General features: G+C 38.5%; 1 long non-coding RNA gene across 1 annotated transcript; it reads right to left on the reverse strand.

Moving 5' to 3' along the window:
* Nucleotides 1-109,805: 109,805 nt before the first annotated feature.
* On the reverse strand, nucleotides 109,806-112,341 carry LOC135786090 (uncharacterized). The gene is made up of 4 exons (XR_010546837.2): nucleotides 112,272-112,341; nucleotides 111,282-111,359; nucleotides 110,349-110,426; nucleotides 109,806-109,903 (listed from the first exon to the last, which is right to left on the reverse strand). It is a non-coding gene; the product is annotated as an uncharacterized lncRNA (long non-coding RNA).
* Nucleotides 112,342-144,179: the final 31,838 nt, after the last annotated feature.

The following is a 144,179-nucleotide window of genomic DNA, read 5'->3' on the forward strand; positions in this document are numbered from 1 at the left end:
TTATTATTAGTTATTCTTCTTCCGCCATTGCGGTCTATGGCAGCCCATAGAACCGTACGTAGGAAAGTTATGAAATTTGGCACACTGATAAAGGACAGTCCAATGTGTCCCCACAGCAAATTTGGAGTCTCTATCTCTAACCCGCTAGCGCCACCAACAGTCCAAAGTTGAACTTATGTTTTTGCTTATAACTTCTGATCCGTAAGTCCTAGAAACGAAATTCTTGTTTCCTCTGATTCCTTGGCTCAAGACGATTCTATTGGACCCTATGACGTCATTTTCCGTCATGAAATTTTTTCCGCCATTTTGAATTATTCGTAAAACCTACTTTTGCGAACTCGTCCTAGAGTTTTTACCCAATTGCCGCGAAAATTGGTATGTAGCATCTAGAGACCCTCTCGGCAAAAAGTTATGGAATTCATGTCAATTCGTCAATTTGTTTTCGTAAACCGCGTCAACAAATTTTACGTATAGCGCAAAAAAACGGATTTGAGGCTGTATCTTTGGCAAACTTAAGCCTATTGACACGATACTTGGTACTTGTGATGCCAGTCAGGAACTACGAGTGCATGCAGAGTTTCGTCACAGTGCCACCTAGTGGTCAGACTTATGCTTTACACGCCTATAACTTTGGCTCCGATTGACGTATTTTCACGGGACTTGTTTCTTTGGAGTTTTGAATAGTTGCCGAGTCCAACGATACCAAACATGCCAGAATTGGCCTTACGGTTAACCCTGCGCGGCAAAATAGCACTTAAAAAACATGCGCGAATATCTCCGCGAGCGTTATTCCGATCGACTCGAAAACACCATAGGAAGAACATTGCATTACCTTCTGAACGAAAAACTCTATTGGCGTTATATTAAAATTTTCATCAGAAATGGCCGAAAATTGCAAAAAACGAAAAATTACCTTTACATTTTGTGTTTTTTACACATAAATGGTTATAACTTCGTAACGAAAAGAGATTTTTTCACCAGATTTGATACGCTGATGTATGAGCAGAGTCTGAGGCCACACAAAAAATTGGTATGCCTGAACCACTAGGTGGCCCTATAATTGAACAAAATCTTTCATATCAAGCAAGCCCTATGGTCATACAACTATTTCTTTGCTGAACTAAAGTGTATAGTCATGAAACTAGCTAGATGTAAGGCAGATATGACCCGAGGTTGCATGCACGATTCTGTCATAGCGCGACCTAGTGGTTTGGAGATAGAAAATAGCTATATTTGCCTAAAACTACTGCAACAACACATCTAAAACCATGAGTCATCATGGATTCTTCACTTCATATTGCTTGGTCTATAATTACTGGTGGATGTGAATTTACTCTCTAGCAACCAATGAGAATACCTTATCAACCGTTTTTGAAAGAGCTTTTTCTCTGCATCAGAACATCGTAGAGACATGGGGATGGTCTCTTTTGACTAATTTAACTTGTTGTAACATGTTGTGACCCATGTTATGCCACTGCAAACATCACTCACATATCCTTCTGTGCTCTAATGTTCCATGACTGTCAATAACAGAAGGATGATTGCAGTGGATTAGAACATAGATTATTTTTGTTGATTACTTTTGCGTGTTTTCTTCTGAAATCATTAGGTTAACTTAGGTTCTTTAGTATTCTTATCCAAACTCAACTTTACACCCTTCTGTGCCCTTTTCGGCTTGCAGCTATATTTATTAGGGTTTAGAGCACGAAGTGCTGAAAACCTATTGTATTTGTCTGTTTTATTAGGGTTTCGAGCACGAAGTGCTGAAAACCTATTGTATTTGTCTGTTTTATTATTATTATTAGGGTTTCGAGCACGAAGTGCTGAAAACCTATTGTATTTGTCTGTTTTATTATTATTAGGGTTTCGAGCACGAAGTGCTGAAAACCTATTGTATTTGTCTGTTTTATTATTAGGGGTTCAAGCCCGTAGGGCTGAAACCCTATTGTATTTGTATGGATTTTTATTAGGGGTTCAAGCCCGAAGGGCTGAAACCCTATTGTATTTGTATGGATTTTTATTCTTTTTATTATTTTTCTTCTGCCGTAAAACGGATCGTGCAGACCAAACCGTAAGGCCTAGAGACTTGAGACTTGGCCAAATGGTAGGACCCAATTTGGGGAGAGGTTGATAGAGTTTCAACCCGATTGGCCTATAGGTGGCGCTATAGCGATAACAAACGCGTTGATGCTCATAACTCCCAGAATTCTTGTCCAAATGTCAAGTGTCTTATATCCCTGGATTCCTTGCGTCAAGACGAACAAAACGTATATCTCCGATTTCATTTCCGTCATGAAAATTTTTTCGCTATTTTCGATTTTGTCGAAAAAAATAAAAACGAACTAGTCCTAGGTTTTTTGTCCGATCGGAACCGTTCCAGTGCTGTAATATTCCTTGGAGTGTGAATATGAAAAGTTATCAAAAAAAAGTTGAACTTTATACTCGTCGTCGTCAAGCCACGCCCAAACGCCCCCAATGGGCGGAGCCTCTTGGACTTCAATGGCTGTAACTTGGGATTGGAAAGAGGTATCGAAACCAAATTTGGTACACATATACAGCGGACTATTCTGGGGTCACGTGCAAAAAATTGCATCGCTTGACCACTAGTTGGCGCTATAACACTACTTCAACTTTGAAGAGCTGTAACTAGAGAAATATGGGACCGATCAACTTGAGATTTGGCACGGGTGCTCTTGGTCTAGGGTACTATCTGTGTGGGAAAGGAATTTCGCGTAGCTCAAAAAACATGGCCGCCATCGGCCAATCAAGAAAAAGCAGCTATTGGGCAGGGTTAACGGAGGCCGATCGAAACGAAACGTGGTGGACCTGTTTGTCTCTTGGCCATGAAGGTCTGTGCAGAGTAAGAAAAAATTCGGCCTCCGGGAGGCGCTATCACGTTTTTTCAATGTTTAAGTGATTGTGTATTATGCAGTGTTTCAGATATCAACAAGATCTTTATATCATTTAATAGAGCTACATTTAATGAACAACTTTTCCTCAAGAAGCACTTGTCTCAGTCGAATCGTTTGTTAGATATTCATAATTTTCTCTTAAACCTACTTTTGCGAACTAGTCCTAGGTTTTTTGACCGATCTGAACCAATCCAGTGCTGGAATATTCCTTAGACACTGAATATCAATAATTATCAAAAAAAAGTTGAACTTTGCACTCGTCGTCGCAACACTACGGTCAAAAGTACGAAGAGGCGGGGCCACAAATACTTAAATTGCTATCATTTATGATAGGAATGAGATATCAACATGAAACTTGGTACACATATGTATAGACCCAAGCTGAGGTCACATGCAAAAAATTGCAGAGATTGTCCATTAGGTGGCGCTATAACTTAAGAACAAATAACCATAACTATAGCATATGTATATGACACATAAATATTTGTCTGACCTACTTGTTATTTTGCACATTACATCTACTTTCAGGTTCTTATAATGGTCTATGAGGATAATTATTTATCTTTGAAAACATGCCACTCAACAGCCAACCAGTATTAACCATGTACGAGTCAAGCCTAATGGTGTGTGATTACAACTAAACTCATGGGACTGTTGGTCTTATGTTTCCAAGTGTCTGTGAGGATTTTTAGTTCATCTTTCTGAAAATCTTTGCATCTAACACAATGTGTGCAAAGTAAACAGTTCTCTAGATCAGTGGTTCTCAACACACCTGCTTCACATAATCAGCACAATAGTAGAGATCTCTATTAACTAAACTGATTGTGTCAGATGAGAGAAACATACAAAATGTGCAGAGCAGTGGTTCTCCAGAAACGGAGTAGAGAACCACTGCTCTATATGTTTATGTTTATATGAAAAAACTATTTTGTGAACTAATACTTGGTTTTTCACTCAACACCACTAAAGCCAATGCAATACAATTTCCTGTAGTCTGTGAGCAAATATGAATGCCAAATTGTTATCACCAATTGTACGTCTTATTCCTTTAGTTGTTTAGCTTTGAATTACAAAAACAACTTTTCAAAACTACTAGAATTTTTTCAGTCAACAACAATAAAATCAGCGCAGTACATTTTTCTGTCCTCTGTGTGTAAAGGTATATCAAATACAAAATGTAATGAATTTGAATACCTGCTTTTGTAAGCATAGATTTCATGTGATGTCACACATTGGTGTAGGTGCCATTTGTACGACTGAATTGCAGCATGTGTGTTTAAAGGAACTCATAAAGATATGGATTAAAGTTTTTCATTATCTCCATTTATTTACATCAGTAGCATTAGGATTCTATTCTACCTTCCATGACATAAACGTGTCCTGACATGATGTATAATACAAAGTTGTTACATTTTTATATGTTATTTTTCAAATATTGCACCAAAAACTTCATGTGATAATGCAATTGGTTATTATTCACATAAATGACCTGCTAGAACCCAACTAAAAAGCAGCACTTTATGAAAGTAACACAGACAAATGCTCACCAGCAAATCTGCTGCAAATCTACTAAATAACATGACATTTGTTATTGACATAATTTGATATTGAAAACATATCTGGATCAGTTATTTATTGGCCCAGCCTAAAATCACATGAAAATAATTGCAGAGCTATACCACTATTTGACAATTTAACATGACAGAGCCTAAAAATGTTTCTATTAAAATATGTAACTTTGCTTTATTGTTTCCAAATCCATAAATTAGTATTCTCTTACAATAACACAATAAAAGGATTATATGAAAAATATATACTCTCTGTGTGAAACACAGACCCTCATTAATATACTTAAGAGCATGCTTATCAGGATTTGAGTTAAAAATGTGTCTACCTTTATTTACTTTTAAATATTCAATACTAATTTTATGTTAAATTAATTGTAAAAGGAAAACAATAATTTTAGCCAACAGATGGCAGAAGGTCATCTTCTGCCATCTGCTGGCTAAAATTATTATTTAGTATTTAAAATTTATACTCAATGAAATTGTGTTCACAGGTTTCATCAATGGATGCATGATTTAACTTTATGAAGTCAGTATTATTATGTTAAAATAACATTTCGTCCATCATTCTGACGGTATCCGTTTTAACAGTCATGTGACATTCGAACATAGGATAAACATTTAAATAGGTTGATGAACTCTTAAAGGACACCAAGCATATGGAGATTGGTCATTTATTTCAAAGTCTTATTTCCTAACCCTGCCATTTCTGCTTCTGTGTGTAAATGCATGTATGTGTTTTAGCTTATTCTTCATCATTGCTGTGTTATAGATTAGCCATATGAGACCTATATCTCTATATCAGAACATCGTAGAGAAATTGTGGTGGGCTGTTTTGTCTCATGTTAACAATTTTTGAAACATTTTGTGTGACAAATCTTGCAACAGCATGCACCACATAATTTTCTCTTCAGAAAATTTACCTAATTGGTAACATGTTAGTATTTCATATTCTAAGTATATTTGATAACAATGCAGCAAATCTAAACAGGCATGCCCTTAAAGGTCTTAAAGGTTCATATAATGAGATTTTTTAAAGATGTAAAATAAATTGTTTGTGTACCCAGAGTGTGTATGTGAAGTGTTATCTCAAAATACTCCACAGATCATTTATTATAGCATGTTAAAATTGACACTTTGTAGGCCTGAGCAAAATTGTGCAGTTTTTGGGTGTTTCCTTTAAAATGCAAATGAGTGGATGAAATGCAAACACTGATCACAATGATGGTGGTTTGTTGTAATTGAAATTCAATTGTGCTCTCGATTATTTTATTTTTTATCTTTTTCATGTTTTCTAGGTTGATATAAGCACTGGGGACCCAATTATAGCACTTACACTTGGAAAAAGTCAGATTTTCACGCTATGACCCCTTTAAGGTCCCAGATCGCTTGAACCCCGCTAATCGCTGCTTGCAGCTATATTTATTATTAGGGGTTCAAGCCCGTAGGGCTGAAACCCTATTGTATTTGTATGGATTTTTATTATTCTAGTTATTATTTTTCTTCTGCCGTAGAACGGATCGTGCAGACCAAACCGTAAGGCCTAGAGACTTGAGACTTGGCCAAATGGTAGGACCCAATTTGGGGAGAGGTTGATAGAGTATCAACCCGATTGGCCTATAGGTGGCGCTATAGCGATAACAAACGCGTTGATGCTCATAACTCCCAGAATTCTTGTCCAAATTTCAAGTGTCTTATATCCCTGGATTCCTTGCGTCAAGACGAACAAAACGTATATCTCCGATTTCATTTCCGTCATGAAAATTTTTTCGCTATTTTCGATTTTGTCGAAAAAAATAAAAACGAACTAGTCCTAGGTTTTTTGTCCGATCGGAACCGTTCCAGTGCTGTAATATTCCTTGGAGTGTGAATATGAAAAGTTATCAAAAAAAAGTTGAACTTTATACTCGTCGTCGTCAAGCCACGCCCAAACGCCCCCAATGGGCGGAGCCTCTTGGACTTCAACGGCTGTAACTTGGGATTGGAAAGAGGTATCGAAACCAAATTTGGTACACATATACAGCGGACTATTCTGGGGTCACGTGCAAAAAATTGCATCGCTTGACCACTAGTTGGCGCTATAACACTACTTCAACTTTGAAGAGCTGTAACTAGAGAAATATGGGACCGATCAACTTGAGATTTGGCACGGGTGCTCTTGGTCTAGGGTACTATCTGTGTGGGAAAGGAATTTCGCGTAGCTCAAAAAACATGGCCGCCATCGGCCAATCAAGAAAAAGCAGCTATTGGGCAGGGTTAACGGAGGCCGATCGAAACGAAACGTGGTGGACCTGTTTGTCTCTTGGCCATGAAGGTCTGTGCAGAGTAAGAAAAAATTCGGCCTCCGGGAGGCGCTATCACGTTTTTTCAATGTTTAAGTGATTGTGTATTATGCAGTGTTTCAGATATCAACAAGATCTTTATATCATTTAATAGAGCTACATTTAATGAACAACTTTTCCTCAAGAAGCACTTGTCTCAGTCGAATCGTTTGTTAGATATTCATAATTTTCTCTTAAACCTACTTTTGCGAACTAGTCCTAGGTTTTTTGACCGATCTGAACCAATCCGGTGCTGGAATATTCCTTAGACACTGAATATCAATAATTATCAAAAAAAAGTTGAACTTTGCACTCGTCGTCGCAACACTACGGTCAAAAGTACGAAGAGGCGGGGCCACAAATACTTAAATTGCTATCATTTATGATAGGAATGAGATATCAACATGAAACTTGGTACACATATGTATAGACCCAAGCTGAGGTCACATGCAAAAAATTGCAGAGATTGTCCATTAGGTGGCGCTATAACTTAAGAACAAATAACCATAACTATAGCATATGTATATGACACATAAATATTTGTCTGACCTACTTGTTATTTTGCACATTACATCTACTTTCAGGTTCTTATAATGGTCTATGAGGATAATTATTTATCTTTGAAAACATGCCACTCAACAGCCAACCAGTATTAACCATGTACGAGTCAAGCCTAATGGTGTGTGATTACAACTAAACTCATGGGACTGTTGGTCTTATGTTTCCAAGTGTCTGTGAGGATTTTTAGTTCATCTTTCTGAAAATCTTTGCATCTAACACAATGTGTGCAAAGTAAACAGTTCTCTAGATCAGTGGTTCTCAACACACCTGCTTCACATAATCAGCACAATAGTAGAGATCTCTATTAACTAAACTGATTGTGTCAGATGAGAGAAACATACAAAATGTGCAGAGCAGTGGTTCTCCAGAAACGGAGTAGAGAACCACTGCTCTATATGTTTATGATTATATGAAAAAACTATTTTGTGAACTAATACTTGGTTTTTCACTCAACACCACTAAAGCCAATGCAATACAATTTCCTGTAGTCTGTGAGCAAATATGAATGCCAAATTGTTATCACCAATTGTACGTCTTATTCCTTTAGTTGTTTAGCTTTGAATTACAAAAACAACTTTTCAAAACTACTAGAATTTTTTCAGTCAACAACAATAAAATCAGCGCAGTACATTTTTCTGTCCTCTGTGTGTAAAGGTATATCAAATACAAAATGTAATGAATTTGAATACCTGCTTTTGTAAGCATAGATTTCATGTGATGTCACACATTGGTATAGGTGCCATTTGTACGACTGAATTGCAGCATGTGTGTTTAAAGGAACTCATAAAGATATGGATTAAAGTTTTTCATTATCTCCATTTATTTACATCAGTAGCATTAGGATTCTATTCTACCTTCCATGACATAAACGTGTCCTGACATGATGTATAATACAAAGTTGTTACATTTTTATATGTTATTTTTCAAATATTGCACCAAAAACTTCATGTGATAATGCAATTGGTTATTATTCACATAAATTACCTGCTAGAACCCAACTAAAAAGCAGCACTTTATGAAAGTAACACAGACAAATGCTCACCAGCAAATCTGCTGCAAATCTACTAAATAACATGACATTTGTTATTGACATAATTTGATATTGAAAACATATCTGGATCAGTTATTTATTGGCCCAGCCTAAAATCACATGAAAATAATTGCAGAGCTATACCACTATTTGACAATTTAACATGACAGAGCCTAAAAATGTTTCTATTAAAATATGTAACTTTGCTTTATTGTTTCCAAATCCATAAATTAGTATTCTCTTACAATAACACAATAAAAGGATTATATGAAAAATATATACTCTCTGTGTGAAACACAGACCCTCATTAATATACTTAAGAGCATGCTTATCAGGATTTGAGTTAAAAATGTGTCTACCTTTATTTACTTTTAAATATTCAATACTAATTTTATGTTAAATTAATTGTAAAAGGAAAACAATAATTTTAGCCAACAGATGGCAGAAGGTCATCTTCTGCCATCTGCTGGCTAAAATTATTATTTATTATTTAAAATGTATACTCAATGAAATTGTGTTCACAGGTTTCATCAATGGATGCATGATTTAACTTTATGAAGTCAGTATTATTATGTTAAAATAACATTTCGTCAATCATTCTGACGGTATCCGTTTTAACAGTCATGTGACATTCGAACATAGGATAAACATTTAAATAGGTTGATGAACTCTTAAAGGACACCAAGCATATGGAGATTGGTCATTTATTTCAAAGTCTTATTTCCTAACCCTGCCATTTCTGCTTCTGTGTGTAAATGCATGTATGTGTTTTAGCTTATTCTTCATCATTGCTGTGTTATAGATTAGCCATGTGAGACCTATATCTCTATATCAGAACATCGTAGAGAAATTGTGGTGGGCTGTTTTGTCTCATGTTAACAATTTTTGAAACATTTTGTGTGACAAATCTTGCAACAGCATGCACCACATAATTTTCTCTTCAGAAAATTTACCTAATTGGTAACATGTTAGTATTTCATATTCTAAGTATATTTGATAACAATGCAGCAAATCTAAACAGGCATGCCCTTAAAGGTCTTAAAGGGTCATATAATTAGATTTTTTAAAGATGTAAAATAAATTGTTTGTGTACCCAGAGTGTGTATGTGAAGTGTTATCTCAAAATACTCCACAGATCATTTATTATAGCATGTTAAAATTGACACTTTGTAGGCCTGAGCAAAATTGTGCAGTTTTTGGGTGTTTCCTTTAAAATGCAAATGAGTGGATGAAATGCAAACACTGATCACAATGATGGTGGTTTGTTGTAATTGAAATTCAATTGTGCTCTCGATTATTTTATTTTTTATCTTTTTCATGTTTTCTAGGTTGATATAAGCACTGGGGACCCAATTATAGCACTTACACTTGGAAAAAGTCAGATTTTCACGCTATGACCCCTTTAAGGTCCCAGATCGCTTGAACCCCGCTAATCGCTGCTTGCAGCTATATTTAGGGGTTCAAGCACGAAGTGCTGAAACCCTATTGTAATTGCCAAGGTTTTTATTAGGGGTTCAAGCCCGTAGGGCTGAAACCCTATTGTAATTGCTAAGATTTTTATTATTAGTTATTATTATTATTTTGCCGTAAAACGGAAGGTGCAGACCAAACCGTAAGGCCTAGAGACTTCAAACTTGGCCAAATGGTAGGACCCAATTTGGGGAGAGGTTGATAGAGTATCAACCCGATTGGCCTATAGGTGGCGCTATAGCGATAACAAACGCGTTGATGCTCATAACTTCCACAAATCTTAGCCAAATGTCAAGTGTCTTATATCAATGGAATCCTTGCGTCAAGACGAACAAAACGTATATCTCCGATTTTATTTCCGTCATGAAAATTTTTTCGCTATTTTCGATTTTGTCGAAAAAAATAAAAACGAACTCGTCCTAGGTTTTTCATCCGATCGGAACCGTTCCAGTGCCATAATATTCCTTGGAGTGTGATTATCAAAAGTTATCAAAAAAAATGTGAACTTTCGACTCACCGTCGTCAAGCCACGCCCAAACGCCCCCAATGGGCGGAGCCTCTTGGAATTAAATGGCTATAACTTAGGAATGGAAGGAGGTATTGACACAAAATTTGGTACACATATACAGGGGACTATTCTGAGGTCAGGTGCGAAAAATTGCGCCGCTTGACAACTAGCTGGCGCTATAACACCACCTCAAATTTGAAGAGCTGTAACTACAGAAATATGGGACCGATCAACTTGACATTTGGCACGTGTGCTCCTGGTCTGGGGTACTATCTATGTTTAAAAGGAATTTTGCGTAACTCAAAAAACATGGCCGCCATTGGCCAATCAAGAAAAAACAGCTATTAGACAGGGTTAACGGAGGCCGATCAAAATGAAACGCGGTGGGCCTGTTTGTCTCTTGGCCATGAAGGTCTGTACAGAGTAAGAAAAAATTCGGCCTCTGGGGGGCGCTATCACGTTTTTTCAGTGTTTAAGTGATTGTGTATTATGCAGTGTTTCAGATATCAACAAGATCCTCATATCATTTAATAGAGGTACTTAAAATGAACAACTTTTCCTCAAGCAGCACTTGTCTCAGTCGAATCGTTTGTTAGATATTCATCATTTTCTTTTAAACCTACTTTTGCGAACTAGTCCTAGGTTTTTTGACCGATCTGAACCGATTCAGTGCTGGAATATTCCTTAGATACTGAATATCAATAACTATCAAAAAAAGTTGAACTTTGCAGTCATCGTCGCAACACTACGGTCAAAAGTACGAAGAGGCGGTGCCACAAATACTACAATGGCTATCATTTATGATAGGAATGAGATATTAACACGAAACTTGGTACACATATGTATAGACCTAGGCCGAGGTCACATGCAAAAAATTGCAGAGATTGTCCACTAGGTGGCGCTATAACCTAAGAACAAAGAACGATGACTATCGCATATGTATACAACACATAAATATTTGTCTGACCTATTTGTTATTTTACACATAACATCTGCTTTCAGATTCTTATAAGGGTCTTTTAGGATAATTACATATCTTAGAAAACATGCCGACCAACAGCCAGCCAGCATTAACCATGTACGAGTCCAGCGTAATGGTGTGCGATTACAACTAAACTGATGGGCCTGTTTGTCTTATGTTCTCAAGTGTCTTTGATGATTTTTGGCTCATCATTCCGGAAATATTTGCATCTAGAACAACGGGAGTTACGTTAACTGTGCCCTAGATCAATGGTTCTCAAAATGATTCCTGGAGGCCCACTGCTCTGCACATATACGAAAGTGAAAGTCTTCTATTTTAAACAAATCTACTTTAATCATCAGTAGAGATTTGTATGAACTGAACTGATTGTGTCAGATGAGAGAAACATACAAAATGTGCCGAGCATTGGGTCTCGAGAAACCACTGCGGTTCACTGAGTTGAAAGTACTGCTCTAGATGTTTCAAAATTTTCAAAATGGGCCAGACTAAGTATATCTAACTAATTAACTAGTAATGTGAAGCTTATGACAAAATATTAACAGTTTTATTAAGATCAGACAATATATGTCTTTCCAAGACTAGGGCTGGTTGAATAAACATACAGTAGCCATTAAGTTAAGACTGTGTTTTAAGGACTAGTCTGAAGAACTAGTAGTTAGTTAGGGCTAATCAATCTTACTATTTGGATTTAAATATAATTAAAATAATTTAAATATTTTTTCACATGATACTTAAAGCAGTTATGTTCAATCATGAAGACAAAAATGTATGACTAACTTTGAATACTAGTCTTAGAGATTAATGTTACTGACCATTGGTTTAAGTGTAGTTACAGACTAAAATTAAGGCTTAAGTTTTAGTTATCTTACTTGAAAATAGCTTACACTGGCCTACCTTTAAATATATCTGGGCCATAGTTTTGTCTTAAGATGTACACCAGTAATGTTTTTTATAAGGTTTGTTTGTAAAAAGTACCTAAATGTTTTTACATAACTAATGGCTAGTCATGCATCAATTTAAACCTGTGGGAAACAACCCTATGAAGTTATAAAGCTTCAAATGTTGTCTTAGAATTCTTCAAATCCTAAAGGCCACTTCACACTGGTCAGACAGACTCCAACAGACGCGTCTGTTGGAGTCTGTCTGACCAGTGTAAAACCCCTGTTGGAAGTTGTTGGATCAAAGTAAATGACACTTTAGAATGTGGTTGTCTGTTGGTGTCTGTTGGAGTTGGTAGTTGTCTGACCAGTGTGAACTGGCCTTAAAGGTATGAACAAGATTGCTGTAAATATGTGGATCCTTAAAGAACAATAATAGGCCAACATTAGAAATAATAACTAATAATCACACATAAAGAGAATAAATATTTGGTTATCAGTAGCTTTAGTATTCTAATCTATTTTCCATGACATAAACACGTCATGCTGTGTCTTATAAAGTTTTCAATAATTGTTTATAGAATTATTGCAATGAAATTGTAATGTTATGATACAATTGGTTATTTTAAATATAAATGTTTACTGAAAACTTACTCTAGCACAGCACGTGTGTGAACACAAGGCAAGGCAAGGCAAGGCAAGGCAAGTTTATTTGTATAGCACATTTCATACACAGAGGTCATTCAAAGTGCTTTACATAGAAATGAGAAAACAATATATAAAAGAGAAAAAAGAAAATGTAAAAATAATAGATACACAATAAAATCACAATAAAAAAAGATACATGAGAATTTTGAATAACAATGAAAGAAAATGAATGTGATTTTAATAAAAACAGTTTAAAATGTTAAAAAGAATAAAACAGGAGTAAAAGTGGCTTGAGTTAAAGGTGCAGTCAATGTAAAGCAGCACAGTGCTCATTCAGTAAATGCAGAGTTAAACAGATGTGTTTTTAATCTAGATTTAAAAGTTAGTATTCTAATCTATTTTCTATTTTCTATTTACAAATAAGTGCTTAATAGCAAATCTGACTGACATTTGCTTAATGACATCATATTTGTTATTAACTCCATTTGATATAAACAACACATCTGGATCAGTTATGTATGGACATAGCCAGTTGTTAAATATAAAAAAATGTACAGCTTTAGTACTATTTTTAGGCCTACTATAATATGACAGAGGCTGTCATCTGAAAAACTTGTATGTTTGCACATCATATCTATGTCAAAGAATATATATGTTCTATAAGAACAATTACTTTTGTTTAAAAAATAGTCTAAAAGATTTAAACAAGCAACCATTTAGTAAGACCTAGATCTCTATGAATTAAAATGACTGTTTCAGATGAGAGAAGCATACAAAATGTGCAGAGCATATTTGTGTATATGTTCCTTTTGTCTATAAAGATATATACGGTTTAATAACTTGCATACCTCACTTTATTTACCTAATTAAAACAGAAAGCCTTCATGGTACTCGATTAAAGGACATGAACATGAATCTGCTAAATGAAATGATATTTGTTATTGACACAATTTAATAACACCATCCACCATTCAGATAACGTATCTGGTTTTGTTTTATTAAATTGTTTCAGTTCTTACACTCAACAACAGTAAAGCCAGTGCAGTACAATTTTCTCTACACTGTATAATACAAATACAAAAACAACTTTGCAGAAGTATAGCTATCACACAGTCATTTTGAAAACGGCCCTGACGAACGGCCCCTAAAGCTTATGACAAAGCATACAAGTATTATTGAGATCTGGCAATATACTCAAATTCCTTATTGTGCTTTTTAGGTGCAATTTTCCGTTATGTCCACTAGATGGCTGTAGAGGATCAATCATTGGCTGACATTTGCACTCACAGAAAACACAGAAGATGATTACTCGCCAACTAAGTCTACTATTAATAGAACTCTGTACACATTTAAAGGTGCAGTGTGTAATTTTTAGAAGGATCTCTTGACGAAAATGCAAAATGATATACAAAACTATATTATCAGGGGTGTATAAAGACCTTTCATAATGAACCGGTATGTGTTTATTACCTTAGAACGAGACCTTTTTATCTACATACACTGAGGGTCCCCTTACATAGAAGTCACCATTTTGTGCCGCCATTTTTCTACAGAAGCCCTTAACGGACAAATTTTTTTACTAAGTTGTCTCCGACGATGACATGTTTGTCTGGTGGCGGCTACTGTAGCTTCTCTATGTGTTTCAAAAGCGAGGGGTGAGCAGTGGACTAAGCCATTGGTTGCAATTCGTGACCTCACCACTAGGTGCCGCTAAAATGTACACACTGCACCTTTAACTTCATGATTTTACTGTTATAATATTAAAATCACATTTAGTGAAAGACTACCACTTCAATTGTTCTGAGTTATCAGTTTTAACACTCATGTCATTTTATGATAGCTGTGAAACGTGAACATAATTTTGGAGGCACTTACACGACATTTGCAGTAAGAATTATATATTTTTTGTTTTTTATAAAAAAAAAATACATACCAAATGAGTGTATAACCATGTCAATATTAAGTCTTGTTCTTTAACAGTCTTGTTTCTCCTTTCTCAGGTAAACGTGTGTGTGTACAATATACAATGCAGAATATCTATATGGCCATGTCCTTAAACGTCTTGTGATCTAAATGGCTTGAACCCCGGTAATCGCTGCTAGCAGCTATATTTAGGGGTTCAAGCACGAAGTGCTGAAACCCTATTGTAATTGCCAAGGTTTTTATTATTAGGGGTTCAAGCCCGAAGGGCTGAAACCCTATTGTATTTGTACTGATTTTTATTATTATTATTATTATTATTATTATTATTTTTATTATTTTTCTTCTGCCGTAAAACGGATCGTGCAGACCAAACCGTAAGGCCTAGAGACTTGAGACTTGGCCAAATGGTAGGTCTCATTCGTGCGCGAAGATGACAGAGTGTCATCCCAATCGGCCTATGGGGGGCGCTACAGCGATGGCAAACGCGTTGATGCTCATAACTTCGACAATTCTTGTCCAAATGTCAAGTGTCTTATATTCCTGGATTCCTTGCGTCAAGACGAACAAAATGTATATCTCCGATTTCATTTCCGTCATTAAAAATTTTCCGCTATTTTTGATTTTGTCGAAAAAAATAAAAACGAACTAGTCCTAGGTTTTTCGCTCGATCGGAATCGTTTCGGTGCTAAAATGTTCCTTGGAGTTCGAATATCAATAATTATTGAAAAAAAGTTGAACTTTCGACTCACGGTCGACATGCCACGCCCAAACGTCTGAAGTGTGCGCAGCCACTTGGGATTTATTGGATATAACTGCGGACAGGAATGAAGTATTAACACGACACTTGGTACTTGTGATGACAGTCATGGCCTGAGGTGGCATGCGTCGTTTCGTCACAGCGCCACCTAGTGGTCAGACGAATCATTTAAACGCTTATAACTTAGGCTGAGTTTAACATATTTTCATGCAACTTTTTTCTTTGGAGTCCTGAATTGTTGCCGAGTCCAACGATACCAAGCATGCCAGGTTTTGCTTTACGGTTGGTTCTGCACAGGAAAATAGCGCTTAAAAAACACGCGCGAATAACTCCGCGAGGGTTATTCCGATCGACTCGAAACGACCATAGGAAGAACATTGTATTACCTTCTGAACAAAAAGTTCTATTGGCGTTATGTTAAAATTTTCATCAGAAATGGCCGAAAATTGCAAAAAACGAAAAATTACCTCAAAATTTTGTGTTTTTACACATAAATGGTTATAACTCCGCAACGAAATGATTTTTTTTCACCAGATTTGATACGCTGATGTCTGAGCACAGTCTGAGGCAATACAAAAAAAAATGGTATGCCTGCACCACTAGTTGGCCTCATAATTTAACAAAACCTATGACATTGAGCAAACCCTATGGTCAAACAACTGTTTTTTCAATAAACTAAAGTGTACAGCCATGATACTAGCTAGATGTAACACAGTCATGACCTGAGATTCCATGCACGAGTTTGTCATAGCGCCACCTAGTGGTAATTTGTTATTTTCACTTAAAAATACTGTAACCTTACATTTAAAATCATGAGTCATCATGGATTATTCCTTTCATGGCTTTGAGTATAATCATTGATGGATTGCAAGTCACTCCCTAGCAACCAATGAGAATACCCTAGCAACCATTTAGCAAGCTGTATCTCTGTATCAGAACATCGTAGAGACGTGGGGTTCGGCTCTTTTGACTCATTAACCCTATTTTAACATTTTGTGACCCGAGTTTTGCCATTGCAAGCACCACAAACATTTCCTTCAGTGTTCTATTTGTCAATGTTCCGTGAGAAGAGAGGGAGACATTTCACTGAACGATAGCAATTTTTGTTAATAACTTTGAACACGTGTGTCTGGTATCTTATTTTTCATCATTTATTTTATACAATGCAGCAAATCTACACAGCCATGCCCTTAATGGTCTTAATGTCCCAAATTGCTTGAACCCCGGTAATCGCTGCTTGCAGCTATATTTATTATTATTATTATTATTATTATTAGTTATTATTATTCTGCCGTAAAACGGAACGTGCAGACCAAACCGTAAGGCCTAGAGACTTGAAACTTGGCCAAATGGTAGGACCCAATTTGGGGAGAGGTTGATAGAGTATCAACCCGATTGGCCCATAGGTGGCGCTATAGCGATAACAAACGCGTTGATGGTCATAACTTCCACAAATCTTATCCAAATCTCAAGTGTCTTATATCCCTGGATTCCTTGCGTCAAGGCGAACAAAACGTATATCTCCGATTTCATTTCCGTCATGAATTTTTTTTCGCTATTTTCGATTTTGTAAAAAAAAATAAAAACGAACTCGTCCTAGGTTTTTTCGTCCGATCGGAACCGTTCCAGTGCCGTAATATTCCTTGGAGTGTGAATATCAAAAGTTATCAAAAAAAAGTTGAACTTTCGACTCGCCTTCGTCAAGCCACGCCCAAACGCCCCCAATGAGCGGAGCCTCTTGACCTTAAACGGCTATAACTTAGGAAGGGAAGGAGGTATCGACACCAAATTTGGTACACATATACAGGGGACTATTCTGAGGTCAGGTGCAAAAAATTGCGCCGCTTGACCACTAGTTGTCGCTATAACACCACCTCAACTTTGAAGGGCTGTAACTACGGAAATATGGGACCGATCAACTTGACATTTGACAGGTGTGCTCCTGGTCTGGGGTACTATCTATGTTTAAAAGGAATTTTGCGTAACTCAAAAAACATGGCCGCCATCGGCCAATCAAGAAAAAGCAGCTATTAGACAGGGTTAACGGAGCCCGATCGAAATGAAACGCGGTGGGCCTGTTTGTCTCTTGGCCATGAAGGTCTGTGCAGAGTAAGAAAAAATTCGGACTCCGGAGGGCGCTATCACGTTTTTTCAGTGTTTAAGTGATTGTGTATTATGCAGTGTTTCAGATATCAACAAGATCCTCATATCATTTAATAGAGGTACTTAAAATGAACAACTTTTCCTCAAGCAGCACTTGTCTCAGTCGAATCGTTTGTTAGATATTCATCATTTTCTTTGAAACCTACTTTTGCGAACTAGTCCTAGGTTTTTTGACCGATCTGAACCGATCCAGTGCTGGAATAGTCCTTAGACACTGATTATCAATAACTATCAAAAAAAGTTGAACTTTGCACTCATTGTCGCAACACCACGGTCAAAAGTATGAAGAGGCGGTGCCACAAATACTACAATGGCTATCATTTATGATAGGAATGAGATATCAACACGAAACTTGGTACACATATGTATAGACCCAGGCCAAGGTCACATGCAAAAAATTGCAGAGATTGTCCACTAGGTGGCGCTATAACCTAAGAAAAAATAACGATAACTATAGCATATGTATACAACACATAAATATTTGTCTGACCTACTTTTTATTTTGCACATAACATCTGCTTTCAGAGTCTTATAAGGGTCTTTTAGGATAATTACATATCTTAGAAAACATGACGACCAACAGCCAGCCAGCATTAACCATGTACGAGTCCAGCGTAATGGTGTGCCATTACAACTAAACTGATGGGCCTGTTTGTCTTATGTTCTCAAGTGTCTTTGATGATTTTTGGCTCATCATTCCGGAAATATTTGCATCTAGAACAACGGGAGTTACGTTAACTGTGCCCTAGATCAATGGTTCTCAAAATTATTCCTGGAGGCCCACTGCTCTGCACATATACGAAAGTCTTCTATTTTAAACAAATCTACTTTAATCATCAGTAGAGATTTGTATGAACTGAACTGATTGTGTCAGATGAGAGAAACATACAAAATGTTCCGAGCATTGGGTCTTGAGAAACCAATGCGGTTCACTGAGTTGAAAGTACTGCTCTAGATGTTTATGTTTATATGAAAAACAATTTTATGAATTTGCTGTACTATCTGGGCAAATATCAATATGAAACATAAAATAAAATTTTGTCGTTGTATTACTGGATTTGATGTGATGTCACATAGTGAGGTGGGCACCATTTGTAACCTGTATTCTTTATTTCATTTGTAGCTGCTGTTATGTTCCTTTTGTCCATGGGTTTGCATCTGCATGAAAATTATTATAAGATTTAATGATTTGCAGTCATTTACCTCATTAAAACTAAAAGACTTGAGGTAATCAATTCAAGCATTTTGAAATGTGACATTTTCAAAATGGGCCAGACTAAGTATATCTAACTAATTAACTAGTAATGTGAAGCTTATGACAAAATATTAACAGTTTTATTAAGATCAGACAATATATGTCTTTCCAAGACTAGGGCTGGTTGAATAAACATACAGTAGCCATTAAGTAAAGACTGTGTTTTAAGGACTAGTCTGAAGAACTAGTAGTTAGTTAGGGCTAATCAGTCTTACTATTTGGATTTAAATATAATTTAAATAATTTAAATATTTTTTTCATATGATACTTAAAGCAGTTATGTTTAATCATGAAGACAAAAATGTATGACTAACTTTGAATACTAGTCTTAGAGATTCATGTTACTGACCATTGGTTTATGTGTAGTTACAGACTAAAATTAAGGCTTAAGTTTTAGTTATCTTACTTGAAAATAGCTTACACTGGCCTACCTTTAAATATATCTGGGCCATAGTTTTGTCTTAAGATGTACACCAGTAATGTTTTTTATAAGGTTTGTTTGTAAAAAGTACCTAAATGTTTTTACATAACTAATGGCTAGTCATGCATCAATTTAAACCTGTGGGAAACAACCCTATGAAGTTATAAAGCTTCAAATGTTGTCTTAGAATTCTTCAAATCCTAAAGGTCACTTCACACTGGTCAGACAGACTCCAACAGACGCGTCTGTTGGAGTCTGTCTGACCAGTGTGAAACCCCTGTTGGAAGTTGTTGGATCAAAGTAAATGAGACTTTAGAATGTGGTTGTCTGTTGGTGTCTGTTGGAGTTGGTAGTTGTCTGACCAGTGTGAACTGGCCTTAAAGGTATGAAAAAGATTGCTGTAAATATGTGGATCCTTAAAGAACAATAATAGGCCAACATTAGAAATAATAACTAATAATCACACATAAAGAGAATAAATATTTGGTTATCAGTAGCTTTAGTATTCTAATCTATTTTCCATAACATAAACACGTCATGCTGTGTCTTATAAAGTTTTCAATAATTGTTTATAGAATTATTGCAATGAAATTGTAATGTTATGATACACTTGGTTATTTTAAATATAAATGTTTACTGAAAACTTACTCTAGCACAGCACGTGTGTGAACACAAGGCAAGGCAAGGCAAGGCAAGTTTATTTGTATAGCACATTTCATACACAGAGGTCATTCAAAGTGCTTTACATAGAAATGAGAAAACAATATATAAAAGAGAAAAAAGAAAATTTAAAAATAATAGATACACAATAAAATCACAATAAAAAAAGATACATGAGAATTTTGAATAACAATTAAAGAAAATGAATGTGATTTTAATAAAAACAGTTTAAAATGTTAAACAGAATAAAACAGGAGTAATAGTGGCTTGAGTTAAAGGTGCAGTCAGTGTAAAGCAGCACAGTGCTCATTCAGTAAATGCAGAGTTAAACAGATGTGTTTTTAATCTAGATTTAAAAGTTAGTATTCTAATCTATTTTCTATTTTCTATTTACAAATAAGTGCTTAATAGCAAATCTGACTGACATTTGCTTAATGACATCATATTTGTTATTAACTCCATTTGATATAAACAACACATCTGGATCAGTTATGTATGGACATAGCCAGTTGTTAAATATAAAAAATGTACAGCTTTAGTACTATTTTTAGGCCTACTATAATATGACAGAGGCTGTCATCTGAAATACTTGTATGTTTACACATAATATCTATGTCAAAGAATATATATGTTCTATAAGAACAATTACTTTTGTTTAAAAAAATAGTCTAAAAGATTTAAACAAGCAACCATTTAGTAAGACCTAGATCTCTATGAATTAAAATGACTGTTTCAGATGAGAGAAACATACAAAATGTGCAGAGCATGTTTGTGTATATGTTCCTTTTGTCCATAAAGATATATTCGGTTTAATAACTTGCATACCTCACTTTATTTACCTAATGAAAACAGAAAGCCTTCATGGTACTCGATTAAAGGACATGAACATGAATCTGCTAAATGAAATGATATTTGTTATTGACACGATTTAATAACACCATCCACCATTCAGATAACGTATCTGGTTTTGTTTTATTAAATTGTTTCAGTTCTTACACTCAACAACAGTAAAGCCAGTGCAGTACAATTTTCTCTACACTGTATAATACAAATACAAAAACAACTTTGCAGAAGTATAGCTATCACACAGTCATTTTGAAAACGGCCCTGACGAACGGCCCCTAAAGCTTATGACAAAGCATACAAGTATTATTGAGATCTGGCAATATACTCAAATTCCTTATTGTGGTTTTTAGGTGCAATTTTCCGTTATGTCCACTAGATGGCTGTAGAGGATCAATCACTGGCTGACATTTGCACTCACAGAAAACCCAGAAGATGATTACTCTTTAACTAAGTCTACTATTAATAGAACTCTGTACACATTTAAAGGTGCAGTGTGTAATTTTTAGAAGGATCTCTTGACGAAAATGCAAAATTATATACAAAACTATATTATCAGGGGTGTATAAAGACCTTTCATAATGAACCGGTATGTGTTTATTACCTTAGAACGAGACCTTTTTATCTACATACACTGAGGGTCCCCTTACATAGAAGTCACCATTTTGTGCCGCCATTTTTCTACAGAAGCCCTTAACGGACAAATTTTTTTACTAAGTTGTTTCCGACGATGACATGTTTGTCTGGTGGCGGCTACTGTAGCTTCTCTATGTGTTTCAAAAGCGAGGGGTGAGCAGTGGACTAAGCCATTGGTTGCAATTCGTGACCTCACCACTAGGTGCCGCTAAAATGTACACACTGCACCTTTAACTTCATGATTTTACTGTTATAATATTAAAATCACATTTAGTGAAAGACTACCACTTCAATTGTTCTGAGTTATCAGTTTTAACACTCATGTCATTTTATGATAGCTGTGAAACGTGAACATAATTTTGGAGGCACTTACACGACATTTGCAGTAAGAATTATATATTTTTTGTTTTTTATAAAAAAAAACTACATACCAAATGAGTGTATAACCATGTCAATATTAAGTCTTGTTCTTTAACAGTCTTGTTTCTCCTTTCTCAGGTAAACGTGTGTGTGTACAATATACAATGCAGAATATCTATATGGCCATGTCCTTAAACGTCTTGTGATCTAAATGGCTTGAACCCCGATAATCGCTGCTAGCAGCTATATTTAGGGGTTCAAGCCCGTAGGGCTGAAACCCTATTGTATTTGTATGGATTTTTATTATTATTCTAGTTATTATTTTTCTTCTGCCGTAGAACGGATCGTGCAGACCAAACCGTAAGGCCTAGAGACTTGAGACTTGGCCAAATGGTAGGACCCAATTTGGGGAGAGGTTGATAGAGTATCAACCCGATTGGCCTATAGGTGACGCTATAGCGATAACAAACGCGTTGATGCTCATAACTCCCAGAATTCTTGTCCAAATGTCAAGTGTCTTATATCCCTGGATTCCTTGCGTCAAGACGAACAAAACGTATATCTCCGATTTCATTTCCGTCATGAAATTTTTTTCGCTATTTTCGATTTTGTCGAAAAAAATAAAAACGAACTAGTCCTAGGTTTTTTGTCCGATCGGAACCGTTCCAGTGCTGTAATATTCCTTGGAGTGTGAATATGAAAAGTTATCAAAAAAAGTTGAACTTTATACTCGTCGTCGTCAAGCCACGCCCAAACGCCCCCAATGGGCGGAGCCTCTTGGACTTCAATGGCTGTAACTTGGGATTGGAAAGAGGTATCGAAACCAAATTTGGTACACATATACAGCGGACTATTCTGGGGTCACGTGCAAAAAATTGCATCGCTTGACCACTAGTTGGCGCTATAACACTACTTCAACTTTGAAGAGCTGTAACTAGAGAAATATGGGACCGATCAACTTGAGATTTGGCACGGGTGCTCTTGGTCTAGGGTACTATCTGTGTGGGAAAGGAATTTCGCGTAGCTCAAAAAACATGGCCGCCATCGGCCAATCAAGAAAAAGCAGCTATTGGGCAGGTTTAACGGAGGCCGATCGAAACTAAACGTGGTGGACCTGTTTGTCTCTTGGCCATGAAGGTCTGTGCAGAGTAAGAAAAAATTCGGCCTCCGGGAGGCGCTATCACGTTTTTTCAATGTTTAAGTGATTGTGTATTATGCAGTGTTTCAGATATCAACAAGATCTTTATATCATTTAATAGAGCTACATTTAATGAACAACTTTTCCTCAAGAAGCACTTGTCTCAGTCGAATCGTTTGTTAGATATTCATAATTTTCTCTTAAACCTACTTTTGCGAACTAGTCCTAGGTTTTTTGACCGATCTGAACCAATCCAGTGCTGGAATATTCCTTAGACACTGAATATCAATAATTATCAAAAAAAGTTGAACTTTGCACTCGTCGTCGCAACACTACGGTCAAAAGTACGAAGAGGCGGGGCCACAAATACTTAAATTGCTATCATTTATGATAGGAATGAGATATCAACATGAAACTTGGTACACATATGTATAGACCCATGCTGAGGTCACATGCAAAAAATTGCAGAGATTGTCCATTAGGTGGCGCTATGACTTAAGAACAAATAACCATAACTATAGCATATGTATATGACACATAAATATTTGTCTGATCTACTTGTTATTTTGCACATTACATCTACTTTCAGGTTCTTATAATGGTCTATGAGGATAATTATTTATCTTTGAAAACATGCCACTCAACAGCCAACCAGTATTAACCATGTACGAGTCAAGCCTAATGGTGTGTGATTACAACTAAACTCATGGGACTGTTGGTCTTATGTTTCCAAGTGTCTGTGAGGATTTTTAGTTCATCTTTCTGAAAATCTTTGCATCTAACACAATGTGTGCAAAGTAAACAGTTCTCTAGATCAGTGGTTCTCAACACACCTGCTTCACATAATCAGCACAATAGTAGAGATCTCTATTAACTAAACTGATTGTGTCAGATGAGAGAAACATACAAAATGTGCAGAGCAGTGGTTCTCCAGAAACGGAGTAGAGAACCACTGCTCTATATGTTTATGTTTATATGAAAAAACTATTTTGTGAACTAATACTTGGTTTTTCACTCAACACCACTAAAGCCAATGCAATACAATTTCCTGTAGTCTGTGAGCAAATATGAATGCCAAATTGTTATCACCAATTGTACGTCTTTTTCCTTTAGTTGTTTAGCTTTGAATTACAAAAACAACTTTTCAAAACTACTAGAATTTATTCAGTCAACAACAATAAAATCAGCGCAGTACATTTTTCTGTCGTCTGTGTGTAAAGGTATATCAAATACAAAATGTAATGAATTTGAATACCTGCTTTTGTAAGCATAGATTTCATGTGATGTCACACATTGGTGTAGGTGCCATTTGTACGACTGAATTGCAGCATGTGTGTTTAAAGGAACTCATAAAGATATGGATTAAAGTTTTTCATTATCTCCATTTATTTACATCAGTAGCATTAGGATTCTATTCTACCTTCCATGACATAAACGTGTCCTGACATGATGTATAATACAAAGTTGTTACATTTTTATATGTTATTTTTCAAATATTGCACCAAAAACTTCATGTGATAATGCAATTGGTTATTATTCACATAAATGACCTGCTAGAACCCGACTAAAAAGCAGCACTTTATGAAAGTAACACAGACAAATGCTCACCAGCAAATCTGCTGCAAATCTACTAAATAACATGACATTTGTTATTGACATAATTTGATATTGAAAACATATCTGGATCAGTTATTTATTGGCCCAGCCTAAAATCACATGAAAATAATTGCAGAGCTATACCACTATTTGACAATTTAACATGACAGAGCCTAAAAATGTTTCTATTAAAATATGTAACTTTGCTTTATTGTTTCCAAATCCATAAATTATTATTCTCTTACAATAACACAATAAAAGGATTATATGAAAAATATATACTCTCTGTGTGAAACACAGACCCTCATTAATATACTTAAGAGCATGCTTATCAGGATTTGAGTTAAAAATGTGTCTACCTTTATTTACTTTTAAATATTCAATACTAATTTTATGTTAAATTAATTGTAAAAGGAAAACAATAATTTTAGCCAACAGATGGCAGAAGGTCATCTTCTGCCATCTGCTGGCTAAAATTATTATTTATTATTTAAAATGTATACTCAATGAAATTGTGTTCACAGGTTTCATCAATGGATGCATGATTTAACTTTATGAAGTCAGTATTATTATGTTAAAATAACATTTCGTCAATCATTCTGACGGTATCCGTTTTAACAGTCATGTGACATTCGAACATAGGATAAACATTTAAATAGGTTGATGAACTCTTAAAGGACACCAAGCATATGGAGATTGGTCATTTATTTCAAAGACTTATTTCCTAACCCTGCCATTTCTGCTTCTGTGTGTAAATGCATGTATGTGTTTTAGCTTATTCTTCATCATTGCTGTGTTATAGATTAGCCATGTGAGACCTATATCTCTATATCAGAACATCGTAGAGAAATTGTGGTGGGCTGTTTTGTCTCATGTTAACAATTTTTGAAACATTTTGTGTGACAAATCTTGCAACAGCATGCACCACATAATTTTCTCTTCAGAAAATTTACCTAATTGGTAACATGTTAGTATTTCATATTCTAAGTATATTTGATAACAATGCAGCAAATCTAAACAGGCATGCCCTTAAAGGTCTTAAAGGGCCATATAATGAGATTTATTACAGATGTAAAATAAATTGTTTGTGTACCCAGAGTGTGTATGTGAAGTGTTATCTCAAAATACTCCACAGATCATTTATTATAGCATGTTAAAATTGACACTTTGTAGGCCTGAGCAAAATTGTGCAGTTTTTGGGTGTTTCCTTTAAAATGCAAATGAGTGGATGAAATGCAAACACTGATCACAATGATGGTGATTTGTTGTAATTGAAATTCAATTGTGCTCTCGATTATTTTATTTTTTATCTTTTTCATGTTTTCTAGGTTGATATAAGCACTGGGGACCCAATTATAGCACTTACACTTGGAAAAAGTCAGATTTTCACGCTATGACCCCTTTAAGGTCCCAGATCGCTTGAACCCCGCTAATCGCTGCTTGCAGCTATATTTATTAGGGTTTCGAGCACGAAGTGCTGAAAACCTATTGTATTTGTCTGTTTTATTATTATTATTATTATTATTATTATTATTATTATTCCGCCATAAAACGCGTCGCCCAGCACAAACCGTAAGTCGTAGAAACTTGCCACTTGGTCAACTGGTTGTATATTAGCAGGCTACTCAGATACAGTGAATCAGCCAAATCGGCCCATAGGTGGCGCTATAGCAATGCCCGACGCGTTGGGGCTCATAACTCCTAAACCGGACATCCTACACTCAAGTGTTTGGTATCATTGTAATCCCTGGCTCCAAACTTAAAAAATGTATATCTCCGATTTCATTTCCGTCATGAAAAATTTTCCGCTATTTTCGATTTTGTCGAAAAAAATAAAAACGAACTAGTCCTAGGTTTTTCGCCCGATCGGAATCATTCCAGTGCTAAAATGTTCCTTGGAGTTTGAATATCAATAATTATCAAAAAAAAGTTGAACTTTCGACTCACGGTCAACATGCCACGCCCACACGTCTGAATTGTGGGCAGGCACTAGAACATTATTGGCTATAACTGGGGACAGGAATGAAGTATCAACACGACACTTGGTACTTGTGATGAGAGTCATGGCCTGAGGTTTCATGCATCGTTTCGTCACAGCGCCACCTAGTGGTCATACGAATCGAATAATGCTTATAACTTAGGCTGAGTTTAACGTATTTTCATGCGACGTTTTTCAATGGACTCCTGAATTGTTGCCGAGTCCAATGATACCAAGCATGCCAGGTTTTGCTTTACGGTTGGTTCTGCACAGGAAAATAGCACTTAAAAAACATGCGCGAATAACTCCGCGAGGGTTCATCCGATCGACTCGAAACAACCATAGGAAGAATATTGTATTACCTTCTGAACAAAAAGTTCTATTGGCATTATGTTAAAATTTCCATCAGAAATGGCCGAAAATTGCAAAAAACGAAAAATTTACTCCAAATTTTGTGTTTTTTACACATAAATGGTTATAACTCCGCAACGAAATGATATTTTTTTACCAGATTTGATACGCTGATGTCTGAGCAGAGTCTGAGGCAATACAAAAAAAATGGTATGCCTGCACCACTAGTTGGCCTCATAATTGAACAAAACCTTTGACGTTGAGCTAGCACAATGGTCATACAACAGTTTTTTTCACTAAACTTAAGTGTATAGCCATGATACAAGCTAGATGTAACACATTCATGACGTTGCATGCACAAGTTTTCATAGCGCCACCTAGTGGTTATTTGTTATTTTGACTTAAAAATACTGCAACCTTATATCTAAAATCATGAGTCATCGTGGATTATGTCTTTCATGGCTTTGAGTATAATCATTGGTGGATTGCAATTCACTCCCTAGCAACCAATCAGAATACCCTAGCAACCATTTAGCAAGAGCTGTATCTTTGTATCAGAACATCGTAGAGATATGGGGTTCGGCTCGTTTGACTTTTTTACACTATTTTAACATTCAGTTTTGCCACTGTAAGCACCACAAACATTTCCTTCAGTGTTCTATTTGTCAATGCTTCGTGAGAAGAGAGGGAGACATTTCACTGAATGATAGCACCTTTTTTGCTGATGACTTTGAACAGGTGTGTGAGGTAGCTTATTTTTTATAATTTATTTTGTACAATTCAGCAAAACTACACAGGCATGCCCTTAAAGGTCTTAAGGTCCCAAATCGCTTGAACCCGACTCAATGGCCTTGTAATTCAACTAAACACGGCCATTTCTGAATTGTATTTTACGGTATAAATCTGAAAAACTAATTCTCGTTAACAAATTATCAGATTGACTTAACATTAAGGATGTGACATGTTTGTCCTATAGGTGCACCTGTGTGTAAGCTACATAGTCTGTCTGAACCGTTTCTGACCATCTCTTACGTTTTTCTGAATGCGATGTGGTGTATCAGCCTGGTCGACGACATCTGACATGTTGTATGTGCTTTAATGCTCGAAACCCGGTAAACGCTGCTTGCAGCTTTAATTAGGGTTTCGAGCACGAAGTGCTGAAAACCTATTGTATTTGTCTGTTTTATTATTATTAGGGTTTCGAGCACGAAGTGCTGAAAACCTATTGTATTTGTCTGTTTTATTATTATTATTATTATTATTATTAGGGTTTCGAGCACGAAGTGCTGAAAACCTATTGTATTTGTCTGTTTTATTATTAGGGTTTCGAGCACGAAGTGCTGAAAACCTATTGTATTTGTCTGTTTTATTATTATTATTATTATTATTATTATTTTTCCGCCATAAAACGCGTCGCCCAGCACAAACCGTAAGTCGTAGAAACTTGCCACTTGGTCAACTGGTTGTATTTTAGCAGGCTACTCAGATACAGTGAATCAGCCAAATCGGCCCATAGGTGGCGCTATAGCAATGCCCGACGCGTTGGGGCTCATAACTCCTAAACCGGACATCCTACACTCAAGTGTTTGGTATCATTGTAATCCCTGGCTCCAAACTTAAAAAATGTATATCTCCGATTTCCTTTCCGTCATGAAAAATTTTCCGCTATTTTCGATTTTGTGGAAAAAATAAAAACGAACTAGTCCTAGGTTTTTCGCCCGATCGGAATCATTCCAGTGCTAAAATGTTCCTTGGAGTTTGAATATCAATAATTATCAAAAAAAAGTTGAACTTTCGACTCACGGTCAACATGCCACGCCCACACGTCTGAATTGTGGGCAGGCACTAGAACATTATTGGCTATAACTGGGGACAGGAATGAAGTATCAACACGACACTTGGTACTTGTGATGAGAGTCATGGCCTGAGGTTTCATGCATCGTTTCGTCACAGCGCCACCTAGTGGTCATACGAATCGAATAATGCTTATAACTTAGGCTGAGTTTAACGTATTTTCATGCAACGTTTTTCCTTGGACTCCTGAATTGTTGCCGAGTCCAATGATACCAAGCATGCCAGATTTTGCTTTACGGTTGGTTCTGCACAGGAAAATAGCACTTAAAAAAACATGCGCGAATAACTCCGCGAGGGTTCATCCGATCGACTCGAAACAACCATAGGAAGAATATTGTATTACCTTCTGAACAAAAAGTTCTATTGGCATTATGTTAAAATTTCCATCAGAAATGGCCGAAAATTGCAAAAAACGAAAAATTTACTCCAAATTTTGTGTTTTTTACACATAAATGGTTATAACTCCGCAACGAAATGATATTTTTTTACCAGATTTGATACGCTGATGTCTGAGCAGAGTCTGAGGCAATACAAAAAAAATGGTATGCCTGCACCACTAGTTGGCCTCATAATTGAACAAAACCTTTGACGTTGAGCTAGCACAATGGTCATACAACAGTTTTTTTCACTAAACTTAAGTGTATAGCCATGATACTAGGTAGATGTAACACATTCATGACGTTGCATGCACAAGTTTTTCATAGCGCCACCTAGTGGTTATTTGTTATTTTGACTTAAAAATACTGCAACCTTATATCTAAAATCATGAGTCATCGTGGATTATGCCTTTCATGGCTTTGAGTATAATCATTGGTGGATTGCAATTCACTCCCTAGCAACCAATCAGAATACCCTAGCAACCATTTAGCAAGAGCTGTATCTTTGTATCAGAACATCGTAGAGATATGGGGTTCGGCTCGTTTGACTTTTTTACACTATTTTAACATTTTGTGACCCAAGTTTTGCCACTGTAAGCACCACAAACATTTCCTTCAGTGTTCTATTTGTCAATGCTTCGTGAGAAGAGAGGGAGACATTTCACTGAATGATAGCACCTTTTTTGCTGATGACTTTGAACAGGTGTGTGAGTTAGCTTATTTTTTATAATTTATTTTGTACAATTCAGCAAAACTACACAGGCATGCCCTTAAAGGTCTTAAGGTCCCAAATCGCTTGAACCCGACTCAATGGCCTTGTAATTCAACTAAACACGGCCATTTCTGAATTGTATTTTACGGTATAAATCTGAAAAACTAATTCTCGTTAACAAATTATCAGAATGACTTAACATTAAGGATGTGACATGTTTGTCCTATAGGTGCACCTGTGTGTAAGCTACATAGTCTGTCTGAACCGTTTCTGACCATCTCTTACGTTTTTCTGGATGCGATGTGGTGTATCAGCCTGGTCGACGACATCTGACATGTTGTATGTGCTTTAATGCTCGAAACCCGGTAAACGCTGCTTGCAGCTTTAATTATTATTATTATTATTATTATTATTTTTCCGCCATAAAACGCGTCGCCCAGCACAAACCGTAAGTCGTAGAAACTTGCCACTTGGTCAACTGGTTGTATATTAGCAGGCTACTCAGATACAGTGAATCAGCCAAATCGGCCCATAGGTGGCGCTATAGCAATGCCCGACGCGTTGGGGCTCATAACTCCTAAACCGGACATCCTACACTCAAGTGTTTGGTATCATTGTAATCCCTGGCTCCAAACTTAAAAATTGTATATCTCCGATTTCATTTCCGGTATGCAAATTTTTTCGCTATTTTCGATTTTGTCGAAAAAAATAAAAACGAACTAGTCCTAGGTTTTTCGCCCGATCGGAATCATTCCAGTGCTAAAATGTTCCTTGGAGTTTGAATATCAATAATTATCAAAAAAAAGTTGAACTTTCGACTCACGGTCAACATGCCACGCCCACACGTCTGAATTGTGGGCAGGCACTAGAACATTATTGGCTATAACTGGGGACAGGAATGAAGTATCAACACGACACTTGGTACTTGTGATGAGAGTCATGGCCTGAGGTTTCATGCATCGTTTCGTCACAGCGCCACCTAGTGGTCATACGAATCGAATAATGCTTATAACTTCGGCTGAGTTTAACGTATTTTCATGCGACGTTTTTCCTTGGAGTCCTGAATTGTTGCCGAGTCCAATGATACCAAGCATGCCAGGTTTTGCTTTACGGTTGGTTCTGCACAGGAAAATAGCGCTTAAAAAACATGCGCGAATAACTCCGCGAGGGTTCCTCCGATCGACTCGAAACAACCATAGGAAGAATATTGTATTACCTTCTGAACAAAAAGTTCTATTGGCATTATGTTAAAATTTCCATCAGAAATGGCCGAAAATTGCAAAAAACGAAAAATTTACTCCAAATTTTGTGTTTTTTACACATAAATGGTTATAACTCCGCAACAAAATGATATTTTTTTTACCAGATTTGATACGCTGATGTCTGAGCAGAGTCTGAGGCAATACAAAAAAAATGGTATGCCTGCACCACTAGTTGGCCTCATAATTGAACAAAACCTTTGACGTTGAGCTAGCACAATGGTCATACAACAGTTTTTTCACTAAACTTAAGTGTATAGCCATGATACTAGCTAGATGTAACTAATTCATGACGTTGCATGCACAAGTTTTTCATAGCGCCACCTAGTGGTTATTTGTTATTTTGACTTAAAAAGACTGCAACCTTATATCTTAAATCATGAGTCATCGTGGATTATGCCTTTCATGGCTTTGAGTATAATCATTGGTGGATTGCAATTCACTCCCAACCAATCAGAATACCCTAGCAACCATTTAGCAAGAGCTGTATCTTTGTATCAGAACATCGTAGAGATATGGGGTTCGGCTCGTTTGACTTTTTTACACTATTTTAACATTCAGTTTTGCCACTGTAAGCACCACAAACATTTCCTTCAGTGTTCTATTTGTCAATGCTTCGTGAGAAGAGAGGGAGACATTTCACTGAATGATAGCACCTTTTTTGCTGATGACTTTGAACAGGTGTGTGAGGTAGCTTATTTTTTATAATTTATTTTGTACAATTCAGCAAAACTACACAGGCATGCCCTTAAAGGTCTTAAGGTCCCAAATCGCTTGAACCCGACTCAATGGCCTTGTAATTCAACTAAACACGGCCATTTCTGAATTGTATTTTACGGTATAAATCTGAAAAACTAATTCTCGTTAACAAATTATCAGATTGACTTAACATTAAGGATGTGACATGTTTGTCCTATAGGTGCACCTGTGTGTAAGCTACATAGTCTGTCTGAACCGTTTCTGACCATCTCTTACGTTTTTCTGGATGCGATGTGGTGTATCAGCCTGGTCGACGACATCTGACATGTTGTATGTGCTTTAATGCTCGAAACCCGGTAAACGCTGCTTGCAGCTTTAATTAGGGGTTCAAGCCCGTAGGGCTGAAACCCTATTGTATTTGTATGGATTTTTATTATTCTAGTTATTATTTTTCTTCTGCCGTAGAACGGATCGTGCAGACCAAACCGTAAGGCCTAGAGACTTGAGACTTGGCCAAATGGTAGGACCCAATTTGGGGAGAGGTTGATAGAGTATCAACCCGATTGGCCTATAGGTGGCGCTATAGCGATAACAAACGCGTTGATGCTCATAACTCCCAGAATTCTTGTCCAAATGTCAAGTGTCTTATATCCCTGGATTCCTTGCGTCAAGACGAACAAAACGTATATCTCCGATTTCATTTCCGTCATGAAATTTTTTTCGCTATTTTCGATTTTGTCGAAAAAAATAAAAACGAACTAGTCCTAGGTTTTTTGTCCGATCGGAACCGTTCCAGTGCTGTAATATTCCTTGGAGTGTGAATATGAAAAGTTATCAAAAAAAAGTTGAACTTTATACTCGTCGTCGTCAAGCCACGCCCAAACGCCCCCAATGGGCGGAGCCTCTTGGACTTCAATGGCTGTTACTTGGGATTGGAAAGAGGTATCGAAACCAAATTTGGTACACATATACAGCGGACTATTCTGGGGTCACGTGCAAAAAATTGCATCGCTTGACCACTAGTTGGCGCTATAACACTACTTCAACTTTGAAGAGCTGTAACTAGAGAAATATGGGACCGATCAACTTGAGATTTGGCACGGGTGCTCTTGGTCTAGGGTACTATCTGTGTGGGAAAGGAATTTCGCGTAGCTCAAAAAACATGGCCGCCATCGGCCAATCAAGAAAAAGCAGCTATTGGGCAGGGTTAACGGAGGCCGATCGAAACGAAACGTGGTGGACCTGTTTGTCTCTTGGCCATGAAGGTCTGTGCAGAGTAAGAAAAAATTCGGCCTCCGGGAGGCGCTATCACGTTTTTTCAATGTTTAAGTGATTGTGTATTATGCAGTGTTTCAGATATCAACAAGATCTTTATATCATTTAATAGAGCTACATTTAATGAACAACTTTTCCTCAAGAAGCACTTGTCTCAGTCGAATCGTTTGTTAGATATTCATCATTTTCTTTGAAACCTACTTTTGCGAACTAGTCCTAGGTTTTTTGACCGATCTGAACCGATCCAGTGCTGGAATAGTCCTTAGACACTGATTATCAATAACTATTAAAAAAAAGTTGAACTTTGCACTCATTGTCGCAACACCACGGTCAAAAGTACGAAGAGGCGGTGCCACAAATACTACAATGGCTATCATTTATGATAGGAATGAGATATCAACACGAAACTTGGTACACATATGTATAGACCCAGGCCAAGGTCACATGCAAAAAATTGCAGAGATTGTCTACTAGGTGGCACTATAACCTAAGAAAAAATAACGATAACTATAGCATATGTATACAACACATAAATATTTGTCTGACCTACTTGTTATTTTGCACATAACATCTGCTTTCAGATTCTTATAAGGGTCTTTTAGGATAATTACATATCTTAGAAAACATGCCGACCAACAGCCAGCCAGCATTAACCATGTACGAGTCCAGCGTAATGGTGTGCCATTACAACTAAACTGATGGGCCTGTTTGTCTTATGTTCTCAAGTGTCTTTGATGATTTTTGGCTCATCATTCCGGAAATATTTGCATCTAGAACAACGGGAGTTACGTTAACTGTGCCCTAGATCAATGGTTCTCAAAATTATTCCTGGAGGCCCACTGCTCTGCACATATACAAAAGTCTTCTATTTTAAACAAATCTACTTTAATCATCAGTAGAGATTTGTATGAACTGAACTGATTGTGTCAGATGAGAGAAACATACAAAATGTGCCGAGCATTGGGTCTCGAGAAACCACTGCGGTTCACTGAGTTGAAAGTACTGCTCTAGATGTTTATGTTTATATGAAAAACAATTTTATGAATTTGCTGTACTATCTGGGCAAATATCAATATGAAACATAAAATAAAATTTTGCCGTTGTATTACTGGATTTGATGTGATGTCACATAGTGAGGTGGGCACCATTTGTAACCTGTATTCTTTATTTCATTTGTAGCTGCTGTTATGTTCCTTTTGTCCATGGGTTTGCATCTGCATGAAAATTATTATAAGATTTAATGATTTGCAGTCATTTACCTCATTATAACTAAAAGACTTGAGGTAATCAATTCAAGCATTTTGAAATGTGACATTTTCAAAATGGGCCAGACTAAGTATATCTAACTAATTAACTAGTAATGTGAAGCTTATGACAAAATATTAACAGTTTTATTAAGATCAGACAATATATGTCTTTCCAAGACTAGAGCTGGTTGAATAAACATACAGTAGCCATTAAGTAAAGACTGTGTTTTAAGGACTAGTCTGAAGAACTAGTAGTTAGTTAGGGCTAATCAGTCTTACTATTTGGATTTAAATATAATTAAAATAATTTAAATATTTTTTCACATGATACTTAAAGCAGTTATGTTTAATCATGAAGACAAAAATGTATGACTAACTTTGAATACTAGTCTTAGAGATTAATGTTACTGACCATTGGTTTAAGTGTAGTTACAGACTAAAATTAAGGCTTAAGTTTTAGTTATCTTACTTGAAAATAGCTTACACTGGCCTACCTTTAAATATATCTGGGCCATAGTTTTGTCTTAAGATGTACACCAGTAATGTTTTTTATAAGGTTTGTTTGTAAAAAGTACCTAAATGTTTTTACATAACTAATGGCTAGTCATGCATCAATTTAAACCTGTGGGAAACAACCCTATGAAGTTATAAAGCTTCAAATGTTGTCTTAGAATTCTTCAAATCCTAAAGACCACTTCACACTGGTCAGACAGACTCCAACAGACGCGTCTGTTGGAGTCTGTCTGACCAGTGTGAAACCCCTGTTGGAAGTTGTTGGATCAAAGTAAATGAGACTTTAGAATGTGGTGGTCTGTTGGTGTCTGTTGGTGTCTGTTGGAGTTGGTAGTTGTCTGACCAGTGTGAACTGGCCTTAAAGGTATGAAAAAGATTGCTGTAAATATGTGGATCCTTAAAGAACAATAATAGGCCAACATTAGAAATAATAACTAATAATCACACATAAAGAGAATAAATATTTGGTTATCAGTAGCTTTAGTATTCTAATCTATTTTCCATAACATAAACACGTCATGCTGTGTCTTATAAAGTTTTCAATAATTGTTTATAGAATTATTGCAATGAAATTGTAATGTTATGATACAATTGGTTATTTTAAATATAAATGTTTACTGAAAACTTACTCTAGCACAGCACGTGTGTGAACACAAGGCAAGGCAAGGCAAGGCAAGGCAAGTTTATTTGTATAGCACATTTCATACACAGAGGTCATTCAAAGTGCTTTACATAGAAATGAGAAAACAATATATAAAAGAGAAAAAAGAAAATGTAAAAATAATAGATACACAATAAAATCACAATAAAAAAAAGATACATGAGAATTTTGAATAACAATGAAAGAAAATGAATGTGATTTTAATAAAAACAGTTTAAAATGTTAAAAAGAATAAAACAGGAGTAAAAGTGGCTTGAGTTAAAGGTGCAGTCAATGTAAAGCAGCACAGTGCTCATTCAGTAAATGCAGAGTTAAACAGATGTGTTTTTAATCTAGATTTAAAAGTTAGTATTCTAATCTATTTTCTATTTTCTATTTACAAATAAGTGCTTAATAGCAAATCTGACTGACATTTGCTTAATGACATCATATTTGTTATTAACTCCATTTGATATAAACAACACATCTGGATCAGTTATGTATGGACATAGCCAGTTGTTAAATATAAAAAAATGTACAGCTTTAGTACTATTTTTAGGCCTACTATAATATGACAGAGGCTGTCATCTGAAAAACTTGTATGTTTGCACATCATATCTATGTCAAAGAATATATATGTTCTATAAGAACAATTACTTTTGTTTAAAAAATAGTCTAAAAGATTTAAACAAGCAACCATTTAGTAAGACCTAGATCTCTATGAATTAAAATGGCTGTTTCAGATGAGAGAAGCATACAAAATGTGCAGAGCATATTTGTGTATATGTTCCTTTTGTCTATAAAGATATATACGGTTTAATAACTTGCATACCTCACTTTATTTACCTAATTAAAACAGAAAGCCTTCATGGTACTCGATTAAAGGACATGAACATGAATCTGCTAAATGAAATGATATTTGTTATTGACACAATTTAATAACACCATCCACCATTCAGATAACGTATCTGGTTTTGTTTTATTAAATTGTTTCAGTTCTTACACTCAACAACAGTAAAGCCAGTGCAGTACAATTTTCTCTACACTGTATAATACAAATACAAAAACAACTTTGCAGAAGTATAGCTATCACACAGTCATTTTGAAAACGGCCCTGACGAACGGCCCCTAAAGCTTATGACAAAGCATACAAGTATTATTGAGATCTGGCAATATACTCAAATTCCTTATTGTGGTTTTTAGGTGCAATTTTCCGTTATGTCCACTAGATGGCTGTAGAGGATCAATCACTGGCTGACATTTGCACTCACAGAAAACACAGAAGATGATTACTCGCCAACTAAGTCTACTATTAATAGAACTCTGTACACATTTAAAGGTGCAGTGTGTAATTTTTAGAAGGATCTCTTGACGAAAATGCAAAATGATATACAAAACTATATTATCAGGGGTGTATAAAGACCTTTCATAATGAACCGGTATGTGTTTATTACCTTAGAACGAGACCTTTTTATCTACATACACTGAGGGTCCCCTTACATAGAAGTCACCATTTTGTGCCGCCATTTTTCTACAGAAGCCCTTAACGGACAAATTTTTTTACTAAGTTGTCTCCGACGATGACATGTTTGTCTGGTGGCGGCTACTGTAGCTTCTCTATGTGTTTCAAAAGCGAGGGGTGAGCAGTGGACTAAGCCATTGGTTGCAATTCGTGACCTCACCACTAGGTGCCGCTAAAATGTACACACTGCACCTTTAACTTCATGATTTTACTGTTATAATATTAAAATCACATTTAGTGAAAGACTACCACTTCAATTGTTCTGAGTTATCAGTTTTAACACTCATGTCATTTTATGATAGCTGTGAAACGTGAACATAATTTTGGAGGCACTTACACGACATTTGCAGTAAGAATTATATATTTTTTGTTTTTTATAAAAAAAAAATACATACCAAATGAGTGTATAACCATGTCAATATTAAGTCTTGTTCTTTAACAGTCTTGTTTCTCCTTTCTCAGGTAAACGTGTGTGTGTACAATATACAATGCAGAATATCTATATGGCCATGTCCTTAAACGTCTTGTGATCTAAATGGCTTGAACCCCGATAATCGCTGCTAGCAGCTATATTTAGGGGTTCAAGCCCGAAGGGCTGAAACCCTATTGTATTTGTACTGATTTTTAGGGGTTCAAGCCCGAAGGGCTGAAACCCTATTGTATTTGTACTGATTTTTATTATTATTATTATTATTATTTTTATTATTTTTCTTCTGCCGTAAAACGGATCGTGCAGACCAAACCGTAAGGCCTAGAGACTTGAGACTTGGCCAAATGGTAGGTCTCATTCGTGCGCGAAGATGACAGAGTGTCATCCCAATCGGCCTATGGGGGGCGCTACAGCGATGGCAAACGCGTTGATGCTCATAACTTCGACAATTCTTGTCCAAATGTCAAGTGTCTTATATTCCTGGATTCCTTGCGTCAAGACGAACAAAATGTATATCTCCGATTTCATTTCCGTCATTAAAAATTTTCCGCTATTTTTGATTTTGTCAAAAAAAATAAAAACGAACTAGTCCTAGGTTTTTCGCTCGATCGGAATCGTTTCGGTGCTAAAATGTTCCTTGGAGTTCGAATATCAATAATTATTGAAAAAAAGTTGAACTTTCGACTCACGGTCGACATGCCACGCCCAAACGTCTGAAGTGTGAGCAGCCACTAGGGATTTATTGGATATAACTGCGGACAGGAATGAAGTATTAACACGACACTTGGTACCTGTGATGACAGTCATGGCCTGAGGTGGCATGCGTCGTTTCGTCACAGCGCCACCTAGTGGTCAGACGAATCATTTAAACGCTTATAACTTAGGCTGAGTTTAACATATTTTCATGCAACTTTTTTCTTTGGAGTCCTGAATTGTTGCCGAGTCCAACGATACCAAGCATGCCAGGTTTTGCTTTACGGTTGGTTCTGCACAGGAAAATAGCGCTTAAAAAACACGCGCGAATAACTCCGCGAGGGTTATTCCGATCGACTCGAAACGACCATAGGAAGAACATTGTATTACCTTCTGAACAAAAAGTTCTATTGGCGTTATGTTAAAATTTTCATCAGAAATGGCCGAAAATTGCAAAAAACGAAAAATTACCTCAAAATTTTGTGTTTTTACACATAAATGGTTATAACTCCGCAACGAAATGATATTTTTTCACCAGATTTGATACGCTGATGTCTGAGCACAGTCTGAGGCAATATAAAAAATATGGTATGCCTGCACCACTAGTTGGCCTCATAATTGAACAAAACCTTTGACATTGAGCAAGCCCAATGGTCATAAAACTGTTTTTTCACTAAACTAAAGTGTGTAGCCATGATACTAGCTCGATGTAACACAGTCATGACCTGAGATTCCATGCACAAGTTTGTCATAGCGCCACCTAGTGGTAATTTGTTATTTTCACTTAATAATACTGTAACCTTACATTTAAAATCATGAGTCATCATGGATTATTCCTTTCATGACTTTGAGTATAATCATTGGTGGATTGCAAGTCACTCCCTAGCAACCAATGAGCATACCCTAGCAACCATTTAGCAAGAGCTGTATCTCTGTATCAGAACATCGTAGAGACATGGGGTTCGGCTCTTTTGACTCATTAACACTATTTTAACATTTTGTGACCCGAGTTTTGCCAATGCAAGCACCACAAACATTTCTTTCATTGTTCCATTTGTCAATGTTCTGTGAGAAGAGAGGGAGACATTTCACTGAATGATAGCACTTTTTTGCTGATAACTTTGAACACGTGTGTCTGGTATCTTATTTTCCATCATTTATTTTGTACAATGCAGCAAATCTACACAGCCATGCCCTTAAAGGTCTTAATGTCCCAAATCGCTTGAACCCCGGTAATCGCTGCTTGCAGCTATATTTATTATTATTATTATTATTATTTTTATTATTTTTCTTCTGCCGTAAAACGGATCGTGCAGACCAAACCGTAAGGCCTAGAGACTTGAGACTTGGCCAAATGGTAGGTCTTATTCGTGCGCGAAGATGACAGAGTGTCATCCCAATCGGCCTATGGGGGGCGCTACAGCGATGGCAAACGCGTTGATGCTCATAACTTCGACAATTCTTGTCCAAATGTCAAGTGTCTTATATTCCTGGATTCCTTGCGTCAAGACGAACAAAATGTATATCTCCGATTTCATTTCCGTCATTAAAAATTTTCCGCTATTTTTGATTTTGTCGAAAACAATAAAAACGAACTAGTCCTAGGTTTTTCGCTCGATCGGAATCGTTTTGGTGCTAAAATGTTCCTTGGAGTTCGAATATCAATAATTATTGAAAAAAAGTTGAACTTTCGACTCACGGTCGACATGCCACGCCCAAACGTCTGAAGTGTGCGCAGCCACTAGGGAATTATTGGATATAACTGCGGACAGGAATGAAGTATTAACACGACACTTGGTACTTGTGATGACAGTCATGGCCTGAGGTGGCATGCGTCGTTTCGTCACAGCGCCACCTAGTGGTCAGACGAATCATTTAAACGCTTATAACTTAGGCTGAGTTTAACATATTTTCATGCAACTTTTTTCTTTGGAGTCCTGAATTGTTGCCGAGTCCAACGATACCAAGCATGCCAGGTTTTGCTTTACGGTTGGTTCTGCACAGGAAAATAGCGCTTAAAAAACACGCGCGAATAACTCCGCGAGGGTTATTCCGATCGACTCGAAACGACCATAGGAAGAACATTGTATTACCTTCTGAACAAAAAGTTCTATTGGCGTTATGTTAAAATTTTCATCAGAAATGGCCGAAAATTGCAAAAAACGAAAAATTACCTCAAAATTTTGTGTTTTTACACATAAATGGTTATAACTCCGCAACGAAATGATATTTTTTAACCAGATTTGATACGCTGATGTCTGAGCACAGTCTGAGGCAATACAAAAAAAATGGTATGCCTGCACCACTAGTTGGCCTCATAATTTAACAAAACCTATGACATTGAGCAAACCCTATGGTCAAACAACTGTTTTTTCAATAAACTAAAGTGTACAGCCATGATACTAGCTAGATGTAACACAGTCATGACCTGAGATTCCATGCACGAGTTTGTCATAGCGCCACCTAGTGGTAATTTGTTATTTTCACTTAAAAATACCGTAACCTTACATTTAAAATCATGAGTCATCATGGATTATTCCTTTCATGGCTTTGAGTATAATCATTGATGGATTGCAAGTCACTCCCTAGCAACCAATGAGAATACCCTAGCAACCATTTAGCAAGCTGTATCTCTGTATCAGAACATCGTAGAGACGTGGGGTTCGGCTCTTTTGACTCATTAACCCTATTTTAACATTTTGTGACCCGAGTTTTGCCATTGCAAGCACCACAAACATTTCCTTCAGTGTTCTATTTGTCAATGTTCCGTGAGAAGAGAGGGAGACATTTCACTGAACGATAGCAATTTTTGCTAATAACTTTGAACACGTGTGTCTGGTATCTTATTTTTCATCATTTATTTTGTACAATGCAGCAAATCTACACAGCCATGCCCTTAATGGTCTTAATGTCCCAAATCGCTTGAACCCCGGTAATCGCTGCTTGCAGCTATATTTAGGGGTTCAAGCCCGTAGGGCTGAAACCCTATTGTATTTGTATGGATTTTTATTATTCTAGTTATTATTTTTCTTCTGCCGTAGAACGGATCGTGCAGACCAAACCGTAAGGCCTAGAGACTTGAGACTTGGCCAAATGGTAGGACCCAATTTGGGGAGAGGTTGATAGAGTATCAACCCGATTGGCCTATAGGTGGCGCTATAGCGATAACAAACGCGTTGATGCTCATAACTCCCAGAATTCTTGTCCAAATGTCAAGTGTCTTATATCCCTGGATTCCTTGCGTCAAGACGAACAAAACGTATATCTCCGATTTCATTTCCGTCATGAAATTTTTTTCGCTATTTTCGATTTTGTCGAAAAAAAAAAAAACGAACTAGTCCTAGGTTTTTTGTCCGATCGGAACCGTTCCAGTGCTGTAATATTCCTTGGAGTGTGAATATGAAAAGTTATCAAAAAAAAGTTGAACTTTATACTCGTCGTCGTCAAGCCACGCCCAAACGCCCCCAATGGGCGGAGCCTCTTGGACTTCAATGGCTGTAACTTGGGATTGGAAAGAGGTATCGAAACCAAATTTGGTACACATATACAGCGGACTATTCTGGGGTCACGTGCAAAAAATTGCATCGCTTGACCACTAGTTGGCGCTATAACACTACTTCAACTTTGAAGAGCTGTAACTAGAGAAATATGGGACCGATCAACTTGAGATTTGGCACGGGTGCTCTTGGTCTAGGGTAATATCTGTGTGGGAAAGGAATTTCGCGTAGCTCAAAAAACATGGCCGCCATCGGCCAATCAAGAAAAAGCAGCTATTGGGCAGGGTTAACGGAGGCCGATCGAAACGAAACGTGGTGGACCTGTTTGTCTCTTGGCCATGAAGGTCTGTGCAGAGTAAGAAAAAATTCGGCCTCCGGGAGGCGCTATCACGTTTTTTCAATGTTTAAGTGATTGTGTATTATGCAGTGTTTCAGATATCAACAAGATCTTTATATCATTTAATAGAGCTACATTTAATGAACAACTTTTCCTCAAGAAGCACTTGTCTCAGTCGAATCGTTTGTTAGATATTCATAATTTTCTCTTAAACCTACTTTTGCGAACTAGTCCTAGGTTTTTTGACCGATCTGAACCAATCCAGTGCTGGAATATTCCTTAGACACTGAATATCAATAATTATCAAAAAAAAGTTGAACTTTGCACTTGTCGTCGCAACACTACGGTCAAAAGTACGAAGAGGCGGGGCCACAAATACTTAAATTGCTATCATTTATGATAGGAATGAGATATCAACATGAAACTTGGTACGCATATGTATAGACCCAAGCTGAGGTCACATGCAAAAAATTGCAGAGATTGTCCATTAGGTGGCGCTATAACTTAAGAACAAATAACCATAACTATAGCATATGTATATGACACATAAATATTTGTCTGACCTACTTGTTATTTTGCACATTACATCTACTTTCAGGTTCTTATAATGGTCTATGAGGATAATCATTTATCTTTGAAAACATGCCACTCAACAGCCAACCAGTATTAACCATGTACGAGTCAAGCCTAATGGTGTGTGATTACAACTAAACTCATGGGACTGTTGGTCTTATGTTTCCAAGTGTCTGTGAGGATTTTTAGTTCATCTTTCTGAAAATCTTTGCATCTAACACAATGTGTGCAAAGTAAACAGTTCTCTAGATCAGTGGTTCTCAACACACCTGCTTCACATAATCAGCACAATAGTAGAGATCTCTATTAACTAAACTGATTGTGTCAGATGAGAGAAACATACAAAATGTGCAGAGCAGTGGTTCTCCAGAAACGGAGTAGAGAACCACTGCTCTATATGTTTATGATTATATGAAAAAACTATTTTGTGAACTAATACTTGGTTTTTCACTCAACACCACTAAAGCCAATGCAATACAATTTCCTGTAGTCTGTGAGCAAATATGAATGCCAAATTGTTATCACCAATTGTACGTCTTATTCCTTTAGTTGTTTAGCTTTGAATTACAAAAACAACTTTTCAAAACTACTAGAATTTTTTCAGTCAACAACAATAAAATCAGCGCAGTACATTTTTCTGTCCTCTGTGTGTAAAGGTATATCAAATACAAAATGTAATGAATTTGAATACCTGCTTTTGTAAGCATAGATTTCATGTGATGTCACACATTGGTATAGGTGCCATTTGTATGACTGAATTGCAGCATGTGTGTTTAAAGGAACTCATAAAGATATGGATTAAAGTTTTTCATTATCTCCATTTATTTACATCAGTAGCATTAGGATTCTATTCTACCTTCCATGACATAAACGTGTCCTGACATGATGTATAATACAAAGTTGTTACATTTTTATATGTTATTTTTCAAATATTGCACCAAAAACTTCATGTGATAATGCAATTGGTTATTATTCACATTAATGACCTGCTAGAACCCAACTAAAAAGCAGCACTTTATGAAAGTAACACAGACAAATGCTCACCAGCAAATCTGCTGCAAATCTACTAAATAACATGACATTTGTTATTGACATAATTTGATATTGAAAACATATCTGGATCAGTTATTTATTGGCCCAGCCTAAAATCACATGAAAATAATTGCAGAGCTATACCACTATTTGACAATTTAACATGACAGAGCCTAAAAATGTTTCTATTAAAATATGTAACTTTGCTTTATTGTTTCCAAATCCATAAATTAGTATTCTCTTACAATAACACAATAAAAGGATTATATGAAAAATATATACTCTCTGTGTGAAACACAGACCCTCATTAATATACTTAAGAGCATGCTTATCAGGATTTGAGTTAAAAATGTGTCTACCTTTATTTACTTTTAAATATTCAATACTAATTTTATGTTAAATTAATTGTAAAAGGAAAACAATAATTTTAGCCAACAGATGGCAGAAGGTCATCTTCTGCCATCTGCTGGCTAAAATTATTATTTATTATTTAAAATGTATACTCAATGAAATTGTGTTCACAGGTTTCATCAATGGATGCATGATTTAACTTTATGAAGTCAGTATTATTATGTTAAAATAACATTTCGTCAATCATTCTGACGGTATCCGTTTTAACAGTCATGTGACATTCGAACATAGGATAAACATTTAAATAGGTTGATGAACTCTTAAAGGACACCAAGCATATGGAGATTGGTCATTTATTTCAAAGTCTTATTTCCTAACCCTGCCATTTCTGCTTCTGTGTGTAAATGCATGTATGTGTTTTAGCTTATTCTTCATCATTGCTGTGTTATAGATTAGCCATGTGAGACCTATATCTCTATATCAGAACATCGTAGAGAAATTGTGGTGGGCTGTTTTGTCTCATGTTAACAATTTTTGAAACATTTTGTGTGACAAATCTTGCAACAGCATGCACCACATAATTTTCTCTTCAGAAAATTTACCTAATTGGTAACATGTTAGTATTTCATATTCTAAGTATATTTGATAACAATGCAGCAAATCTAAACAGGCATGCCCTTAAAGGTCTTAAAGGGTCATATAATGAGATTTTTTAAAGATGTAAAATAAATTGTTTGTGTACCCAGAGTGTGTATGTGATGTGTTATCTCAAAATACTCCACAGATCATTTATTATAGCATGTTAAAATTGACACTTTGTAGGCCTGAGCAAAATTGTGCAGTTTTTGGGTGTTTCCTTTAAAATGCAAATGAGTGGATGAAATCCAAACACTGATCACAATGATGGTGGTTTGTTGTAATTGAAATTCAATTGTGCTCTCGATTATTTTATTTTTTATCTTTTTCATGTTTTCTAGGTTGATATAAGCACTGGGGACCCAATTATAGCACTTACATTTGGAAAAAGTCAGATTTTCACGCTATGACCCCTTTAAGGTCCCAGATTGCTTGAACCCCGCTAATCGCTGCTTGCAGCTATATTTATTATTAGGGGTTCAAGCCCGAAGGGCTGAAACCCTATTGTATTTGTACTGATTTTTATTATTATTATTATTATTATTTTTATTATTTTTCTTCTGCCGTAAAACGGATCGTGCAGACCAAACCGTAAGGCCTAGAGACTTGAGACTTGGCCAAATGGTAGGTCTCATTCGTGCGCGAAGATGACAGAGTGTCATCCCAATCGGCCTATGGGGGGCGCTACAGCGATGGCAAACGCGTTGATGCTCATAACTTCGACAATTCTTGTCCAAATGTCAAGTGTCTTATATTCCTGGATTCCTTGCGTCAAGACGAACAAAATGTATATCTCCGATTTCATTTCCGTCATTAAAAATTTTCCGCTATTTTTGATTTTGTAGAAAAAAATAAAAACGAACTAGTCCTAGGTTTTTCGCTCGATCGGAATCGTTTCGGTGCTAAAATGTTCCTTGGAGTTCGAATATCAATAATTATTGAAAAAAATTTGAACTTTCGACTCACGGTCGACATGCCACGCCCAAACGTCTGAAGTGTGCGCAGCCACTAGGGATTTATTGGATATAACTGCGGACAGGAATGAAGTATTAAAACGACACTTGGTACTTCTGATGACAGTCATGGCCTGAGGTGGCATGCGTCGTTTCGTCACAGCGCCACCTAGTGGTCAGACGAATCATTTAAACGCTTATAACTTAGGCTGAGTTTAACATATTTTCATGCAACTTTTTTCTTTGGAGTCCTGAATTGTTGCCGAGTCCAACGATACCAAGCATGCCAGGTTTTGCTTTACGGTTGGTTCTGCACAGGAAAATAGCGCTTAAAAAACACGCGCAAATAACTCCGCGAGGGTTATTCCGATCGACTCGAAACGACCATAGGAAGAACATTGTATTACCTTCTGAACAAAAAGTTCTATTGGCGTTATGTTAAAATTTTCATCAGAAATGGCCGAAAATTGCAAAAAACGAAAAATTACCTCAAAATTTTGTGTTTTTACACATAAATGGTTATAACTCCGCAACGAAATGATATTTTTTAACCAGATTTGATACGCTGATGTCTGAGCACAGTCTGAGGCAATACAAAAAAAAATGGTATGCCTGCACCACTAGTTGGCCTCATAATTTAACAAAACCTATGACATTGAGCAAACCCTATGGTCAAACAACTGTTTTTTCAATAAACTAAAGTGTACAGCCATGATACTAGCTAGATGTAACACAGTCATGACCTGAGATTCCATGCACGAGTTTGTCATAGCGCCACCTAGTGGTAATTTGTTATTTTCACTTAAAAATACCGTAACCTTACATTTAAAATCATGAGTCATCATGGATTATTCCTTTCATGGCTTTGAGTATAATCATTGATGGATTGCAAGTCACTCCCTAGCAACCAATGAGAATACCCTAGCAACCATTTAGCAAGCTGTATCTCTGTATCAGAACATCGTAGAGACGTGGGGTTCGGCTCTTTTGACTCATTAACCCTATTTTAACATTTTGTGACCCGAGTTTTGCCATTGCAAGCACCACAAACATTTCCTTCAGTGTTCTATTTGTCAATGTTCCGTGAGAAGAGAGGGAGACATTTCACTGAACGATAGCAATTTTTGCTAATAACTTTGAACACGTGTGTCTGGTATCTTATTTTTCATCATTTATTTTGTACAATGCAGCAAATCTACACAGCCATGCCCTTAATGGTCTTAATGTCCCAAATCGCTTGAACCCCGGTAATCGCTGCTTGCAGCTATATTTCTATTTATTATTTTTCTTCTGCCGTAAAACGGAACGTGCAGACCAAACCGTAAGGCCTAGAGACTTGAGACTTGGCCAAATGGTAGGTTTCATTCGTGCGCGAAGTTGACAGAGTGTCACCACAATCGGCCTATGGGGGGCGCTATAGCGATGGCAAACGCGTTGATGCTCATAACTTCCACAATTCTTGTCCTAATGTCAAGTGTCTTATATCCCTGGATTCCTTGCGTCAAGACGAACAAAATGTATATCTCCGATTTCATTTCCGTCATTAAAAATTTTCCGCTATTTTCGATTTTGTCGAAAAAAATAAAAATGAACTAGTCCTAGGTTTTTTGTCCGATCGGAACCGTTCCAGTGCTGTAATATTCCTTGGAGTGTGAATATAAAAACTTATCAAAAAAAGTTGAACTTTATACTCGTCGTCGTCAAGCCACGCCCAAACGCCCCCAATGGGCGGAGCTTCTTGGACTTAAATGACTATAACTTGGGACTGGAAAGAGGTATCGAAACCAAATTTGGTACACATATACATCGGACTATTCTGGGGTCACGTGAAAAAAATTGCATCGCTTGACCACTAGTTGGCGCTATAACACCACCTCAACTTTGAAGGGCTGTAACCAGAGAAATATGGAACCGATCAACTTGAGATTTGGCACCGGTGCTCCTGGTCTAGGGTGCTATCTATGTCTCAAAGGAATTTCGCGTAGGTCAAAAAACATGGCCGCCATCGGCCAATCAAGAAAAAGCAGCTATTAGGCAGGGTTAACGGAGGCCGATCGAAACGAAACGCGGTGGGCCTGTTTGTCTCTTGGCCATGAAGGTCTGTGCAGAGTAAGAAAAAATTCGGCCTCCGGGGGGCGCTATCACGTTTTTTCATTGTTTAAGTGATTGTGTATTATGCAGTGTTTCAGATATCAACAAGATCCTCATATCATTTAATAGAGGTACTTAAAATGAACAACATTGCCTCAAGAAGCACTTGTCTCAGTCGAATCGTTTGTGAGATATTCATAATTTTCTTTTAAACCTACTTTTGCGAACTAGTCCTAGGTTTTTTGACCGATCTGAACCAATCCAGTGCTGGAATATTCCTTAGACACTGAATATCAATAATTATCAAAAAAGTTGAACTTTGCACTCGTCGTCTCAACACCATGGTCAAAAGTACGAAGAGGCGGGGGCACAAATACTTAAATGGCTATCATTTATGATAGGAATGAGATATCAACACAAAACTTGGTACACATATGTATAGACCTAGGCCGAGGTCACATGCAAAAAATTGCAGAGATTGTCCACTAGGTGGCGCTATAAACTAAGAACAAAGAACGATGACTATAGCATATGTATACGACACATAAATATTTGTCTGACCTACTTGTTATTTTGCACATAACATATGCTTTCAGATTCTTATAATGGTCTATTAGGATAATTACATATCTTAGAAAACATGCCAACCAACAGCCAACCAGCATTTACCATGTACGAGTCAAGCGAAATGGTGTGAGATTACAACTAAACTGATGGGCCTGTTTGTTTTATGTTCTCAAGTCTCTGTGAGGATTTTTAGTTCATCTTTCTGAAAATCTTTGCGTCTAACACAATGTGTGCAAAGTAAACAGATCAGTGGTTCTCAACACACCTGCTTCAAATAATCAGCACAATAGTAGAGATTTCTATGAACTAAACTGATTGTGTCAGATGAGAGAAACATACAAAATGTGCAGAGCAGTGGTCCTCCAGAAACAGAGTAGAGAACCATTGCTCTAGATGTTCATGTTTATATGAAAAAAAATATTTTGTGAACTAATACTTGGTTTTTCACTCAACAACAGTAAAGCCAATGCAGTACAATTTCCTGTAGTCTGTGAGCCAATATAAATGCCAAATTTTGATCACCAATTGTAAGTCTTATTCCTTTAGTTGTTTAAGTTTGAATTACAAAAACAATTTTTCAAAACTCATCCTAGGTTTTTCAGTCAACAAAAATAAAATCAGTGTAGTACATTTTTTCTGTCCTCTGTGTGTATAGATTTATCAAGTACAAAATGTAATGAATTTGAATATCTGCTGTTGTATGCATAGATTTCATGTGATGTCACACAGTGGTGTAGGTGCCATTTGTACGATTGAATTGCAGCATGCATGTTTAAAGGAAATCATAAAGATATGGATTAAAGTTTTCCATTATCCCCAAAACTCTGAGCATAATCAGAAATGAATTGCTGCTATCAAGATGATATACAGTCTTGTTCAAAATAATAGCAGTACAATGTGACTAACCAGAATAATCAAGGTTTTTAGTATATTTTTTATTGTTACGTGGCAAACAAGTTACCAGTAGGTTCAGTAGATTCTCAGAAAACAAACAAGACCCAGCATTCATGATATGCACGCTCTTAAGGCTGTGCAATTGGGCAATTAGTTGAAAGGGGTGTGTTCAAAAAAATAGCAGTGTCTACCTTTGACTGTACAAACTCAAAACTATTTTGTACAAACATTTTTTTTTCTGGGGTTTAGCAATCCTGTGAATCACTAAACTAATATTTAGTTGTATGACCACAGTTTTTTAAAACTGCTTGACATCTATGTGGCATGGAGTCAACCAACTTGTGGCACCTCTCAGCTGTTATTCCACTCCATGATTCTTTAACAACATTCCACAATTCATTCACATTTCTTGGTTTTGCTTCAGAAACAGCATTTTTGATATCAGCCCACAAGTTCTCAATTGGATTAAGGTCTGGAGATTGGGCTGGCCACTCCATAACATAAATTTTGTTGGTTTGGAACCAAGACTTTGCCCATTTACTAGTGTGTTTTGGGTCATTGTCTTGTTGAAACAACCATTTCAAGGGCATGTCCTCTTTAGCATAGGGCAACATGACCTCTTCAAGTATTTTAACATATGCAAACTGATCCATGATCCCTGGTATGCGATAAATAGGCCCAACACCATAGTAGGAGAAACATGCCCATATCATGATGCTTGCACCTCCATGCTTCACTGTCTTCACTGTATACTGTGGCTTGAATTCAGAGTTTGGGGGTCGTCTCACAAACTGCCTGTGGCCCTTGGACCCAAAAAGAACAATTTTACTCTCATCAGTCCACAAAATGTTCCTCCATTTCTCTTTAGGCCAGTTGATGTGTTCCTTGGCAAATTGTAACCTCTTCTGCACATGCCTTTTTTAACAGAGGGACTTTGCGGGGGATCCTTGAAAATAGATTAACTTCACACAGACGTCTTCTAACTGTCACAGTACTTACAGGTAACTCCAGACTGTCTTTGATCATCCTGGAGGTGATCATTGGCTGAGCCTTTGTCATTCTGGTTATTCTTCTATCCATTTTGATGGTTGTCTTCCGTTTTCTTCCACGTCTCTCTGGTTTTGCTCTCCATTTTAAGGCATTGGAGATAATTTTAGCTGAACAGCCTATCATTTTTTGCACCTCTTTATAGGTTTTCCCCTCTCCAATCAACTTTTTAATCAAAGTACGCTGTTCTTCTGAACAATGTCTTGAACGACCCATTTTCCTCAGCTTTCAAATGCATGTTCAACAAGTGTTGGCTTCATCCTTAAATAGGGGCCACCTGATTCACACCTGTTTCTTCACAAAATTGATGACCTCAGTGATTGAATACCACACTGCTATTTTTTTGAACACACCCCTTTCAACTAATTCAACTAATTGCCCAATTGCACAGCCTTAAGAGCGTGCATATCATGAATGCTGGGTCTCATTTGTTTTCTGAGAATCTACTGAACCTACTGGTAACTTGTTTGCCACGTAGCAATAAAAAATAAACTAAAAACCTTGATTATTCTGGTTAGTCACATTGTACTGCTATTATTTTGAACAAGACTGTATGTCTGGCTGTATTTACATCAGTAGCATTAGGATTCTAGTCTACCTTCCATGACATAAACGTGTCATGACATGATGTATAATACAAAGTAGTTACATTTTTATATGTTCTTTTTAAAATATTGCAGCCCAAAACTTCACGTAATAATGCATTTGGATATTATTCACACAAATGACCTGCCAGAACCCAACTAAATGGCTGCACTTTATGAAAGTGACCACAGACAAATGCTCACCAGCAAATATGCTGCAAGTCTACTAAATGACATGACATTTGTTATTGACAGAATTTGATATTGAAAACATAGTTGGATCAGTTATGTATTGGCCCAGCCTATAATCACATACCAATGATTGCAGAGCTATACCACTATTTGACAATTTAACATGACAGAGCCTGAAAATGTTTTTATTAAAATATGTAACATTGCTTTATTGTTTCCAAATCCAATATGTGTTCACAGGTTTCATCAATGGATACATGATTTATGAAGTCCCTATTATTATGTTAAAATAACATTTCATCAATCATTCTGTTGGTATCCGTTTTAACAGTCATGTGACAATCGGACAAGGCTTAAACATTTAAATAGGTTGATGGAATCTTCAAGGACACCAAGCATATGGAGATTGGTCATTTATTTCAAAGTATTATTTCCTAACCCTGCCATTTCTGCTTCTGTGTGTGTGTTAGCTTATTCTTCACCATTGCTGTGTTATACTGTAGGTTAGCCCTGTGAGACGTATATCTCTATATCAGAACATCGTAGAGAACTTGTGGTGGGCTGTTTTGTCTCTTGTTAACAATTTTTGAAACCTTTTGTGTGGCAAATCTTGCCATGGCATGCACCACATCATATTCTCTACAGAAAATTGGTAAAATGTTAGTATTCCAGATTCTAAGTAGCAGCAAATCTACACAGGCATGCCCTTAAAGGGGTCATATTATGAGATTTTATTAAGATGTAAAATAAATTGTTTGTGTCCCCAGAGTGTGTATGTGAAGTGTTACCTCAAAATACTCCACAGACCATTTATGATTGCATGTTAAAATTGACACTTTGTAGGCCGGAGCAAAAGTGTGCCGTTTTTGGCTGTTACCTTTAAAATGCAAATGAGTGGATGAAATGCAAACACTGATCACAATGATGGTGGTTTGTTGTAATTGAATCTCAATTGTGAGGTCAATTATTTTTTTCCCTTCTTTCTCTCTGCACTAAATGGCAGTGCTGTGGTTGGATAGTGCAGATAAAGGGGGCAGTATTATTGTAATTCACTTTGCTACCTACCTCACAAAACAGGTCAAATTTGAACTACGTAAATTTTCACATGCTTACAGAGAATGGTTTTCCCAAAGAAAGTTACTGGGTTGATCTGTTTTACGTTGTCTAGGTTAATAGAAGAACTGGGGACCCAATTATACCACTTCCACATGGAAAAGTGAGATTTTCACGCTATGACCCCTTTAAGGTCCCAGATCGCTTGAACCCCGCTAATCGCTGCTTGCAGCTATATTTAGGGGTCAAGCCCCGAAGGGGCGAAGACCCCTAATGTATTTGTTAGTTTTCTTATTATTATTATTAGGGGTCAAGCCCAGAATGGGCGAAGACCCCTATTGTTTCTGTTAGTTTTCTTTTTCTTTTTCTTTTTCTTTTTCTTTTTCTTTTTCTTCCTCCGCCATTGCGGTCTATGGCAGCCTATAGAACCGTACGTAGGAAAGTTATGAAATTTGGCACACTGATAGAAGACTGTCCAAAAAGTCTCCACAGCAAATTTGAAGTCTGTATCTCTAACCCGCTAGCGCCACCAACAGTCCAAATTTGCACTTATGTATTTGCCTATAACTTCTGACCTGTAAGTCCTAGACACTAAATTCTTGTATCCTCTGATTCCTTGGCTCAAGACGATTCGATTGGACCCTATGACGTCATTTTCCGTCATGAAAAATTTTCCGCCATTTTGATTTATTCATAAAACCTACTTTGCGAACTTGTCCTAGAGCTTTTGCCCAATTGCCACGAAAAATGGTTTGTAGCATCTAGAGACACTCAGGGCAAAAAGTTATTAAAAGAATTTTGATAAACCATTCCGTTTTTGTATAGCGCGTCAACAAATTTTACGTAGAGCCCAAAAAACAGGTTTTAGTGTGTATCTTCGCCAATCTTATGTCTATTGACGCCACACTTGGTAGTTGTGATGCCAGTGAGGATCTGAGGGGGCATGCAGAGTTTCGTCACAGCACCACCTAGTGGTCATACGAATGTTGTGCATGCTTATAACTTTGGCTCTGATCTGTGTTTTTTCACGGGACTTGTTTCGCTGAAGTCCAGAATAGTTGCCGAGTCCAACCTTACCAAACATGCCAGATTTCGCCTTACGGTTAGCCCTGCGCAGCAAAACAGCACTTAAAAAACACGCGCGAATATCTCCGCGAGCGTAATTCTGATCGACTCGAAAACATCATAGGAAGAATATTGCATTACCTTCTGAACAAAAAGTTCTATTGGCGTTGTATTAAAATTTTCATCAGAAATGGCCGAAAATTGCAAAAAACGAAAAATTACCTTTAAATTTTCTGTTTTTACACATAAATGGTTATAACTTCGTAACGCAAAGAGATTTTTTCACCATATTTGATACGCTGATGTACGACCACAGTCTGAGGCTATACAAAAAAAATTGTATGCTTGCACCACTAGTTGGCCTTATAATTGAATAAAACCTTTGAAATCAAGCCACCCTATGGTCATACAACTGTTTCTTCACTAAACTAAAGTGTATAGTCATAAAACTAGCAAGATGTAACACAGTTATGACCTGAGGTTGCATGCACGAATTTTGTCATTGCGCCACCTACTGGTTTTGAGACAGAATATGGCATTTTTTGGCCTAAAACTACTGCAACAACACATCTAAAACCATGAGTCATCATGGATTATTCCTTTCATGGCTTTGACTATAATCACTAGTGGATGTCCATTTACTCTCTAGCAACCAATGAGAATACCTTATCAACTGTTTTTGCAAGAGTTTTTTCTCTGCATCAGAACATCGCAGAGACATGGGGATGGTCTCTTTTGACTCTTTTAACTTGTTGTTACATGTTGTGACCCATGTTTGCCCACTGTAAGCATCACATACATGTCCTTCAGTGCTCTAATGTCCCATGATTGTCAATAACCGAAGGACAGTTGCAGTAGACAAGAACATAGATTATTTTTGTTGATTACTTTGCATTTTTTCATCTGAAATCATTAGGTTTACCTAAGTTCTTCAGTCTGCTTATCCAAACGCAACTTTACATCCTTCTGTGCCCTTTTCGGCTTGACCCCGGTGATTGCTGCTTGCAGCTATATTTATTATTATTATTATTCTTCTTCTTCTTCTTCCGCCATTGCGGTCTATGGCAGCCCATAGAACCGTACGTAGGAAAGTTATGAAATTTGGCACACTGATAAAGGACAGTCCAATGTGTCCCCACAGCAAATTTGGAGTCTCTAACTCCAACCCTCTAGCGCCACCAACAGTCTAAAGTTGCACTTACGTTTTTGTTTATAACTTCTGACCCATACGTCCTAGAAACGAAATTCTTGTTTCCTCTGATTCCTTGGCTCAAGACGATTCGACTGGACCCTATGACGTCATTTTCCGTCATGAAAATTTTTCCGCCATTTTGAATTATTCGTAAAACCTACTTTTGCGAACTCGTCCTAGAGCTTTTGCCCGATTTCCACGAAAATCGGTATGTAGCATCTACAGACCCTCACGGCAAAAAGTTATGGAATTCATGTCGATTCGCCAATCTGTTTGCGTAAACCGCGTCAACAAATTTTACGTAGAGTGCAAAAAAACGGATTTGAGGCTGTATCTTCGCCAAACTTAAGCCTATTGAAACGACACTTGGTACTTGTGATGCCAGTCAGAAACTGAGAGCGCATGCCCAGTTTCGTCGCAGCGCCACCTAGTGGTAAGACGAATGTTTTACACACCTATAACTTTGGCTGTGATCGACGTATTTTCATGGGACTTGTTTCCTTGGAGTCCTGAATAGTTGCCGAGTCCAACGATACCAAACATGCCAGAATTGGCCTTACGGTTAACCCTGCGCGGCAAAATAGCACTTAAAAAACACGCGCGAATATCTCCGCGAGCGTAATTCTGATCGACTCGAAAACATCATAGGAAGAATATTGCATTACCTTCTGAACAAAAAGTTCTATTGGCATTGTATTAAAATTTTCATCAGAAATGGCTGAAAATTGCAAAAAACGAAAAATTACCTTTAAATTTTGTGTTTTTACACATAAATGGCTATAACTTCGTAACGCAAAGAGATTTTTTTACCATATTTGATACCCTGATGTATGAGCATATTTTGAGGCCACACAAAAAAAATTGTATGCTTGCACCACTAGGTGGCCCTATAATTGAACAAAACCTTTGATATCAAGCCAGCCCTATGGTCATACAACTGTTTCTTCACTAAACTAAAGTGTATAGTCATAAAACTAGCTAGATGTAACACAGTTATGACCTGAGGTTGCATGCACAATTTTGTCATTGCGCCACCTACTGGTTTTGAGATAGAATAACGCATTTTTTGCCTAAAACTACTGCAACAACACTTCTAAAACCATGAGTCATCATGGATTATTCCTTTCATGGCTTTGACTATAATCACTGATGGTTGCCAATTCACTCCCTAGCAACCAATGAGAATACCTTATCAACCGTTTTTGCAAAAGCTATATCTCTGCATCGGAACACCGTAGAGACACGGGGGTGGGCTCTTTTCACTAATTAAACTTGGTTTAACTAGGTTCTTCAGTCTGCTTATCCAATCTCAATTTTACATCCTTTTGGGTCCTTTTCGGCTTGACCCCGGTATTGCTGCTTGCAGCTATATTTAGGGGTCAAGCCCAGAATGGGCGAAGACCCCTATTGTTTCTGTTAGTTTTCTTTTTCTTTTTCTTTTTCTTTTTCTTTTTCTTTTTCTTCCTCCGCCATTGCGGTCTATGGCAGCCTATAGAACCGTACGTAGGAAAGTTATGAAATTTGGCACACTGATAGAAGACTGTCCAAAAAGTCTCCACAGCAAATTTGAAGTCTGTATCTCTAACCCGCTAGCGCCACCAACAGTCCAAATTTGCACTTATGTATTTGCCTATAACTTCTGACCTGTAAGTCCTAGACACTAAATTCTTGTATCCTCTGATTCCTTGGCTCAAGACGATTCGATTGGACCCTATGACGTCATTTTCCGTCATGAAAAATTTTCCGCCATTTTGATTTATTCATAAAACCTACTTTGCGAACTTGTCCTAGAGCTTTTGCCCAATTGCCACGAAAAATGGTTTGTAGCATCTAGAGACACTCAGGGCAAAAAGTTATTAAAAGAATTTTGATAAACCATTCCGTTTTTGTATAGCGCGTCAACAAATTTTACGTAGAGCCCAAAAAACAGGTTTTAGTGTGTATCTTCGCCAATCTTATGTCTATTGACGCCACACTTGGTAGTTGTGATGCCAGTGAGGATCTGAGGGGGCATGCAGAGTTTCGTCACAGCACCACCTAGTGGTCATACGAATGTTGTGCATGCTTATAACTTTGGCTCTGATCTGTGTTTTTTCACGGGACTTGTTTCGCTGAAGTCCAGAATAGTTGCCGAGTCCAACCTTACCAAACATGCCAGATTTCGCCTTACGGTTAGCCCTGCGCAGCAAAACAGCACTTAAAAAACACGCGCGAATATCTCCGCGAGCGTAATTCTGATCGACTCGAAAACATCATAGGAAGAATATTGCATTACCTTCTGAACAAAAAGTTCTATTGGCGTTGTATTAAAATTTTCATCAGAAATGGCCGAAAATTGCAAAAAACGAAAAATTACCTTTAAATTTTCTGTTTTTACACATAAATGGTTATAACTTCGTAACGCAAAGAGATTTTTTCACCATATTTGATACGCTGATGTACGACCACAGTCTGAGGCTATACAAAAAAAATTGTATGCTTGCACCACTAGTTGGCCTTATAATTGAATAAAACCTTTGAAATCAAGCCACCCTATGGTCATACAACTGTTTCTTCACTAAACTAAAGTGTATAGTCATAAAACTAGCAAGATGTAACACAGTTATGACCTGAGGTTGCATGCACGAATTTTGTCATTGCGCCACCTACTGGTTTTGAGACAGAATATGGCATTTTTTGGCCTAAAACTACTGCAACAACACATCTAAAACCATGAGTCATCATGGATTATTCCTTTCATGGCTTTGACTATAATCACTAGTGGATGTCCATTTACTCTCTAGCAACCAATGAGAATACCTTATCAACTGTTTTTGCAAGAGTTTTTTCTCTGCATCAGAACATCGCAGAGACATGGGGATGGTCTCTTTTGACTCTTTTAACTTGTTGTTACATGTTGTGACCCATGTTTGCCCACTGTAAGCATCACATACATGTCCTTCAGTGCTCTAATGTCCCATGATTGTCAATAACCGAAGGACAGTTGCAGTAGACAAGAACATAGATTATTTTTGTTGATTACTTTGCATTTTTTCATCTGAAATCATTAGGTTTACCTAAGTTCTTCAGTCTGCTTATCCAAACGCAACTTTACATCCTTCTGTGCCCTTTTCGGCTTGACCCCGGTGATTGCTGCTTGCAGCTATATTTATTAGGGGTCAAGCCCCGAAGGGGCGAAGACCCCTATTGTATTTGTTAGTTTTCTTATTATTATTATTATTCTTCTTCTTCTTCTTCTTCTTCCGCCATTGCGGTCTATGGCAGCCCATAGAACCGTACGTAGGAAAGTTATGAAATTTGGCACACTGATAAAGGACAGTCCAATGTGTCCCCACAGCAAATTTGGAGTCTCTAACTCCAACCCTCTAGCGCCACCAACAGTCTAAAGTTGCACTTACGTTTTTGTTTATAACTTCTGACCCGTACGTCCTAGAAACGAAATTCTTGTTTCCTCTGATTCCTTGGCTCAAGACGATTCGACTGGACCCTATGACGTCATTTTCCGTCATGAAAATTTTTCCGCCATTTTGAATTATTCGTAAAACCTACTTTTGCGAACTCGTCCTAGAGCTTTTGCCCGATTTCCACGAAAATCGGTATGTAGCATCTACAGACCCTCACGGCAAAAAGTTATGGAATTCATGTCGATTCGCCAATCTGTTTGCGTAAACCGCGTCAACAAATTTTACGTAGAGTGCAAAAAAACGGATTTGAGGCTGTATCTTCGCCAAACTTAAGCCTATTGAAACGACACTTGGTACTTGTGATGCCAGTCAGGAACTGAGAGCGCATGCCCAGTTTCGTCGCAGCGCCACCTAGTGGTAAGACGAATGTTTTACACACCTATAACTTTGGCTGTGATCGACGTATTTTCATGGGACTTGTTTCCTTGGAGTCCTGAATAGTTGCCGAGTCCAACGATACCAAACATGCCAGAATTGGCCTTACGGTTAACCCTGCGCGGCAAAATAGCACTTAAAAAACACGCGCGAATATCTCCGCGAGCGTAATTCTGATCGACTCGAAAACATCATAGGAAGAATATTGCATTACCTTCTGAACAAAAAGTTCCATTGGCATTGTATTAAAATTTTCATCAGAAATGGCTGAAAATTGCAAAAAACGAAAAATTACCTTTAAATTTTGTGTTTTTACACATAAATGGCTATAACTTCGTAACGCAAAGAGATTTTTTTACCATATTTGATACCCTGATGTATGAGCATATTTTGAGGCCACACAAAAAATATTGTATGCTTGCACCACTAGGTGGCCCTATAATTGAACAAAACCTTTGATATCAAGCCAGCCCTATGGTCATACAACTGTTTCTTCACTAAACTAAAGTGTATAGTCATAAAACTAGCTAGATGTAACACAGTTATGACCTGAGGTTGCATGCACAATTTTGTCATTGCGCCACCTACTGGTTTTGAGATAGAATAACGCATTTTTTGCCTAAAACTACTGCAACAACACTTCTAAAACCATGAGTCATCATGGATTATTCCTTTCATGGCTTTGACTATAATCTCTGATGGTTGCCAATTCACTCCCTAGCAACCAATGAGAATACCTTATCAACCGTTTTTGCAAAAGCTATATCTCTGCATCGGAACACCGTAGAGACACGGGGGTGGGCTCTTTTCACTAATTAAACTTGGTTTAACTAGGTTCTTCAGTCTGCTTATCCAATCTCAATTTTACATCCTTTTGGGCCCTTTTCGGCTTGACCCCGGTATTGCTGCTTGCAGCTATATTTAGGGGTCAAGCCCCGAAGGGGCGAAGACCCCTATTGTATTTGTTAGTTTTCTTATTATTATTATTATTCTTCTTCTTCTTCCGCCATTGCGGTCTATGGCAGCCCATAGAACCGTACGTAGGAAAGTTATGAAATTTGGCACACTGATAAAGGACAGTCCAATGTGTCCCCACAGCAAATTTGGAGTCTCTAACTCCAACCCTCTAGCGCCACCAACAGTCTAAAGTTGCACTTACGTTTTTGTTTATAACTTCTGACCCGTACGTCCTAGAAACGAAATTCTTGTTTCCTCTGATTCCTTGGCTCAAGACGATTCGACTGGACCCTATGACGTCATTTTCCGTCATGAAAATTTTTCCGCCATTTTGAATTATTCGTAAAACCTACTTTTGCGAACTCGTCCTAGAGCTTTTGCCCGATTTCCACGAAAATCGGTATGTAGCATCTACAGACCCTCCCGGCAAAAAGTTATGGAATTCATGTCGATTCGCCAATCTGTTTGCGTAAACCGCGTCAACAAATTTTACGTAGAGTGCAAAAAAACGGATTTGAGGCTGTATCTTCGCCAAACTTAAGCCTATTGAAACGACACTTGGTACTTGTGATGCCAGTCAGGAACTGAGAGCGCATGCCCAGTTTCGTCGCAGCGCCACCTAGTGGTAAGACGAATGTTTTACACACCTATAACTTTGGCTGTGATCGACGTATTTTCATGGGACTTGTTTCCTTGGAGTCCTGAATTGTTGCCGAGTCCAACGATACCAAACATGCCAGAATTGGCCTTACGGTTAACCCTGCGCGGCAAAATAGCACTTAAAAAACACGCGCGAATATCTCCGCGAGCGTAATTCTGATCGACTCGAAAACATCATAGGAAGAATATTGCATTACCTTCTGAACAAAAAGTTCTATTGGCATTGTATTAAAATTTTCATCAGAAATGGCTGAAAATTGCAAAAAACGAAAAATTACCTTTAAATTTTGTGTTTTTACACATAAATGGTTATAACTTCACAACGAAAAGAGATTTTTTCACCAGATTTGATACGCTGATGTATGAGCAGAGTCTGAGGCCACACAAAAAAATTGGTATGCCTGAACCACTAGGTGGCCCTATAATTGAACATAATCTTTCATATCAAGCAAGCCCTATGGTCATACAACTATTTCTTTACTGAACTAAAGTGTATAGTCACGAAACTAGCTAGATGTAACGCAGTCATGACCTGAGGTTGCATGCACGATTCTGTCATAGTGCCACCTAGTGGTTTGGAGATAGAAAATAGCTATATTTGCCTAAAAATACTGCAACAACACATCTAAAATCATAAGTCATCATGGATTCTTCATTTCATGGCTTGGACTATAATCACTGGTGGATGTGAATTTACTCTCTAGCAACCAATGAGAATACCTTATGAACCGTTTTTGAAAGAGCTTTTTCTTTGCATCAGAACATCGTAGAGACATGGGGATGGTCTCTTTTGACTGATTTAACTTGTTGTAACATGTTGTGTTTTATGCCACTGCAAACATCACTCACATGTCCTTCAGTGCTCTAATGTTCCATGATTGTCAATAACAGAAGGATGATTGCAGTAGACAATAACATAGATTATTTTTGTTGATTACTTTTGCGTTTTTTTCATTTGACATCATGAGGTTTACATAGGTTCTTTAGTATTCTTATCCAAACTCAACTTTACACCCTTCTGTGCCCTTTTCGGCTTGACCCCGGTATTGCTGCTTGCAGCTATATTTATTATTATTATTCTTCTTCTTCTTCTTCCGCCATTGCGGTCTATGGCAGCCCATAGAACCGTACGTAGGAAAGTTATGAAATTTGGCACACTGATAAAGGACAGTCCAATGTGTCCCCACAGCAAATTTGGAGTCTCTAACTCCAACCCTCTAGCGCCACCAACAGTCTAAAGTTGCACTTACGTTTTTGTTTATAACTTCTGACCCATACGTCCTAGAAACGAAATTCTTGTTTCCTCTGATTCCTTGGCTCAAGACGATTCGACTGGACCCTATGACGTCATTTTCCGTCATGAAAATTTTTCCGCCATTTTGAATTATTCGTAAAACCTACTTTTGCGAACTCGTCCTAGAGCTTTTGCCCGATTTCCACGAAAATCGGTATGTAGCATCTACAGACCCTCACGGCAAAAAGTTATGGAATTCATGTCGATTCGCCAATCTGTTTGCGTAAACCGCGTCAACAAATTTTACGTAGAGTGCAAAAAAACGGATTTGAGGCTGTATCTTCGCCAAACTTAAGCCTATTGAAACGACACTTGGTACTTGTGATGCCAGTCAGAAACTGAGAGCGCATGCCCAGTTTCGTCGCAGCGCCACCTAGTGGTAAGACGAATGTTTTACACACCTATAACTTTGGCTGTGATCGACGTATTTTCATGGGACTTGTTTCCTTGGAGTCCTGAATAGTTGCCGAGTCCAACGATACCAAACATGCCAGAATTGGCCTTACGGTTAACCCTGCGCGGCAAAATAGCACTTAAAAAACACGCGCGAATATCTCCGCGAGCGTAATTCTGATCGACTCGAAAACATCATAGGAAGAATATTGCATTACCTTCTGAACAAAAAGTTCTATTGGCATTGTATTAAAATTTTCATCAGAAATGGCTGAAAATTGCAAAAAACGAAAAATTACCTTTAAATTTTGTGTTTTTACACATAAATGGCTATAACTTCGTAACGCAAAGAGATTTTTTTACCATATTTGATACCCTGATGTATGAGCATATTTTGAGGCCACACAAAAAAAATTGTATGCTTGCACCACTAGGTGGCCCTATAATTGAACAAAACCTTTGATATCAAGCCAGCCCTATGGTCATACAACTGTTTCTTCACTAAACTAAAGTGTATAGTCATAAAACTAGCTAGATGTAACACAGTTATGACCTGAGGTTGCATGCACAATTTTGTCATTGCGCCACCTACTGGTTTTGAGATAGAATAACGCATTTTTTGCCTAAAACTACTGCAACAACACTTCTAAAACCATGAGTCATCATGGATTATTCCTTTCATGGCTTTGACTATAATCACTGATGGTTGCCAATTCACTCCCTAGCAACCAATGAGAATACCTTATCAACCGTTTTTGCAAAAGCTATATCTCTGCATCGGAACACCGTAGAGACACGGGGGTGGGCTCTTTTCACTAATTAAACTTGGTTTAACTAGGTTCTTCAGTCTGCTTATCCAATCTCAATTTTACATCCTTTTGGGTCCTTTTCGGCTTGACCCCGGTATTGCTGCTTGCAGCTATATTTAGGGGTCAAGCCCAGAATGGGCGAAGACCCCTATTGTTTCTGTTAGTTTTCTTTTTCTTTTTCTTTTTCTTTTTCTTTTTCTTCCTCCGCCATTGCGGTCTATGGCAGCCTATAGAACCGTACGTAGGAAAGTTATGAAATTTGGCACACTGATAGAGGACTGTCCAAAAAGTCTCCACAGCAAATTTGAAGTCTGTATCTCTAACCCGCTAGCGCCACCAACAGTCCAAATTTGCACTTATGTATTTGCCTATAACTTCTGACCCGTAAGTCCTAGACACTAAATTTTTGTATCCTCTGATTCCTTGGCTCAAGACGATTCGATTGGACCCTATGACGTCATTTTCCGTCATGAAAAATTTTCCGCCATTTTGATTTATTCATAAAACCTACTTTTGCGAATTTGTCCTAGAGCTTTTGCCCAATTGCCACGAAAAATGGTATGTAGCATCTAGAGACACTCAGGGCAAAAAGTTATTAAAAAAATTTTGATAAACCATTCCGTTTTCGTATAGCGCGTCAACAAATTTTACGTAGAGCCCAAAAAACAGGTTTTAGTGTGTATCTTCGCCAATCTTATGTCTATTGACGCCACACTTGGTAGTTGTGATGCCAGTGAGGATCTGAGGGGGCATGCAGAGTTTCGTCACAGCACCACCTAGTGGTCATACGAATGTTGTGCATGCTTATAACTTTGGCTCTGATCTGTGTTTTTTCACGGGACTTGTTTCGCTGAAGTCCAGAATAGTTGCCGAGTCCAACCTTACCAAACATGCCAGATTTCGCCTTACGGTTAGCCCTGCGCAGCAAAACAGCACTTAAAAAACACGCGCGAATATCTCCGCGAGCGTAATTCTGATCGACTCGAAAACATCATAGGAAGAATATTGCATTACCTTCTGAACAAAAAGTTCTATTGGCGTTGTATTAAAATTTTCATCAGAAATGGCCGAAAATTGCAAAAAACGAAAAATTACCTTTAAATTTTCTGTTTTTACACATAAATGGTTATAACTTCGTAACGCAAAGAGATTTTTTCACCATATTTGATACGCTGATGTACGACCACAGTCTGAGGCTATACAAAAAAAATTGTATGCTTGCACCACTAGTTGGCCTTATAATTGAATAAAACCTTTGAAATCAAGCCACCCTATGGTCATACAACTGTTTCTTCACTAAACTAAAGTGTATAGTCATAAAACTAGCAAGATGTAACACAGTTATGACCTGAGGTTGCATGCACGAATTTTGTCATTGCGCCACCTACTGGTTTTGAGACAGAATATGGCATTTTTTTGGCCTAAAACTACTGCAACAACACATCTAAAACCATGAGTCATCATGGATTATTCCTTTCATGGCTTTGACTATAATCACTAGTGGATGTCCATTTACTCTCTAGCAACCAATGAGAATACCTTATCAACTGTTTTTGCAAGAGTTTTTTCTCTGCATCAGAACATCGCAGAGACATGGGGATGGTCTCTTTTGACTCTTTTAACTTGTTGTTACATGTTGTGACCCATGTTTGCCCACTGTAAGCATCACATACATGTCCTTCAGTGCTCTAATGTCCCATGATTGTCAATAACCGAAGGACAGTTGCAGTAGACAAGAACATAGATTATTTTTGTTGATTACTTTGCATTTTTTCATCTGAAATCATTAGGTTTACCTAAGTTCTTCAGTCTGCTTATCCAAACGCAACTTTACATCCTTCTGTGCCCTTTTCGGCTTGACCCCGGTGATTGCTGCTTGCAGCTATATTTAGGGGTCAAGCCCAGAATGGGCGAAGACCCCTATTGTTTCTGTTAGTTTTCTTTTTCTTTTTCTTTTTCTTTTTCTTTTTCTTTTTCTTTTTCTTCCTCCGCCATTGCGGTCTATGGCAGCCTATAGAACCGTACGTAGGAAAGTTATGAAATTTGGCACACTGATAGAGGACTGTCCAAAAAGTCTCCACAGCAAATTTGAAGTCTGTATCTCTAACCCGCTAGCGCCACCAACAGTCCAAATTTGCACTTATGTATTTGCCTATAACTTCTGACCCGTAAGTCCTAGACACTAAATTCTTGTATCCTCTGATTCCTTGGCTCAAGACGATTCGATTGGACCCTATGACGTCATTTTCCGTCATGAAAAATTTTCCGCCATTTTGATTTATTCATAAAACCTACTTTTGCGAACTTGTCCTAGAGCTTTTGCCCAATTGCCACGAAAAATGGTATGTAGCATCTAGAGACACTCAGGGCAAAAAGTTATTAAAAAAATTTTGATAAACCATTCCGTTTTCGTATAGCGCGTCAACAAATTTTACGTAGAGCCCAAAAAACAGGTTTTAGTGTGTATCTTCGCCAATCTTATGTCTATTGACGCCACACTTGGTAGTTGTGATGCCAGTGAGGATCTGAGGGGGCATGCAGAGTTTCGTCACAGCACCACCTAGTGGTCATACGAATGTTGTGCATGCTTATAACTTTGGCTCTGATCTGTGTTTTTTCACGGGACTTGTTTCGCTGAAGTCCAGAATAGTTGCCGAGTCCAACCTTACCAAACATGCCAGATTTCGCCTTACGGTTAGCCCTGCGCAGCAAAACAGCACTTAAAAAACACGCGCGAATATCTCCGCGAGCGTAATTCTGATCGACTCGAAAACATCATAGGAAGAATATTGCATTACCTTCTGAACAAAAAGTTCTATTGGCGTTGTATTAAAATTTTCATCAGAAATGGCCGAAAATTGCAAAAAACGAAAAATTACCTTTAAATTTTCTGTTTTTACACATAAATGGTTATAACTTCGTAACGCAAAGAGATTTTTTCACCATATTTGATACGCTGATGTACGACCACAGTCTGAGGCTATACAAAAAAAATTGTATGCTTGCACCACTAGTTGGCCTTATAATTGAATAAAACCTTTGAAATCAAGCCACCCTATGGTCATACAACTGTTTCTTCACTAAACTAAAGTGTATAGTCATAAAACTAGCAAGATGTAACACAGTTATGACCTGAGGTTGCATGCACGAATTTTGTCATTGCGCCACCTACTGGTTTTGAGACAGAATATGGCATTTTTTTGGCCTAAAACTACTGCAACAACACATCTAAAACCATGAGTCATCATGGATTATTCCTTTCATGGCTTTGACTATAATCACTAGTGGATGTCCATTTACTCTCTAGCAACCAATGAGAATACCTTATCAACTGTTTTTGCAAGAGTTTTTTCTCTGCATCAGAACATCGCAGAGACATGGGGATGGTCTCTTTTGACTCTTTTAACTTGTTGTTACATGTTGTGACCCATGTTTGCCCACTGTAAGCATCACATACATGTCCTTCAGTGCTCTAATGTCCCATGATTGTCAATAACCGAAGGACAGTTGCAGTAGACAAGAACATAGATTATTTTTGTTGATTACTTTGCATTTTTTCATCTGAAATCATTAGGTTTACCTAAGTTCTTCAGTCTGCTTATCCAAACGCAACTTTACATCCTTCTGTGCCCTTTTCGGCTTGACCCCGGTGATTGCTGCTTGCAGCTATATTTAGGGGTCAAGCCCAGAATGGGCGAAGACCCCTATTGTTTCTGTTAGTTTTCTTTTTCTTTTTCTTTTTCTTTTTCTTTTTCTTTTTCTTCCTCCGCCATTGCGGTCTATGGCAGCCTATAGAACCGTACGTAGGAAAGTTATGAAATTTGGCACACTGATAGAGGACTGTCCAAAAAGTCTCCACAGCAAATTTGAAGTCTGTATCTCTAACCCGCTAGCGCCACCAACAGTCCAAATTTGCACTTATGTATTTGCCTATAACTTCTGACCCGTAAGTCCTAGACACTAAATTCTTGTATCCTCTGATTCCTTGGCTCAAGACGATTCGATTGGACCCTATGACGTCATTTTCCGTCATGAAAAATTTTCCGCCATTTTGATTTATTCATAAAACCTACTTTTGCGAACTTGTCCTAGAGCTTTTGCCCAATTGCCACGAAAAATGGTATGTAGCATCTAGAGACACTCAGGGCAAAAAGTTATTAAAAAAATTTTGATAAACCATTCCGTTTTCGTATAGCGCGTCAACAAATTTTACGTAGAGCCCAAAAAACAGGTTTTAGTGTGTATCTTCGCCAATCTTATGTCTATTGACGCCACACTTGGTAGTTGTGATGCCAGTGAGGATCTGAGGGGGCATGCAGAGTTTCGTCACAGCACCACCTAGTGGTCATACGAATGTTGTGCATGCTTATAACTTTGGCTCTGATCTGTGTTTTTTCACGGGACTTGTTTCGCTGAAGTCCAGAATAGTTGCCGAGTCCAACCTTACCAAACATGCCAGATTTCGCCTTACGGTTAGCCCTGCGCAGCAAAACAGCACTTAAAAAACACGCGCGAATATCTCCGCGAGCGTAATTCTGATCGACTCGAAAACATCATAGGAAGAATATTGCATTACCTTCTGAACAAAAAGTTCTATTGGCGTTGTATTAAAATTTTCATCAGAAATGGCCGAAAATTGCAAAAAACGAAAAATTACCTTTAAATTTTCTGTTCTTACACATAAATGGTTATAACTTCGTAACGCAAAGAGATTTTTTCACCATATTTGATACGCTGATGTACGACCACAGTCTGAGGCTACACAAAAAAAATTGTATGCTTGCACCACTAGTTGGCCTTATAATTGAATAAAACCTTTGAAATCAAGCCACCCTATGGTCATACAACTGTTTCTTCACTAAACTAAAGTGTATAGTCATAAAACTAGCAAGATGTAACACAGTTATGACCTGAGGTTGCATGCACGAATTTTGTCATTGCGCCACCCACTGGTTTTGAGACAGAATATGGCATTTTTTTGGCCTAAAACTACTGCAACAACACATCTAAAACCATGAGTCATCATGGATTATTCCTTTCATGGCTTTGACTATAATCACTAGTGGATGTCCATTTACTCTCTAGCAACCAATGAGAATACCTTATCAACTGTTTTTGCAAGAGTTTTTTCTCTGCATCAGAACATCGCAGAGACATGGGGATGGTCTCTTTTGACTCTTTTAACTTGTTGTAACATGTTGTGACCCATGTTTGCCCACTGTAAGCATCACATACATGTCCTTCAGTGCTCTAATGTCCCATGATTGTCAATAACCGAAGGACAGTTGCAGTAGACAAGAACATAGATTATTTTTGTTGATTACTTTGCATTTTTTCATCTGAAATCATTAGGTTTACCTAAGATCTTCAGTCTGCTTATCCAAACGCAACTTTACATCCTTCTGTGCCCTTTTCGGCTTGACCCCGGTGATTGCTGCTTGCAGCTATATTTAGGGGTCAAGCCCAGAATGGGCGAAGACCCCTATTGTTTCTGTTAGTTTTCTTTTTCTTTTTCTTTTTCTTTTTCTTTTTCTTTTTCTTCCTCCGCCATTGCGGTCTATGGCAGCCTATAGAACCGTACGTAGGAAAGTTATGAAATTTGGCACACTGATAGAGGACTGTCCAAAAAGTCTCCACAGCAAATTTGAAGTCTGTATCTCTAACCCGCTAGCGCCACCAACAGTCCAAATTTGCACTTATGTATTTGCCTATAACTTCTGACCCGTAAGTCCTAGACACTAAATTCTTGTATCCTCTGATTCCTTGGCTCAAGACGATTCGATTGGACCCTATGACGTCATTTTCCGTCATGAAAAATTTTCCGCCATTTTGATTTATTCATAAAACCTACTTTTGCGAACTTGTCCTAGAGCTTTTGCCCAATTGCCACGAAAAATGGTATGTAGCATCTAGAGACACTCAGGGCAAAAAGTTATTAAAAGAATTTTGATAAACCATTCCGTTTTCGTATAGCGCGTCAACAAATTTTACGTAGAGCCCAAAAAACAGGTTTTAGTGTGTATCTTCGCCAATCTTATGTCTATTGACGCCACACTTGGTAGTTGTGATGCCAGTGAGGATCTGAGGGGGCATGCAGAGTTTCGTCACAGCACCACCTAGTGGTCATACGAATGTTGTGCATGCTTATAACTTTGGCTCTGATCTGTGTTTTTTCACGGGACTTGTTTCGCTGAAGTCCAGAATAGTTGCCGAGTCCAACCTTACCAAACATGCCAGATTTCGCCTTACGGTTAGCCCTGCGCAGCAAAACAGCACTTAAAAAACACGCGCGAATATCTCCGCGAGCGTAATTCTGATCGACTCAAAAACATCATAGGAAGAATATTGCATTACCTTCTGAACAAAAAGTTCTATTGGCGTTGTATTAAAATTTTCATCAGAAATGGCCGAAAATTGCAAAAAACGAAAAATTACCTTTAAATTTTCTGTTTTTACACATAAATGGTTATAACTTCGTAACGCAAAGAGATTTTTTCACCATATTTGATACGCTGATGTACGACCACAGTCTGAGGCTACACAAAAAAAATTGTATGCTTGCACCACTAGTTGGCCTTATAATTGAATAAAACCTTTGAAATCAAGCCACCCTATGGTCATACAACTGTTTCTTCACTAAACTAAAGTGTATAGTCATAAAACTAGCTAGATGTAACACAGTTATGACCTGAGGTTGCATGCACAATTTTGTCATTGCGCCACCTACTGGTTTTGAGACAGAATATGGCATTTTTTTGGCCTAAAACTACTGCAACAACACATCTAAAACCATGAGTCATCATGGATTATTCCTTTCATGGCTTTGACTATAATCACTAGTGGATGTCCATTTACTCTCTAGCAACCAATGAGAATACCTTATCAACTGTTTTTGCAAGAGTTTTTTCTCTGCATCAGAACATCGCAGAGACATGGGGATGGTCTCTTTTGACTCTTTTAACTTGTTGTAACATGTTGTGACCCATGTTTGCCCACTGTAAGCATCACATACATGTCCTTCAGTGCCCTAATGTCCCATGATTGTCAATAACCGAAGGACAGTTGCAGTAGACAAGAACATAGATTATTTTTGTTGATTACTTTGCATTTTTTCATCTGAAATCATTAGGTTTACCTAAGTTCTTCAGTCTGCTTATCCAAACGCAACTTTACATCCTTCTGTGCCCTTTTCGGCTTGACCCCGGTGATTGCTGCTTGCAGCTATATTTAGGGGTCAAGCCCCGAAGGGGCGAAGACCCCTATTGTATTTGTTAGTGTTCTTATTATTATTATAATAATTATTCTGCTTCTTCTTCCGCCATTGCGGTCTATGGCAGCCCATAGAACCATACGTAGGAAAGTTATGAAATTTGGCACACTGATAAAGGACAGTCCAAATATTATCCACAGCAAATTTGGAGTCTCTATCTCAAACATGCTAGCGCCACCAACAGTCCAAAGTTGCACTTATGTTTTTGCTTATAACTTTTGATCCGTAAGTCCTAGAAACGAAATTCTTGTTTCCTCTGATTCCTTGGCTTAAGACGATTCGATTGGACCATATGACGTAATTTTCCGTCATGAAAATTTTTCCGCCATTTTGAATTATTCATAAAACCTACTTTTGCGAACTCGTCCTAGAGTTTTTACCCGATTGCCGCAAAAATTGGTATGTAGCATCTAGAGACCCTCACGGCAAAAAGTTATTAAAAGAATTTTGATAAATTAATCCGTTGTCGTATAGCGCGTCAACAAATTTTACGTAGAGCGCAAAAAAACAGATTTTAGGCTGTATCTTCGTCAAATTTAGGCCTATTGACACGACTCTTGGTACTTGTGATGCCAGTCAGGATCTGAGTGTGCATGCACAGTTTCGTCACAGCGCCACCTAGTGGCCAGACCAATGTTTTATACGCCTATAACTTTGGCTGTGATTGATGTATTTTCATGGGACTTGATTTTTAGGAGTCCTGAGTAGTCGCCGAGTCCAACGATACCAAACATGCCAGATTTCGCCTTACGGTTAGCCCTGCGTAGCAAAACAGCACTTAAAAAACACACGCAAATATCTCCGCGAGCGTTATTCCGATCGACTCGAAAACACCATAGGAAGAACATTGCATTACCTTCTGAACAAAAAGTTCTATTGGCGTTATATTAAAATTTTCATCAGAAATGGTCGAAAATTGCAAAAAACGAAAAATTACCTTCTAATTTTGTGTTTTTACACATAAATGGTTGTAACTTCGTAACGAAAATAGATTTTTTCACCGGATTTGATACGCTGATGTATGAACACATTCTAAAGCCACACAAAAAAAGTAGTATGCTTGCACCACTAGTTGGCCTTATAATTAAACAAAATCTTTGATATCAAGCCAGCCCTATGGTCATACAACTGTTTCTTCACTAAACTAAAGTGTATAGTCATAAAACTAGCTAGATGTAACACAATCTTGACCTGATGTTGCATGCACAATTTTGTCATTGCGCCACCTACTGGTTTTGAGATAGAATATGGCATTTTTTGCCTAAAACTACTACAACAACACATCTAAAACCATGAGTCATCATGGATTATTCATTTCATGGCTTTGACTATAATCACTGGTGGTTGCCAATTCACTCCCTTGCAACCAATGAGAATACCTTATCAACCGTATTTTGCAAGAGCTATATCTCTGCATCAGAACATCGTAGATACATGGGGGTGGTCTTTTTTGACTCATTAAACTTGCTGTAACATGATGTGTCCTATGTTTTACCACTGCAAACACCACTCACAAGTCCTTCAGTGCTCTAATGTTCCATGATTGTCAATAACAGAAGGACGATCACAGTAGACAAGAACATAGATTATTTTTGTTGGTTACATTGCCATTTTTTATCTGTTATCATTAGGTTTACCTAGGTTCTTTAATCTGCTAATCCAAACTAAATTTTTCATCCTTCTGTGCCCTTTTCGGCTTGACCCCGGCATTGCTGCTTGCAGCTATATTGGTAATTGTTTCTGTTAGTACATTTTTCTTCTTCCGCCATTGCGGTCTATGGCAGCCCATAGAACCGTACGTAGGAAAGTTATGAAATTTTGCACACTGATAGAGGACAGTCCAATGTGGCCCCACAGCAAATTTGGAGTCTCTATGTCTAACCCGCTAGCGCCACCAACAGCCCAAAGTTGCACTTATGTTTTTGTTTATAACTTCTGATCCGTAAGTCCTAGAAACAAATTTCTTGATTCCTCTGATTCCTTGGCTCAAGACGATTCGTTTAGGCCCTATGATGTCAATTTACGTCATGGAAATTTTTCCGCCATTTTGAATTAATCGTAAAACCTACTTTTTCGAACTCGTCCTAGAGCTTTTGTCCGATTGCCACGAAAATTGGTATGTATCATCTAAAGACACTCATGGCAAAAAGTTATCAAAAGAATTTTGCTACAGCAATCCGTTGTCGTATACCGCCTTAACGAATTTTACATAGAGCGCAAAACAACTGATTTTAGGCTGTATCTTCGTAAAACTTAAGCCTATTGACACGACACTTGGTACTTGTGATGCCAGTCAGGAACTGAGTGTGCATGCACAGTTTCGTCGCAGCGCCACCTAGTGGCCAGACAGATGTTTTATACACCTATTACTTTGGCTGCGATCAACGTATTTTGACGGGACTTGATTTTTAGGAGCCCTGAGTAGTCGCCGAGTCCAACGATACCAAATATGCCAGATTTCGCCTTACGGTTAGCCCTGCGCAGCAAAACAGCACTTAAAAAACATGCGCGAATATCTCCGCGAGCGTTATTCCGATCGACTCGAAAACACCATAGGAAGAACATTGCATTACCTTCTGAACAAAAAGTTATATTGGCGTTATATTAAAATTTTCATCAGAAATGGCCGAAAATTGCAAAAAACGAAAAATTACCTTTAAAATTTGTGGTTTTTACACATAAATGGTTATAATTTCGCAACGAAAAGAGATTTTTTCACCAGATTTGATACGCTGATGTATGTGCAGAGTCTGAGGCCACACAAAAAAATTTGTATGCCTGAACCACTATGTGGCCCTATAATTGAACATAATCTTTCATATCAAGCAAGCCCTATGGTCATACAACTATTTCTTTACTGAACTAAAGTGTATAGTCATGAAACTAGCTAGATGTAACGCAGTCATGACCTGAGGTTGCATGCACGATTCTGTCATAGTGCCACCTAGTGGTTTGGAGATAGAAAATAGCTATATTTGCCTAAAACTACTGCAACAACACATCTAAAACCATGAGTCATCATGGATTCTTCATTTCATATGGCTTGGACTATAATCACTGGTGGATGTGAATTTACTCTCTAGCAACCAATGAGAATACCTTATCAACCGTTTTTGAAAGAGCTTTTTCTTTGCATCAGAACATCGTAGAGACATGGGGATGGTCTCTTTTGACTGATTTAACTTGTTGTAACATGTTGTGACATGTTGTGTTTTATGCCACTGCAAACATCACTCACATGTCCTTCAGTGCTCTAATGTTCCATGACTGTCAATAACAGAAAGACGATTGTAGAAGACAAGAACAGAGATTATTTTTGTTGATTACTTTTACGTTTTTTTCATTTGACATCATGAGGTTTACATAGGTTCTTTAGTATTCTTATCCAAACTCAACTTTACACCCTTCTGTGCCCTTTTCGGCTTGACCCCGGTATTGCTGCTTGCAGCTATATTTAGGGGTCAAGCCCAGAATGGGCGAAGACCCCTATTGTATCCGTTAGTTTTCTTTTTATTATTATTATAATAATTATTATTATTCCTCCGCCATTGCGGTCTATGGCAGCCCCTAGAACCGTACATAGGAAAGTTATGAAATTTGGCACACTGACAGAGGACAGTCCAAATAATATCCACAGCAAATTTGGAGTTTCTATCTCAAGCCCGCTAGCGCCACCAACAGTCCAAAGTTGCACTTACGTTTTTGCTTATAACTTCTGATCCGTAAGTCCTAGAAACGAAATTCTTGTCTCCTCTGATTCCTTGGCTCAAGCCGATTCGATTAGACCCTATGACGTCATTTTCCGTCATGAAAATTTTTCCGCCATTTTGAATTATTCGTAAAACCTACTTTTGCGAACTCGTCCTAGAGTTTTTGCCCGATTGCCACGAAAATCGGTATGCAGCATCTAGAGACACTCAAGGCAAAAAGTTATTAAAAGAATTTAGATAAACTAATCCGTTGTCGTATAGCGCGTCAACGAATTTTACGTAGAGCGCAAAATAACAGATTTTAGGCTGTATCTTCGTCAAACTTAGGCCTATTGACACGACACTTGGTACTTGAGATGACAGTGAGGAACTGAGTGTGCATGCACAATTTCGTGGCAGCGCCACCTAGTGGCCAGACTTATGTTTTAAACGCCTATAACTTTGGCTCAGATTGACGTATTTTCATGGGACTTGTTTCTTTGGAGTTCTGAATAGTTGCCGAGTCCAACGATACCAAACATGCCAGAATTCGCCTTACGGTTAACCCTGCGCAGCAAAATAGCGCTTAAAAAACACGCGTGAATATCTCCGCGAGCGTTTTTCCGATCGACTTGAAAACACCATAGGAAGAACATTGCGTTACCTTCTGAACAAAAAGTTCTATTGGCGTTACATTAAAATTTTTATCAGAAATTGCCGAAAAATGCAAAAAACGAAAAATTACCTTAAATTTTGCATTTTTTACACATAAATGGCTATAACTTCGCAACGAAAAGAGATTTTTTCACCAGATTTGATACGCTGATGTACGACCACAGTCTGAGGCTACACAAAAATAATTTTATGCTTGCACCACTAGTTGGCCTTATAATTGAACAAAACCTTTGAAATCAAGCCACCCTATGGTCATACAACTGTTTCTTCACTAAACTAAAGTGTATATTCATAAAACTAGCTAGATGTAACACAGTTATGACCTGAGGTTGCATGCACAATTTTGTCATTGCGCCACCTACTGGTTTTGAGATAGAAATATGGCATTTTTTGCCTAAAACTACTGCAACAACACATCTAAAACCATGAGTCATCATGGATTATTCCTTTCATGGCTTTGACTATAATCACTGGTGGTTGCCAATTCACTCCCTAGCAACCAATGAGAATACCTTATCAACCGTTTTTGCAAGAGCTATATCTCTGCGTCAGAACATCGTAGAGACACGGGGGTGGGCTCTTTTGACTCATTAACACCACTGTAACATTTTGTGAGCTGAGTATTGCCACTGCAAGCACCACTCATTTTTACGTCAGTGTTCTAGTTATCAATGCTCGTCGAAAGAGAGGGAGAGATTTCACTAAATGAGAACAGCTTTTTTGCTGATAACTGTTATATTGTTTTGTCTGAAATCAAGAGATTTTCCTAGGTACTTTAAACTGCTCATCCGAAGTCAACTTTACTTTCTGCTGTGCCCTTTTTGGCTTGACCCCGGTGATTGCTGCTTGCAGCTATATTTATTATTATTAGGGGTCAAGCCCAGAATGGGCGAAGACCCCTATTGTTTCTGTTAGTTTTCTTTTTCTTTTTCTTTTTCTTTTTCTTTTTCTTCCTCCGCCATTGCGGTCTATGGCAGCCTATAGAACCGTACGTAGGAAAGTTATGAAATTTGGCACACTGATAGAGGACTGTCCAAAAAGTCTCCACAGCAAATTTGAAGTCTGTATCTCTAACCCGCTAGCGCCACCAACAGTCCAAATTTGCACTTATGTATTTGCCTATAACTTCTGACCCGTAAGTCCTAGACACTAAATTCTTGTATCCTCTGATTCCTTGGCTCAAGACGATTCGATTGGACCCTATGACGTCATTTTCCGTCATGAAAAATTTTCCGCCATTTTGATTTATTCATAAAACCTACTTTTGCGAACTTGTCCTAGAGCTTTTGCCCAATTGCCACGAAAAATGGTATGTAGCATCTAGAGACACTCAGGGCAAAAAGTTATTAAAAGAATTTTGATAAACCATTCCGTTTTCGTATAGCGCGTCAACAAATTTTACGTAGAGCCCAAAAAACAGGTTTTAGTGTGTATCTTCGCCAATCTTATGTCTATTGACGCCACACTTGGTAGTTGTGATGCCAGTGAGGATCTGAGGGGGCATGCAGAGTTTCGTCACAGCACCACCTAGTGGTCATACGAATGTTGTGCATGCTTATAACTTTGGCTCTGATCTGTGTTTTTTCACGGGACTTGTTTCGCTGAAGTCCAGAATAGTTGCCGAGTCCAACCTTACCAAACATGCCAGATTTCGCCTTACGGTTAGCCCTGCGCAGCAAAACAGCACTTAAAAAACACGCGCGAATATCTCCGCGAGCGTAATTCTGATCGACTCGAAAACATCATAGGAAGAATATTGCATTACCTTCTGAACAAAAAGTTCTATTGGCGTTGTATTAAAATTTTCATCAGAAATGGCCGAAAATTGCAAAAAACGAAAAATTACCTTTAAATTTTCTGTTTTTACACATAAATGGTTATAACTTCGTAACGCAAAGAGATTTTTTCACCATATTTGATACGCTGATGTACGACCACAGTCTGAGGCTACACAAAAAAAATTGTATGCTTGCACCACTAGTTGGCCTTATAATTGAATAAAACCTTTGAAATCAAGCCACCCTATGGTCATACAACTGTTTCTTCACTAAACTAAAGTGTATAGTCATAAAACTAGCTAGATGTAACACAGTTATGACCTGAGGTTGCATGCACAATTTTGTCATTGCGCCACCTACTGGTTTTGAGACAGAATATGGAATTTTTTTGGCCTAAAACTACTGCAACAACACATCTAAAACCATGAGTCATCATGGATTATTCCTTTCATGGCTTTGACTATAATCACTAGTGGATGTCCATTTACTCTCTAGCAACCAATGAGAATACCTTATCAACTGTTTTTGCAAGAGTTTTTTCTCTGCATCAGAACATCGCAGAGACATGGGGATGGTCTCTTTTGACTCTTTTAACTTGTTGTAACATGTTGTGACCCATGTTTGCCCACTGTAAGCATCACATACATGTCCTTCAGTGCTCTAATGTCCCATGATTGTCAATAACCGAAGGACAGTTGCAGTAGACAAGAACATAGATTATTTTTGTTGATTACTTTGCATTTTTTCATCTGAAATCATTAGGTTTACCTAAGTTCTTCAGTCTGCTTATCCAAACGCAACTTTACATCCTTCTGTGCCCTTTTCGGCTTGACCCCGGTGATTGCTGCTTGCAGCTATATTAATAATTATTCTGCTTCTTCTTCTTCTTCTTCTTCTTCTTCTTCCGCCATTGTGGTCTATGGCAGCCCATAGAACCGTACTTAGGAAAGTTATGAAATTTGGCACACTGATAAAGGACAGTCCAATGTGTCCCCACAGCAAATTTGGAGTCTCTATCTCTAACCCGCTAGCGCCACCAACAGTCCAAATTTGAACTTATGTTTTTGCTTATAACTTCTGATCCGTAAGTCCTAGAAATGAAATTCCTGTTTCCTCTGATTCCTTGGCTCAAGACGATTCGATTGGACCCTATGGCGTCATTTTCCGTCATGAAAATTTTTCCGCCATTTTGAATTATTCGTAAAACCTACTTTTGCGAACTCGTCCTAGAGTTTTTACCCGATTGCCGCGAAAATTGGTATGTAGCATCTAGAGACGCTCACGGCAAAAAGTTATTAAAAGAATTTTGATAAACCAATCCGTTGTCGTATAGCGTGTCAACAAATTTTACGTAGAGCGCAAAAAAACTGATTTTAGGCTGTATCTTCGTCAAACTTAGGCCTATTGACACGACACTTGGTACTTGTGATGCCAGTCATGAACTGAGTGTGCATGCACAGTGTCGTCGCAGCACCACCTAGTGGCCAGACAGATGATTTATACACCTATAACTTTGGCTGCGATCAACGTATTTTGACGGGACTTGATCTTTAGGAGTCCTGAGTAGTCGCCGAGTCCAACGATACCAAACATGCCAGATTTCGCTTTACGGTTAGCCCTGCGCAGCAAAACAGCACTTAAAAAAAACGCGCGAATATCTCCGCGAGCGTTATTCCGATCGACTTGAAAACACCATAGGAAGAACATTGCATTACCTTCTGAACAAAAAGTTCTATTGGCGTTATATTAAAATTTTCATCAGAAATGGCCGAAAATTGCAAAAAACGAAAAATTACCTTTAGATTTTGTGTTTTTTACACATAAATGGTCATAACTTCGCAACGAAAAGAGATTTTTTCACCAGATTTGATACGCTGATGTACGAGCAGAGTCTGAGGTCACACAAAAACATTGGTATGCCTTCACCACTAGTTGGCCTTATAATTGGACAAAACCTTTCATATCAAGCAAGCCCTATGGTCATACAACTATTTCTTTGCTGAAATAAAGTGTATAGTCAGAAAACTAGCTAAATGTAACACAGTCATGCCCTGAGGTTGCATGCACAATTTTGTCATAGCGCCACCTAGTGGTTTGGAGATAGAAAATAGCAATTTTTGCCTAAAACTACTGCAACAACACATCTAATATCATAAGTCATCATGGATTCTTCATTTCATGGCTTGGACTATTATCGCTGGTGGATGTGAATCTACTCTCTAGCAACCAATGAGATTACCTAATCAACTGTTTTTGAAAGAGCTTTTTCTCTGCATCAGAACATCGTAGAGACATGGGGATGGTCTCTTTTGACTGATTTAACTTGTTGTAACATGTTGTGACCCATGTTATGCCACTGCAAACATCACTCACATATCCTTCTGTGCTCTAATGTTCCATGACTGTCAATAACAGAAGGACTATTGCAGTGGATTAGAACATAGATTATTTTTGTTGATTACTTTTGCGTTTTTTCATCTGAAATCATTAGGTTTACCTAGGTTCTTTGGTCTGCTTATCCAAACTCAACTTTACACCCTTCTGTGCCCTTTTCGGCTTGACCCCGGTATCGCTGCTTGCAGCTATATTGGCAATTGTTTCTGTTAGTAAATTTTTCTTCTTCCGCCATTGCGGTCTATGGCAGCCCATAGAACCGTATGTAGGAAAGTTATGAAATTTGGCACAATGATAAAGGACAGTCCAATGTGTCCCCACAGCAAATTTGGAGTCTCTATCTCCAACCCTCTAGCGCCACCAACAGTCCAAAATTGCACTTACGTTTTTGCTTATAACTTCTGATCCATAAGCCCTAGAAACAAAATTCTTACTTCCTATGATTCCTTGGCTCAAGACGATTCGATTGGACCATATGACGTCATTTTCCGTCATAAAAATTTTTCCGCCATTTTGAATTATTCGAAAAACCTACTTTTTCGAACTCGTCCTAGAGCTTTTGTCCGATTGCCACGAAAATTGGTATGTATGATCTTGAGACACTCATGGCAAAAAGTTATCAAAAGAATTTCGATACAGCAATCCTTTGTTGTATACCGCCTTAACAAATTTTACGTAGAGAGCAAAAAACAGATTTTAGGCTGTATCTTCGTCAAACTTGGGCCTATTGACACGACACTTGGTACTTGTGATGCCAGTCAGGAACTGAGGGTGCATGCACAGTTTTTTTGCAGCGCCACCTAGTGGCCAGACAAATGATTTATACACCTATAACTTTGGCTGCGATCAACGTATTTTGACGGGACTTGATTTTTAGGAGTCCTGAGTAGTCGCCGAGTCCAATGATATCTAACATGCCAGATTTCGCCTTACGGTTAGCCCTGCGCAGCAAAACAGCACTTAAAAAACACGCGCGAATATCTCCACGAACGTTATTCCGATCGACTCGAAAACACCATAGCAAGAACATTGTATTACCTTCTGAACATAAAGTTCTATTGGCTTTATATTAAAATTTTCATCAGAAATGGCCGAAAATTGCAAAAAACGAAAAATGACCTTCAAATGTTGTGTTTTTTACACATAAATGGTTGTAACTTCGTAACAAAAAGAGATTTTTTCACCAGATTTGATACGCTGATGTATGAGCAGAGTCTGAGGCCACACAAAAAAATTGGTATGCCTGAACCACTAGGTGGCCCTATAATTGAACAAAATCTTTCATATCAAGCAAGCCCTATGGTCATACAACTATTTCTTCACTAAACTAAAGTGTATAGTTATAAGTCTAGCTAGATGTAACACAGTTATGAACTGAGGTTGCATGCACAACTTTGTCATTGCGCCACCTAGTGGTTTTGAGATAGAAATTTGGTATTTTTGCCTAAAACTACTCCAACAGTACAGCTAAAATCTTGGGTCATCATGTATTATTCCTTTCATGGCTTGGAGATCATTGGTGCATGCCAATTAATTCCTTAGCAACCAATTAGGATACCTTATCAATCCTTTTTACAAGAGCTATATCTCTGCATCAGAACATCGTAGAGACATGGGGGTGGTCTCTTTTGACTCATTAACACCACTGTAACATTTTGTGAGCTGAGAATTGCCACTGCAAGCACCACTCACATTTTCTTCAGTGTTCTAGTTGTCAATGCTCCTCGAGAAGAGAGGGAGAGCTTACACTGAATGAAAACACAGCTTTTTGCTGATAACTGTTATATTACTTAGTCTGAAATCAAGAGATTTTCTTAGGTTCTTTAAACTGCTCATCCGAATTCAACTTTACTTTCTTCTGTGCTCTTTTTGGCTTGACCCCGGCATTGCTGCTTGCAGCTATATTTATTATTCTGCTTCTTCTTCTTCTTCTTCCGCCATTGCGGTCTATGGCAGCCCATAGAACCGTACGTAGGAAAGTTATGAAATTTGGCACACTGATAAAGGACAGTCCAATGTGTCTCCACAGCAAATTTGGAGTCTCTAACTCCAACCCTCTAGCGCCACCAACAGTCTAAAGTTGCACTTACGTTTTTGTATATAACTTCTGACCCGTACGTCCTAGAAATGAAATTCTTGTTTCCTCTGATTCCTTGGCTCAAGACGATTCGACTGGACCCTATGACGTCATTTTCCGTCATGAAAATTTTTCCGCCATTTTGAATTATTCGTAAAACCTACTTTTGCGAACTCGTCCTAGAGCTTTTGCCCGATTTCCACGAAAATCGGTATGTAGCATCTACAGACCCTCACGGCAAAAAGTTATGGAATTCATGTCGATTCGCCAATCTGTTTGCGTAAACCGCGTAAACAAATTTTACGTAGAGTGCAAAAAAACGGATTTGAGGCTGTATCTTCGCCAAACTTAAGCCTATTGAAACGACACTTGGTACTTGTGATGCCAGTCAGGAACTGAGAGAGCATGCCCAGTTTCGTCGCAGCGCCACCTAGTGGTAAGACGAATGTTTTACACACCTATAACTTTGGCTGTGATCGACGTATTTTCATGGGACTTGTTTCCTTGGAGTCCTGAATAGTTGCCGAGTCCAACGATACCAAACATGCCAGAATTGGCCTTACGGTTAACCCTGCGCGGCAAAATAGCACTTAAAAAACACGTGTGAATATCTCCGCGAGCGTAATTCTGATCGACTCGAAAACATCATAGGAAGAATATTGCATTACCTTCTGAACAAAAAGTTCTATTGGCATTGTATTAAAATTTTCATCAGAAATGGCTGAAAATTGCAAAAAACGAAAAATTACCTTTAAATTTTGTGTTTTTACACATAAATGGCTATAACTTTGTAACGCAAAGAGATTTTTTCACCATATTTGATACGCTGATGTACGACCACAGTCTGAGGCTACACAAAAAAAATTGTATGGTTGCACCACTAGTTGGCCTTATAATTTAACAAAACCTTTGAAATCAAGCCACCCTATGGTCATACAACTGTTTCTTCACTAATCTAAAGTGTATAGTCATAAAACTAGCTAGATGTAACACAGTTATGACCTGAGGTTGCATGCACAATTTTGTCATTGCGCCACCTACTGGTTTTGAGATAGAATAACGCATTTTTTGCCTAAAACTACTGCAACAACACATCTAAAACCATGAGTCATCATGGATTATTCCTTTCATGGCTTTGACTATAATCACTAGTGGATGTCCATTTACTCTCTAGCAACCAATGAGAATACGTTATCAACTGTTTTTGCAAGAGCTTTTTCTCTGCATCAGAACATCGCAGAGACATGGGGGTGGGCTCTTTTGACTCATTAACACCACTGTAACATTTTGTGAGCTGAGTATTGCCACTAGAAGCACCACTCATTTTTACGTCAGTGTTCTAGTTATCAATGCTCGACGAAAGAGAGGGAGAGATGACACTGAATGAAAACACAGCTTTTTAGCTGATAACTGTTATATTATTTAGTCTGAAATCAAGAGATTTTCCCAGGTTCTTTAAACTGCTCATCCGAATTCAACTTTACTTTCTGCTGTGCCCTTTTTGGCTTGACCCCGGTGATTGCTGCTTGCAGCTATATTTATTCTTCTTCTTCTTCTTCTTCTTCTTCCGCCATTGCGGTCTATGGCAGCCCATAGAACCGTACGTAGGAAAGTTATGAAATTTGGCACACTGATAAAGGACAGTCCAAATATTATCCACAGCAAATTTGGAGTCTCTATCTCAAACCCGCTAGCGCCACCAACAGTCCAAAGTTGCACTTATGTTTTTGCTTATAACTTCTGATCCGTAAGTCCTAGAAACAAAATTCTTGTTTCCTCTGATTCCTTGGCTCAAGACGATTCGATTTGACCCTATGACGTCATTTTCCGTCATGAAAATTGTTCCGCCATTTTGAATTATTCGTAAAACCTACTTTTGCGAACTCGTCCTAGAGCTTTTGCCCAATTTCCACGAAAATCGGTATGCAGCATCTACAGACCCTCACGGCAAAAAGTTATGGAATTCATGTCAATTCGTCAATTTGTTTTTGTAAACCGCGTCAACAAATTTTACGTAGAGCACAAAAAAACTGATTTTAGGCTGTATCTTCGTCAAACTTAGGCCTATTGACACGACACTTGGTACTTGTGATGCCAGTCAGGAACTGAGTGTGCATGCACAGTTTCGTCGCAGCGCCACCTAGTGGCCAGACAGATGTTTTATACACCTATAACTTTGGCTGCGATCAACGTATTTTTACGGGACTTGATTTTTAGGAGTCCTGAGTAGACGCCGAGTCCAACGATACCAAACATGCCAGATTTCGCCTTACGATTAGCCCTGCGCAGCAAAACAGCACTTAAAAAACATGCGCGAATAACTCCGCGAGCGTTATTCCGATCGACTCGAAAACACCATAGGAAGAACATTGCATTACCTTCTGAACAAAAAGTTCTATTGGCGTTATATTAAAATTTTCATCAGAAATGGCCGAAAATTGCAAAAAACGAAAAATTACCTTTTACAATTTGTGTTTTTATACATAAATTGTTATAACTTCGCAACGAAAAGAAATTTTTTCACCAGATTTGATACGTTGATGTATGAGCAGAGTCTGAGGCCACACAAAAAAATTGGTATGCCTGAACCACTAGGTGGCCCTATAATTGAACAAAATCTTTCATATCAAGCAAGCCCTATGGTCATACAACTATTTCTTTGCTGAACTAAAGTGTATAGTCATGAAACTAGCTAGATGTAAGGCAGATATGACCCGAGGTTGCATGCACGATTCTGTCATAGCGCGACCTAGTGGTTTGGAGATAGAAAATAGCTATATTTGCATAAAACTACTGCAACAACACATCTAAAACCATGAGTCATCATGGATTCTTCATTTCATATGGCTTGGTCTATAATTACTGGTGGATGTGAATTTACTCTCTAGCAACCAATGAGAATACCTTATCAACCGTTTTTGAAAGAGCTTTTTCTCTGCATCAGAACATCGTAGAGACATGGGGATGGTCTCTTTTGACTGATTTAACTTGTTGTAACATGTTGTGACCCATGTTATGCCACTGCAAACATCACTCACATGTCCTTCAGTGCTCTAATGTTCCATGACTGTCAATAACAGAAGGACGATTGCAGTGGATTAGAACATAGATTATTTTTGTTGATTACTTTTGCGTTTTTTCATCTGAAATCATTAGGTTTACCTAGGTTCTTTGGTCTGCTTATCCAAACTCAACTTTACACCCTTCTATGCCCTTTTCGGCTTGACCCCGGTATCGCTGCTTGCAGCTATATTTAGGGGTCAAGCCCCGAAGGGGCGAAGACCCCTATTGTATTTGTTAGTTTTCTTATTATTAGGGGTCAAGCCCCGAAGGGGCGAAGACCCCTATTGTATTTGTTAGTTTTCTTATTATTATTATAATAATTATTCTGCTTCTTCTTCTTCTTCTTCTTCTTCTTCCGCCATTGTGGTCTATGGCAGCCCATAGAACCGTACTTAGGAAAGTTATGAAATTTGGCACACTGATAAAGGACAGTCCAATGTGTCCCCACAGCAAATTTGGAGTCTCTATCTCTATCCCGCTAGCGCCACCAACAGTCCAAATTTGAACTTATGTTTTTGCTTATAACTTCTGATCCGTAAGTCCTAGAAATTAAATTCTTGTTTCCTCTGATTCCTTGGCTCAAGACGATTCGATTGGACCCTATGACGTCATTTTCCGTCATGAAAATTTTTCCGCCATTTTGAATTATTCGTAAAACCTACTTTTGCGAACTCGTCCTAGAGTTTTTACCCGATTGCCGCGAAAATTGGTATGTAGCATCTAGAGACGCTCCCGGCAAAAAGTTATTAAAAGAATTTTGATAAACCAATCCGTTGTCGTATAGCGTGTCAACAAATTTTACGTAGAGCGCAAAAAAACTGATTTTAGGCTGTATCTTCGTCAAACTTAGGCCTATTGACACGACACTTGGTACTTGTGATGCCAGTCATGAACTGAGTGTGCATGCACAGTTTCGTCGCAGCACCACCTAGTGGCCAGACAGATGATTTATACACCTATAACTTTGGCTGCGATCAACGTATTTTGACGGGACTTGATCTTTAGGAGTCCTGAGTAGTCGCCGAGTCCAACGATACCAAACATGCCAGATTTCGCTTTACGGTTAGCCCTGCGCAGCAAAACAGCACTTAAAAAAAACGCGCGAATATCTCCGCGAGCGTTATTCCGATAGACTTGAAAACACCATAGGAAGAACATTGCATTACCTTCTGAACAAAAAGTTCTATTGGCGTTATATTAAAATTTTCATCAGAAATGGCCGAAAATTGCAAAAAACGAAAAATTACCTTTAGATTTTGTGGTTTTTACACATAAATGGTTATAACTTCGCAACGAAAAGAGATTTTTTCACCAGATTTGATACGCTGATGTATGAGCAGAGTCTGAGGCCACACAAAAAAATTGGTATGCCTGAACCACTAGGTGGCCCTATAATTGAACAAAATATTTCATATCAAGCAAGTCCTATGGTCATACAACTATTTCTTTGCCGAACTAAAGTGTATAGTCATGAAACTAGCTAGATGTAACGCAGTCATGAGGTTGCATTCACGATTCTGTCATAGCGCCCCCTAGTGGTTTGGAGATAGAAAATAGCTATTTTTGCCTAAATCTACTGCAACAGCACATCTAAAACCATGAGTCATCATGGATTATTCCTTTCATGGCTTTGACTATAATCACTGGTGGTTGCCAATTCACTCCCTAGCAACCAATGAGAATACCTTATCAACCGTTTTGCAAGAGCTATAACTCTGCGTCAGAACATCGTAGAGACACGGGGGTGGGCTCTTTTGACTCATTAACAACACTGTAACATTTTGAGAGCTGAGTATTGCCACTGCAAGCACCACTCATTTTTACGTCAGTGTTCTAGTTATCAATGCTCGTCGAAAGAGAGGGAGAGATTTCACTAAATGAGAACACAGCTTTTTTGCTGATAACTGTTATATTGTTTTGTCTGAAATCAAGAGATTTTCTTAGGTTCTTAAACTGCTCATCCGAAGTCAACTTTACTTTCTGATGTGCCCTTTTTGGCTTGACCCCGGTGATTGCTGCTTGCAGCTATATTTATTCTTCTTCTTCTTCTTCTTCTTCTTCTTCCGCCATTGCGGTCTATGGCAGCCCATAGAACCGTACGTAGGAAAGTTATGAAATTTAGCACACTGATAAAGGACAGTCCAATGTGTCCCCACAGCAAATTTGGAGTCTCTAACTCCAACCCTCTAGCGCCACCAACAGTCTAAAGTTGCACTTACGTTTTTGTTTATAACTTCTGACCCGTACGTCCTAGAAACGAAATTCTTGTTTCCTCTGATTCCTTGGCTCAAGACGATTCGACTGGACCCTATGACGTCATTTTCCGTCATGAAAATTTTTCCGCCATTTTGAATTATTCGTAAAACCTACTTTTGCGAACTCGTCCTAGAGCTTTTGCCCGATTTCCACGAAAATCGGTATGTAGCATCTACAGACCCTCACGGCAAAAAGTTATGGAATTCATGTCGATTCGCCAATCTGTTTGCGTAAACCGCGTCAACAAATTTTACGTAGAGTGCAAAAAAACGGATTTGAGGCTGTATCTTCGCCAAACTTAAGCCTATTGAAACGACACTTGGTACTTGTGATGCCAGTCAGGAACTGAGAGCGCATGCCCAGTTTCGTCGCAGCGCCACCTAGTGGTAAGACGAATGTTTTACACACTTATAACTTTGGCTGTGATCGCCGTATTTTCATGGGACTTGTTTTCTTGGAGTCCTGAATTGTTGCCGAGTCCAACGATACCAAACATGCCAGAATTGGCCTTACGGTTAACCCTGCGCGGCAAAATAGCACTTAAAAAACACGCGCGAATATCTCCGCGAGCGTAATTCTGATCGACTCGAAAACATCATAGGAAGAATATTGCATTACCTTCTGAACAAAAAGTTCTATTGACATTGTATTAAAATTTTCATCAGAAATGGCTGAAAATTGCAAAAAACGAAAAATTACCTTTAAATTTTGTGTTTTTACACATAAATGGCTATAACTTCGTAACGCAAAGAGATTTTTTTACCATATTTGATACCCTGATGTATGAGCATATTTTGAGGCCACACAAAAAAAATTGTATGCTTGCACCACTAGGTGGCCCTATAATTGAACAAAACCTTTGATATCAAGCCAGCCCTATGGTCATACAACTGTTTCTTCACTAAACTAAAGTGTATAGTCATAAAACTAGCTAGATGTAACACAGTTATGACCTGAGGTTGCATGCACAATTTTGTCATTGCGCCACCTACTGGTTTTGAGATAGAATAGCGCATTTTTTGCCTAAAACTACTGCAACAACACTTCTAAAACCATGAGTCATCATGGATTATTCCTTTCATGGCTTTGACTATAATCACTGATGGTTGCCAATTCACTCCCTAGCAACCAATGAGAATACCTTATCAACCGTTTTTGCAAAAGCTATATCTCTGCATCGGAACACCGTAGAGACACGGGGGTGGGCTCTTTTCACTAATTAAACTTGGTTTAACTAGGTTCTTCAGTCTGCTTATCCAATCTCAATTTTACATCCTTTTGGGCCCTTTTCGGCTTGACCCCGGTATTGCTGCTTGCAGCTATATTAATAATTATTAGGGGTCAAGCCCCGAAGGGGCGAAGACCCCTATTGTATCCGTTAGTTTTCTTTTTATTAGGGGTCAAGCCCCGAAGGGGCGAAGACCCCTATTGTATCCGTTAGTTTTCTTTTTATTAGGGGTCAAGCCCCGAAGGGGCGAAGACCCCTATTGTATTTGTTAGTTTTCTTATTATTATTATTATTCTTCTTCTTCTTCCGCCATTGCGGTCTATGGCAGCCCATAGAACCGTACGTAGGAAAGTTATGAAATTTGGCACACTGATAAAGGACAGTCCAATGTGTCTCCACAGCAAATTTGGAGTCTCTAACTCCAACCCTCTAGCGCCACCAACAGTCTAAAGTTGCACTTACGTTTTTGTTTATAACTTCTGACCCGTACGTCCTAGAAATGAAATTCTTGTTTCCTCTGATTCCTTGGCTCAAGACGATTCGACTGGACCCTATGACGTAATTTTCCGTCATGAAAATTTTTCCGCCATTTTGAATTATTCGTAAAACCTACTTTTGCGAACTCGTCCTAGAGCTTTTGCCCGATTTCCACGAAAATCGGTATGTAGCATCTACAGACCCTCACGGCAAAAAGTTATGGAATTCATGTCGATTTGCCAATCTGTTTGCGTAAACCGCGTCAACAAATTTTACGTAGAGTGCAAAAAAACGGATTTGAGGCTGTATCTTCGCCAAACTTAAGCCTATTGAAACGACACTTGGTACTTGTGATGCCAGTCAGGAACTGAGAGTGCATGCCCAGTTTCGTCGCAGCGCCACCTAGTGGTAAGACGAATGTTTTACACACATATAACTTTGGCTGTGATCGACGTATTTTCATGGGACTTGTTTCCTTGGAGTCCTGAATAGTTGCCGAGTCCAAAGATACCAAACATGCCAGAATTGGCCTTACGGTTAACCCTGCGCGGCAAAATAGCACTTAAAAAACACGCGCGAATATCTCCGCGAGCGTAATTCTGATCGACTCGAAAACATCATAGGAAGAATATTGCATTACCTTCTGAACAAAAAGTTCTATTGGCATTGTATTAAAATTTTCATCAGAAATGGCCGAAAATTGCAAAAAATGAAAAATTACCTTTACATTTTGTGTTTTTTACACATAAATGGTTATAACTTCGTAACGAAAAGAGATTTTTTCACCAGATTTGATACGCTGATGTATGAGCAGAGTCTGAGGCCACACAAAAAAATTGGTATGCCTGAACCACTAGGTGGCCCTATAATTGAACAAAATCTTTCATATCAAGCAAGCCCTATGGTCATACAACTATTTCTTTGCTGAACTAAAGTGTATAGTCATGAAACTAGCTAGATGTAAGGCAGATATGACCCGAGGTTGCATGCACGATTCTGTCATAGCGCGACCTAGTGGTTTGGAGATAGAAAATAGCTATATTTGCCTAAAACTACTGCAACAACACATCTAAAACCATGAGTCATCATGGATTCTTCATTTCATATGGCTTGGTCTATAATCACTGGTGGATGTGAATTTACTCTCTAGCAACCAATGAGAATACCTTATCAACCGTTTTTGAAAGAGCTTTTTCTCTGCATCAGAACATCGTAGAGACATGGGGATGGTCTCTTTTGACTGATTTAACTTGTTGTAACATGTTGTGACCCATGTTATGCCACTGCAAACATCACTCACATATCCTTCTGTGCTCTAATGTTCCATGATTGTCAATAACAGAAGGACGATTGCAGTGGATTAGAACATAGATTATTTTTGTTGATTACTTTTGCGTTTTTTCATCTGAAATCATTAGGTTTACCTAGGTTCTTTGGTCTGCTTATCCAAACTCAACTTTACACCCTTCTGTGCCCTTTTCGGCTTGACCCCGGTATCGCTGCTTGCAGCTATATTTAGGGGTCAAGCCCCGAAGGGGCGAAGACCCCTATTGTATTTGTTAGTTTTCTTATTATTATTATTATTCTTCTTCTTCTTCCGCCATTGCGGTCTATGGCAGCCCATAGAACCGTACGTAGGAAAGTTATGAAATTTGGCACACTGATAAAGGACAGTCCAATGTGTCCCCACAGCAAATTTGGAGTCTCTAACTCCAACCCTCTAGCGCCACCAACAGTCTAAAGTTGCACTTACGTTTTTGTTTATAACTTCTGACCCGTACGTCCTAGAAACGAAATTCTTGTTTCCTCTGATTCCTTGGCTCAAGACGATTCGACTGGACCCTATGACGTCATTTTCCGTCATGAAAATTTTTCCGCCATTTTGAATTATTCGTAAAACCTACTTTTGCGAACTCGTCCTAGAGCTTTTGCCCGATTTCCACGAAAATCGTTATGTAGCATCTACAGACCCTCACGGCAAAAAGTTATGGAATTCATGTCGATTCGCCAATCTGTTTGCGTAAACCGCGTCAACAAATTTTACGTAGAGTGCAAAAAAACGGATTTGAGGCTGTATCTTCGCCAAACTTAAGCCTATTGAAACGACACTTGGTACTTGTGATGCCAGTCAGGAACTGAGAGCGCATGCCCAGTTTCGTCGCAGCGCCACCTAGTGGTAAGACGAATGTTTTACACACCTATAACTTTGGCTGTGATCGACGTATTTTCATGGGACTTGTTTCCTTGGAGTCCTGAATTGTTGCCGAGTCCAACGATACCAAACATGCCAGAATTGGCCTTACGGTTAACCCTGCGCGGCAAAATAGCACTTAAAAAACACGCGCGAATATCTCCGCGAGCGTAATTCTGATCGACTCGAAAACATCATAGGAAGAATATTGCATTACCTTCTGAACAAAAAGTTCTATTGGCATTGTATTAAAATTTTCATCAGAAATGGCTGAAAATTGCAAAAAACGAAAAATTACCTTTAAATTTTGTGTTTTTACACATAAATGGCTATAACTTCGTAACGCAAAGAGATTTTTTTACCATATTTGATACCCTGATGTATGAGCATATTTTGAGGCCACACAAAAAAAATTGTATGCTTGCACCACTAGGTGGCCCTATAATTGAACAAAACCTTTGATATCAAGCCAGCCCTATGGTCATACAACTGTTTCTTCACTAAACTAAAGTGTATAGTCATAAAACTAGCTAGATGTAACACAGTTATGACCTGAGGTTGCATGCACAATTTTGTCATTGCGCCACCTACTGGTTTTGAGATAGAATAACGCATTTTTTGCCTAAAACTACTGCAACAACACTTCTAAAACCATGAGTCATCATGGATTATTCCTTTCATGGCTTTGACTATAATCACTGATGGTTGCCAATTCACTCCCTAGCAACCAATGAGAATACCTTATCAACCGTTTTTGCAAAAGCTATATCTCTGCATCGGAACACCGTAGAGACACGGGGGTGGGCTCTTTTCACTAATTAAACTTGGTTTAACTAGGTTCTTCAGTCTGCTTATCCAATCTCAATTTTACATCCTTTTGGGCCCTTTTCGGCTTGACCCCGGTATTGCTGCTTGCAGCTATATTGGCAATTGTTTCTGTTAATAAATTTTTCTTCTTCCGCCATTGCGGTCTATGGCAGCCCATAGAACCGTACGTAGGAAAGTTATGAAATTTGGCACACTGATAGAGGACAGTCCAAATAATATCCACAGCAAATTTGGAGTCTCTATCTCAAGCCCACTAGCGCCACCAACAGTCCAAAGTTGCACTTACGTTTTGTCTTATAACTTCTGAACCGTAAGTCCCAGAAATGAAATTCTTGTTTCCTCTGATTCCTTGGCTCAAGACGATTCGATAGGACCCTATGACGTCATTTTCCGTCATGAAAATTTTTCCGCCATTTTGAATTATTCGTTAAACCTACTTTTGCGAACTCGTCCTAGAGTTTTTGCCCGTTTGCCTCAAATATCGGTATGCAGCATCTAGAGACACTCAAGGCAAAAAGTTATTAAAAGAATTTTGATAAACCAATCCGTTGTCGTATAGCGCGTCAACGAATTTTAGGTAGAGCGCACAATAACAGATTTTAGGCTGTATCTTCGCCAAACTTAGGCCTATTGACACGACACTTGGTACTTGAGATGCCAGTCAGGAACTGAGGGTGCATGCACAGTTTCGTTGCAGCGCCACCTAGTGGCCAGACGAATGTTCTATACGCCTATAACTTTGGCTGCGATAAAAGTATTTTCACGGGACTTGAATTTTTGGAGTCCTGAGTAGTGGTCGAGTCCAACGATACCAAACATGCCAGGTTTCGTCATACGGTTAGCCCTGTGCAGCAAAATAGCACTTAAAAAACATGTGCGAATATCTCTGCGAGCGTTATTCCGATCGACTCGAAAACACCATAGGAAGAACATTGCATTACCTTCTGAACAAAAAGTTCTATTGGCGTTATATTAAAATTTTCATCAGAAATGGCCGAAAAATGCAAAAAACGAAAAATTACCTTTAAATTTTGCATTTTTTACACATAAATGGTTATAATTTCGCAACAAAAAGAGATTTTTTCACCAGATTTGAAACGCTGATGTACGACCACAGTCTGAGGCTACACAAAAGAAATTTATGCTTGCACCACTAGTTGGCCTTATAATTGAACAAAACATTTGAAATCAAGCCACCCTATGGTAATACAACTGTTTCTTCACTAAACTAAAGTGTATAGTCATAAAACTAGCTAGATGTAACACAGTTATGACCGGAGGTTGCATGCACAATTTTGTCATTGCGCCACCTACTGGTTTTGAGATAGAAATATGGAATTTTTTGCCTAAAACTACTGCAACAACACATCTAAAACCATGAGTCATCATGGATTATTCCTTTCATGGCTTTGACTATAATCACTTGTGGTTGCCAATTCACTCCCTAGCAACCAATGAGAATAGCTTATCAACCGTTTTTGCAAGAGCTATATCTCTGCGTCAGAACATTGTAGAGACATGGGGGTGGGCTCTTTTGACTCATTAACACCACTGTAACATTTTGTGAGCTGAGTATTGCCACTGCAAGCACCACTCATTTTTACTTCAGTGTTCTAGTTATCAATCCTCGTTGAAAGAGAGGGAGAATTGTCACTAAATGAGAACACAGCTTTTTTGCTGATAACTGTTATATTGTTTTGTCTGAAATCAAGAGATTTTCCTAGGTTTTTTAAACTGCTCATCCGAAGTCATCTTTACTTTCTGCTGTGCCTTTTTGGCTTGACCCCGGTGATTGCTGCTTGCAGCTATATTGGTAATTGTTTCTGTTAGTAAATTTTTCTTCTTCCGCCATTGCGGTCTATGGCAGCCTATAGACCCGTACGTAGGAAAGTTATGAAATTTGGCACACTGATAAAGGACAGTCCAATGTGTCCCCACAGCAAATTTGGAGTCTCTAACTCCAACCCTCTAGCGCCACCAACAGTCTAAAGTTGCACTTACGTTTTTGTTTATAACTTCTGATCCGTAACTCCTAGTAACGAAATTCTTGTTTCCTCTGATTCCTTGGCTCAAGACGATTCGAATGGATCCTAAGACGTCATTTTCCGTCATGAAAATTTTTCCGCAATTTTGAATTATTCGAAAAACCTACTTTTGCGAACTCGTCCTAGAGCTTTTGCCCGATTTCCACGAAAATCGGTATGTAGCATCTACAGACTCTCACGGCAAAAAGTTATGGAATTCATGTCGATTCGCCAATCTGTTTGCGTAAACCGCGTCAACAAATTTTAAGTAGAGTGCAAAAAAACGGATTTGAGGCTGTATCTTCGCCAAACTTAATCCTATTGAAACGACACTTGGTACTTGTGATGCCAGTCAGGAACTGAGAGTGCATGCCCAGTTTCGTCGCAGCGCCACCTAGTGGTAAGACGAATGTTTTACACACCTATAACTTTGGCTGTGATCGACGTATTTTCATGGGACTTGTTTCCTTGGAGTCCTGAATAGTCGCCGAGTCCAACGATACCAAACATGCCAGAATTGGCCTTACGGTTAACCCTGCGCGGCAAAATAGCACTTTAAAAACACGCGCGAATATCTCCGCGAGCGTAATTCTGATCGACTCGAAAACATCATAGGAAGAATATTGCATTACCTTCTGAACAAAAAGTTCTATTGGCATTGTATTAAAATTTTCATCAGAAATGGCTGAAAATTGCAAAAAACGAAAAATTACCTTTAAATTTTGTGTTTTTACACATAAATGGCTATAACTTCGTAACGCAAAGAGATTTTTTCACCATATTTGATACGCTGATGTACGACCACAGTCTGAGGCTACACAAAAAAAATTGTATGGTTGCACCACTAGTTGGCCTTATAATTTAACAAAACCTTTGAAATCAAGCCACCCTATGGTCATACAACTGTTTCTTCACTAATCTAAAGTGTATAGTCATAAAACTAGCTAGATGTAACACAGTTATGACCTGAGGTTGCATGCACAATTTTGTCATTGCGCCACCTACTGGTTTTGAGATAGAATAACGCATTTTTTGCCTAAAACTACTGCAACAACACATCTAAAACCATGAGTCATCATGGATTATTCCTTTCATGGCTTTGACTATAATCACTAGTGGATGTCCATTTACTCTCTAGCAACCAATGAGAATACGTTATCAACTGTTTTTGCAAGAGCTTTTTCTCTGCATCAGAACATCACAGAGACATGGGGGTGGGCTCTTTTGACTCATTAACACCACTGTAACATTTTGTGAGCTGAGTATTGCCACTAGAAGCACCACTCATTTTTACGTCAGTGTTCTAGTTATCAATGCTCGACGAAAGAGAGGGAGAGATGACACTGAATGAAAACACAGCTTTTTAGCTGATAACTGTTATATTATTTAGTCTGAAATCAAGAGATTTTCCCAGGTTCTTTAAACTGCTCATCCGAATTCAACTTTACTTTCTTATGTGCCCTTTTTGGCTTGACCCCGGCATTGCTGCTTGCAGCTATATTTAGGGGTCAAGCCCAGAATGGGCGAAGACCCCTATTGTATCCGTTAGTTTTCTTTTTCTTTTTCTTTTTCTTTTTCTTTTTCTTTTTAAATATTATTCTTCTTCCTGTTCCATTGCGGTCTATGGCAGCCCATAGAACCGTACATAGGAAAGTTATGAAATTTGGCACACTGACAGAGGACAGTCCAAATAATATCCCTAGCAATTTTGGAGTCTCTATCTCAAACCCGCTAGCGCCACCAACAGTCCAAAGTTGCACTTACGTTTTTGCTTATAACTTCTGATCCGTAAGTCCTAGAATCGAAATTCTTGTTTCCTCTGATTCCTTGGTTCAAGACGATTCGATTAGACCCTATGACGTTATTTTCCGTCATGAACATTTTTCCGCCATTTTGAAATATTCGTAAAACCTACTTTTGCGAACTCCTCCTAGAGTTTTTACCCGATTGCCACGAAAATCGGTATGCAGCATCTAGAGACACTCAAGGCAAAAAGTTATTAAAAGAATTTCGATAAACCAATCCGTTCTCGTATAGCGCGTCAACGAATTTTACATAGAGCGCAAAAAAACAGATTTTAGGCTGTATCTTCGCCAAACTTAGGCCTATTGACACGACACTTGGTACTCGAGATGCCAGTCAGGAACTGAGGGTGCATGCACAGTTTCGTTGCAGCGCCACCTAGTGGTCAGACGAATGTTCTATACGCCTATAACTTTGGCTGCGATAAAAGTATTTTCACGGGACTTGATTTTTTGGAGTCCTGAGTAGTCGCCGAGTCCAACGATACCAAACATGCCAGGATTCGCCTTACGGTTAGCCCTGTGCATCAAAATAGCACTTAAAAAACACGCGCGAATAACTCCGCGAGCGTTATTCCGATCGACACGAAAACACCATAGGAAGAATATTGCATTACCTTCTGAACAAAAAGTTCTATTGGCGTTATATTAAAATTTTCATCAGAAATGGCCGAAAAATGCAAAAAACGAAAAATTACCTTTAAATTTTGCATTTTTTACACATAAATGGTTATAACTTCGCAACGAAAAGAGATTTTTTCACCAGATTTGATACGCAGATGTACGACCACAGTCTGAGGCCACACAAAAAAAATGGTATGCCTCCACCACTAGGTGGCCCTATAATTGAACAAAATCTTTCATATCAACCAAGCCCTATGGTCATACAACTATTTTATTGCTTAACTAAAGTGTATAGTCATGAAACTAGCTAGATGTAACACAGTCATGACCTAAGGTTGCATGCACAGTTTTGTCATAGCGCCACCTAGTGGTTTTGAGATAGAAAATGGCTATTTTTGCCTATAACTACTGCAAAAACACATCTAAAACCATGAGTCTTCATGGATTATTCCTTTCATGAATTGAACTATAATCACTGGTGCATGTTCATTTACTCTCTAGCAACCAATGAGAATACCTTATCAACCGTTTTTGCAAGAGCTTTTTCTCTGCATCAGAACATTGTAGACACATGGGGATGGTGTATTTTGACTCATTTAGCTTGTTGTAACATGTTGTGACACCATGGGCGTAGATTTAGGGTGGGACGCTAGGGACATGTCCCTACCAATATTCAGAGAAGACTGAATTGTCCCTAGCAATAATTTCGACCAAACATTTAATCTGTATTCATATATAACCACTAATGTCCGTCTTGTTCTTGTGTTTTCTATTTTTTACTTATTATATTTTTGTCAGAAATCATTTAAATTAGATTAGAAATCTTTTGCAATCCCGTTCTGTAAAAATAACGCTCTATGTGGTACACAAACGGTTAACAGCTTTCGTTCTCTGCAATGCCCGCCTCCGTAAGTCACATCGCTAATATGATTGGCTTTGCATTTCTTTAGTCCCGCCTCTCTAACGCACATTGCTAATATGATTGGATTAGCATTCTTGAGTCCCGCCTCTCTAACGCACATCACTTTTTGATGGGCTTGTCTTTACTCGCTACGTGTGATAGGATGGTTTCACTTTGTACAACGCGCCAAAGTTCACTCAACAAGACGTGCGTGATTATTCGGGCGACAGGTAAGTGAGGAAGAAAGTATTATTATACCCACTGTAACTATTTCATGCACAAAAAAAGTTGTGCCACATAATGATTCAAGGACAGTGTTTTCACCAATACAGGACAATCCCATGTTAACCCTGAGGAGTTGCAAACTTGTGTCAACCTTTTATAAATGGGGTGGCAAGGTTATTAAGAGGGTCCCTAATCCATGAAAGAAAATAACCCCAACATGGTAAAAACATGAATTCATGTCATGATTGCTGAATACTTTCATTACTGCACTGTGGTCATTACTTGCACAGATGTAGACATAATGTTGCATTTTAAACAAACTATTTTTTTCACACTGATTAACTGTCTGTTAATGAAAAGAAGATTTAATGTAAACTACAGAAACGTTAATAAACTGTGTTCAGGAAACAGCATGATATATATACCTACTTCAACACTGGGATTTTTTGGCAAAATTAAATTAAGAATTAAATATTAATTGCATATTCTTCAATATTATAAATTTAATATGGATTCATATATGTTACTATGTGATTTTCTTTTTTTGACAAAGACTTAAACAGCTACTGTTTATTAGGCTCTAGGACATAACGAATTGTTTATTATAGTACATTAAATTTGGGATGGAACCGGGGGTGGCGAGTCAGATGTCACTGAGTAAAGTGCATACTGAGTTGTCTGTTGTTTATGTCAAGTAAACGGTGATAAACAGTTTTTGCAATGCGACCATTTTATTTATGTCCCCACCAATGCCAGAATCAAACCTACGCCCTTGTGTGACACATGTTTTGCCACTGCAAATATCACTCACATGTTCTTCAGTGCTCTAATGTTCCATGACTGTCAATAACAGAACGACGATTGCAGTAGACAAGAACAGAGATTATTTTTGTTGATTATTTTTGCGTTTTTTCATCTGAAATCATTAGGTTTACCTAGGTTCTTCGGTCTGCTTATCCAAACTCAACTTTACACCCTTCTGTGCCCTTTTCGGCTTGTGGCAATTGTTTCTGTTAGTAAATTTTTCTTCTTCCGCCATTGCGGTCTATGGCAGCCCATAGAACCGTACGTAGGAAAGTTATGAAATTTGGCACACTGATAGAGGACAGTCCAATGTGTCCCCACAGCAAATTTGGAGTCTCTATCTCTAACCCGCTAGCGCCACCAACAGTCCAAAGTTGCACTTAGGTTTTTGCTTATAACTTCTGATCCGTAAGTCCTAGAAACAAAATTCTTGTTTCATCTGATTCCTTGGCTCAAGACGATTCGATAGGACCCTATGACGTCATTTTCCGTCATGAAAATTTTTCCGCCATTTTGAATTATTCATAAAACCTACTTTTGCGAACTCGTCCTAGAGTTTTTACCCGATTGCCACAAAAATCGGTATGCAGCATCTAGAGACACTCAAGGCAAAAAGTTATTAAAAGAATTTCGATAAACTAATCAGTTGTCGTATAGCGCATCAACGAATTTTACATAGAGCACAAAAAACAGATTTTAGGCTGTATCTTCGCCAAACTTAAGCCTATTGGCACAACACTTGGTACTTGAGATGCCAGTCAGGAACTGAATGTGCTTGCACAGTTTCGTTGCAGCGCCACCTATTGGCCAGACGAATGGCTTATACGCTTATACCTTTGGCTGTGATCAACATATTTTCATGGGACTTGTTTCCTTCAAGTTTTGAATAGTTGCCGAGTCCAACGATACCAAACATGCTAGGATTCGCCTTACGGTTAGCCCTGTGCATCAAAATAGCACTTAAAAAACACACACGAATATCTCCGCGAGCATTATTCCGATCGACTCGAAAACACCATAGGAAGAACATTGCATTACCTTCTGAACAAAAAGTTCTATTGGCGTTATTTTAAAATTTTCATCAGAAATGGCAGAAAATTGCAAAAAACTAAAAATTACCTTTAAATTTTGTGTTTTTTTACACATAAATGGTTATAACTTCGTAACGCAAAGATATTTTTTCACCATATTTGATACGCTGATTTAAGACCACAGTCTGAGGCTACACAAAAAAAAAATTGGATGCTTGCACCACTAGTTGGCCTTATAATTGAACATAACATTTGAAATCAAGCCACCCTACGGTCATACAACTGTTTATTCACTAAACTAAAGTGTATAGTCATAAAACTAGCTAGATGTAACACAGTAATGATCTGAGGTTGCATGCACAAATTTTGTCATTGTGCCACCTACTGGTTTTGAGATAGAATATGGCATTTTTTGCCTAAACCTACTGCAACAACACATCTAAAACCAGTCATCATGGATTATTTCTCTCATGGCTTTGACTATAATCACTGGGGGTTGCCAATTCACTCCCTAGCAACAAATGAGAATACTATATCAACCGTTTTTGCAAGAGCTATATCTTTGTGTCAGAACATCGTAGAGACATGGGGGTGGGCTCTTTTGACTCATTAACACCACTGTAACATTTTGTGAGCTCAGTATTGCCACTGCAAGCACCACTCATTTTTACTTCAGTGTTCTAGTTATCAATGCTCGTCAAAAGAGAGGGAGAGATTTCACTAAATGAGAACACAGCTTTTTTGCTGATAACTGTTATATTGTTTTGTCTGAAATCAAGAGATTTTCCTAGGTTCTTTAAACTGCTCATCCAAAGTCAACTTTTCTTTCTGCTGTGCCTTTTTTGGCTTGACCCCGGTGATTGCTGCTTGCAGCTATATTGGCAATTGTTTCTGTTAGTACATTTTTCTTCTTCCGCCATTGCGGTCTATGGCAGCCCATAAAACCGTACGTAGGAAAGTTATGAAATTTGGCACACTCATAGAGGGCAGTCCAATGTGTCCCCACAGCAAATTTGGAGTCTCTATTTCAAACCCGCTAGCGCCACCAACAGTCCAAAGTTACACTTATGTTTTTGCTTATAACTTTTGATCCGTAAGTCCTAGAAACGAAATTCTTGTTTCCTCTGATTCCTTGGCTCAAGACGATTCGATTGGAGCCTATGACGTCATTTTCCGTCATGAAAATTATTTCGCCATTTTGAAATATTCGTAAAACCTACTTTTGCGAACTCGTCCTGGAGTTTTTACCTGATTGCCGCGAAAATTGGTATGTAGCATCTAGAGACGCTCACGGCAAAAAGTTATTAAAAGAATTTTGATAAACCAATCCGTTGTCGTATAGTGCGTCAACAAATTTTACGTAGAGCGCAAAAAAACAGATTTTAGGCTGTATCTTCGTCAAACTTAGGCCTATGGACACGACACTTGGTACATGTGATGCCAGTCAGGAACTGAGTGTGCATGCACAGTTTCGTCGCAGCGCCACCTAGTGGCCAGACAGATGATTTATACACCTATAACTTTGGCTGCAATCAACGTATTTTGACGGGATTTTGATTTTTATGAGTCCTGAGTGGACGCCGAGTCCAACGATACCAAACATGCCAGATTTCGCCTTACGGTTAGCCCTGCGCAGCAAAACAGCATTTAAAAAACACGCGCGAATATCTCCGCGAGCGTTATTCCGATCGACTCGAAAACACCATAGGAAGAACATTGCATTACCTTCTGAACAAAAAGTTCTATTGGCGTTATATTAAAATTTTCATCAGAAATGGCCGAAAATTGCAAAAAACGAAAAATTACCTTTAAATTTTGTGTTTTTTACACATAAATGGTTATAACTTCGCAACGAAAAGAGATTTTTTCACCAGATTTGATACGCTGATGTATGAGCAGAGTCTGAGGCCACACAAAAAAATTGGTATGCCTGAACCACTAGGTGGCCCTATAATTGAACAAAATCTTTCATATCAAGCAAGCCCTATGGTCATACAACTATTTCTTTGCTGAACTAAAGTGTATAGTCATGAAACTAGCTAGATGTAACGCAGTCATGAGGTTGCATGCACGATTCTGTCATAGCGCCCCCTAGTGGTTTGGAGATAGAAAATAGCTATTTTTGCCTAAATCTACTGCAACAGCACATCTAAAACCATGAGTCATCATGGATTATTCCTTTCATGGCTTTGACTATAATCACTGGTGGTTGCCAATTCACTCCCTAGCAACCAATGAGAATACCTTATCAACCGTTTTGCAAGAGCTATAACTCTGCGTCAGAACATCGTAGAGACACGGGGGTGGGCTCTTTTGACTCATTAACACCACTGTAACATTTTGAGAGCTGAGTATTGCCACTGCAAGCACCACTCATTTTTACTTCAGTGTTCTAGTTATCAATGCTCGTCTAAAGAGAGGGAGAGATTTCACTAAATGAGAACACAGCTTTTTTGCTGATAACTGTTATAATGTTTTGTCTGAAATCAAGAGATTTTCTTAGGTACTTTAAACTGCTCATCCGAAGTCAACTTTACTTTCTGCTGTGCCCTTTTTGGCTTGACCCCGGTGATTGCTGCTTGCAGCTATATTTATTATTATTCTTCTTCCGCCATTGCGGTCTATGGCAGCCCATAGAACCGTACGTAGGAAAGTTATGAAATTTGGCACACTGATAAAGGACAGTCCAATGTGTCCCCACAGCAAATTTGGAGTCTCTATCTCTAACCCGCTAGCGCCACCAACAGTCCAAATTTGAACTTATGTTTTTGCTTATAATTTCTGAACCTTAGGTCCTAGAAACGAAATTCTTGTTTCCACTGATTCCCTGGCTCAAGACGATTCGATTGGACCCTATGACGTCATTTTCCGTCATGAAAATGTTTCCGCCATTTTGAATTATTCGTAAAACCTACTTTTGCGAACTCGTCCTAGAGTTTTTACCCGATTGCCGCGAAAATTGGTATGTAGCATCTAGAGACCCTCACGGCAAAAAGTTATCAAAAGAATTTCGATAAACCAATCCGTTGTTGTATAGCGCGTCAACAAATTTTACGTAGAGCGCGAAAAAACAGATTTTAGGCTGTATCTTCGTCAAACTTAGGCCTATTGACACGACACTTGATACTTGTGATGCCAGTCAGGAACTGAGTGTGCATGCACAGTTTCGTCGCAGCGCCACCTAGTGGCCAGACAGATGTTTCTTACACCTATAACTTTGGCTGTGATCAACGTATTTTGACGGGACTTGATTTTTAGGAGTTCTGAATAGTCGCCGAGTCCAACGATACCAAACATGCCAGATTTCGCCTTACGGTTAGCCCTGCGCAGCAAAACAGCACTTAAAAAACATGCGCGAATATCTCCGCGAGCGTTATTCCGATCGACTCGAAAACACCATAGGAAGAACATTGCATTACCTTCTGAACAAAAAGTTCTATTGGCGTTATATTAAAATTTTCATCAGAAATGGCCGAAAATTGCAAAAAACGAAAAATTACCTTTTACAATTTGTGTTTTTATACATAAATTGTTATAACTTCGCAACGAAAAGACATTTTTTCACCAGATTTGATACACTGATGTATGAGCAGAGTCTGAAACCACACAAAAAAATTGGTATGCCTGAACCACTAGGTGGCCCTATAATTGAACAAAATCTTTCATATCAAGCAAGCCCTATGGTCATACAACTATTTCTTCACTAAACTAAAGTGTATAGTCATAAAACTAGCTAGATGTAACACAGTTATGAACTGAGGTTGCATGCACAACTTTGTCATTGCGCCACCTAGTGGTTTTGAGATAGAAATATGGTATTTTTGCCTAAAACTACTCCAACAGTACATCTAAAATCTTGGGTCATCATGTATTATTCCTTTCATGGCTTGGAGATCATTGGTGCATGCCAATTAACTCCTTAGCAACCAATTAGGATACCTTATCAATCCTTTTTACAAGAGCCATATCTCTGCATCAGAACATCGTAGAGACATGGGGGTGGTCTCTTTTGAATCATTAACACCACTGTAACATTTTGTGAGCTGAGAATTGCCACTGCAAGCACCACTCACATTTTCTTCAGTGTTCTAGTTGTCAATGCTCCTCGAGAAGAGAGGGAGAGATGAAACTGAATGAAAAAACAGCTTTTTTAGCTGATAACTGTTATATTATTTAGTCTGAAATCAAGAGATTTTCCCAGGTTCTTTAAACTGCTCATCCGAATTCAACTTTACTTTCTTATGTGCCCTTTTTGGCTTGACCCCGGCATTGCTGCTTGCAGCTATATTTAGGGGTCAAGCCCCGAAGGGGCGAAGACCCCTATTGTATTTGTTAGTTTTCTTATTATTATTATTATTCTTCTTCTTCTTCCGCCATTGCGGTCTATGGCAGCCCATAGAACCGTACGTAGGAAAGTTATGAAATTTGGCACACTGATAAAGGACAGTCCAATGTGTCCCCACAGCAAATTTGGAGTCTCTAACTCCAACCCTCTAGCGCCACCAACAGTCTAAAGTTGCACTTACGTTTTTGTTTATAACTTCTGACCCATACGTCCTAGAAACGAAATTCTTGTTTCCTCTGATTCCTTGGCTCAAGACGATTCGACTGGACCCTATGACGTCATTTTCCGTCATGAAAATTTTTCCGCCATTTTGAATTATTCGTAAAACCTACTTTTGCGAACTCGTCCTAGAGCTTTTGCCCGATTTCCACGAAAATCGGTATGTAGCATCTACAGACCCTCACGGCAAAAAGTTATGGAATTCATGTCGATTCGCCAATCTGTTTGCGTAAACCGCGTCAACAAATTTTACGTAGAGTGCAAAAAAACGGATTTGAGGCTGTATCTTCGCCAAACTTAAGCCTATTGAAACGACACTTGGTACTTGTGATGCCAGTCAGGAACTGAGAGCGCATGCCCAGTTTCGTCGCAGCGCCACCTAGTGGTAAGACGAATGTTTTACACACCTATAACTTTGGCTGTGATCGACGTATTTTCATGGGACTTGTTTCCTTGGAGTCCTGAATTGTTGCCGAGTCCAACGATACCAAACATGCCAGAATTGGCCTTACGGTTAACCCTGCGCGGCAAAATAGCACTTAAAAAACACGCGCGAATATCTCCGCGAGCGTAATTCTGATCGACTCGAAAACATCATAGGAAGAATATTGCATTACCTTCTGAACAAAAAGTTCTATTGGCATTGTATTAAAATTTTCATCAGAAATGGCTGAAAATTGCAAAAAACGAAAAATTACCTTTAAATTTTGTGTTTTTACACATAAATGGCTATAACTTCGTAACGCAAAGAGATTTTTTTACCATATTTGATACCCTGATGTATGAGCATATTTTGAGGCCACACAAAAAAAATTGTATGCTTGCACCACTAGGTGGCCCTATAATTGAGCAAAACCTTTGATATCAAGCCAGCCCTATGGTCATACAACTGTTTCTTCACTAAACTAAAGTGTATAGTCATAAAACTAGCTAGATGTAACACAGTTATGACCTGAGGTTGCATGCACAATTTTGTCATTGCGCCACCTACTGGTTTTGAGATAGAATAACGCATTTTTTGCCTAAAACTACTGCAACAACACTTCTAAAACCATGAGTCATCATGGATTATTCCTTTCATGGCTTTGACTATAATCACTGATGGTTGCCAATTCACTCCCTAGCAACCAATGAGAATACCTTATCAACCGTTTTTGCAAAAGCTATATCTCTGCATCGGAACACCGTAGAGACACGGGGGTGGGCTCTTTTCACTAATTAAACTTGGTTTAACTAGGTTCTTCAGTCTGCTTATCCAATCTCAATTTTACATCCTTTTGGGCCCTTTTCGGCTTGACCCCGGTATTGCTGCTTGCAGCTATATTGGCAATTGTTTCTGTTAGTAAATTTTTCTTCTTCCGCCATTGCGGTCTATGGCAGCCCATAGAACCGTACGTAGGAAAGTTATGAAATTTGGCACACTGATAGAGGACAGTCCAATGTGTCCCCACAGCAAATTTGGAGTCTCTATCTCTAACCTGCTAGCGCCACCAACAGTCCAAAGTTGCACTTATGTTTTTGCTTATAACTTCTGATCCGTACGTCCTAGAAACAAAATTCTTGTTTCCCCTGATTCCCTGGCTAAAGACGATTCGATCGGACCCTATGACGTCATTTTCCGTCATGAAAATTTTTCCGCCATTTTGAATTATTCGTAAAACCTACTTTTTCGAACTCGTCCTAGAGCTTTTGTCCGATTGCCACGAAAATTGGTATGTATCATCTAGAGACACTCAGGGCAAAAAGTTATCAAAAGAATTTCGATACAGCAATCCGTTGTAGTATACCGCCTTAACGAATTTTATGTATAGCGCATAAAAACTGATTTTAGGCTGTATCTTCGTCAAATTTAGGCCTATTGACACGACACTTGGTACTTGAGATGCCAGTCAGGAATTGAGGGTGCATGCACAGTTTCGTTGCAGCGCCACCTAGTGGCCAGACGAATGTTCTATACGCCTATAACTTTGGCTGCGATCAACGTATTTTCACGGGACTTGATTTTTTGGAGTCCTGAGTAGTCGCCGAGTCCAGCGATACCAAAGATGCTAGGATTCGTCATACGGTTATCCCTGCGCAGCAATACAGCACTTAAAAAACACGCGCGAATATCTCGGCGAGCGTTATTCCGATCGACTCGAAAACACAATAGGAAGAATATTGCATTACCTTCTGAACAAAAAGTTCTATTGGCGTTATATTAAAATTTTCATCAGAAATGGCCGAAAATGGCAAAAAACGAAAAATTACCTTTAAATGTTGTGTTTTTACACATAAATGGTTATAACTTCGCAACAAAAAGAGATTTTTTCACCATATTTGATACGCTGATGTACGACCACAGTCTGAGGCTACACAAAAAAATTGTATGCTTGCACCACTAGTTGGCCTTATAATTGAACAAAACCTTTTAAATCAAGCCACCCTATGGTCATACAACTGTTTCTTCACTAAACTAAAGTGTATAGTCATAAAACTAGCTAGATGTAACACAGTTATGAACTGAGGTTGCATGCACAACTTTTTCATTGCGCCACCTAGTGGTTTTGAGATAGAAATATGGTATATTGCCTAAAACTACTCAAACAGTACATCTAAAATCTTGGGTCATCATGTATTATTCTTTTCATGGCTTGGAGATCATTGGTGCATGCCAATTAACTCCTTAGCAACCAATTAGGATACCTTATCAACCCTTTTTACAAGAGCTATATCTCTGCATCAGAACACATCGTAGAGAAATGGGGGTGGTCTCTTTTGACTCATTAACACCACTGTAACATTTTGTGAGCTGAGAATTGCCACTGCAAGCACCACTCACATTTTCTTCAGTGTTCTAGTTGTCAATGCTCCTCGAGAAGAGAGGGAGAGATTACACTGAATGAAAACACAGCTTTTTTGCTGATAACTGTTATATTATTTAGTCTGAAATCAAGAGATTTTCCTAGGTTCTTTAAACTGCTCATCCAAATTCAACTTTACATCCTTCTGTGCCCTTTTTGGCTTGACCCCGGCATTGCTGCTTGCAGCTATATTTATTATTAGTTATTCTTCTTCCGCCATTGCGGTCTATGGCAGCCCATAGAACCGTACGTAGGAAAGTTATGAAATTTGGCACACTGATAAAGGACACTCCAATGTGTCCCCACAGCAAATTTGGAGTCTCTATGTCTAACCCGCTAGCGCCACCAACAGTCCAAAGTTGCACTTATGTTTTTGCTTATAACTTCTGATCCGTAAGTCCTAGAAACGAAATTCTTGTTTCCTCTGATTCCTTGGCTCAAGACGATTCGATTGGACCCTATGACGTCAATTTCCGTCATGAAAATTTTTCCGCCATTTTGAATTATTCGTAAAACCTACTTTTGCGAACTCGTCCTAGAGTTTTTACCCGATTGCCGCGAAAATTGGTATGTAGCATCTAGAGACCCTCACGGCAAAAAGTTATCAAAAGAATTTCGATAAACCAATCCGTTGTCGTATAGCGCGTCAACAAATTTTACGTAGAGCACAAAAAAACAGATTTTAGGCTGTATCTTCGTCAAACTTAGGCCTACTGACACGACACTTGGTACTTGTGATGCCAGTCAGGAACTGAGTGTGCATGCACAGTTTCGTCGCAGCGCCTCCTAGTGGCCAGACAGATGTTTTTTACACCTATAACTTTGGCTGTGATCAACGTATTTTGACGGGACTTGATTTTTAGGAGTCCTGAATAGTCGCCGAGTCCAACGATACCAAACATGCCAGATTTCGCCTTACGGTTAGCCCTGCTCAGCAAAACAGCACTTAAAAAACATGCGCGAATATCTCCGCGAGCGTTATTCCGATCGACTCGAAAACACCATAGGAAGAACATTGCATTACCTTCTGAACAAAAAGTTCTATTGACGTTATATTAAAATTTTCATCAGAAATGGCCGAAAATTGCAAAAAACGAAAAATTACCTTTTACAATTTGTGTTTTTATACATAAATGGTTATAACTTCGCAACGAAAATAATTTTTTTCACCAGATTTGATACGCTGATGTATGAGCAGAGTCTGAGGCCACACAAAAAAATTGGTATGCCTGAACCACTAGGTGGCCCTATAATTGAACAAAATATTACATATCAAGCAAGCCCTATGGTCATACAACTATTTCTTCAATAACCTAAGGTGTATAGTTATAAAACAAGCTAGATGTAACACAGTTATGAACTGAGGTTGCATGCACAACTTTGTCATTGCGCCACCTAGTGGTTTTGAGATAGAAATATGGTATTTTTGCCTAAAACTACTCCAACAGTACATCTAAATGTATTATTCCTTTCATGGCTTGGAGATCATGGGTGCATGCCAATTAACTCCTTAGCAACCAATTAGGATACCTTATCAATCCTTTTTACAAGAGCTATATCTCTGCATCAGAACATCGTAGAGACATGGGGGTGGTCTCTTTTGACTCATTAACACCACTGTAACATTTTGTGAGCTGAGAATTGCCACTGCAAGCACCACTCACATTTTCTTCAGTGTTCTAGTTGTCAATGCTCCTCGAGAAGAGAGGGAGAGATTACACTGAATGAAAACACAGCTTTTTGCTGATAACTGTTATTTTACTTAGTCTGAAATCAAGAGATTTTCTTAGGTTCTTTAAACTGATCATCCGAATTCAACTTTACTTTCTTCTGTGCCCTTTTTGGCTTGACCCCGGCATTGCTGCTTGCAGCTATATTTAGGGGTCAAGCCCCGAAGGGGCGAAGACCCCTATTGTATTTGTTAGTTTTCTTATTATTATTATAATAATTATTCTGCTTCTTCTTCTTCTTCTTCTTCTTCTTCTTCTTCTTCCGCCATTGCGGTCTATGGCAGCCCATAGAACCGTAAGTAGGAAAGTTATGAAATTTGGCACACTGATAAAGGACAGTCCAATGTGTCCCCACAGCAAATTTGGAGTCTCTATCTCTAACCCGCTAGCGCCACCAACAGTCCAAAGTTGAACTTATGTTTTTGCTTATAACTTCTGATCCGTAAGTCCTAGAAATGAAATTCTTGTTTCCTCTGATTCCTTGGCTCAAGACGATTCGAGAGGACCCTATGACGTCATTTTCCGTCATGAAAATTTTTCCGCCATTTTGAATTATTCGTTAAACCTACTTTTGCGAACTCGTCCTAGAGTTTTTGCCCGTTTGCCTCAAAAATCGGTATGCAGCATCTAGAGACACTCAAGGCAAAAAGTTATTAAAAGAATTTCGATAAACCAATCCATTGTCGTATAGCGCGTCAACGAATTTTAGGTAGAGCGCACAATAACAGATTTTAGGCTGTATCTTCGCCAAACTTAGGCCTATTGACACGACACTTGGTACTTGAGATGCCAGTCAGGAACTGAGGGTGCATGCACAGTTTCGTTGCAGCGCCACCTAGTGGCCAGACGAATGTTCTATACGCCTATAACTTTGGCTGCGATAAAAGTATTTTCACGGGACTTGAATTTTTGGAGTCCTGAGTAGTGGTCGAGTCCAACGATACCAAACATGCCAGGTTTCGTCATACGGTTAGCCCTGTGCAGCAAAATAGCACTTAAAAAACATGTGCGAATATCTCTGCGAGCGTTATTCCGATCGACTCGAAAACACCATAGGAAGAACATTGCATTACCTTCTGAACAAAAAGTTCTATTGGCATTATATTAAAATTTTCATCAGAAATGGCCGAAAAATGCAAAAAACGAAAAATTACCTTTAAAGCCACACTATGTAGTTTCCATGTAAAAATGACTTACAGCTCCCCCATGTGGTTGAAAAGCGCAACAGTGCCTGGTCTCAGACGCTCTTCTGCAGGCAGGGGGAGGGGCAGGGCTGTGTGCTCTACCCTCCACCGCCACTTTCAGAGTGTGCTTGTAGCAGCTAGGAGGCTGCTCAGGTTGCAGCAACAGTACAATTTGTCCAGTTAAAAGTTGTTCTATCACTGAAATAATTTTAGAGACATTATTTAAAGGTAAAAAAACTACATAGTGTTGCTTTAAATTTTGCATTTTTTACACATAAATGGGTATAACTTCGCAACAAAAAGAGCTTTTTTCACCAGATTTGAAACGCTGATGTACGACCACAGTCTGAGGCTACACAAAAAAAATTTATGCTTGCACCACTAGTTGGCCTTATAATTGAACAAAACATTTGAAATCAATCCACCCTATGGTAATACAACTGTTTTTCACTAAACTAAAGTGTATAGTCATAAAACTAGCTAGATGTAACACAGTTATGACCTGAGGTTGCATGCACAATTTTGTCATTGCGCCACCTACTGGTTTTGAGATAGAAATATGGAATTTTTTGCCTAAAACTACTGCAACAACACATCTAAAACCATGAGTCATCATGGATTATTCCTTTCATGGCTTTGACTATAATCACTTGTGGTTGCCAATTCACTCCCTAGCAACCAATGAGAATAGCTTATCAACCGTTTTTGCAAGAGCTATATCTCTGCGTCAGAACATTGTAGAGACATGGGGGTGGGCTCTTTTGACTCATTAACACCACTGTAACATTTTGTGAGCTGAGAATTGCCACTGCAAGCACCACTCATTTTTACTTCAGTGTTCTAGTTATCAATCCTCGTTGAAAGAGAGGGAGAATTGTCACTAAATGAGAACACAGCTTTTTTGCTGATAACTGTTATATTGTTTTGTCTGAAATCAAGAGATTTTCCTACACACTAAAAACTCCTGGGTCAAAAACAACCCATAATGGGTTATTTTTGACCCAACTCCTGGGTTAAAAAGGGACCAACTAATTTCTGGGTTATTTCAACCCAGAAAAATGGGTTATTCTTTTTGACCCAACTTCTGGGTTAAATACCTGACCCAACTTCCGGGTTAAAATAACCCAACATTGTAGTTAATATAACCCAACTTCTGGGTCAAAAGAACAACCCCAATATCTGGGTGGAAAAACCCAGAAATTAGTAGATTTTTTAACCAAAGGTCAAAGATAACCTAAATTGTGTAACTATGCCACTATGCCTTATTTCAGAAAAGAAAAATTCACACACTTACACACTTCAAGCAGTTTAAAATTTTTATTGCATTCAATTAAATTCTATATAAAACACACACTTGGACCTATTTATTTTAGGTCACACTGTAATAACATTAGAAAGGAAAAATAGAAAAATAAACAACTCTCAAACATTCTCTCTCAAACATTTAACAACATTCAATAATTGGATTGAACTTGAGGCTTTAAGTCTTCAAACATTGGTTGTGTGCAGCGTAAGATCTCCCAGAGGGGAACGGCTGCGATTGCTGAAGGTATTCCACCAGTGACAGCCGGTGACTTCTTTATTCGAGGATGCTCGATGCAAAGTTCGTCACAACATGTATGTAGCTTGTCATGTGTGTGGTTTGTAATTTCAAAATATGTGTTCTGCGCTTTGAGAGATCGTGTGTGCATCACGTGTCATGTCAAAATAAGTGCCTGCTGCAGACGCGTCTAAAGGGTTTATGATAAAAGAGATGCTCGCGTTTGCCAGATACTCGGACAATCTCATGCGTAATAAGAGTTTACTGTTAAGGAAGTGTCTGCCGTGTATTTTAGAAACATGAGCGTCTCTTTTATCATAAACGGTTTTGACGCGTGTGCAGCAGGCACTTATTTTAACAAAATACGTGATGCACACAGGATCTCTCGACACGCAGGACACATATTTTGCAAAAAAACACACACGTGACAATCTGAACACTTATTTTGAATTAGCGGATCTTCGGATGAGCAGTTAAGAGCCGCCACTGTATTCCACCATATTTGTTCCAACCTAAAACAGACAGAGACAGAAAGATATAAAGTGAATATTGTGTAGAAAGTAAATTGTAAGCAAGATAATAGACTAACAGTTTGTGTTATAATGCTGATACTAACTGTACAAGGAAGCCAAATGAGCTGTGGTTCTTAATTGGTGTCTTCATTTTGAGTGGGTCATGAATGTGTACAAGAAAATGTGGGTTGAGAACCACTGAGTAATAAAACTTAACATCTTTAACTTCACTTTCTAGTCAGTTTGCTACCTTAGATGGCATCGCCCAAAACTAAAATACAACTGCGAGGAACCTTGAAGTTGTTTTTTTAAACCAGGATTCACCCTTTAGCTTTCACATGAAACATGTCCCTTGTATAGCCTTCTTTCACATGAACAGTATAGTTATAGAATTAAGAATATTCTCTCTCAGAGTAGTGCTGAGAAACTGGTCCATTGTACTTACAGACATTTGGTGTATGAACGCTGTCAGGGACTCTTCAGTGGAATGCCGGATAGTCTTCTTCTCAACCCTGTAGATGGCCTGTAAATGATGACAGAATTTTCATTTTTGGGTGAACTAAGCCCTATTAAAGAAAACGTTTTTCAATATTTTACTATGTTCTTACCTTAACTTAGACGAAATAATACATCCCTGTCTTTTTTCTATGCAGTTCATCTTTGTACAGCGCGTTATTAATGCATTTAGCATAGCCCCATTCATTCCTTAGGATCCAAACAGGGGTGAATTTAGAAGCCACCAAGCACTTCCATGTTTTTTCCTATTTAAAGACTGTTACATGAGTAGTTACACCAGTACATATGGTGGCACTAAATAATTTTTTAAGCGGATAAAAATGAGAACTATATTGTATGGCGGAAGAGCACTTAGTTTGCAGCACTTCGACCTCTGGTGCAGTAACATCATCAATCATCACACTGATTTTGAAAAAGATGAGAGAGTTCACAGGAGGGATGTAACTGCACCAGAGGTCAAAGTGCTGCAAACTAAGTGCTCTTCCGCCATACAACATAGTTCTCATTTTTTTAATCCGCTTAAAATATTGTCACCTCTTATTTTTGTGCCACCATACTTACTCGTGTAACTACTTATGAAATAGTCTTTAAATAGGGAAAACATGGAAGTGTTTTGTTGCTTCTAAATTCATCCCTGTTTGGATCCTAAGGAATGAATGGGGCTAGACTAAATGCTAACACATTCACGACATGCTGTACACAATGTACTGCACGCATTGAAAAAAACAGGGATGTATTATTTCGTCAAAGTTGACGTAAAAACATAGTAAAATATTAAAAAACGGTGTAGTTTTCCTTTAAAGAAAAATGTTTAGGTATAGATAGATAATATGAGGGCAATAAGAGTAAAAAAAAAGCTCACCTCAAAAATGTCTCTGTCAGCTCAAACAGCCGCCACTCAGTTAGCTTATCAGTGACAAAGCTGTCCATTTAAACAGACCTGGAGAAAACATATAGAGGTTAGCAACAATTTGAAGACTTGACCTGATTCTTTAAATCTCACTACTTCAGCCAGTAGAGCACTGTATAATATTATAAGCATGGTGCAGCTGGTAAACATAACTCAAAGCAACGCAACTGTTGGTTTTGCCAGTAACAGAGGTGAGTGATCACAACACGCTTAAGCAGCCACATCACAGGATAATAAGTGAACAGTGTCCCAATGTCAAGTGAGCTAAAGTCCTTACCAGTGCGCGAACCTGTGTACATGATAAACAGATTCACGACCTCGGGAGCTAGGGAACGAAGAGACACAGGGTACAGTATGTGTGTTTACCGACGGCGCCATTTTGCGTCTGTCTGCGGCGCCGAGCGTCATGTACATAGTTTTAAATTTACACTTATTTGTCTCAAATTCGTCGTTAATGTATATACAGACTTCACCATGTGCTGTAATGTACATTAAATGTTACATTCATTTACAGAAATCAGCTACTTTCATGAAAATTGGTTGATATTGGACTTTCAGGTGATATTGTAAATTCATTCAGTTTACGGACGCTCTGAGGTAAAGTGTTCAGACTGCAGACTCAGCAACGATTGTATTTAATTATACAGTACAATCATAACATAGTACTGATATGTCTTAATTCCATAATGTCCTTAAACATAACAATATTGCTGGCCATAAACTGAGAAAGTGCGGGATACCTCGAGTGGTCTTATATACGGCGCGGCGCTTCTCGTCCGGTGTTCCCCGTCCGGTCTTCCCCCTTAACCCCCTTAACGTTGCACGAAGTCATAGCTGCCCTGTACTTATCGTATTTTTACCGGTATTATAACAATGAGATAAGCAACGGGGACATGGACACAGAAAGTTTACGTTACATTAACACTTAAAATACTTGCTTACCTTGAATACACAACGAAGAAGCCCAGGCCAAAACTGATCGAGCGCGTCGCGAACTCCGGTGACAGTTATTTCAATGGACTGTTGTGAGAAAATTTTTAGCTATATTTAGGGGTCAAGCCCCGAAGGGGCGTAGAACCCTATTGTTATTGTTAGTTTTCTTATTAGGGGTCAAGCCCCGAAGGGGCGTAGAACCCTATTGTTATTGTTAGTTTTCTTATTATTATTATTAGGGGTCAAGCCCCGAAGGGGCGTAGAACCCTATTGTTATTGTTAGTTTTCTTATTAGGGGTCAAGCCCCGAAGGGGCGTAGAACCCTATTGTTATTGTTAGTTTTCTTCTTCTTATTATTATTATTATTATTATTATTATTATTATTTTTCTTCCTCGTTCTTCCGCCGAAAGTCAATGGCAGCCCATAGAACCGTACGTAGGAAAGTTATGAAATTTGGCACACTGATAAAGGACAGTCCAATGTGTCCCCACAGCAAATTTGGAGTCTCTATCTCTAACCCTCTAGCGCCACCAACAGTCCAAAGTTGCACTTATGTTTTTTGCTTATAACTTCTGATCCGTAGGTCCTAGAAACGAAATTCTTGTTTCGTCTGATTCCTTGGCTCAAGACGATTCGAATAGACCCTATGACGTCATTTTCCGTCATGAAATTTTTTCCGCCATTTTGAATTATTCGTAAAACCTACTTTTGCGAACTCGTCCTAGAGCTTTTACCCGATTTCCACGAAAATTGGTATGTAGCATCTAGAGACCCTCACGGCAAAAAGTTATCAAAAGAATTTCGATAAACCAATCCGTTGTCGTATAGCGCGTCAACAAAATTTTCGTAGAGCGCAAAAAAACAGATTTTAGGCTGTATCTTCGTCAAACTTAGGCCTATTGACACGACACTCGGTACTTGTGATGCCAGTCAGGAACTGAGTGTGCATGCACAGTTTCGTCGCAGCGCCACCTAGTGGCCAGACAGATGTTTTTTACACCTATAACTTTGGCTGTGATCAACGTATTTTGACGGGACTTGATTTTTTGGAGTCCTGAATAGTCGCCGAGTCCAATGATACCAAACATGCCAGATTTCGCCTTACGGTTAGCCCTGCGCAGCAAAACAGCACTTAAAAAACACGCGCGAATATCTCCGCGAGCGTAATTCTGATCGACTCGAAAACATCATAGGAAGAATATTGCATTACCTTCTGAACAAAAAGTTCTATTGGCGTTGTATTAAAATTTTCATCAGAAATGGCCGAAAATTGCAAAAAACGAAAAATTACCTTTAAATTTTCTGTTTTTACACATAAATGCTTATAACTTCGTAACGCAAAGAGATTTTTTCACCATATTTGATACGCTGATGTACGACCACAGTCTGAGGCTACACAAAAAAAATTGTATGGTTGCACCACTAGTTGGCCTTATAATTGAACAAAACCTTTGAAATCAAGCCACCCTATGGTCATACAACTGTTTCTTCACTAAACTAAAGTGTATAGTCATAAAACTAGCTAGATGTAACACAGTTATGACCTGAGGTTGCATGCACGAATTTTGTCATTGCGCCACCTACTGGTTTTGAGATAGAATATGGCATTTTTGCCTAAAACTACTCCAACAGTACATCTAAAATCTTGGGTCATCATGTATTATTCCTTTCATGGCTTGGAGATCATTGATGCATGCCAATTAACTCCTTAGCAACCAATTAGGATACCTTATCAATCCTTTTTACAAGAGCTATATCTCTGCATGAGAACATCGTAGAGACATGGGGGTGGTCTCTTTTGACTCATTAACACCACTGTAACATTTTGTGAGCTGAGAATTGCCACTGCAAGCACCACTCACATTTTCTTCAGTGTTCTAGTTGTCAATGCTCCTCGAAAAGAGAGGGAGAGATGACACTGAATGAAAACACAGCTTTTTTGCTGATAACTGTTATATTATTTAGTCTGAAATCAAGAGATTTTCCCAGGTTCTTTAAACTGCTCATCCGAATTCAACTTTACTTTCTTATGTGCCCTTTTTGGCTTGTTATTAGGGGTCAAGCCCGAAGGGGCGTAGAACCCTATTGTTATTGTTAGTTTTCTTATTATTATTATTCATCTTCTTGTTCTTCCGCCATTGAAGTCAATGGCAGCCCATAGAACCGTATGTAGGAAAGTTATGAAATTTGGCACACATGTAGAGGACAGTCTCAGAAGTTACTATAGCAACATTGGTGTGTCTGACTCAAACCCTCTAGCGCCACCAACAGTCCAAAAATCCACTTATGTTCATGCTCATAACTTCTGACCCGTGAGTCCTAGAAACTAAATTCTTGTTTCCTCTGAATCCTTTGCTCATGTTGATTCAATTGCAAACATTGATGTCATTTGTGTCATGCAAATCTTTCCGCCATTTTGAATTTTCCGTAAAACCTACTTTTTCGAACTCCTCCTAGAGCGTTCGTCCGATTTGCATGTCCCTTGGTATGTAGCATCTAGAGACACCCCAGACAAAAAGTTATCAAAAGCTTTTTGATAGACCAATGCGTTCTCGTATACAGTGACAACATATATGGCGGCGAGCACGCCAAAACGGACGTGAGGCCGTATCTTCGCAAAACTTTATTGTATCGACACGAAACTTGGTATATGTCATTACAGTCATGACCTGAGGGTGCCTGCAACGTTTCGTCACAGCGCCACCTAGTGGTCACGAGATTCGAAAAATGCCTATTCTAGCTTATAACTACTTCAAACTTGAGCCTAAAATCACGAAGGTGGTCTTGTTAGGTTCCTTGAGGCATGCCGAGTCAAACGATAGCAAACGGTTTTCGGTCGGCCATTTTGGGTGTCGGCCATTTTGAATTTTCTCATTAAGCTCAGTATTTCACAAACAGAATGGCGTATCGCTACGAAATTTGGCATGGTTTATCAGTGACATGTTCTGAGCGCACCTATAAATCTTTAGGACAGCGCCACCTAGTGGTCAGGATATGTAAATAAATTGTTTAAAATCTTTATATCATTTGATTAAATTGCCACTATGACATAAGACTTCACTCTATTGATTCCTTGGCTCATGCTGAGTCCGACTGTACCAAATATGTCTGAGTCAAACCTACTTCCTGTCAGCCATTTTGAATTATATTGAACACCTACTTTTTCGAACTCCTCCTAGAGCGCTTGTGTGATTGGCTTGATTTTTGGTATGCATCATCTAGAGACACTCCAGACAAAAAGTTATCAAAAGCTTTTCGGTAGACCTATGCGTTGTCGTATAACACATCAAAGAATGCGAGGGCGAGCATGCCAAAATGTGTTTGAGCCTGTATCTTCACAAAACTTTTGCGTATTAATATGAGACTTGGTATATGTCATAACAGTGATGACCTGAGGGTGCATGCAACATTTCGTCACACTGCCCCCTACTGGTCACGAGATATAAAAAATGTCTATTTTTGCTTATAACTACTGCAAACTTGAATGTAGAATTATGAGACTGGTCTTGTTAGATTTCTTGAGGCATACCGAGTCAAACGATACCAAATGGTTTTTGGTCGGCCATTTTGTGTGTCGGCCATTTTGAATTTTTTCTTTAAGTTCAAGTATTTCAGAAACGCAATTGCGTATTGTTATGAAACTTGGTATGGTTCATCAGCAACATGTTCTGGGAGGACTTGTAAACTTTTTGGCGCCCCCTAGTGGTCAAGAGATTTGAAACTATATCTCTGCATCTCTTTATCGTATTTACACCAAATTTGGTGGGTGTCATCACAATCAAGGCCTGAGTTACAATTTATTGTTTGGTCAGTGCCCCCTAGTGGTTAAGTCATTTAAGGCTATATCTCCGTATCACTTTATTGTATTTACACAAAATTTGGTATGTGTCATCACAGTCATGCCCTGAGGCACCATCTATTGTTTCGGAACAGCGCCACCTAGTGGTCTCAAGATACGAAAAAATTGCTATTTTTTCATAAAACTAATGCAAACTTAGATCTTAAATCATGACAGTCGTCACGTATGAATCATTTTTTGCCATGTTTGGCTTGACCCCGGTATCGCTGCTTGCAGCTATATTTCTACTTCTTCTTCTTCTTCTTCTTCTTCTTCCGCCATTGCGGTCTATGGCAGCCCATAGAACCGTACGTAGGAAAGTTATGAAATTTGGCACACTGATAAAGGACAGTCCAATGTGTCCCCACAGCAAATTTGGAGTCTCTATCTCTAACCCGCTAGCGCCACCAACAGTCCAAAGTTGAACTTATGTTTTTGCTTATAACTTCTGATCCGTAAGTCCTAAAAACGAAATTCTTGTTTCCTCTGATTCCTTGGCTCAAGACGATTCGATTGGACCATATGATGTCATTTTCCGTCATGAAAATTTTTCCGCCATTTTGAATTATTTGTAAAACCTACTTTTGCGAACTCGTCCTAGAGTTTTTACCCGATTGCCGCGAAAATTGGTATGTAGCATCTAGAGACCCTCACGGCAAAAAGTTATTAAAAGAATTTCGATAAACCAATCCGTTGTCTTATAGCGCGTCAACGAATTTTACATAGAGCGCAAAAAAACAGATTTTAGGCTGTATCTTCGTCAAACTTAGGCCTATTGACACGACACTTGGTACTTGTGATGCCAGTCAGGAACTGAGTGTGCATGCACAGTTTCGTCGCAGCGCCACCTAGTGGCCAGACAGATGTTTTTTACACCTATAACTTTGGCTGTGATCAACGTATTTTGACGGGACTTGATTTTTAGGAGTCCTGAATAGTCGCCGAGTCTAACGATACCAAACATGCCAGATTTCGCCTTATGGTTAGCCCTGCGCAGCAAAACAGCACTTAAAAAACACGCGCTAATATCTCCGCGAGCGTAATTCTGATCGACTCGAAAACATCATAGGAAGAATATTGCATTACCTTCTGAACAAAAAGTTCTATTGGCATTGTATTAAAATTTTCATCATAAATGGCTGAAAATTGCAAAAAACGAAAAATTACCTTTAAATTTTGTGTTTTTACACATAAATGGTTATAACTTCGTAACGCAAAGAGATTTTTTCACCATATTTGATACGCTGATGTACGACCACAGTCTGAGGCTACACAAAAAAAATTGTATGGTTGCACCACTAGTTGGCCTTATAATTTAACAAAACCTTTGAAATCAAGCCACCCTGTGGTCATACAACGGTTTCTTCACTAAATTAAAGTGTATAGTCATAAAACTAGCTAGATGTAACAAAGTTATGACCTGAGGTTGCATGCACAATTTTGTCATTGCGCCACCTACTGGTTTTGAGATAGAATATGGCATTTTTTTGCCTAAAACTACTGCAACCCAACATCTAAAACCATGAGTCATCATGGATTATTCCTTTCATGGCTTTGACTATAATCACTAGTGGATGTCCATTTACTCTCTAGCAACCAATGAGAATACGTTATCAACTGTTTTTGCAAGAGCTTTTCTCTGCATCAGAACATCGCAGAGACATGGGGGTGGGCTCTTTTGACTCATTAACACCACTGTAACATTTTGAGAGCTGAGTATTGCCACTGCAAGCACCACTCATTTTTACGTCAGTGTTCTAGTTATCAATGCTCGACGAAAGAGAGGGAGAGATTTCACTAAATGAGAACAGCTTTTTTGCTGATAACTGTTATATTGTTTTGTCTGAAATCAAGAGATTTTCCTAGGTACTTTAAACTGCTCATCCGAAGTCAACTTTACTTTCTGCTGTGCCCTTTTTGGCTTGACCCCGGTGATTGCTGCTTGCAGCTATATTTAGGGGTCAAGCCCCGAAGGGGCGAAGACCCCTATTGTATTTGTTAGTTTTCTTATTAGGGGTCAAGCCCAGAATGGGCGAAGACCCCTATTGTTTCTGTTAGTTTTCTTTTTCTTTTTCTTTTTCTTTTTCTTCCTCCGCCATTGCGGTCTATGGCAGCCTATAGAACCGTACGTAGGAAAGTTATGAAATTTGGCACACTGATAGAGGACTGTCCAAAAAGTCTCCACAGCAAATTTGAAGTCTGTATCTCTAACCCGCTAGCGCCACCAACAGTCCAAATTTGCACTTATGTATTTGCCTATAACTTCTGACCCGTAAGTCCTAGACACTAAATTCTTGTATCCTCTGATTCCTTGGCTCAAGACGATTCGATTGGACCCTATGACGTCATTTTCCGTCATGAAAAATTTTCCGCCATTTTGATTTATTCATAAAACCTACTTTTGCGAACTTGTCCTAGAGCTTTTGCCCAATTGCCACGAAAAATGGTATGTAGCATCTAGAGACACTCAGGGCAAAAAGTTATTAAAAAAATTTTGATAAACCATTCCGTTTTCGTATAGCGCGTCAACAAATTTTACGTAGAGCCCAAAAAACAGGTTTTAGTGTGTATCTTCGCCAATCTTATGTCTATTGACGCCACACTTGGTAGTTGTGATGCCAGTGAGGATCTGAGGGGGCATGCAGAGTTTCGTCACAGCACCACCTAGTGGTCATACGAATGTTGTGCATGCTTATAACTTTGGCTCTGATCTGTGTTTTTTCACGGGACTTGTTTCGCTGAAGTCCAGAATAGTTGCCGAGTCCAACCTTACCAAACATGCCAGATTTCGCCTTACGGTTAGCCCTGCGCAGCAAAACAGCACTTAAAAAACACGCGCGAATATCTCCGCGAGCGTAATTCTGATCGACTCGAAAACATCATAGGAAGAATATTGCATTACCTTCTGAACAAAAAGTTCTATTGGCGTTGTATTAAAATTTTCATCAGAAATGGCCGAAAATTGCAAAAAACGAAAAATTACCTTTAAATTTTCTGTTTTTACACATAAATGGTTATAACTTCGTAACGCAAAGAGATTTTTTCACCATATTTGATACGCTGATGTACGACCACAGTCTGAGGCTACACAAAAAAAATTGTATGCTTGCACCACTAGTTGGCCTTATAATTGAATAAAACCTTTGAAATCAAGCCACCCTATGGTCATACAACTGTTTCTTCACTAAACTAAAGTGTATAGTCATAAAACTAGCAAGATGTAACACAGTTATGACCTGAGGTTGCATGCACGAATTTTGTCATTGCGCCACCTACTGGTTTTGAGACAGAATATGGCATTTTTTTGGCCTAAAACTACTGCAACAACACATCTAAAACCATGAGTCATCATGGATTATTCCTTTCATGGCTTTGACTATAATCACTAGTGGATGTCCATTTACTCTCTAGCAACCAATGAGAATACCTTATCAACTGTTTTTGCAAGAGTTTTTTCTCTGCATCAGAACATCGCAGAGACATGGGGATGGTCTCTTTTGACTCTTTTAACTTGTTGTAACATGTTGTGACCCATGTTTGCCCACTGTAAGCATCACATACATGTCCTTCAGTGCTCTAATGTCCCATGATTGTCAATAACCGAAGGACAGTTGCAGTAGACAAGAACATAGATTATTTTTGTTGATTACTTTGCATTTTTTCATCTGAAATCATTAGGTTTACCTAAGTTCTTCAGTCTGCTTATCCAAACGCAACTTTACATCCTTCTGTGCCCTTTTCGGCTTGACCCCGGTGATTGCTGCTTGCAGCTATATTTATTATTAGGGGTTCAAGCACGAAGTGCTGAAACCCTATTGTAATTGCCAAGGTTTTTATTATTATTATTATTATTATTATTATTATTAGTTATTATTATTCTGCCGTAAAACGGAACGTGCAGACCAAACCGTAAGGCCTAGAGACTTGAAACTTGGCCAAATGGTAGGACCCAATTTGGGGAGAGGTTGATAGAGTATCAACCCGATTGGCCCATAGGTGGCGCTATAGCGATAACAAACGCGTTGATGGTCATAACTTCCACAAATATTATCCAAATGTCAAGTGTCTTATATCCCTGGATTCCTTGCGTCAAGGCAAACAAAACGTATATCTCCGATTTCATTTCCGTCATGAATTTTTTTTCGCTATTTTCGATTTTGTAAAAAAAAATAAAAACGAACTCGTCCTAGGTTTTTCGTCCGATCGGAACCGTTCCAGTGCCGTAATATTCCTTGGAGTGTGAATATCAAAAGTTATCAAAAAAAAGTTGAACTTTCGACTCGCCGTCGTCCAGCCACGCCCAAACGCCCCCAATGAGCGGAGCCTCTTGACCTTAAACGGCTATAACTTAGGAAGGGAAGGAGGTATCGACACCAAATTTGGTACACATATACAGGGGACTATTCTGAGGTCAGGTGCAAAAAATTGCGCCGCTTGACCACTAGTTGTCGCTATAACACCACCTCAACTTTGAAGGGCTGTAACTACGGAAATATGGGACCGATCAACTTGACATTTGACAGGTGTGCTCCTGGTCTGGGGTACTATCTATGTTTAAAAGGAATTTTGCGTAACTCAAAAAACATGGCCGCCATCGGCCAATCAAGAAAAAGCAGCTATTAGACAGGGTTAACGGAGGCCGATCGAAATGAAACGCGGTGGGCCTGTTTGTCTCTTGGCCATGAAGGTCTGTGCAGAGTAAGAAAGAATTCGGACTCCGGAGGGCGCTATCACGTTTTTTCAGTGTTTAAGTGATTGTGTATTATGCAGTGTTTCAGATATCAACAAGATCCTCATATCATTTAATAGAGGTACTTAAAATGAACAACTTTTCCTCAAGCAGCACTTGTCTCAGTCGAATCGTTTGTTAGATATTCATCATTTTCTTTGAAACCTACTTTTGCGAACTAGTCCTAGGTTTTTTGACCGATCTGAACCGATCCAGTGCTGGAATAGTCCTTAGACACTGATTATCAATAACTATCAAAAAAAAGTTGAACTTTGCACTCATTGTCGCAACACCACGGTCAAAAGTACGAAGAGGCGGTGCCACAAATACTACAATGGCTATCATTTATGATAGGAATGAGATATCAACACGAAACTTGGTACACATATGTATAGACCCAGGCCAAGGTCACATGCAAAAAATTGCAGAGATTGTCCACTAGGTGGCGCTATAACCTAAGAAAAAATAACGATAACTATAGCATATGTATACAACACATAAATATTTGTCTGACCTACTTTTTATTTTGCACATAACATCTGCTTTCAGATTCTTATAAGGGTCTTTTAGGATAATTACATATCTTAGAAAACATGCCGACCAACAGCCAGCCAGCATTAACCATGTACGAGTCCAGCGTAATGGTGTGCCATTACAACTAAACTGATGGGCCTGTTTGTCTTATGTTCTCAAGTGTCTTTGATGATTTTTGGCTCATCATTCCGGAAATATTTGCATCTAGAACAACGGGAGTTACGTTAACTGTGCCCTAGATCAATGGTTCTCAAAATTATTCCTGGAGGCCCACTGCTCTGCACATATACGAAAGTCTTCTATTTTAAACAAATCTACTTTAATCATCAGTAGAGATTTGTATGAACTGAACTGATTGTGTCAGATGAGAGAAACATACAAAATGTTCCGAGCATTGGGTCTTGAGAAACCAATGCGGTTCACTGAGTTGAAAGTACTGCTCTAGATGTTTATGTTTATATGAAAAACAATTTTATGAATTTGCTGTACTATCTGGGCAAATATCAATATGAAACATAAAATAAAATTTTGTCGTTGTATTACTGGATTTGATGTGATGTCACATAGTGAGGTGGGCACCATTTGTAACCTGTATTCTTTATTTCATTTGTAGCTGCTGTTATGTTCCTTTTGTCCATGGGTTTGCATCTGCATGAAAATTATTATAAGATTTAATGATTTGCAGTCATTTACCTCATTAAAACTAAAAGACTTGAGGTAATCAATTCAAGCATTTTGAAATGTGACATTTTCAAAATGGGCCAGACTAAGTATATCTAACTAATTAACTAGTAATGTGAAGCTTATGACAAAATATTAACAGTTTTATTAAGATCAGACAATATATGTCTTTCCAAGACTAGGGCTGGTTGAATAAACATACAGTAGCCATTAAGTAAAGACTGTGTTTTAAGGACTAGTCTGAAGAACTAGTAGTTAGTTAGGGCTAATCAGTCTTACTATTTGGATTTAAATATAATTTAAATAATTTAAATATTTTTTTCATATGATACTTAAAGCAGTTATGTTTAATCATGAAGACAAAAATGTATGACTAACTTTGAATACTAGTCTTAGAGATTCATGTTACTGACCATTGGTTTAAGTGTAGTTACAGACTAAAATTAAGGCTTAAGTTTTAGTTATCTTACTTGAAAATAGCTTACACTGGCCTACCTTTAAATATATCTGGGCCATAGTTTTGTCTTAAGATGTACACCAGTAATGTTTTTTATAAGGTTTGTTTGTAAAAAGTACCTAAATGTTTTTACATAACTAATGGCTAGTCATGCATCAATTTAAACCTGTGGGAAACAACCCTATGAAGTTATAAAGCTTCAAATGTTGTCATAGAATTCTTCAAATCCTATAGGTCACTTCACACTGGTCAGACAGACTCCAACAGACGCGTCTGTTGGAGTCTGTCTGACCAGTGTGAAACCCCTGTTGGAAGTTGTTGGATCAAAGTAAATGAGACTTTAGAATGTGGTTGTCTGTTGGTGTCTGTTGGTGTCTGTTGGAGTTGGTAGTTGTCTGACCAGTGTGAACTGGCCTTAAAGGTATGAAAAAGATTGCTGTAAATATGTGGATCCTTAAAGAACAATAATAGGCCAACATTAGAAATAATAACTAATAATCACACATAAAGAGAATAAATATTTGGTTATCAGTAGCTTTAGTATTCTAATCTATTTTCCATAACATAAACACGTCATGCTGTGTCTTATAAAGTTTTCAATAATTGTTTATAGAATTATTGCAATGAAATTGTAATGTTATGATACACTTGGTTATTTTAAATATAAATGTTTACTGAAAACTTACTCTAGCACAGCACGTGTGTGAGCACAAGGCAAGGAAAGGCAAGGCAAGTTTATTTGTATAGCACATTTCATACACAGAGGTCATTCAAAGTGCTTTACATAGAAATGAGAAAACAATATATAAAAGAGAAAAAAGAAAATTTAAAAATAATAGATACACAATAAAATCACAATAAAAAAAGATACATGAGAATTTTGAATAACAATTAAAGAAAATGAATGTGATTTTAATAAAAACAGTTTAAAATGTTAAACAGAATAAAACAGGAGTAATAGTGGCTTGAGTTAAAGGTGCAGTCAGTGTAAAGCAGCACAGTGCTCATTCAGTAAATGCAGAGTTAAACAGATGTGTTTTTAATCTAGATTTAAAAGTTAGTATTCTAATCTATTTTCTATTTTCTATTTACAAATAAATGCTTAATAGCAAATCTGACTGACATTTGCTTAATGACATCATATTTGTTATTAACTCCATTTGATATAAACAACACATCTGGATCAGTTATGTATGGACATAGCCAGTTGTTAAATATAAAAAATGTACAGCTTTAGTACTATTTTTAGGCCTACTATAATATGACAGAGGCTGTCATCTGAAAAACTTGTATGTTTGCACATCATATCTATGTCAAAGAATATATATGTTCTATAAGAACAATTACTTTTGTTTAAAAAATAGTCTAAAAGATTTAAACAAGCAACCATTTAGTAAGACCTAGATCTCTATGAATTAAAATGACTGTTTCAGATGAGAGAAACATACAAAATGTGCAGAGCATGTTTGTGTATGTTCCTTTTGTCCATAAAGATATATACGGTTTAATAACTTGCATACCTCACTTTATTTACCTAACTAAAACAGAAAGCCTTCATGGTACTCGATTAAAGGACATGAACATGAATCTGCTAAATGAAATGATATTTGTTATTGACACAATTTAATAACACCATCCACCATTCAGATAACGTATCTGGTTTTGTTTTAATAAATTGTTTCAGTTCTTACACTCAACAACAGTAAAGCCAGTGCAGTACAATTTTCTCTACACTGTATAATACAAATACAAAAACAACTTTGCAGAAGTATAGCTATCACACAGTCATTTTGAAAACGGCCCTGACGAACGGCCCCTAAAGCTTATGACAAAGCATACAAGTATTATTGAGATCTGGCAATATACTCAAATTCCTTATTGTGATTTTTAGGTGCAATTTTCCGTTATGTCCACTAGATGGCTGTAGAGGATCAATCACTGGCTGACATTTGCACTCACAGAAAACCCAGAAGATGATTACTCTTTAACTAAGTCTACTATTAATAGAACTCTGTACACATTTAAAGGTGCAGTGTGTCATTTTTAGAAGGATCTCTTGACGAAAATGCAAAATGATATACAAAACTATATTATCAGGGGTGTATAAAGACCTTTCATAATGAACCGGTATGTGTTTATTACCTTAGAACGAGACCTTTTTATCTACATACACTGAGGGTCCCCTTACATAGAAGTCACCATTTTCTGCCGCCATTTTTCTACAGAAGCCCTTAACGGGCAAATTTTTTTACTAAGTTGTCTCCGACGATGACATGTTTGTCTGGTGGCGGCTACTGTAGCTTCTCTATGTGTTTCAAAAGCGAGGGGTGAGCAGTGGACTAAGCCATTGGTTGCAATTCATGACCTCACCACTAGGTGCCGCTAAAATGTACACACTGCACCTTTAACTTCATGATTTTACTGTTATAATATTAAAATCACATTTAGTGAAAGACTACCACTTCAATTGTTCTGAGTTATCAGTTTTAACACTCATGTCATTTTATGATAGCTGTGAAACGTGAACATAATTTTGGAGGCACTTACACGACATTTGCAGTAAGAATTATATATTTTTTGTTTTTTATAAAAAAAACTACATACCAAATGAGTGTATAACCATGTCAATATTAAGTCTTGTTCTTTAACAGTCTTGTTTCTCCTTTCTCAGGTAAACGTGTGTGTGTACAATATACAATGCAGAATATCTATATGGCCATGTCCTTAAACGTCTTGTGATCTAAATGGCTTGAACCCCGATAATCGCTGCTAGCAGCTATATTTATTATTATTATTATTCTGCTTCTTCTTCTTCCGCCATTGCGGTCTATGGCAGCCCATAGAACCGTACGTAGGAAAGTTATGAAATTTGGCACACTGATAAAGGACAGTCCAAATATTATCCACAGCAAATTTGGAGTCTCTATCTCAAACCCGCTAGCGCCACCAACAGTCCAAAGTTGCACTTATGTTTTTGCTTATAACTTTTGATCCGTAAGTCCTAGAAACGAAATTCTTGTTTCCTCTGATTCCTTGGCTCAAGACGATTCGATTGGACCCTATGACGTCATTTTCCGTCATGAAAATTTTTCCGCCATTTTGAATTATTCGTAAAACCTACTTTTGCGAACTTGTCCTAGAGTTTTTACCCGATTGCCGCAAAAATTGGTATGTAGCATCTAGAGACCCTCTCGGCAAAAAGTTATTAAAAGAATTTTGATAAATCAATCCGTTGTTGTATAGCGCGTCAACAAATTTTACGTAGAGCGCAAAAAAACAGATTTTAGGCTGTATCTTCGTCAAACTTAGGCCTATTGACACGACACTTGGTACTTGTGATGCCAGTCAGGAACTGAGTGTGCATGCACAGTTTCGTCGCTGCGCCACCTAGTGGCCAGACAGATGTTTTATACACCTATAACTTTGGCTGCGATCAACGTATTTTGACGGGACTTAATTTTTAAGAGTCCTGAATAGTCGCCGAGTCCAACGATATCAAACATGCCAGATTTCGTCTTACGGTTAGCCCTGTGCATTAAAATAGCGCTTAAAAAACACGTGCGAATAACTCCGCCAGCGTTATTCCGATCGACTCGAAAACACCATAGGAAGAACATTGCATTACCTTCTGAACAAAAAGTTCTATTGGCGTTATATTAAAATTTTCATCAGAAATGGCCGAAAATTGCAAAAAACGAAAAATTACCTTTAAAATTTGTGGTTTTTACACATAAATGGTTATAACTTCGCAACGAAAAGAGATTTTTTCACCAGATTTGATACGCTGATGTATGAGCAGAGTCTGAAGCCACACAAAAAAAATGGTATGCCTGAACCACTAGGTGGCCCTATAATTGAACAAAATATTTCATATCAAGCAAGCCCTATGGTCATACAACTATTTCTTTGCCGAACTAAAGTGTATAGTCATGAAACTAGCTAGATGTAACGCAGTCATGACCTGAGGTTGCATGCACGATTCTGTCATAGCGCCCCCTAGTGGTTTGGAGATAGAAAATAGCTATTTTTGCCTAAATCTACTGCAACAGCACATCTAAAACCATGAGTCATCATGGATTATTCCTTTCATGGCTTTGACTATAATCACTAGTGGATGTCCATTTACTCTCTAGCAACCAATGAGAATACCTTATCAACTGTTTTTGCAAGAGTTTTTTCTCTGCATCAGAACATCGCAGAGACATGGGGATGGTCTCTTTTGACTCTTTTAACTTGTTGTAACATGTTGTGACCCATGTTTGCCCACTGTAAGCATCACATACATGTCCTTCAGTGCTCTAATGTCCCATGATTGTCAATAACCGACGGACAGTTGCAGTAGACAAGAACATAGATTATTTTTGTTGATTACTTTGCATTTTTTCATCTGAAATCATTAGGTTTACCTAAGTTCTTCAGTCTGCTTATCCAAACGCAACTTTACATCCTTCTGTGCCCTTTTCGGCTTGACCCCGGTGATTGCTGCTTGCAGCTATATTTAGGGGTCAAGCCCCGAAGGGGCGAAGACCCCTATTGTATTTGTTAGTTTTCTTATTAGGGGTCAAGCCCCGAAGGGGCGAAGACCCCTATTGTATTTGTTAGTTTTCTTATTATTATTATTATTATAATAATTATTCTGCTTCTTCTTCTTCTTCTTCTTCCGCCATTGCGGTCTATGGCAGCCCATAGAACCGTACGTAGGAAAGTTATGAAATTTGGCACACTGATAAAGGACAGTCCAATGTGTCCCCACAGCAAATTTGGAGTCTCTATCTCAAACCCGCTAGCGCCACCAACAGTCCAAAGTTGCACTTATGTTTTTGCTTATAACTTCTGATCCGTAAGTCCTAGAAACAAAATTCTTGTTTCCTCTGATTCCTTGGCTCAAGACAATTCGATTAGACCCTATGACGTCATTTTCCGTCATGAAAATTATTCCGCCATTTTGAATTATTTGTAAAACCTACTTTTGCGAACTCTTCCTAGAGTTTTTACCCGATTGCCGCGAAAATTGGTATGTAGCATCTAGAGACCCTCACGGCAAAAAGTTATTAAAAGAATTTTGATAAACCAATCCGTTTTCGTATAGCGCGTCAACAAATGTTACGTAGAGCACAAAAAAACTGATTTTAGGCTGTATCTTCGTCAAACTTAGGCCTATTGACACGACACTTGGTACTTGTGATGCCAGTCAGGAAATGAGTGTGCATGCACAGTTTCGTCGCAGCGCCACCTAGTGGCCAGACAGATGTTTTATACACCTATAACTTTGGCTGCGATCAACGTATTTTTACGGGACTTGATTTTTAGGAGTCCTGAGTAGACGCCGAGTCCAACGATACCAAACATGCCAGATTTCGCCTTACGATTAGCCCTGTGCATTAAAATAGCGCTTAAAAAACATGCGCGAATAACTCCGCGAGCGTTATTCCGATCGACTCGAAAACACCATAGGAAGAACATTGCATTACCTTCTGAACAAAAAGTTCTATTGGCGTTATATTAAAATTTTCATCAGAAATGGCCGAAAATTGCAAAAAACGAAAAATTACCTTTAAAATTTGTGGTTTTTACACATAAATGGTTATAACTTCGCAACGAAAAGAGATTTTTTCACCAGATTTGATACGCTGATGTATGAGCAGAGTCTGAGGCCACACAAAAAAATTGATATGCCTGAACCACTAGGTGGCCCTATAATTAAACAAAATATTTCATATCAAGCAAGCCCTATGGTCATACAACTATTTCTTTGCCGAACTAAAGTGTATAGTCATGAAACTAGCTAGATGTAATGCAGTCATGACCTGAGGTTGCATGCACGATTCTGTCATAGCGGTCCCTAGTGGTTTGGAGATAGAAAATAGCTATTTTTGCCTAAATCTACTGCAACAGCACATCTAAAACCATGAGTCATCATGGATTATTCCTTTCATGGCTTTGACTATAATCACTGGTGGTTGCCAATTCACTCCCTAGCAACCAATGAGAATACCTTATCAACCGTTTTGCAAGAGCTATAACTCTGCATCAGAACATCGTAGAGACACGGGTGTTGGAGCTATTTTTTGCACTTTGTTTATTTTAGGCTTAAGTTACAATTTACTATATATAGTCTATAGTTTGGTCACGTGGTGCTATGTTAATTTGCATAAATGGGTTAAGGTGGGAGGAACCGGAAAGGCTGTGAGGGCATATGGTTTTTTACCACAGCGTGAGAGAGGCAGCAGGAAATGTCTGTGAGCTTGCTTATATGTGTAAATAAACCTCCTCGAACTCATCTTTGGTTATGGACATTAGTTTATTTTTGTACCTCTAACCATGCGTAAAGCCTACCCATGACGCAGCCTTAGTGGCATTTGAAAGGTTTGTTATTATTAGTTTTGTTTAAGTTTAAGGACAAATAGCCACTACATAAGTAAAAAACCCGCCCCTAGATGTATATCGTTGGTTTACCTGGAAAATTGGACTCGTTGTTTGCTGGATTACCCCATTGAAAGTGGATTACTTACCTGGATGCTCGAGACAACGCTGGGCCTAGGAGTCGCGAAGGTGCGGACTGGATATAGCGCAAACATCAAGCCACGACCCATCCTACAGTGTAAAGCTTCATTGGACACCGTACTGGATAACGGTGACGCTATTGGAGCGCTGGAGCTGCATTTACGGAATGGAGGATTGAAGTTTGTTACATTTGGATTCGCAAAGGCTGGCCCAAAGCCTTCACAGGTGACGCGCACGGACGCGCGCAACAACAATCACTGCACGCATTCAGATCCGTGCGCAAAGACAACAACGCTACAAACAAAGTTCCGCAAGGTATGTGCTTTATTTAACCTTGGCAAATAACTGTGTGTGCACGTGGCCAACGTCAATAGAAAGTAAAAATGTCTGACGTTGTATCCAAAGCCACAAGTGACACGGCGCTTGCGATAAAGAGATGTACAAGTTTTACTGTTAAAGGAATGATGTTTTTCATGCAAACGTGTCAGGAAAAGAGATCGAAGAAATTCAGACAAGCCAAATTGTTCATGAATCAAATGGATGAATTGATGCATTCTGCAGACAATATCGGTGAAGTCAAGTCTCTTTTGGGTCAAATGATAACATGTGTTAATGAGGCAAAACAACATCATTTGTCATTTGTGTCATTGAACATACCTCAGGATGAAAAGGAAAGACAGAATACATATTTTGAACAAAAGGAAAAACTGTTTTCAAACTTTATTGATGATGTCAAAGGGTGGTTATCAAATACAGGCCATTTATATGAACTTCCAATAAAACCGCCTGATAATCAAACTGATATTAGGCCTGAGGACAGTGTTTCCAATAAAGGTTCTGCAGCGCGCTCAAAAGCTGGCTCTAAACTGTCAAGAACTTCCTCTAGTGCATCTGCAAAAATATTAGCACAAGCAGAAAAAGCAGCATTACAGGAGCGTATGGCTGCTCTAAAACAAAAGCACATTTTGGAGGCGCAGGAGGAACAAATAAGACTTGAACAAGAGGAATTAAGAAGGAAACAGGAAAAGGACCAAGAGGATTTACAGAAGAAACAGGAATGTTTAAGGAGAGAAAAGGAACAACTTGCTTTGGAAGCAGAATTAAAGGTGACAAACGCAAAATTGAAGGTTCTGGAAATAAATTCAAAGTGTGGCTCTAAAGTGTCAAAATGTGCATCTACAACATCAGATGGCATGAACTCTTACTTGGAAAGGTCAGAAATTCCAGGAAAATATGAACTAAATCCAACTGCTGACCATTTTGTGCCCACCAATGAAAACTCTGAACCTTCTCCTAGGTGCTTATTAAATTCTGTCCCTGTTGGTGCTAAACCCAAACATGTTGTGATGCAACCACCCATACCTAATGTTATTCCTGCTTCTCAAGGACAAAGTACACAACCACTGGTTTTGCAAAATGCTCACGACAATAATCAATCTACCAATTCTCCAGACATTTTGAACATCATGCAGCGTCAAAATGAAATTACTGCCTTGTTGGTCCAACAAAACACAGCCTCTGCTCTGCCTATGAGAAATATACCTGTATTTGATGGTGATCCCCTGTACTTTAAATCTTTTCTCAGAGCCTTTGAAAATTGTATAGAGGATAAAACTCAAAATGTCAGTGATTGTCTGTACTTCCTAGAACAATACACTAGGGGGCAACCAAGAAACATTGTAAGAAGTTGTCAGCATCTGCCCTCTGATCTGGGTTACCAAAGAGCAAAAACACTTTTGATTGAACATTTTGGCAGTGAACACACAATCTCTTCTGCTTATATGGACAAAATCAATAATTGGCCCTCAATAAAACCTGAGGATGTTAACGCTCTGCAGTCATATGCTTTGTTTCTCCGAGGTTGCGCCAATGTAGTACATCATATAAAGTACATGAAGGAGTTGGACATACCAGCTAACCTCAGGACAATTCTAATGAAACTTCCATACAAACTGAGGGAAAAGTGGAGAAATGTGGCATGTGATATACTGGAACAAACTGGAAGCAGAGCAATGTTTGTTGATTTTGTAAATTTTATTGAAAAACAAGTCAAAATTGTTTCAGACCCGCTGTTTGGAAATATTAATGATGTTTTCCCCACCAGCCACACAAAGTTATCCACTCAAGTTAAGCAGAAAAGGAAAAGTGGTACCTTTGCCACCAGCATCAATGTAATAAAGGATGAACATAGAGAAAAGAAAAATTTAACAGCCCATAGTAATCAGCTCAAATGTCTGTTCTGCCATTTCACTAATCACACTCTGGAAAAATGTTTTCAGTTTAAAAGAAAGACCCAACAGGACAAGATTCACTTTCTAAAGGAGAAAGGTGTGTGTTTTGGGTGCTTGAAATATGGACACACAAGCAAAGACTGTAGGAGTCGTTTGGATTGTGAAGTGTGTCACAGGAAACACCCATCTGTCCTGCATGTGGAGAAGGAGGATACTACAAGGATATCCTGCAAAGAAACTGTGAGCATTGTACCTGAGCAGCAGCAGACATGTGGTCATATTGGGGCTGGTGAAGAGGATACTGCTGTTTTTTCCATTGTGGCTGTGCAGGTGAAAAGTCAGAAAAGTAATAAAGTTGTGCATACTTACGCTTTCTTGGACCCTGGGAGCTCTGGTACCTTCTGCACTGCAAGTCTGGCTGAAAGGCTGGGAATATCAGGTAAAAACTGTAACATACTATTAAGGACAATGGGACAGACTAAAACCATTAATACCACTGTGATAACTGGTCTGGAGGTGTCTGGTTTTGATACCGAGGATTTTATTGAGCTGCCATCTGTTCTGACACAAACAGAAATGCCTGTATCCAAAGTCAATGTGCCATGTCAGGATGATGTTGCCAAGTGGGCGTATTTGAGTAGCATTAAGCTACATGAAGTAGATGCAGATGTGGACTTGCTCATTGGAACTGACTCTCCCAAAGTTTTGGAGCCATGGGAACTAATAAACAGCCAATGTGGTGGACCGTATGCAGTGAAGACCAGAGTTGGTTGGGTCATAAACGGGCCTCTTCGTGTTGGAGACTCTGGAGGTGCTGGCGTCAAATCAGGATGCACTGTTGTAACTGCTAATCATATATCTGTGGAGCACTTGGAAAATATGTTGATGCAGCAGTACAATCATGGCTTTGCTGAAAGAACATATGACGAACAACTTGAGATGTCAAGAGAAGACATTAAATTTATGAAAATTGTGAAGGATACAGCAGTGCTTAACAATGAACATTATTGTATTGATTTACCTTTCAGAGTTGAAGATCCTGTTTTGCCAAATAATCGCTGCATTGCATTACAAAGACTCCAAAGCCTGAAGAGGAGATTTAACAGAGATATTTCATTCAAGGCTCAATATACTGATTTTGTCAACAACATGTTGGAGCAAGAATATGCAGAAAAGGTTCCCACAAATGAGCCCGCTCCAAAACAAGGAAAGGTGTGGTACATTCCCCACCATGGTGTACATCACCCAACCAAAGGTAAATTGCGTGTTGTGTTTGATTGTGGCTGTACTTACAAAGGTACATCATTAAACAGCCAGCTCTTGCAGGGCCCAGACTTCACTAACACGCTTATTGGCGTCCTCCTCCGGTTTAGAGAAGAGCCCATTGCTATTATGGCTGATATCAACGCCATGTTCCATCAGGTCCGGGTCCCACACAAGCATGTTAACTTCTTGCGCTTTTTATGGTGGCCCAATGGAGATGTTGCAATGGAGCCAGAGGAATATAGGATGTGTGTACATTTGTTTGGAGCTGTATCCTCTCCAAGCTGCTCAAACTATGCACTGAGAAGAACTGCTGAGGATAATGCATTGCGATACTCACCCGACGTCCTCAGCACAGTCAAAACAAATTTCTATGTGGATGACTGTCTCAAGTCCACTGCAACAGAGGAAGATGCAGTGAAGCTCATACATGGATTAACATCTCTCTGTAAAAAAGGTGGCTTCCATCTCCAAAAGTGGGTCACAAATAGCCAAAATGTGTTTGCACTTATTCCCATCAATATCAGGGCAGTGGGTTTGGAGAGCATGGATTTGGATAGGGACCAACTCCCTGTGGAAAGAGCCCTTGGGATGCAATGGTGTGTTCAAGGAGACACGTTCAGTTTCAGGACGGCGGTACAGGAACGTCCACACACCAGGAGAGGCATCCTTTCTGTGGTGAGCTCTCTTTATGATCCACTGGGTTTTTTGTCTCCTTTCATAATCCCTGCTAAGTTACTGTTACAGGAGCTGTGTAGAATGAACTTCAAATGGGATGAGCCAGTCCCTAGTGCCGTCTCCAGACATTGGTCTGAGTGGCTCTCTGAACTTCAGCATATGAGTGGATTTAAAGTGGAACGGTGCATTAAACCTAAGAACTTTGGAACACAAGTGAAAGCAGAATTGCATAATTTTTCAGATGCCAGTCAATCAGGATATGGCACTGTTTCATACTTGAGATTGGAGAGTGCTGACAGTGTGCATGTTTCATTCATCACAGGCAAGGCTCGTGTTGCTCCTTTAAAGCAACTAACCATCCCACGCCTTGAGCTTGCTGCAGCTGTGCTTGCAGTTCGAGTGAATTCCATGCTGTTGAAGGAGTTACAGTTGCCATTGCAAAGGTCAGTTTTTTGGACTGATAGCACTACTGTTCTCAAGTACATCTTCAATGAAACAAAGCGTTTTCACACATATGTTGCTAACCGTGTCAGCACTATAAGAGAAGCCACAGATAAAGATCAGTGGAGGTATGTAAACACCAAAGATAATCCTGCAGATGAAGCATCTCGAGGTCTAAGAGCTCAGGAATTTGGGAAAGGAAAATGGCTAAGGGGACCAGACTTTTTGCATTTGTCTTCCACCGAATGGCCAAAACTCGACTTGGACTTCTCCTCCATCACATCTGATGATCCAGAGGTTAAAAGGGAACTTAAAATGAATGCTGTCGCAACGAACCGTGACAATCCCCTCAGTCGGCTCATTCACTATTTCTCATCCTGGAGAAAGCTTAAAACATCAGTGGCCTGGTTGTTGGCGTTGAAAGAAAGACTTTTACTTTTGAGCCAAAAGAGGAAAGAATATGTGGTCAAGCAGAATGAAAATGTGGAAAAGGAGCTTAAAAAATTCAAAGCCACGCTTGGAACATCCAGCTTGACACCAGAGCGTTTGGAGGAAGCCGAAAGGGCAATAATTCGGTTTGCACAAAACCAAAGATTCAGCACTGAAATTTCCTCACTAAAACACGACCCAAAGATTGTTTCCAAAGACAGCCCTCTTTATCGCCTCGACCCCTTCATTAAAGATGGCATCCTCAGAGTTGGTGGACGCCTGTCTAGATCTGTCCTGCCGTTGGAGGTTAAACATCCTGTGATTCTGTCAAAAGATCTGCATGTTTCCCAGCTCATATTACGTTACATCCATTATCAACTTGGACATGCTGGACGCAATCACATGCTTTACAGATTGAGACAAAAGTATTGGATTATAAATGCCAACTCTGCGGCCAGGAAGATTCTCTCACAATGTACAGTGTGCAGAAGGTACAGAGGAAAACTTGGAGAACAAAAGATGTCAGATTTACCAGAGGAACGAGTTGTGCCTGATAACGCGCCCTTTACAAATGTAGGAGTAGACTATTTTGGACCACTGGATGTGAGGAGAGGGAGAACTGTGCTGAAGCGATATGGAGTGATATTTACCTGTCTAAGCAGCCGTGCAATACATCTGGAGGTGGCGAACTCCCTCGACACAGACTCCTGCATCAATGCTGTGCGAAGGTTTGTCTGCAGAAGAGGACCTATAACAAGTATGAGGTCAGATAACGGCACAAATTTTGTTGGTGCGCAGAAGGAGCTGAGGCAGGCCCTGGCTGCTTTAAATCAATCTAAAATTGAAAGGACTTTGGTGCAGGAAGGAGTGATGTGGAGTTTTAACACCCCAGCTGCATCTCACCAAGGTGGCGTTTGGGAACGTCTGATTCGCTCTGTGCGCAGTGTACTTACCTCTGTTGTTGGACATCAACTGCTGGACAAGGAAGGCCTGCAAACACTGTTTTGTGAGGTAGAAGCAATACTCAATGACCGGCCAATAACTAAGGTCTCAGAGGATCCCAATGACTTGGAAGCGCTCACTCCAAATCACATTCTTCTGCTGAAAGGCAAGCCCATTCTGTCACCAGGTCTGTTTGAAAATTCTGACCTGTATATTAAGAGAAGATGGAGGCAAGTGCAGTACATTGCGGAGCTTTTCTGGAAAAGGTGGACATCAGAGTATTTGCTTGTAATGCAAGAAAGACAAAAATGGACGAGGCAAAAAAGAAACTTCATTCCTGGAGATATTGTTGTAATCGCTGATGCTACAGCTCCAAGAGGCTCGTGGATGATGGGTAGAGTTCTAAGTACTACAGCTGACTCAAGAGGACTGGTTCGCTCTGTGAAGGTCCAAACGAAGACCAGTATCCTGGACAGACCAATAACCAAGCTCTGTCTTCTCTTGGAGGCTAACAATTGACTATGCATCTCATTCTCTTTCTCATCTGTTTTCTATCTATTTTGTTTTTTTTGCAGGCATGGAGAATCTGAAGATGCAAGATTTAAGCTTGATGTTTAGGTTATAATAATAGCTCCTTTGTGTTAACAGCTAAGGTTAATTGTGGGTAACTTACCGTCACAATTAGGGGCTGGGTTGTTGGAGCTATTTTTTGCACTTTGTTTATTTTAGGCTTAAGTTACAATTTACTATATATAGTCTATAGTTTGGTCACGTGGTGCTATGTTAATTTGCATAAATGGGTTAAGGTGGGAGGAACCGGAAAGGCTGTGAGGGCATATGGTTTTTTACCACAGCGTGAGAGAGGCAGCAGGAAATGTCTGTGAGCTTGCTTATATGTGTAAATAAACCTCCTCGAACTCATCTTTGGTTATGGACATTAGTTTATTTTTGTACCTCTAACCATGCGTAAAGCCTACCCATGACGCAGCCTTAGTGGCATTTGAAAGGTTTGTTATTATTAGTTTTGTTTAAGTTTAAGGACAAATAGCCACTACAACGGGGGTTGGCTCTTTTGACTCATTAACAACACTGTAACATTTTGAGAGCTGAGTATTGCCACTGCAAGCACCACTCATTTTTACGTCAGTGTTCTAGTTATCAATGCTCGTCGAAAGAGAGGGAGAGATTTCACTAAATGAGAACACAGCTTTTTTGCTGATAACTGTTATATTGTTTTGTTTGAAATCAAGAGATTTTCTTAGGTACTTTAAACTGCTCATCCGAAGTCAACTTTACTTTCTGCTGTGCCCTTTTTGGCTTGACCCCGGTGATTGCTGCTTGCAGCTATATTTATTATTATTATTCTTCTTCTTCTTCTTCTTCCGCCATTGCGGTCTATGGCAGCCCATAGAACCGTACGTAGGAAAGTTATGAAATTTGGCACACTGATAAAGGACAGTCCAATGTGTCTCCACAGCAAATTTGGAGTCTCTAACTCCAACCCTCTAGCGCCACCAACAGTCTAAAGTTGCACTTACGTTTTTGTTTATAACTTCTGACCCGTACGTCCTAGAAATGAAATTCTTGTTTCCTCTGATTCCTTGGCTCAAGACGATTCGACTGGACCCTATGACGTCATTTTCCGTCATGAAAATTTTTCCGCCATTTTGAATTATTCGTAAAACCTACTTTTGCGAACTCGTCCTAGAGCTTTTGTCCGATTGCCACGAAAATTGGTGTGTATCATCTTGAGACACTCATGGCAAAAAGTTATCAAAAGATTTTCGATACAGCAATCCGTTGTCAAATACCACCTTAACGAATTTTACGTAGAGCGCAAAAAAACAGATTTTAGGCTGTATCTTCGTCAAACTTAGGCCTATTGACATGACACTTGGTACTTGAGATGCCAGTCAGGAACTGAGGGTGCATGCACAGTTTCGTCGCAGCGCCACCTACTGGCCAGACAAATGTTTTATACGTCTATAACTTTGGCTGTGATAAACGTATTTTGACGGGACTTGATTTTTAGGAGTCCTGGGTAGTTGCCGAGTCCAACGATACCAAACATGCCAGAATTGGCCTTACGGTTAACCCTGCGCGGCAAAATAGCACTTAAAAAACATGCGCGAATATCTCCGCGAGCGTTATTCCGATCGACTCGAAAATGCCATAGGAAGAACATTGCATTACCTTCTGAACAAAAAACTCTATTGGCATTATATTAAAATTTTCATCAGAAATGGCCGAAAATTGCAAAAAACGAAAAATTACCTTTACATTTTGTGTTTTTTACACATAAATGGTTATAACTTCGTAACGAAAAGAGATTTCTTCACCAGATTTGATACGCTGATGTATGAGCAGAGTCTGAGGCCACACAAAAAAATTGGTATGCCTGAACCACTAGGTGGCCCTATAATTGAACAAAATCTTTCATATCAAGCAAGCCCTATGGTCATACAACTATTTCTTTGCTGAACTAAAGGGTATAGTCATGAAACTAGCTAGATGTAAGGCAGATATGACCCGAGGTTGCATGCACGATTCTGTCATTGCGCCACCTAGTGGTTTTGAGATAGAGATATGGTATTTTTGCCTAAAACTACTCCAACAGTACATCTAAAATCTTGGGTCATCATGTATTATTCCTTTCATGGCTTGGAGATCATTGGTGCATGCCAATTAACTCCTTAGCAACCAATTAGGATACCTTATCAATCCTTTTTACAAGAGCTATATCTCTGCATCAGAACATCGTAGAGACATGGGGGTGGTCTCTTTTGAATCATTAACACCACTGTAACATTTTGTGAGCTGAGAATTGCCACTGCAAGCACCACTCACATTTTCTTCAGTGTTCTAGTTGTCAATGGTCCTCGAGAAGAGAGGGGGAGATGACACTGAATGAAAACACAGCTTTTTTGCTGATAACTGTTATATTATTTAGTCTGAAATCAAGAGATTTTCCCAGGTTCTTTAAATTGCTCATCCGAATTCAACTTTACTTTCTTATGTGCCCTTTTTGGCTTGACCCCGGTGATTGCTGCTTGCAGCTATATTTAGGGGTCAAGCCCCGAAGGGGCGAAGACCCCTATTGTATTTGTTAGTTTTCTTATTAGGGGTCAAGCCCAGAATGGGCGAAGACCCCTATTGTTTCTGTTAGTTTTCTTTTTCTTTTTCTTTTTCTTTTTCTTTTTCTTTTTCTTCCTCCGCCATTGCGGTCTATGGCAGCCTATAGAACCGTACGTAGGAAAGTTATGAAATTTGGCACACTGATAGAGGACTGTCCAAAAAGTCTCCACAGCAAATTTGAAGTCTGTATCTCTAACCCGCTAGCGCCACCAACAGTCCAAATTTGCACTTATGTATTTGCCTATAACTTCTGACCCGTAAGTCCTAGACACTAAATTCTTGTATCCTCTGATTCCTTGGCTCAAGACGATTCGATTGGACCCTATGACGTCATTTTCCGTCATGAAAAATTTTCCGCCATTTTGATTTATTCATAAAACCTACTTTTGCGAACTTGTCCTAGAGCTTTTGCCCAATTGCCACGAAAAATGGTATGTAGCATCTAGAGACACTCAGGGCAAAAAGTTATTAAAAGAATTTTGATAAACCATTCCGTTTTCGTATAGCGCGTCAACAAATTTTACGTAGAGCCCAAAAAACAGGTTTTAGTGTGTATCTTCGCCAATCTTATGTCTATTGACGCCACACTTGGTAGTTGTGATGCCAGTGAGGATCTGAGGGGGCATGCAGAGTTTCGTCACAGCACCACCTAGTGGTCATACGAATGTTTTGCATGCTTATAACTTTGGCTCTGATCTGTGTTTTTTCACGGGACTTGTTTCGCTGAAGTCCAGAATAGTTGCCGAGTCCAACCTTACCAAACATGCCAGATTTCGCCTTACGGTTAGCCCTGCGCAGCAAAACAGCACTTAAAAAACACGCGCGAATATCTCCACGAGCGTAATTCTGATCGACTCGAAAACATCATAGGAAGAATATTGCATTACCTTCTGAACAAAAAGTTCTATTGGCGTTGTATTCAAATTTTCATCAGAAATGGCCGAAAATTGCAAAAAACGAAAAATTACCTTTAAATTTTCCGTTTTTACACATAAATGGTTATAACTTCGTAACGCAAAGAGATTTTTTCACCATATTTGATACGCTGATGTACGACCACAGTCTGAGGCTTCACAAAAAAAATTGTATGCTTGCACCACTAGTTGGCCTTATAATTGAATAAAACCTTTGAAATCAAGCCACCCTATGGTCATACAACTGTTTCTTCACTAAACTAAAGTGTATAGTCATAAAACTAGCAAGATGTAACACAGTTATGACCTGAGGTTGCATGCACGAATTTTGTCATTGCGCCACCTACTGGTTTTGAGACAGAATATGGCATTTTTTTGGCCTAAAACTACTGCAACAACACATCTAAAACCATGAGTCATCATGGATTATTCCTTTCATGGCTTTGACTATAATCACTAGTGGATGTCCATTTACTCTCTAGCAACCAATGAGAATACCTTATCAACTGTTTTTGCAAGAGTTTTTTCTCTGCATCAGAACATCGCAGAGACATGGGGATGGTCTCTTTTGACTCTTTTAACTTGTTGTAACATGTTGTGACCCATGTTCGCCCACTGTAAGCATCACATACATGTCCTTCAGTGCTCTAATGTCCCATGATTGTCAATAACCGAAGGACAGTTGCAGTAGACAAGAACATAGATTATTTTTGTTGATTACTTTGCATTTTTTCATCTGAAATCATTAGGTTTACCTAAGTTCTTCAGTCTGCTTATCCAAACGCAACTTTACATCCTTCTGTGCCCTTTTCGGCTTGACCCCGGTGATTGCTGCTTGCAGCTATATTTAGGGGTCAAGCCCAGAATGGGCGAAGACCCCTATTGTTTCTGTTAGTTTTCTTTTTCTTTTTCTTTTTCTTCCTCCGCCATTGCGGTCTATGGCAGCCTATAGAACCGTACGTAGGAAAGTTATGAAATTTGGCACACTGATAGAGGACTGTCCAAAAAGTCTCCACAGCAAATTTGAAGTCTGTATCTCTAACCCGCTAGCGCCACCAACAGTCCAAATTTGCACTTATGTATTTGCTTATAACTTCTGACCCGTAAGTCCTAGACACTAAATTCTTGTATCCTCTGATTCCTTGGCTCAAGACGATTCGATTGGACCCTATGACGTCATTTTCCGTCATGAAAAATTTTCCGCCATTTTGATTTATTCATAAAACCTACTTTTGCGAACTTGTCCTAGAGCTTTTGCCCAATTGCCACGAAAAATGGTATGTAGCATCTAGAGACACTCAGGGCAAAAAGTTATTAAAAGAATTTTGATAAACCATTCCGTTTTCGTATAGCGCGTCAACAAATTTTACGTAGAGCCCAAAAAACAGGTTTTAGTGTGTATCTTCGCCAATCTTATGTCTATTGACGCCACACTTGGTAGTTGTGATGCCAGTGAGGATCTGAGGGGGCATGCAGAGTTTCGTCACAGCACCACCTAGTGGTCATACGAATGTTGTGCATGCTTATAACTTTGGCTCTGATTTGTGTTTTTTCACGGGACTTGTTTCGCTGAAGTCCAGAATAGTTGCCGAGTCCAACCTTACCAAACATGCCAGATTTCGCCTTATGGTTAGCCCTGCGCAGCAAAACAGCACTTAAAAAACACGCGCGAATATCTCCGCGAGCGTAATTCTGATCGACTCGAAAACATCATAGGAAGAATATTGCATTACCTTCTGAACAAAAAGTTCTATTGGCGTTGTATTAAAATTTTCATCAGAAATGGCCGAAAATTGCAAAAAACGAAAAATTACCTTTAAATTTTGTGTTTTTACACATAAATGGTTATAACTTCGTAACGCAAAGAGATTTTTTCACCATATTTGATACGCTGATGTACGACCACAGTCTGAGGCTACACAAAAAAAATTGTATGCTTGCACCACTAGTTGGCCTTATAATTGAATAAAACCTTTGAAATCAAGCCACCCTATGGTCATACAACTGTTTCTTCACTAAACTAAAGTGTATAGTCATAAAACTAGCAAGATGTAACACAGTTATGACCTGAGGTTGCATGCACGAATTTTGTAATTGCGCCACCTACTGGTTTTGAGATAGAATATGGCATTTTTTTGGCCTAAAACTACTGCAACAACACATCTAAAACCATGAGTCATCATGGATTATTCCTTTCATGGCTTTGACTATAATCACTAGTGGATGTCCATTTACTCTCTAGCAACCAATGAGAATACCTTATCAACTGTTTTTGCAAGAGTTTTTTCTCTGCATCAGAACATCGCAGAGACATGGGGATGGTCTCTTTTGACTCTTTTAACTTGTTGTAACATGTTGTGACCCATGTTTGCCCACTGTAAGCATCACATACATGTCCTTCAGTGCTCTAATGTCCCATGATTGTCAATAACCGAAGGACAGTTGCAGTAGACAAGAACATAGATTATTTTTGTTGATTACTTTGAATTTTTTCATCTGAAATCATTAGGTTTACCTAAGTTCTTCAGTCTGCTTATCCAAACGCAACTTTACATCCTTCTGTGCCCTTTTTGGCTTGACCCCGGTGATTGCTGCTTGCAGCTATATTTATTATTATTATTATTATTATTATTATTATTATTCCGCCATTGCGGTCTATGGCAGCCCATAGAACCGTACGTAGGAAAGTTATGAAATTTGGCACACTGATAAAGGACAGTCCAAATATTATCCACAGCAAATTTGGAGTCTCTATCTCAAACCCGCTAGCGCCACCAACAGTCCAAAGTTGCACTTATGTTTTTGCTTATAACTTTTGATCCGTAAGTCCTAGAAACGAAATTCTTGTTTCCTCTGATTCCTTGGCTCAAGACGATTCGATTGGACCCTATGACGTCATTTTCCGTCATGAAAATTTTTCCGCCATTTTGAATTATTCGTAAAACCTACTTTTGCGAACTCGTCCTAGAGTTTTTACCCGATTGCCGCGAAAATTGGTATGTAGCATCTATAGACCCTCACGGCAAAAAGTTATTAAAAGAATTTTGATAAACCAATCCGTTGTCGTATAGCGTGTCAACAAATTTTACGTATAGCGCAAAATAACAGATTTTAGGCTGTATCTTCGTCAAACTTAGGCCTATTGACACGACACTTGGTATTTGTGATGCCAGTCATGAACTGAGTGTGCATGCACAGTTTCGTCGCAGCGCCACCTAGTGGCCAGACAGATGATTTATACACCTATAACTTTGGCTGCGATCAACGTATTTTGACGGGACTTGATTTTTAGGAGTCCTGAGTAGTCGCCGAGTCCAACGATACCAAACATTTCAGATTTCGCCTTACGGTTAGCCCTGCGCAGCAAAACAGCACTTAAAAAACACGCACGAATATCTCCGCGAGCGTTATTCCGATCGACTCGAAAACACCATAGGAAGAACATTGCATTACCTTCTGAACAAAAAGTTCTATTGGCGTTATATTAAAATTTTCATCAGAAATGGCCGAAAATTGCAAAAAACGAAAAATTACCTTTAGATTTTGTGGTTTTTACACATAAATGGTTATAACTTCGCAACGAAAAGAGATTTTTTCACCAGATTTGATACGCTGATGTATGAGCAGAGTCTGAGGCCACACAAAAAAATTGGTATGCCTGAACCACTAGGTGGCCCTATAATTGAACAAAATATTTCATATCAAGCAAGTCCTATGGTCATACAACTATTTCTTTGCCGAACTAAAGTGTATAGTCATGAAACTAGCTAGATGTAACGCAGTCATGAGGTTGCATTCACGATTCTGTCATAGCGCCCCCTAGTGGTTTGGAGATAGAAAATAGCTATTTTTGCCTAAATCTACTGCAACAGCACATCTAAAACCATGAGTCATCATGGATTATTCCTTTCATGGCTTTGACTATAATCACTGGTGGTTGCCAATTCACTCCCTAGCAACCAATGAGAATACCTTATCAACCGTTTTGCAAGAGCTATAACTCTGCGTCAGAACATCGTAGAGACACAGGGGTGGGCTCTTTTGACTCATTAACAACACTGTAACATTTTGAGAGCTGAGTATTGCCACTGCAAGCACCACTCAGTTTTACGTCAGTGTTCTAGTTATCAATGCTCGTCGAAAGAGAGGGAGAGATTTCACTAAATGAGAACACAGCTTTTTTGCTGATAACTGTTATATTGTTTTGTCTGAAATCAAGAGATTTTCTTAGGTTCTTAAACTGCTTATCCGAAGTCAACTTTACTTTCTGCTGTGCCCTTTTTGGCTTGACCCCGGTGATTGCTGCTTGTTATTATTATTCTTCTTCTTCTTCTTCTTCCGCCATTGCGGTCTATGGCAGCCCATAGAACCGTACGTAGGAAAGTTATGAAATTTGGCACACTGATAAAGGACAGTCCAATGTGTCCCCACAGCAAATTTGGAGTCTCTAACTCCAATCCTCTAGCGCCACCAACAGTCTAAAGTTGCACTTACGTTTTTGTTTATAACTTATGACCCATACGTCCTAGAAACGAAATTCTTGTTTCCTCTGATTCCTTGGCTCAAGACGATTCGACTGGACCCTATGACGTCATTTTCCGTCATGAAAATTTTTCCGCCATTTTGAATTATTCGTATAACCTACTTTTGCGAACTCGTCCTAGAGCTTTTGCCCGATTTCCACGAAAATCGGTATGTAGCATCTACAGACCCTCACGGCAAAAAGTTATGGAATTCATGTCGATTCGCCAATCTGTTTGCGTAAACCGCGTCAACAAATTTTACGTAGAGTGCAAAAAAACGGATTTGAGGCTGTATCTTCGCCAAACTTAAGCCTATTGAAACGACACTTGGTACTTGTGATGCCAGTCAGGAACTGAGAGCGCATGCCCAGTTTCGTCGCAGCGCCACCTAGTGGTAAGACGAATGTTTTACACACCTATAACTTTGGCTGTGATCGACGTATTTTCATGGGACTTGTTTCCTTGGAGTCCTGAATAGTTGCCGAGTCCAACGATACCAAACATGCCAGAATTGGCCTTACGGTTAACCCTGCGCGGCAAAATAGCACTTAAAAAACACGCGCGAATATCTCCGCGAGCGTAATTCTGATCGACTCGAAAACATCATAGGAAGAATA

Source organism: Paramisgurnus dabryanus, chromosome 4 (genome assembly GCF_030506205.2).
Source record: "Paramisgurnus dabryanus chromosome 4, PD_genome_1.1, whole genome shotgun sequence".
NCBI lineage: Eukaryota > Metazoa > Chordata > Actinopteri > Cypriniformes > Cobitidae > Paramisgurnus > Paramisgurnus dabryanus.